The sequence below is a fragment of the Coloeus monedula genome, assembly GCF_965178545.1.
Source record: "Coloeus monedula genome assembly, chromosome: 7".
NCBI lineage: Eukaryota > Metazoa > Chordata > Aves > Passeriformes > Corvidae > Coloeus > Coloeus monedula.
In genome coordinates, this window is record NC_138787.1 from 7444123 (window position 1) to 7588301 (window position 144179).

The window sequence follows — 144179 nt, forward strand, 5'->3', positions numbered from 1 at the left end:
ATCACATGTGTCAGTTTATTGTGGGCCTGAAAACATAACCCAAAAGGGCAGGAAAAGGTAATAATTTCAGTGTCAATTTTCTGAAGGCACCATTAACTTGATTTTTTCTTTGTAAATTTTAATGAACTTCAGAGCATATTCTCTCCGATGCCAATTATTTGTGACTTGAAGAGAATCGCAATTCTCTAAGTGTACCTTGCTAAACACACAGCCTGTCCATCAGAATGCACAGCTACCTTGCCCTTGATTAGAGGACACACCCTTATCACGAGTTTTAAAACCTGATGTTTTTCCTGCCTTGTAACTGATAATGCACTTTTAGAGGCTGCTTCAAAGAAGTGCTGTAAAAGAAATGTGTAGGACTTATAAAGATGGCACAGAGCCCATATAGGAGAGTTAGAATGAGCACAGAGTCAGCTGGTCAAATGCAAAATGAGTTGAAATCTGTGGGTTCATAGTGGTTGTTAAGAAGTTGGTGAATGGAACATGCCAAAAAGGTGTTCCATGGGCAGACTGCATAGAAGCTGCTGGTTTGGGAATATGATAATGCTAGTTTAAGGAGTAGGTGGAAGCAAGCAGGGAAAACTTGCTTCTTTAGTTTTATTTATTTAATGGTGCATAGCCACCTGTATTTAATCCAAACCCACGCTAATCCTCTACAGTTTAGGTAGTTACAATTCAGAAGGAACCATTACTAGGCTAATCATTCTATATGTTGTTGCTTTCAGATGCAACCAAGGGAGACGTTATAAAAAAGAAAGTATTTTCAACCTTTAAAAAGGTCATGCTCACTTCAAGATTGTTAGGATGGCCTGGACATCTTACCCAAATTGCTTCACTTAAGCCTATGGGAACTTTCCTGTCTAGTCTAGACAAAGGAGACAGTATTTAATTCTGCAGTAAATACCTTGGACAGTAAATATTGCTTTAACAGAAATAGGAATGATTTCTTTGTCTTGGCACTCACTGTTGGGAACGGGGCTGGGTGGCTCAGTAGAATCACTGTAGATATGGCCAGATGATATTATGCTGTGCATAAAAGAGGGGAAATTAAGGAGGGGAAAGGTAAAAGAGATGTGTGAAGTTGCTACCCCTTCCTTTCTGCTAAGCATATGGGCTGTGCCCACTAATGCTACTGGAGGAAGCCCCAGGCCCCCTCTTTATTTTTCCTCTCATCAGCATGTCTGTGTCTGGAAAATCAGTGGGGAATGTCTGCAAATAGATAGATATGCAATTTTTCTTTATTCTGAAGTAAAATTCTTTTGCAAGGACAGAAGAGAGACTGTTTTTGGAATTCTTGCATCTTTTTTGTTCTTTGTTTGTTTGGGTTTTTTTTTTTTTTTTTGTTTGTTTGTTTTTGGTTTTGTTTGTTTGTTTTTTGTGTGAGGGGTTTTTTTTGTTTGTTGTTTTTCTTTTTTTTTTTTTGGTAACGCTGCTCTGTAAACTTTGCATATTAATATTGTCTTTTGTCATCATCACAGAATATTCTGAGCTGGAAGGGACCCACAAGCACCATTGGTCCAACTCCAAAGGGAATGGTCTGTCCAGGGATTGAACCCATGACCTTGGTGTTGTTTGCTCACAGAGTGCTCCTGCTGTCTCTGTATGTTTAGTAATTCTATGCTTTATTTATTTTATCCTTCTGCTGCATTAGGAATAGGATGGATTCTTAGATTTGTCTGGCTTTCAATTTGCAGCCATCACTGCATGCAGGAACTGATGGGGATTCCTGCTCCTGTCAGTTGTTTCCATAGCACTAAAAGCATAAACAAGGAGTGACTGAAGAGATCAGAGATTCCACAGCTCAGAAAGGAGAATCCAGCCAGAAAACAGTTCTGTGCATTCTTCCTTGCAGAAAGGAGCAGTGCCAGTTATTCCCCAGTGCCAGAACAACTTTGCCTAGGAAATGGGTGAGGTAAAGACTCCCTGAGGCTGCACTTCCTTCATCCCTGTGCCATGAAACTCAGGGAGTGCTGGTGACTGCCCTCCCGTGCTGCTCCTGTGCTCCTGGCACAGCTGGGAAAAGATGCTAGGCTGGAGCAGTATTACCTCCTGTTTCCAAGACCTTTGGAGATAGGTGGGGGAAAGGAAAGCATCTTGCAGAACATAGATAACTGCTGGGGCCTGGCCTTTGGTGAATACTAAAAAATGAGAAGGAGATTCTATTTGAAATAATAAAAAATCATGCCAGTGCTGGTGAAATTCTGAGATCTGAGGTGGTGGGACAGACAGTAAGGTGTAAAACTTAATATTTTCCTGAAACTTAAATAAAAAGTGTATTTTACCACTTTAAGTGCTTGTATTTCTAAAAACCACCCAGTTTAAATGGCTTAAAAGATAAAAAATCTTTTTCCATTACATAATGAAAACATAATTATAAGCTGTTGTTGTCTGCAACAAAAACCCATTTACAGAGTTTTGCTACTAGCATGTTTCTGGTTTTGCTTTCAATATTTTCATTTTTTCTGTGAAAGCTTCCTGATTCAACCTTCTTCTCTAAGAATTTTTTACACGAGTTACAGATCATTCTAATTAGCTTTTTAATTCCAGCTAGAGAAGGCTATTTAGAGCACTCCTGACTGTTATAAGTGAGTCCATGTGGGGAAAAATAAGAGGTGATTAGCTTTAAATGAAAAATAGCTACTGTTGTCTTCCACTAACAAAAGGAACGGGAAGCAATTTCTATACCTCATAACAAATACAGACTTTGACTGGAAAGGATTGTTTGACTCAGAGTCCATACCTTGAAATTACCTGAAATTTAACTAGTTTTACCACAGGTATTTGCTATGAAGATTTTGAAGGCATTGATATTCTAACTTTCCAAATTCTTGTAGCAACTCCATTGCAACATCTGGATAAAGAGCATCACACTTATGTTAAATGGAGATGCTTTTTGTAAGAGAGTTGGGAATATGAAAAACAAGGCAGTGTCACTGCACTGTGCTATAACCCCTGGAATAGTAAGAGAAATTCAGGAATTCTCAAGTCATCTCAGACTGAAATCTCTTGCTGTGAATTTGGTTCTTGTTGCAGATTCTGAAGTGTCCCTGATGGCTGAATGCCTGAAGACTCTGGAAGGAAACCCTGGGGTAAGGAAACCCTTACTGTCATCATCTGCCCAAAATGTGACAGTAGGAGCCAGTGCTTGAGGACATCTCTTGGAGTCCATTTGGCATCACAGGATAGGAGATCCTTGTGAGTAACAGAAACAGGTCGGGTATGGACACTATTCTGTGGAATATAAGGCTGCAGATCCCTCCAGGAAACCCAGCCAAATGCACTTTGGAGCGCTCCATTAATGCACGTATTTGGCTCCAGTTCAAGGTTAGCTAAGGAAAATGTGATTGTTTGTGTTCCTAGCTCTTCTCTGATGTTTCAGGCCTACAGCTTAAGGGACAAAGTCATTATAATTTCTCTAAGTCTATAAATATGTGGTTTGAAAGGCAGCAATACTCTCATTTGAAAACTTTTTATAGCACATTTAAAATATAAATAGGCACAGAACAGTTTCTTCTACTTTTTGTCCCCTTTCCTCTAATTCTATCATATCCAGCAATGTTGTTTTTATTATCATGTTTATTGTGTTAACTCTCTGATAAGCTATTTCTGTTTAGTACAATATACTTTTTGTAGCATCTAAATATTGTTGTTCCCTACTAATTCAGTATTTTGTTTTCTTAAATATTTATATTCAAAGCTATTGGACATACAGTGGACTGTCACAGTATGGAGCAGCTGTCTATGGACTTCACTGTGTCAAAGACATGCCCAGTTTGACAGTGACCCCTGTTCAATGCATGGAGGACCATTGGAAGAACTTTCTCTGCTACAGGCAAACATTCGGCACTTTTCATTTGCAAATATCAAGGTAAGGAACTAAGCAAATACATGAATACTTGTATTCAAGCCTATTTTTAGCTTTGATAATTTGTGCATGGTTTATGACTATATATTATGTATGTACAGGTTTGGGATTCATTGCTGAACTCTGCCCCAAACACTGGCCACGGGCCCACTGGCTCCAAACCAGTTCTCTACATAGAAGGGTATGCTCCTGGCTCCTTCACAGTGAAGAACTCTGTTTGGATTGCCTGCATCCACCGTTAAAACTTGGGTTCACCAGACAGCACCAGGGACCCCAGCACCTCTGGTCACTTTTTCCTTTGTGGCAATTTTTCATTCGATACCCGATTGTGAAATCTGAATTTCCAGGAAATCTTGTTCGTCTTAAATCAGGAATTAACAACAGTGTGTAAGAACTTTTTCAGAAAACAGACTTTGATAGGTTTTTAATTTATATTTTGCTAAATTCACATAAAACAGTGTATTAAGTTTCATATGAGTTAGCAATAATCATATGATGTTTCTCCTTTGTAAGAGTTTTCATTTAGAGTGGTCAATCTTGTTGAGGGGAAGAAAACTTTGAAGTAGTCATAAGAAGTAGTAATTGAATATATCTTTAAAATTTAGGGGGCAGTGATAAAACTGAGTTTAATCTAAAAAGAATCTCGTATGTTTGCCTCAAATGAAGTTTGAACTCCATGTGGATGAATTGTTCATTTAGGCAGTATGGTTTAAAAGCTGCTAGAGAGATGCAGCTGTAGGTGATTGATAGATAATTGTAATTATAAACAGGTCTGTCACCTCTGGAGTCACTCATTTTGGAATGGATTTGGTCTAGTTCAAAATGAATTTTGTATTTTCTTCTCACGTAGATGTTTAGAGCCAGATCATTATCAAAAGCTAAACCTTTGGTTTAGAATTTTAACTTCAAAGGTGACTTCCATGACAAGAATGTGCAAGATGCACTATTAGAGTAATTGGAATATTTTCAAAGGCAGTAATCTTTGAGAGTGGAATGGGATTCTGTGTCAATATTGATGGAATATTGGTATGTTTGTTTCAATCATTGTGAGGTTCCTTGTGCTATAAGAACAGTTCCTCTTTCAAAACTATATACCAAGTGTAAGGATCACTGTTTACTCTTACCTGAGGATGTTAGGATGCTGTGTTTCATTTTGCTGTTTAATTGCCTTTGGGCACATACACTGCATTGGAAAATGCTACTGTAGATATCATTTGTGTTCCTCTTCTACTGCTGGGTGTGAGTTACAATAAAATGTAAGCGGCAACTTTTGGATTTGGGCGATTGGATTTACTTCTTCTCTATAGTTACTTGTGTAACCGTATAGAATGATTGTTAAATGTAACAGTTTTAACTCTGTACATACAGAGAATCAGTAAGTCGGAGTATTAGCAGGTATTGGTAGAGAACTGAAGGAATAGACAAAACTTAGTGTGAGTAGAGTCTGTAACAATTTCCACTGCCTGACACTTGGTCCTAGGAACTAAAGATCAAAAAAACTACCTGGAATTAAAGGCTCGTGCTTAAGAGTCAGGAAGAGGCAGGAGATTGGTCACTTTTTAGATGGATATTAGCACACTTTAGCTATGGGTAACAGGCAAACAGTAGTATTAACATCCAGTATTGAAGATCCTCTGATGTGGTTAAATATTGCTTGGGTTTTTTATTCGAGCTCAGGTTTGCTTATCTACCTCCACCTTGACTGATGGAATGAAGATGATAGATAAGCTTGATTTAGTCTCTGCTGTTAGTTCCTGATGAAACAGACATTTTGGCTTAACATAAGTAAGTATTAATAACTTTTTATTAAAAGCTGGATTCAGAAGACAAGAAATAGGAATATGAAACTTTTGAGTAAATAATTTTTTGTCCAGTCATCTTATATTGTCTGTACAAACTTCCTCCAGAACTTCAGCACTCTAGTATTAAATATAATTATTGAAAAACACTTAAAATGAGGATAATTGTTAGTAACTCTATGTAATTACTTTCTCCCTGGGTTAATATTTAACTAACACAGAGTTAAGACATCTGTGAAAGCCTAGTTTAGATCAGCTTTGTTGTATTACAGCACAAGAGAGATGAATAAATGGAGTAACATTTTATTGATCAGAAACAATACTTCTCTCAGCAATTAAAATGCATGATTCATATAAACAAGGTGAAAATAAAGAACAACCAAAAAAATAACTTCACATTTTTTCCATTTTGTTCTTAGTGTAAGCAATAAATACAATGCCATAGCTTCCATTAATCTTATTTACATTGTACAATATGTGGATGTTGCCTGATTGCCAGCCCAAATGTTTCTTGACATCAAAAGGAGTACATTTTGCAGCATTTCTACAGCCAAATACTCTTGTGGATCACCACCATGAAAAACTGCATAACATAAATGCCAATGTTAAACACCCAACTGAGGGACCCTTGCAATGCAGCCATTTATTAATTGAAGACAGTAGCATTAAAAATAGACATTTTCTCTCATTGAATCATAATGTGCTGGTGTTACAGATAACAAATATAAGAAAACTATTGCTGTAGCCCCTTTAGATTGATACAATAAATCCTCACTAAATAAAAAAAATTAAGAAACAGCAAATAATAACAGGTAATAAACAAATAATAATCTGCATGTTCAAAGGAATCTCACAGCCCCACCAAAAGAGAGTTTACTTCCATCCCAGAGAATACAGATATGGACTACAACATTCTGTAAAGTAGAAGAGAGCCATGAGAAATTAGCATAAGGATTTGATTTTAACTTATGGTGACAGAAAAACATTTCAAGAAGCAGACCCTTCTCTTAGCTATGTAGGAACTGAAAAAAGGTGAGGTAGGAAGACAAAATAAGGAATTGGTATTTTCCAATGCAAATTAGAAATCAGATTATCTAACTTCAGCAGGAAAGGGGAAATACAGCTCTTCTACGCCATGTGACCTTTCACAGCCACAAAGATTTTCTTGCACATCCAGCTGGATGTGTTTATTTCCAAAGTGAAGATGGGGGGGAGTGTGTGTGTGTGTGTGCACACCTAGAAGCAAGCTGTGATTGTCCACCTAGAAGTAGGATAATTTATGTATAAAAACAATTTTCCCTCCTAAATTACCATTACAAGTTTCTCTAATAGAGGACAGAGAGCAATTAGAAATATGTATTTGGTATTAAATGACAAAATCTATAGTCTGTTAAATTAGAACTGCCTCTCTGAGAAGGAAGCCTAATTAAAGTCTAAACCAACATCTCTGTGTTAATTACAACAACAACCCACCAGGTACCATGAAATAATAGTCTAATAATATGCCATAAAGGACTTACAGCACTCTAAAATGGACAGACACCTGTCTGGGCTTTGAGTCTCAGTGGTACCTGTAGATTCTGCAAAGGGAACTCAAGACAGATTTATAGCAGCTGATGATCTGGTCCCACAAATGTAAAGCTGCTGCAGCAGAGCAGGGATTTTCTGCACCACTAATATTTTCAGAACATTGCACAAATTTTAAGTAACACTATACAGATCAGCAAGCAGAGCTGTAAGCAACCTCTAGTCATGTTGTAGCAGACATTGTTTCTGTCAATCTTACAATTTAAGAGACTGTGACATCTGATTGCCAGATCTCACACTACTCTACACTACACAATCCAAGAGATTCTTCAAATCATTCCAATCAACTGACCAGACAGCATTGCAGAAGAGGAGAAATCTTTATTTGTGCATCCTAGCTGAGATTCTATATTGTGAAACTAAATCATTAATAAAAGACCTTCTATGTTCAAACTCCAGACATAAGAACTGTAAAAAACTATAGGAAGGTTCAAGTGGCATGAACTTGCCACATCCTCCTAATTTTTTTTTTCTAAATACAAAGCATTTAAAGCCTTTTGAAGTCACAAAGTAATAAACACCATGACAGCAAATTACCTAGACACTAATGAAGCGTAGAGAAAAGCTACTGACAAAAATGTTTACATGTCAAAGTCAAGGTGTTTTGTACACAATAATTCTGTATGCAAAATTATTTAAAACTGAAGTGGTCTCAGAAAGAACTGTCTTCCAGTTTTTTTGACTGGTCTACATGCACCAGATCTATGTTCATTAGCAAAACAGTCTGAGTTCCAGCATCTACTTTTTCTTCTACTTAATTTTGGTTTTTCCCCACTTCAAGTAGACTTATCTGCAATGAAAGGTATAAAAATTTTTCTTACATTTGTAATTTTCAGTGAACTCACCTCGTTTCATGCCCTCATTCTTGAGCATTTTTGTCATTTCACTTAACAAAACTACTCTTTCTTTAAAGGGTAAAGATCTAACAAAAACATAAATTTTTATAAGGACACATTTTCTCAAGACCTTCCTGACAACCTCCTAGTTTTCAGTGTGACCTTTATGCAGCAGCAGAACCAAAGAAACAATATATAAAGTACTGTTCTTAGCTAACTAACTGAGACAGAGATTCAGAATCAGCCAATCCAAAATAATACTGAAATTCTCAATCCATAAAGTTTTGAACCTTTATAATAAAAAGTTTATACTGGATTTTCCAAATAATGAGAATTACTAACATCAGTTTGCTTGATTAGTCTGAGTCTCACACACTGGCTTTAAAGGTAGCAGATCATGTGCACTGTGTTCAGTCTTGCATGCTTATCTCAGACACCAAAACCAGCCACAAAATTAATCAAAACTTTGCCCCAAGAATAGGAATAAGTTATCAAGCATATGGCCAGGGAAATACTTAAAAGTAAAATCAGAACAATGCTACAAAAAATTCTGTACATGATCTCCAGTTGAGTAAAGTCCTTAAGCACACAGTGAAGTTCCACCCGCTGCAGGTACTACGAGTGTCTGGAGGGACTTACAGTGACTCAGGTTACTCCTTTTCTCTCTGGCAGTGAGGCCTCATCAATCTTGACTTTGTTAAATCCAGAAGAAACTTCCATACACTTCAGGAGAAGGAGACGCTTCTGAAAATCCTGAAATAGCTTAAATAAAATTGCTGAAATCTTGGTGCAAGGTATTACACTGCAGATTAGAAGTATATCAAGACTCATGCTGGAAGTGGGGTCTCTGTGCTTGATGTAAAAGAGTGGGGGGAAAAAAAAACCCAACTGGCCAAACCAAAGCATCAATCTCTTTAACCAAAACAGCAGTATCTGTCTTTGAATCTGTTATCTCCGACTGCCTGTCAGGCTTTTTTGACAGCCAAACAAATGCTGAACCAAAAAAAGAACCTGGAAAACTTCTTGTTATTATTGCACCTACTTAAACCATTTTGCTTTGTTCTATTTTAGGTTGAATTAAGACAACAGAGTATTGTATTTACACTCTAAAATTCTATAGGCAAATGAAGTGGCTTCAACACAGCACACTCTTATACAAACTTCCAAGAAAATAAGAAATCCTTCATTGATTCCCTTTGTACAAAAATTTGCCAACTTTGTCTACACAGTAGAAACTGAAGAGGCAAAGTTTGTATCCTTATATAAATGCACATATATATATATAGATATATATGTACAGCTGTCCATACTGTATAGATACACAGAAACACAAACATATCTATATATGCATGTGTGTGCATATATATACACACACACACACATACGTATGAGAAACGTGTTGGTTTAGTTTGCATCATTCAGGAGCATAACATATCCCAAGTCAGGTAACATCTTCTGGCCACGAAGTCACTGCATCAGCTGTGGATTCCCGTGGGCACAGGCCAGCTTGGGCAGCCCATCAGCCATAGAGCTTCTCAGTCTTTAGCACCATGCTGTCCATGTCGTGGTAGCCCTTGCCGTTCAGGTGCTCGCTGGTGCAGTCGTGGCTGTAGCCGTAGCCCTGCACGTCGCTGATGGTGGACACGGTGTAGGAGGCTGTGCGCATGGCGTCTGAGTGGCTGAAGCTGTGCTCAAACTGGATCTTGTACTGGTTCCAGTGCCTTCGCAGAACAGCCTGCACCTGTGCCCCGAGACAAAACAAATGCACATAAACACTGGGGGACAGCTCAGGGGACTTTGTTCTTTGATGCATGAAGGACACAGTAAAGGTGTCTCAGCAAATTAGGCAGTAAGGCTCCAAAATTCTGGACAAGGAGGGTACCTACATACATGCCATTTAGTCCTTGAGATGTTCTGAATTATTCACAACTTAGGTAAGCATTATTTTTCAGCAAATTTGGTGTGAAGTAACAGCATTTCACAATTGTAGCATACTAGCTGCCTGGAAAAGGCTCAGGTTACAGAAGGAACAGCAGCCACACAATTTTCTGCTTCCTCCCCTGTGAACTGCAGTCCAGTGTAGACAGATCAGAAATAGAGGTGAAAAAGGTAATTTCTGTTCACCGTTATTTTCAGAAGGCCACATCCTCAGCAGCTGTGAATTCATTTACTCTCAACAAACCATAATTTACGTTTGCTATGATTTTGGCACAAGCCAGTCTTTCCCGATTTCTGACCATACCTTAAGCAAATGACTAGCAGGACAATTTCCTGAACACCACATTTCTACCAGAGTTAAAAATAAAGCTGATAAAATAGCTGAAGGCCCTGTTGGTTTACATGTCTCCACCAAAAGGATGTGATGTTTGTCATGGCCTTCCTCTCCTCCAATATGGTTAAACACCTGTGCACATTGGAATGATGAAGTGTCACATTCATGAAATTCACACGGAATTAAGTCTTTCAGGGGAGAGGCCAAGTGGGGAATGTTAAGAATGGTAATAGCTCCTGTTGTTGCTTTTTCCAGACATTTTCCTATGTTTAAAAAACTGCCCACAGATCATGAATATTTAATTTCCTTTTCAGCCAAACTTTGTGCAGAAAGCACTCCTGCATTGACTAACCAGTGAATAGTGACTGCCCCAAGTTAACTGTTTATATTGTGGGTAAATATTTTTAGGATTTTCCATGTCTTCAGGGTTTCTTTTATGTTTGCTTTACATTTCCCTCACACAATGGCTCCTTTTGTCTAATTTTACTCTGGCTTTAATAATGAAAAATAGAAATAAATACAAGAAAAGGGATGTAGTTTTTAGACTTCCTGCAGTCTGGTATCAGAAACCTCTGTTTAAAGGAGAACTTCATATTTCTCAAATGTTTAACAAGGAAATATCAGAGAGTAAGGAAAGAAGTATCAACTAATTAACATAAGAAATTAGCATTTTAGAGCAAAGGAAGTGTTCTCTTACTGCTCATAAAAACTTTCTAATCTACTCTAAACATCTAAACAAATCTTCAAACACTGAGAAATCAAATACCTTAATACTTTTGAATTTCAGCTCTTACTGCTTTTCATATCAAAATTCTGAATTTTGTCAGAGTCTAAAGGCAGAGTTCTTGTTTCAGCATGGGAAGGTTTTGATTAATTAATATATGCATTGTATAGAACCTTAGAATAGAACCAATACAGAACCTTAAATCTTCGCACAGGTTGAATCCATCTCCTGTAACCTATCATAAAGCCAAGACAAGAAGCATATTCAAAATTCCAACTTTTCCAAGAGGAAAGCTTGGAATTTAGTTTGGAATCAATCAATCTGTGTTCATCACTAAGCTATGTTCTATTTGTTCTCCTTTCACAGTCAGTTACTTCAATAAGGTCAGAGTTTGAACATAGACACACATGCAAAAAATTACACATTGAGCAATTTTCACTTTAGACAAGACAGGCTGGAGGTGGGGAATATGCAAGCAACTGGAGCTAAATGACTTAGCAAGGTCAAAGAAGTCTCTTGGCAGAGCTGGGAGATAAACTAGGCTTGCCAAATTGCACATAGCCTTACGCACTCCAGGCCTCTCCCACACTTCTCCTGGTTCCTTCAGTAAAATTTGTTCATCTTATTTTCACTTGTTAATAACATTTGTTAACTAGTCCTAAAGGATACACTAAGGATTCCACAGCTCCTGAGAGCCACAAGCATCCCTGCAAGACAAGTGCCTCAGGGCTACTGCCAGGGAAAAAAAGTCCAGCTGCTCCATGCCAGGGACAGAGAGCTATAAAAAGTGTTTCCTGTACAGGGAAACAGCATTTCCTCTCTGCTGCCCCAGTGCCCATCACGCTCTCTTCTCCATGCATTTCTAACTGAGCCATGTATTCCTGGCGTTCTTCCCAAAGCCTCTCCGTTACTGCTGAATCAGGACTTCACCTCCTTCCTGCTCTATGGCTGCTCTTGTAGGGTGTTTATCTCCTTTCATCTATTATGACTTTCAGTCTTCTCTAACCTTCCAATCATTTATAGAAGAAAATGGGAAAAATCAATTACACTCTTTAACAATATATGTGTCTACAAAGTGAGAGTAGAATGTTTATCACTTTCTCCTCAGCTTTGACCAGTAGCATGGAACATAAATTCAGCTCAGGAGGGGCAGAACTTTGTGACTTTTTTACAAGAAAGAATATTAAGGAAAGCATTTAATGAAAAATATTGAAGTAACAGAATTATATTTCTCAATCATTAACAGAGATGCTGGTCCCAGCTCGAAGAGTCTTTCTTTCTTTCTCACCTTATAACTTAATAATGGCTGGATTTGATGAGTTTGCAGGAAGGACTCCTTCCAGGCCTATAACATTAGTCACTTGATGTTGAATATCGGACAAATTAAACAGCTCAGTAACCAACTAGGAGAAAAAAAGCCCCAAACCAAACACAACACAGCCTCATCTATCCCATCTATTATTAAACAGACTGTATAACCTTGCAAACCTGAGACTCTCATCTTCATGGCAACATTTCTGTAGAGCAGCGAAATGAAAGAAAAAAGCAAACAAAGCCCACAAGGCTTACACAGATCACATAGGTCATTATAACACCTGCTATTAAAAGTTCAACAGGAATCTTCCTAGTGATTTATCAGAGAGCTGGGACAAGCTTCTCCTCTGACCACAGCCTGCATCACCCCAAAAGCCACACCAGGCCATCTGAAGCTGGAAAATGCATCTTACTCTGTGGGATGCTGGCCCACAAGCAGAATGTGAGTGTCCTTGGGGAAACCCTGCCACAGAAGATCCAAGCTGAAGGGCTTGCACATACAGCCTGTCTGGAAGAGGTTTGTGACAAGCAGCTGCAGTGCCTGTTAAGAACTGGATTTGACAGGCCATCCCTGGCTGCTCTGCTCAGCAAGCTGGAGATAGATGTTCCTTGGCTAAAGTCAGCAGGACATACCAGCTATTTTTCTTATATTTCTTAATTTATCTTCACTGAAGTTCTATCCTAGCAGATCACTTTTGTTCACTTTTTGGCCAGAAGTGTCTGCTTGAACAGATTTGGCTCCTGATATTTGGTGCAGAATACACTAAAATGTACAGTAACAGTTGGGAGAGGCTAAGACTTAGAAAGAAATTAGTGCTTTTAGCATTTTTTAATTGCTAATACCCCACTGGGAGTCTCTGCCCCACTGTCACTCCAGGTGTCAATTCCAATGTCAGCATCACCTTTAAACCACAGAGTCAGTGCAGCCAAGTGCTGCCACCAGTCCCTGGTGCTGCTCCTTCTGTAGTCTCTCAGGAGGTGTTGCTGTGAAGGGGATGAGAAGCAGCCCCTGTGCGGCCCAGCTGAGCTGCAGGCTCTGTGCAGGCACTGGTGTGACAGCAGGGGAACACATGAGGGCCTGCATCCCCACGTGCTGGGCCAGAATCTTTCAGGAACCAAAGAAACACATTTCTTCTGTGCTGACATTTTTCCCTACCTACATTCCCCCCTGGATTTCCTTACTGGTACAGTTGTTTATAAAGCACTAAGTCCCTTCTTGAACAAGGTATACTGAAAATAATTTTAAAAAAGCAAATAGTGGTCTTTGAAGCACTGAACCCAAAAGTGGTTTAAAAAGCATAAATTTCCATTCTCTAGAGAGCAAATACAGACACGTATGTTTAATTAAGTCAAGGTCTATGGGCTAAAAATTGAATTCCTAAATTAATAAATGTTAAAATGCCTAAGTCCACCTTTCAACATTATTCTGCCAGAAGATATTCAAGCAGTGATTCACTTATTAGCATTTGTAGGAGTTGTGGAAGAGCTCATCTTTTACCACTGATGAGCCCATGGTGAATTTAGGGGATGACTCAGGTTTGGTTTTTCTTACACAGCAGAAGAGGATATGTTAAAAAATATTTGAGTTTGTAACAATGAAATATTAACAGATGCAGGAATATATTTAAAAATTAATTTAAAATTAAAAACAGCCTTGGAAGAGGCACAAGATTGAAGATGGAACTGAGCAGTGGACAATGTTGTTTCATAAAAAACTGCAGAAATTTCAAGGTTTTCCACCCCTCCTCCCTCATTTTCCACTGGAGCAGAACAAACTTTGATTTTTTTCCCAAATACCTGTTTTTATAAGGCCTTCTGAACTGTACTATGGCATTCTGAAGGCATTCTGAGCATTCTGCTCTGTAGAAGGGAAAGAGTATATGAAATGTCAATGCAGAGTGTGGGCAAGTGATCACATCCAATGCAGAACACTTAACAATGTTCAGCTTTGAAGCAAATGTACGAGCAGGGACTTGAACATGCATCTCCTTCATGGTAAATTCAGTTCAAGGCCCCTGTCCCAGGCCCACTGACCTCTGAGAAAGCCTATTTTCATCTCCTCTGCTCCTTGGCAAAAAATCAGTGAGACTTTTACATTTGGGTGGTGGGACACACAACAAAGACACAAAACCCTTCAAAGCCCATGGTAGTTTCATTGCAATTCTGTCAGCTTTGGACTTGGGAAGAGAAGGAAGGACAATCTATGAATCAATTCTAGCATTAGCCAAATATTTACCTGTAGGTAAAAATTACTGTCCAGTAACACTACAGAAACACACTGACACAATTTTATAACATCTAATAACCAACCCTATTATGAAAACATCTGGTTACTCCCACATTTCTGCTGATAGCCTATAATGTAACCATACTAAAGGTAGAACAAATGAACAAACAGATGCATAGGAATAAGTATAGCATTGTAACTGTTCCTCTGCCAAAAGTGTTGGAAAATTACCAGTTAGTTCTTCAGTGGGGGTAGTTATGTTTGTTTGTTTTGAGGTTGCTGAGATTTTTTTTGCAAGCAAAAGCAACAGTAACAACTTTATATGTATTTTTTTAGCCTTCCTACTACTTTGATCTCTGACACCAAGCCTCTGGAAGTGTACTGTCTACAGCCTGGGGCAAGAGTTTCTGTACGAAAGTCACTCTGTGCATGCCAGGGACCTTGATCTATCCAAGATAACAGCAAAGCTTGTTAGCTTCAACAGGATCAATACCATCTATTACTGAAACCTGGCACAATCCTCTAATGTTAGAATAAGGTTTGTCCTTGGAACTGGCTGATCATGGCATCTTACACATGCACTTCTAACCAGCACAACCTCCTGACCTGAGCGCACCAAGCTGTTAAGGTCTGACTGTTGGAATGGTACTTTTCACTTGTACTAAAAAACACTTTTCCAAACCTCAGCCTAAAATTTTCCCAGAGACCGTCATAAAACAATCCCAGACTCATAGAATAATTTTGGTTGGAAGGGACCTTACAGACCATCTAATTCCAGCCCCTTGCCATGGGATACAGCCATACCCCAGCCCAGCGACATGTCTGCAGTGTGTCTTGTTCCTGCTACAGAAGGACCAAACGATGATTCTCCAGGATAACATCCTCTAAAGTTTCCAACACAGACAAATAAACCTTCTGGGTGTTGAATTGCACTTCAGTGTTATGATATTTATTGGGACTTTATATCAAAATGACAACTGTCTTCAATTTCTTATATAATCAAGACAAATGTAGGTTGCTTAGCACCCAAGAATCAGTCTTAACACACTTAATGGTGCCACGAATGATGGCACAGTCCTTTCCAAGCTCTGCTCTTGGCATCCTGATGCTCTGTTTTCTTTTTTTGATTTAGACAAATTTAGACATAAAATCAAAAAAAAAAAAGGTAAAAATTACCACCTCCTTAATTGCTGAAACAAAAACATAGAAAAATTATTATAAATATAGTAAAAATTGTTACTCTACCTCGCCATTAAAGAAGCAGAAAATTGTAGCCACCAGTAGACCCTGTAAAATAAAAATAAAGATTCTGCTTTAATTCATGTGGATATGGGCTATTTCAGGTGTGAGATAATTAAAGGTTTCTGATAAAATTCAGATGTAGATAGCAGAGAAAATGCAGGACAAATATAAACATGATGAATTATTTCTAAAAATGGGTCACTAAAACTATGGGGCCAGCTTTCTGCCATGTTGTTTCTTTCCTTTGAAAATCTGAAGGCAATTAAATGAAAATTCAGCTAGTGAGAAAGTCAAAGCTGTGTATAAGACTACTGGAGGAAGATCTTTAAAAACTGAAATAACACAATCATTTCTCTTTTATTTGATTGCCATGCCAACTGCTCTGTAGCTCAGGTGAGCAAGGCCTGCCTGCTGCTTCCCACCTGGTAATGCATGAGGATGTGCATCACATAGTCATACACCTCCTCAGCGATCCGGCCCTCTGGTCGCCATGGGAACAGCACAAACTCGATGCCAAGGAGTGGGACAAGAATCAGGGTGGCTCTCACTGCTTTCATGTACAGGTTGGATTCAGCCTTGTGGGTGTCTTTCAGCTTGGTTATGAGAACACGAACGATATTCAGCAGGAAGAAAAGGTTCACCTGTTAGAAAAGGAAATGACACTGAGAAGGAGGTCTGAAAAATAATCCCACACGCTGATTTGTGAGACTGAAAACCAGACAACAGAAACTTACACTGCTTGGCTAGCATTGTGATTGTTAAAGAAGTATCAATTAAACCTCTTTGAAAACACCTTTAAGTAACTGAGATGTGGCTCTAACTTGCAGTATCCACATACACTCCTCAAACTCTCTTAACAAGTGTGCATCCAGGTACCTGCCAGTGGTAACAACCCACTTTCTCTCTGCTGTCAGTAACAGTGCATTGGTGAAGGATTGGTTCTTCTCAGATTGGTCAAGAGAAAGGATGATGCTTTTCCCTCCTTGTATTTAAATACAGTTCTTCAAAAAGCTACTTTTTATTTTTCAAACATGAATTGGTAAATTTATAGAGAAAAAAAATCAGAATAAAAAAAGACAGGCAAAATACTGCTACAAGGAACTGTATATTCCGCTAGATAAACAGTGGATTTGGCATTCTCACAGTCACCAATTGTTGGATCTTTTATTCTTTCAGCAGAGCTGCCAATGGGGCAAGCACTGAAATGATGCTATATGTCATTCCCTTGCACTACTGAATTTGATTATTTCCATAGTTACTAAGGCTTTTCTTGTTAGGAATGGTCTGTCTCTGTTCCTTCAGTTTGACCAGAAAAAAAATCCCAAACTGTCATTGTGAGCAAGCACAGAACTGATACATACAGAGATATGAGGATGGATATAAACACACACATATCCCCAACAGCCCAAGGATGAGTAACCAGAGTAACAGCTGGTTAGGGATGATCCCATCCCACCTGTGTCCTGTGCAGCCCCTGGTGGAAGCTGCAGGTAGATGAGATCCTGAGAGCTCAGCCAGTCCATCCCCTTATCCAAGGGCACAGAGACAGGACAGAGGTGCTCTGGGGACCCACTACGGAAGGGAGAGACACAGGGTCTGCTCCTATCTCAGCTTCCAGAGGATTTTCTGCCCTTGCCAACAACTAGAGACAACAGAGGGGGTGGGGGAAGAAGCTGGAAGAGAGACAAGACAACTCCCTTCTAAAACACCTCGGAATTCCCGGTGTAGGAGGAGGCTCCGTCTTGCTGTAGGACCAGTGCAAGCAGGGAAGGCATTTCAGAGCACGTCTGTCACGATGCCTCCACAGCTCTGGCAGAATTCTTTCTGTCAGTTCAGCCTTTCAGAATAAATAGCTGTGTGCTATTATAGCAACATGGCCCTTGACAGATATGGGATATTATTTATATTCTGCTTACATGCTATTTAAATCATTGTAACAGGAAGTTGTTTTACATAGGAAACTACTGCATGAATTTCTCCTGGAAGCCTCCAGCTACCTTTAAGCTTTGTTTAAATAGCCAAGGTCTTCTGGTTCTTTCTCAAGGGATTTATTTAGATTTTATGTAGCCCACAATCCCCATCCAACTTCCTACAGTACATGTAGACAATGAGTCCTTCCTCTATTTCTAAATTTAATCCTTCTCAAATCTACTTGTTCAACATTAGCATGCCTCAAACATTGAGTTTTCTGCCCTCTCATGTTTTGGTAGCATGGCCAATTCCTATAACACTGTTCTTAAGCACTAACTGAAGATGAAAGTTGCAGCAGCCAGGCATAAATAGCAGCACCCAATGAGCCGGTTTTTTTACAACATGCACGGAATTTTTCTATTTGTTTCACTTACCCACCAAAACCAAAATGCACAAAATTAAACATGCAAAGAGTTTGCAAATAGCTAAAAGGGCAAACAGAATGCTGGAGGAGGCAAAGGAAAGGGCACAGTTGAGTAGAACAGGATGAATGCCAGTAGAAGTATGTAGCACCAATTTTTGAAGAATTTATCTTCTGTCAGAAAATAAGAGCGAGATCGGGATGAACTGAATTTTTAATTAAAGTGATGAAAACTGGTCCTGGTTTTAAGCAAGGTGCTGAGTAGATTTTTACATTTAAGCAAAAGTAGGGCAGTGGAACTCCTTGCATGCACATTATCATCAAATTGAGTGTGATGGTTTGGAAAAGCCCAAAGGAGCTCTGTTGTGCTATCTGCACTATGAACACAGAGTGAAATAGCAACAGCCCCACAGTGACCTGAAAATTGAACAGGGCAACTGAGCAAAAATGGAAACAAAGGCAGAGAAGGCAATCCAAGACAAAAAAATGTGTTGGTGCCTATACTGGAAACTCAGGAGCATTTAGGTTCTGGCTTGAAAGTGTCAGTGAACTGAAGCCGAGTTTCTAAGTCAATGGGTGCTGCAGTTTTTGAATTAAAGTCTCCTCATGTCCCTGATATTTCTACTTTTCTCTATGCTGAGTTTGCACTAAGCACTATAGTAATCCTTGTACTTTTAAATTCTCTTTCAGTTCTTCCTTAGGATGATATAAACAGACCATTCTCACTCAAAGCACTCGGATATTCTTAGATACAAGTTGGTAGCCATTGCTTGGCTTTTAATGCAGTTGTGCAGCTCTGTATCTTCTGCTTGGGCACAACATGGGTGTGTGCTCATGAAGAAAGGTCTTATAGCTGGCCTGAGGACATTCCCAAGGCCAGGCATAGGAGTGCTGAGCATTCAACTTCTAAACTCCTAAGCCTGGCACTGAGACTGGCTTAAAGTCATTAAATACAAGGACATGAAAGACAAAGCTGGGAGCGCCTGAAGTTCCTTCTAGCACACCTTCACTCGGAACTTGCATCTGTACCAGTCTGTCAGACTATGACACCAATACATAACATTATTACGGGGAGAAAGGAACATCCCTGTAGCATTATTGATATAAACAATGGCATAGTTAGATAACTCAGTGGCACCCATACAACCAAAACCACAAGAGCACTGGCACATCTGAAGTCTACACAGAAATCACTACTGCTTTCACTAACATGCAATCCAATTCCTTTACCTTCTCCCCTCAATTTTGATCAATATTTGTCTAGCATGAAAACCAACATCACCCTCTACTGTCTCATTCCCCCTCTTTTTATTTAATTGTGATTGCTTAGGCAGACAGTTGTAATTTAATGGTTAGTCGAAGACAATTCCAATCAAAGTGCAACCTATGTCTGCTCCTGTTTCTTTGGCAGGGATTTGACCACAGTTATGTAACAACAGGGACCATAAAAGCAGCGTTGTTGTTAACTTCTTGTAATTGTAGGATTTTCAGTGATGTACAAGAGTTAAATTTCCATTGGCTTCTGCCAATTCTCCCTGGCACCCACTTGACAGTCCCCCTTCATGTTCTTTGAGATCTGCTCCTGCAAATAGAAACAGTGTCTTCCCCCTCATTATCTAATCTGCAGTTTAATATTGTTGCTTAAATGTCTACTAAAGCAGGTCATGCTTAGTAAAGTGTGGAAATTGTATCTGGCAAGCAAGCTGCTTAAGCAAATGAGGGTTCTGTTCACAAAGCCTAAACACATGCATTTAATCGAACATCTTTAGCCCTGCCTTGTCTTTTCTGAATTGAAATACTACATTTTTTGGTTCCAGGAAGGAAAGCAACTCCTTTAAAGTACTTTCACATCACAGGCAAGATGTGCAGTTTAATCTGTTATTCCTGCATGATTTTCAAATAAATTTACTGAAAAATACTAGAGAAACACCTTCAGTTGGCTTATGAAAAATATAGGAATATCAAAGATGAACAAAGTTGCAAATTGCAAAGACTCTGCTGAAACCAACCCCACAGAGATGATTATTATGCCTCCAGTAAAATCAAAGAACATTCTGAGTGTTGCCTTGAATAGAAACAAGACTTGATCATTTGGAATGGCTCCAGCGCATTTGAATCCCGCAGGAGTCTGGCCACTTGCAGTGTGATTTTGTGGAGGCCACTGCTTGGAAGGAGAAAATGACCTTACATCCTAAAATGAGGTCACTTCATGGAAGATAGTACAGTCTTATAGCTTTTGCACAAATTTTTACAATGCTATTTAAAGCAAATTCTAATACGAATTATCGTTCAGCTTTGAAAAGCTTTACTTAAAGTGATAGATCTGTGAAGAGACCCCCTAACAATGGAAGTAACAACCCACAAAAAGCCCCCTCTATACCATTCTGTCAAAACAGGGGTTTCATCTTCTGTGTAAAGCAGAGAGAATAAAAATTGAAAGGATTTAGAATTGGGTTTAACTTTACAGATTAGAGCACAGCAGATCCTTACATGAACAGATACGGCAGGCCTGACTGACAGGACGAGAGATTACCAGTAATAATTCACACCCCAAGGGTCATAGCTCTCAATAATTTCATGGGCATTGCTCTGGCTGCCCACACAGAGGGGCTCAGATGCATCATGGTATCATCACAGTCTTCAAAATTTAAGTTCATTAGTTAATTTCACTGTGAATGAAAAAGGAGTCACAAGAATCCCAGGATTTATACAAAGGTCTTCTGAGAGAATTCTCTATGCATGGAATGCCCTCCACAGGTAGGAGGAGGTTAACAGAAAAAGAAACTCTTGTAGATCAGGAACCAAAATTATTTCCATGAAGTTACTTAAGGTTTTCATTCTTAATCAACTGCCTTATGTGAACTGAAAGGCCAGGAGAAAAGTCAGCAGACATGGACCCAGCAGTTTGGCCAGAGCAGCTCAAAGTTTCTGTTACAATAAAACAAATAACTGTCATACGCAGTCAGGGGCTAATCATATATAGAATGCCTCTATGCTAATTATGTAGATAATTGTTTAAGTAGGTATCTATTTCTATTTAGCAACAATCTACTGACTGAATTTCATAGGTTAAATCCAGTCCCAGTGCAACTGATGTACCACATTGATTTTTATGCAGTAATGTTTTCAGTTACTCACCTAGAATTTCATTTAGCAGTGAACACTGAATAGAGCTGGCATTACCTTGGGGTGTTAGACAGAACACTGTGCTCTAAGAGTTCATGAGAACTCCAGAAACAGAGGAGCTGCAACACCCCAGTGGCCAAAGCAGACAGTGCTAAATTAGTATCAGAACAGGAGCAGTCACAAGTACTGGCAGAACCATTTGCAATGGTTCTATCCCAAGGGCTTGCTCTAGTTTCTTTCCATCCCATATTCCCACCCACAGTCAGTCCTGGCATCCAAATCCCCTCTCCCTGCACCTCAGAAAGTCTGGTGGCTGTTTGGCTACAGCACAGCGACACAATGCGGCTTCTAGCATGGTACACCTGGCAATTAGTCTGGGCATGAGAGGCATTCTCAGCTAAAGGAAGGATTTGAAATTCCCCTCTAGTACTCCAGGTAAGGTTTAGCCCTTCCTCATCACCAGCATTTTAATGGAGTGATAATCAACATTGCAAACCCTGAGTTTCTCAAAGGAGCAGAGGCAGAGATCCTTAGTAAGGCCAAAGCTTCTTGTACCTGGTGTGTCTGAGACACCTGCTGGGTTAAGCAGCAGACTCACAAGTGACAGTGACCTCCAAATCTTAGCTTAAGGCTCTTACCTTTATAAGTCCATCAAGAGCAGACAGAAAACAAGAAAACAAAATATTATCTGAAAAATGCTTACCAGGAGAGCAGCACAAATAGGGCCATGGATGATGTAAAGCAGATGAGTATCAGAGCTGATCCAACAGCTAGAGAAAACAAATAGGAAAAGGTAAAAACAAGGCATTTATTACCTTTGGTTATTTTTAACCTTAAAGAAAATATAAAAGTTTTGCAAAGCAAGCTGAAATGCTACCTACTTGTCATTATAATATAAACTTCTTGCAACAGCATGTATGCAGGCAGGGATCAGTGGAAAACCTGTGAAGAAAAAACAGTATTTTCTTCATTAGTAAACCTGGTTAATACCTAAGTAAACTTGCATATCTTGCAGGAATCTTCTGTATTTTCACCTCAACCAAACTATATACCTGCAGAGCAAATGAACTAACACAGACCAATTTAATCTTTCTTTTCTTAGATTTCTTTCTGAGGGCTGTGTGAAACCTTATTCCTACTGACTTGCCAAGAAGTCCATGGCAACGCACAGGAAAGGCAAATCAACTTTGGACTTTTTAGAACGCAACAAGTGATCTTCATTAACACGGCTGCTTTTCAGGCTGCAATCTGCAGTAACACCAAACAGGTAGGTAACATTAAAATGGTGACTGCATACGTGACCACAGCTTTAACAGTATGACCAGTGGGGAGCGCGTTCTCACTGGTATGAGGACAAAGTATCAATACCTTGCTGGGTATTCAGAAAACAACTGTGAAATTAGACTCAACAGATCAAGCCAAATGAAAAAATTTGAAAAGAATAAGCAAATTAGTCATCTGAGGCCCTTGACACGCTGGTGGTACCTGATCTTCAGGAGCTGCTGAGCACCTGTGACCTTCCAGCCACGTCTCAGCTGTGCCTGCAGTGGGACAGAGTGACCCAGGTACCAAGTCACATTAGAGCTGTGTGTGCCCATACACCGCATCTGCAGAGAGCCTCCACTTCCACTTTGTGAATAAGCCCTTGTGCATTATCTGAAGTGACCAGGCTTTTTAGCTTTGATACCGATACTACTTGAGATCTTCTGTTACAGCTATTCTGTGTTTGCTTAGTGAACAATACAGGTCAAATGGAACTGTTGGAAAAATACATGTTCCACCATCTCTAACTCAGTTCTGACCCTCCACCCTAGGCACGGCAAGACTTCTCTGAAAACAAACATTCATTCCTGAATAAACATCTTTGAGGTGAGGAACAATGAATAATTACTTCTTAAGGTCTTTTTTATAATAGGAGACTATTTTCTCTATACAAAGGAGGAGTCACTTCCTGACTCCAGAAATGCATAATCTCTCTCTCGGCAGAGAGAGCTTCCTACATTAATATTTCTAAGCTTGTTAAAACACTACAGAAAAAGACTGGGGGTGTGCACCATTGTCACTCAAAGCTACAGCTCAGAGAGGCAAAGGTACAGATGTTTGAAGGAGGAAGAGGCTGCATTGACCTGAAAATACACAAAGTGAAATCACATACCCCAGCCAAGAAGGTAATACCACATCAAGTGCTGCTTCTCAGCAAAAACAGCCACCACAATCAGAGTATGCAGATAAATGCCTTCACACAGCATCCAGAAGTAGTTGCAACCCATCAGGTACAGGTAGATGAACTGTGACACTTTACAACTAACCTGAAGGGAAAAAAAGCAGAGCATAACATAAATTTTTAATTTGCAGAAATCTCAGAGCTTTATTTACAAAGCAGAAAAAAATACTACTCAAGGTAATGTTTATTCTGTTTTCCACTACAATTACACATTTATTTACTTTTTAAAATAGAATTTTCCGGGCATTACAATCCCATACTTTATGGTGACATTAAACTTAATAACTGAGTCTGGGTTTTAATTCATATGTGAGGACCCTGAGATCCTCAAGTGTGGTAGAATGCTGTAATGATATTTTGCCTTATTGCAAACCTTGCCACACTTAACCATTCCAAATCCTTAATTATCTGTTAGTAACCACACAAGAAATGTACTTTGATGTGGGTAATCCCCTCTCAGTTTTACTCACCACAACATATAACTACTCCAGAGAACAATTCATGTTTTTAAAATGCTTACAATACTTATGATTCTAACCTACTTATAACTGCACCTAGGGACCGAGAGCTTGCAGCAGGTTCTGGAGGAACCTAGCATTTATTTGTATTTATCTTTGTTCAAAATATATTCTACAATTTAAATGCTATAATATAATTTATTATGAAGTCTAAAATGTGAGGTTGTGAACACAGAGCAACATCTAACTTGCAGATTGGTCACACGAAATCCTTTTTTCCCCCTCTTTCCAACATGTTTGATTGTTCTATTTCTGCCACTTGGCTTAAAACAAACCAAAACCCAATATTGTTTTACCATTCTCTGCTCCCTCACTCACTTGATGATGATTATTATCAGCTATCTCAATATGTATTCCAGGACATTGATGACTGCTTCTACAGGAGAAAGAGAAATTATCTTTTTACTCGATTCAGCTTCTGGAGTTTTGCCCTAACTTCCACAGAATTAGAATTTATCTTCCATGTCTAAATAACAATAAAGACAGAGCTAGGGATTTGTTTGTTTAGGTATTTCATCTTTAGGGTCTCCTGTTGCAAAAATAAATTGTTCTTATTTCAACTGAAGATGGCCAAGTTAAAGCCATGAGAAACCAGCAGACAGATCAAAAATACTTTGCAAAACATTTTTTCCTGCCCTTCCATGGTGAATACAGCTGTCAGCCTCCCTGACATCATCTAGAATAGGCTTCCCTGCAGTTGTTTCAGGGCAAAAGTGACTCTGTGGAGCTGAAAAGAGGCGTTCAGTAAGCTCAGTCTCTTCAAGCACTTTTACTATTTCACAACCTCGAATGTGCAATGTCCTGAGCCCTGTGAGACATCTGCTGTACTGCATCACATGGACACAGCGTTAGGAGTGCTTTAACCTCACTATACACAACATTTCATCAGCTCTGCAGCTCCCACCTCTGCTGCGCTGCTCAAGTTATTCACATACAAATAAACAAGGCTGTCAAATAGACTTTCACTTACTGGGTTAGTTGCAACTAATTCCTGGTTGTTGGCAACTGCTGTCAGTGAAATTATTGTTACAACAGAGTTGCAAACAAAAGAGAAAAACAGATTTTTATGCAGGGTAATCCTTTGGCAACTCAAGCTCCTAGAAAAGATAAACAAGAACAAATGAGTACATGGGAGGACAACTATGTGTACCTGGGGACAACTCTGACATTTTGAAATGCTAGAGCTCTTGATTTTACTAACAAGTCTTACATCAACCCTTTCTTCAGATCCAGAGCAAATTTCATACAATGACATGAAAGGTAGCACCTTTGCTTAAACACCAACAGGAAGAAAGCAAATACATTTAGGTCCAATATGTTTATAGTGAAGGACCTGCTTTGTAGTGGCCAGCTGAAAATTATTTGAATGCTGATAATAATTTTCAGAAGAATGACTTTATTTTTTTGTTAGTATCTGAAGAATTTCCCAATTACCTATCACACCTGAGCTTGATGAAGCTGTCTTACCCTGTTTCCATTTACCCAAATCTGTCCAGATCTTTTGAGGATAATTCCCTTTTACTCATATTCTTGACATTTTTCTTCCTTCAGCCTAAAGGCTGAAGAAACATTTAAATAGACAAAATAATGCAAATCTCACCCTGATTTTTGTGTCTAACTAAGTTATAAACAATTTATAGGCTATAATTAGAAAATCACTAAAGAACTGCATTAAATTGTGTTGATTTCTAAGGTTTGCTTTTAATCTTGAAATAAAATTAAAGAGAGAATTTATTTGGAAGAGCTTTTTTGAAAAAAACCCCAGAGATTCAACAATATCAAACAATGTTGAACTTAGGTGCAGCAACTTTCTGTTTTCCTGCCATTCGAGAGGAAGCAGGAATAACTCAGTGTACTCCAAGAGGCGGGACTGCTTCTCATTCAAGTTTTTCCAGTGAACTCCTGGATTGCTTTGGAGAAAGCAGCGACTGAAGCCTCTGCTGCAGAGTCTGTGCTCTCTAATCTGCCTGTCTCCAGTTAATGGCCAGAGAGATGGAGTGCAGCTGATTGACACTTTGGAACAACCAACTGGGGGAGAAAATCTACCACTTACACACATGCCACTGCTGCTCCCTGAGAGAAATCACAAACACATTCACAGGGGCAGCAGGGGACATGACTAAACTGTCACCCAAGGGGAAAAAAAAACCAACAGGCTTTCTGGCCTCTTCAAATAGCATGCCTGGAAGAAAAGATAAAGGGGGAACACTGGTGATTAATTTTTAATTTGAGAGGATAGAAGGGAGAACTTTGTATTTTTTCAGAGAAGTGCAGATATGGAATATTCACAAAGGCTGGAGGAATAAATTGAAAACTGGTGACAGATGAAACAACAATCAACGTGACCCAAAGGAAAAAAAGGACAGTCCCAAAAGCTTGGTGATAGGGCAGATCTTGGCTGCAACCTTTGCAGTTCTCACAAGAGCTGTGTACAAAGCACCCACAGATGCCTGGACGAAGCTCACAGGTTTGGGTACACACTGTGCAAGGTCTGAGGCCATGGCACTAAAAACAGGGGAAGAAAACCCCTCTAGACACCAGTGCTGCCATTCAGCAAGGACCTACAGGAAACTTTGGTTGCCATGTGTCATTTAGCTGAAAAAATACAAAAGAAAAAGCCTCCAAAATACGGAAAACAGGGTTGCATATGAACTTGAGGAAAAAATATATCCCATTAGGCTCTTTAAGGTTTTGAGTCTTTTGTTTTAATGCCCCAAACATATAAACTTTAATTATTATAACATGCAGGGTCTTATGGTCTTTGAAAATGTATTTTTATATGTTTTTTTTCCTATATGGTTTACATATGAAAAGAGAGACAATACTAGATTCCAGCGAAGGGCTTTGTGTAAACAAGTCCTGAAAAACTCTGGAATTCTGTCTGCTTATTGTTAAGACTCAAGGCTCAGGCAAGGAAGAGCACGTACAGCTAATGGGGCCATCTCTCCGGGTCATCCCGCAGCTGTTCCTGTTGAATATTCAAACACACCCATCCACACCCACCTCCACCCAGGCATGAAAGGATTGAAAGGATCACCGACAAGAAACAAAAAGCAAGACTGATGACATTTAAAAACTGTTTTTGGTAATAAAAGGATCTTTCCTAAGCTTCCCCACCCTCCCTCTTCTGTTATCCTTCCTATATTCCTTTTTTCTGACTGTTTTTCTTAATGACATAATATCCTTTAATCACTTCTCATATTTATGATCTAAAAGCATTTGAATGACCAACCCCTCAATTAAACAATGTGTATTAAAATAAAAGCAGACTTCCTATTAAATTACCTATTTCCCTTCCTATTTAAACTCCTGTATATCTTGGGAATTAGGGAAAAATTAATTTCACTAATATTTCTCCAAAAGAAAAAAGGGTGACATTTTCAAAAGCCCCTAAATGAGTTTAAGATCTAGGATTTTAAGGTATTCCAATACTGCAAAACTCAACCAGTGAGATCCATGTGTGCATCTAAGGGGAATTATCTGTTCAGATGACATTACTGAAAGTGACTCAGCCAGCTCCTGCTCCATAACAATCCAATAATCAGTGCTTTGCCCACTCTCTCTTTAACACAGTGTTGCTCTCCTCTGCGAAAGCTGTCATGGGATTTGACATGACACTTGATCAACAGCAAGTCTTTTAGATCAGGTGGGTTTCTTTGGGTTTTTTTTTGGCTGCTTTGATTTTTGTTGGGGGGGGGGGGGGGATGGGGACACCTTTGAAACTATAGCTCCCCTTTATCCGAAACCACTGCTTTTTTAAGTACTCTCTTGCCTCTTTTTTCATTCTTTATGAAAATCCTACAACTATTTTAACATTTATAACACATGCATGATCTCGAGTATGGAACAGAATGAGAAAGCAGAGACACTGCAGAAGTTACTTTTATGTCTCATAGATGAGTTCTCAGAGAAGTTCAGACTTCCAAGCTTATGACCCATTTCATACTGTTAAACCAAGAACTCCAATGCACTTGGGGAACACAAGTCACAAACTGGACAAGTATTTCCAAGGAGAAAATTTTCTGAAGAAAAAACAAAATTTAAAATGCAAACATAAAATGTAGAAAAATTTTAGTCCTAAAAAATAATTCAAGTCCCAAACAATTGATTATTTCCTTTGGGGAAAAGTTTCAAATTTCTAGTCAAATCTAAAGATATCACAATGATCAGAAATCCAACAAATGCTGTCCAGAAGCTGTCAGTCAACTTAAGAGAATAAACTTTTTGGAAATGACAAATTCAAAGACACCCCCCACATTGGTAAAAAAAAAAAAAAAAAAAAAAAAAAAAAAAAAAGGCCACCTGTTAAAGCTATGAATAATTATCCAAGCTTTAGCTGATACATAATACATCCTGGTATTAATCTAGGTCCTTAAATACCCTTCTGCTACTAAAAATACTTTAGAGGAACTGTACATCCCAAGAGAACAGCTTGCAGAGGACTTTCTTTAGCTTCCTTTGAATTTTGTAATTTCCTTTTATATCCCAACATAACCACAGTCTAGAAAATGTGGTTTGTGGGTCTGGATTGATTCCATGCGGTTCTCTGAGCAAGGATGATCCTGCTACCAGAGAAGAAAATCCCTGGATGGTTAGACAAACACAACATCGTATGTCACAGGATGGCAGCAAAGCAAATCACCTGCTTTTGCACTAAGTACCACAAGCAAAGATGAAACTGGTTTGCATATTATGGTACAGAAAAACCACGCTTGACTCTGTGAATTTAGAAAATCATATCCTACTCCAAATCTTTTTCTTTTCCCCTGTGTTAAAGCATTTTTCCTGTCACATTAGATATTTAGTCTCCTAAGCTTTATGACATTTATTGCAACAGTATAGACCTTTTTTATGCAACATCAAAGTTCTTATAAGGACTCAGCCATTTCACATGTTGAGCTTGTGGAAGGAAAGTGAATTTGGAAAGGGGAAGCATTGTTTTTACAGGTCATACAAAAATAAATTGATTAAAAACAATTATCTGTGTTTTCCTCCTGAAACGAGATCAGAAAAAGCTGAAATGTCATCTTGGTTACTGGACTTCAAAAGAAAGGCTACAAAGTGGAAACATTGTTTGTTGGGGATTTGCAGAAATGTTGTGGAAGCCTGGGGAAATAATGCACAGCTAAAGTGAAAGCATCGTTTCATCCAGATGGGACTGAAAAGGAGAACTTTTTTTATCATCAGCTGCCTCCACCTAATTAATCAAAGTCCACAGCATGAGAAAAGCAGCATCCACTGCCAGTGTATCTGCTACTCCTATGTAAATGCCAGGAGGAAATGCAGGCTGGAGTGAGGCAGCAGGGTACAGTGGTAGGAGTAGGTGAGCACGAGGAGCAGATGTGTTTGCCAAGGAGAAGGGAGGCACAAATCATTAAACCAGGCCAGGCTGACATGGGGAGCCCACACTGGGCACTGCAGCAGCTGGCACAGGGAACAACTTGTCTTTCTCAGCTCTCCTCATACGGCAACACCCCAGGTTTCACCTTCCCACCAGGCCTCAGCAGCTTCTTAAAGGAAAAGAAAAAGAAAAGGAGTCTTTCATAGGGAAGGAAAGAAAGTTCACAAGATATGAAGTAATAAGACTAATTTGAAAAGGCCTGTGTGTTATATTATGAGCTGTTGTGACAGGGTGATACACTGCTCAAACTTCCTTTCAAGAAGGTGACACAATAACTGTTAGTCAGCAGATGACAAGCCTATCACACACAATACTGTGAATAAAAAAATGGGATTTTTTTTGTTATTCCCATTTCTATTGTAGCTCTTAGCCTTACTTTCCTTACAGTTGTTATACTTTGTGGGTACTGACTTTGGAATGCTACTGTACCTATCAAATGTCATCACTATTTTGGTTTCCACTTGCTCTTTAGTTCAGCTGATGCTTGGCATAACACAGAATCATAAAACATCCTGACTTGGAAGAGACCCACAAGGATCATTGACTCCAATTCCTAGTATCCATACTGTAATTTATCACTAAAAAATCCATACATCACAAACCCAAAATGAACAAGCATTTTCCCATTTCCTATTTTCAATATATTCCACAGGTTTTGGGTTGCAGGTTTTTGATTTTAGATATCTGAGAAAGGAAACCTCCTTTTTTGTTACAATATAATGTCCAATGCCAAAGCTATATACTGGCTTTCTTCACCTTCCTGCTCCATCTAATTTCATTTGGATGGCTGGTGTCCCAAAGTACTGAAACCAGGATTGTGGCAACCACTGGTATTTGATAAAGGATTTTAAATATACTTACTTAAAATAAAAGAATATGCCAAGAGAAATCAGAAGTGATGCAATTGAAAGGCCATGTCCGATGATGGCCAAGTAATACAAGTTCAGAGCAGTCTGTAACACAAAAACAAAGCCAAGTGATTCAGACACAGCTACTGCTGATAAAGCACATATTTATACATCTCTTCTGCAGTTAAAGTGGCTATAAGACTAATAGGAAAAAAAACCCAAAACCATTTCAGGTAATTACGGAACAAGTTCAGAATCCTGCCAAACAACATCCTACTAAAATCTCTCTCCCTAGGGAACACAGCAGATTAATTGAAGTAATCACTAAAATTTACCTCTTACCAGTTAAAACACCAAGTTTCCAATATACACTGCTATGTTTTTTTTCTGAGTATTTATATAAACCTGGCTATTTAAGTTCCTGTACTGGGTGCATTGCTGTCTGAGGCTTGATTCCTCTCTTAACACAACTCCTAAGTAAAACATGTGCTTGCTGTATGAATTTATGTATTTTTTCCCCATAGAATGTTTTTTCTCAGCATTTAAAGATACTTCCTTCAAAGTAAGCTGTGATTATGGTACTGGAAATTCAGTTTTTATTGAGCATTTAAGGAAGGGCATGAAAAAAGTTAACAATTACTTAAAAATAGTGAAGACTAAGCATGTTAAATAAGCCTACAGTCAATCATGGAATTATGAAAATCTGGGTAAGATACAAAAGGTAAGAAAAAGGAACCGGTGATTTAATATCTGGAATATCTTCATGTTATCATTAATTCTTGTAGCTAATATATTAATTAACTAATTAATTATATCAGAAAGTAACAAACCTTTGCTTTCAGTCATGGAATCTGTCTTTCAAAAAACTCTTGCTCCATTCAATGTAAGATTATCATTTGGCACATAACAAAAATGAAGATTTTCAGGTTGAACCTTATACTCTCCCAATAAAGCACAACTATCTGGGTTCCAGAGGGAGAAGTAGAGCACACATCCAAATGCTCACATACTGAAAACTCTGTGTATCCTCTCAACTTATCATTCCAAGTTAGGACAGAATAATTGCAGCTTGCTATATACACTGACTTTTGAGATAATATAAAGAGATTGCAGGTAAAGCTTTAAGTAGGTTGTAAGATGACACAAGGGTAACTCTTTGTATGTGCTAGAAATTTTCAAATTATAATTATTTTTAAAAATGAGATAACTTCCTTAAAAAACACCCAAATGGCAATGCAATAGGTATAAGTGGAACTTACTATGAAATTTGGAAAGTGAAAAATTTGGGAGTGAGAAAAATCAAGCGTTACCCCCAAATGCTAAAATTTGAGATGTGTAAGGGCAACAGCCTTTCTATGACAGGTCCATATCCTGTACCACCCCCTCACTCAGTGACCAATCCAGGCAGAGGTGCATTTCAAGGATTTAGAGACTTCCCCTCAATTTAGAACAGGCACAAAAGCATGGTACAGCAGGAACCACTGAGGGCAGTAACAATGAGAATTGAACAACGCACAACAGCCACAGTTATTGTGCAGTGTCTCATCTGCCTTCCAAGCAAAGTGAAGGGATAATGCTGCTGAGCGTAACAACACAGAGAGCAGCAGCAAGGCTTTCTTTGGAGCTTTTATTCCATACAATGGCTTCAGATTTGTGACAGCATTGAAATATGCTGGCAAAATAGCCCAAGGGAAACTACCTCATTATTCATAAAGAAAGATCATCATAGATCTGCTCCTTTCTGAATAATATCCTCCATTCCCAGCCAAATATTAGCAAGAATCAATGAATTACGGCAATTCTGCTAATAGAATTAAACTGCCATTAGCAAAATCAAAGTCTCATGGTTTGAGAAAAAGCAATAATAAAGTTCCTTATTATCATCTGTAACCATCTTTTGCCCAATGTGGTTTTTAGGTAAGTACCCCAAGGCATTCAACAGCAATGGCGCAGTCAGTTAGAAACTCTATTACACGTCAGATTTCTTGACACAGTCTGCTATTTCTGAGCCCTTTAACGTGAGGTCCAAATTAATTTACAGACTATCCTGGTCTGTAGTTTATAGCCCTGGTTCTTAGGAATTCAATTTACTGCTTCTTCCCATAACTGAATGTTTGATAAACATAAGGAATATTAGTGGACATACAGCTGGGGAACGGGGCAAAATACGCAGTTTTGCCCATTGAATCCTCACATATCACAAAGTATAGCAAAGAGGTCAGTTAGAGATTTTTTTTTTTCTTTTTCTAAATCTTTTAATGGATGGGCATGTTCAAGATGAACCGAAGTCTATAAAAATAGCATTTATACATAGACCCACACAGGTATGTGTGGGAACAGAGCCTACTTTTGGTATATAGAAAACTATTCAAAGCATTGTTGCATCAACTCTGCTGCCTTTTGAGTTTTGAAACTTGTAAAGATTTTCAGTTCAGTTTCTTGACACTGGTATCATGCACTCATTTCTTTCTTTACCTTCACTTTTTCATGTGTATAGATGTTGCACTGGGTGTAGTTTGTCCATGTCCTGTTGCTTTCTGGGTGTCTAAACCAATTCCCATTTGGATCACAGATCTTCGTAACTTTTTCTACAATCAAAGTTGATGGAATGAAAAACAAAAGAAGAAAAGTGAAAGAAAAATACAGCAGTCAGCACTGAAGTTCTATTTCCTGATGCCAAGTATTTAACAAAGATTGGCAAACAAATGACAGCTTTATTAATATGACTAGAGAGACTTCGCTTGTTACTATGAATTCTGAGAAACTTGAGGCCATTGCTTTTGCTTGGCAAGAGCAACCAATGATGTGATTTTCCTTAAGAAAACAAATAGATTTTTCTTCTCCAATCCATTAAGTATCAAAATACATTGAACTAAGTGAACTACCAGATGAAGGCTGTAGAGAACTACCAGATGAAGTGACAAGAATATTTAAATGGCTTGTTTAACATCCAAGATGGAAACTAAAGCCTAACATCCTACCACTATAAATTAGTACTGGACAGGAGGGAAAACATCAACAGTGAAACTGCTCAAGAACCAAACTGGAAAATTGCTGGAAACACAATGATTTCTATCATCAAATAGAAGGAGGCACAAAAAGACCCAGGGAAATACAAAGTGCGCAGAAAGAGACAAGACTAGAAATGTATGACATTTTCCACATGCTCACAAAGCTAAGCCCACAGAAACAGGAAATGATTCTAAGTGGGAGAAACTCTCTGTCAACTTCAACTTTTAAACTGAGGCAAAAGAGTAAGTCATATTTCTGCCTGTCTGTCAGAAAAGCTCATCTCTAAGAGGAAAGAACTGTGATCTGACTTCAATTCCTACTCCCTAATCTACAGAATTCCCAGAAAAGAAAATAAATAACTTGTCAGTTTTCTATGTGATAAAAGGAAAATGCAAATAATGGGTCTCGAGTTTCTGAAATCCCAGAGCATTAATGACTTGAGTGAGGCAAACAAAAGACATCAAGCCCCCAGACCTTCATTTCAACGAGAAATACGTTGATGTAGAAGTCAGTGCACTCATACCTGATGGGTTGAAATCCTGAAAATAGTCAGGACAACGCTGCACTGACACAGTTCCGGCAGCAACATCACTCCAGCACAACCAGCCATCCCAGGTCCTGTTACAGTAAGGACCTGCAAACAGATAGAGACCTGGGAATAAAATAACTCTTGTTTCAGAACAGTCTTTCAAAGGTAAGATGTGGGACTGGGTAAGGTAGGTTTGCAGCAATGAGGAAAAAAAAAAAGAAAAAGAAGATTTAGCATTGGTTGGTTAAAACTTCACTTAACAGAGATAGTTCCTTACACATACATTTCTTTGAACATGTTTAAAAATCTTTTCTCATTCACCTTGAAATGGCCTACATCTACAATTTGCAAGCCTCAGATCTAGGACATGGTGGGCAAAAACCCCCTAAATGGATTCATCTCAATAATGTCCCTTAGCAAAGAACCTCATGCTTCCAAAGATGGTTTTACTGATTTTTTTTATATTTTGGATGTATACCAAGCCTGTATATATGTTTCCTCATTCATAGAAAACACAGTGGTATCCCAGAAGCCACAAGAAAGCCTGGCTGGGAGGAGCCACACTGGCTCTGCCTCAGACTGAGCTGAGCCTGCAGCAGTCACTGGACAAACACTTCCCCAAGTGCCCCAGGAACAGGGAATCCAGTGCCCCTCAAGAGCCTGTTCCAATGTCTCATTCCTCACACACATTTCAACATCTAAAATAAACCTCCCTTGAGAATGAGCTGGCATTTTATAAACAGCTTCTTTCCCAAAAGGCACACGGAATGACTGACCATCTCTACAAATTTGAAGATGTTTTTATTATCTCACTTCAGTTTTCTTTTAAAGACTTAATAATGTCCCCATCTCAAAGGCTGCAGTTTTCAAAAGTCATGTTATTCCTCCTCATCTGAAGATTTTCCAATTTATGCAGATCCTTCTGAAGCTGTAAAGCCCCAAGCTGGGCATAAGCTTACACTGCCATACTTGTATCCATTTCTGACCTCCAGGCACTCAGTTCCTTCAAAGAATCATTTCAGATGAGAAGAATCTCTTTGTAAAAGAACACAATCCCCTTTGCTTGCCTCAAAAGCCATTCAGTATTTCCAGAAGCTACCAAGTGAATACAGCAACGGGTGGAGTGGCTGAGGTCAGCTCTGAGTGACTTATCAGGAAAAGCAATAATGACACTATCACAACCCTCAGAACAGGGAAACTGTGTGGATTAAGATACTTACAAGTTTTAAAGGCAGATGTGACCAAGCAGACAGAGGTATTGTAAGAGCATGAAATGAAATAAGGTGGTCAGATTAATTAGTCATGATTTTTTAATATAGATATCTATTTAAACTAACATTTCTTACTTCATCAGAAAGAAGAGCTTTGTGTTATATCAGGAGTGGTGCTATGGGCAGATAATGTAACATATTACTTCATGCATCCCAAAGTGATATTTATAAAAAATTGGGCAAATATTGTTACAACCTGAAAAATAATTGCTAGCAAGACAAGAAATTAATATAATGAAAGGATCCTGAATTACTGTAATTATATCCGTTGACCACTTGCTTTAGTAAAAGCTCATAAGGAAACAATCTACCTTCTTTCTTGTGGATAGGATCTTGCATAATCTTCTGGTAGCATTCATACTGGGCTGTCATGATTTTATTCCGTGTAACACTCAGCTGGGCAAAGTCCATTGTCGTGTTCTGATGCCCCTCAGATGGTGTAGCAGTGGCAAAGAACTAAGAGGAAAAACATGTCTTTTAGCAAACCACATACAAGCTCCAACATCAATCTTTTCAAATATTATCCTTTAAATATTATTTTACTGAAAGAGAATGATCTTCAAATCTTATTACTGACAATATGATTTTATGTATTTCTGGTTAATTAGCAATTCTTACTACTGAATCGTGATAAATGTCTCCTGAATGAGCATGGGGGAGGAACAATTGGCAAGATTTGTAAATAATAATGGCAACGTGCATAGAAAGCACTGAGACGGTCAGAGGGATACAAACAGCTTTTGTGAAAGTCAGTGAAATGTATCAAAGTTCAGTCTAAAAGACATTTCAGTCAGACCCAAAATGATCCTTTACCAAAAAAACCCTTCCACATATTTTATGCACTGAAGCATTTGGCTTGTCCAGAGCTATTTGGTTTCTCTGTAGTCTGGTGAACCATAAAGTCAACCCTCAGAATAAAAAATGGTATTGAAAAGACAAGACATCCACTTTGATGGTTATAAAAATTAAAAATTAAAAAATCTTAGGAAAGCTGATCTTGACCAAAACCTGAACCTTTTAAGTGAATTTTTAATAGTAATTAAATATTTTATGGGAAGCTACTAAGCTTCTCAGAAAAACACAGCTGCAGATTGAAATATTGTACCACTGTTGAACAAGGGATGAAATTAAAATTTCTGAGGATGTCCCCTGAATCTCAGTTAGTCATCTTCTCCTCTTCCTGGGGTCCGCAGGGTACTGCTTCTAGGTCACTTGTCCACTGCTAGTGTTCTGAGCCAGCAGAGAATACGCTGGATTCAGTAGAGGTAAATACTGTTTCTGTTCCTTTGCCAAAGGAATTTAAAGGACAACAGAAGGTAGATAAAGATCCTGTTCTTCAGAAGCTACATTTGAACACAAGATTAGCTCTTTCTGCTTCCATATTAATAATTTCTATGGTACTCTTTACAGGGTTGTTAAAACTGGAAGTGATTTTAAAAATTCATAAGACTCACCATAGTAACCGATAAGAAGAATAGCAAAAATGTGATCCAGATTTTTGTCATTTTTAAATCTGGTGCAGTGAATTTTACGTTGTAGCTGAATGAACTCAAACTGCAATAGAAAAAAAAAAAAAATAGAAAGAAATTTAGCAATTAATGAAAGCCAAAACTGATAAAAGACTTTCATATTTTCTTTCTGAACTAAAATCGATGGAGGTCATCTCCATTTTTATTCATGCACAGTGATGCCACGTGAAATACACAGGGATGCACAATATGGTGTCAAAACAAGGCACTCAGTTCCTCAGCACTGAACTCCAGCAGCAGGGATTTCTGCACTGCTCCTCCACTGCCTCGCCCAGCCCCTTCAGAGGGTTTGTCTCACGCAGGTGCCTGGTACCAACCCCACAGCAAACAGCCCTGAGATACAAACTGCAATCAGTGCCATCTCTGCCTTTGGGCAACCACAGCAGTTACACTGCACATTGCTTTCCTTGAAGTACACACAGGCTTTCAAACACACACAATTATTTCCCATTTTCTTTATATGTCCTGATATTTAATCCTCCCATTTCTGGAATAACTGATCTAGTAAGAAGCCACTTCATCCTGAACTTACAGCCTTGCAAGGATAACAGTAGCAATGCAAGAATGAAATGTGAGCTGTAAAATAGTTTCTGTACCTGCAGTAGCTGTAGTTTATCTGTCATTTGAAGAAAACACCAATACCCAAGCCAGCTATGACCACTTTACACTGCAGACTCTTCTTAGAATTGATTCTTGAAGTAAAAAATTCACCCAAAGCATAAAATATACACCATTATTTATGAAACATGTATACCATCCATCTAGCGTAACCCTGCCATGACAACTGCCTCAAAAGGAAGGGAAATGCCAAAGAGATTTGCCTTTTCATATTTCAGTGTCCTGAAGTATCGTGAGAAGATTACAAAGCTGAGCCTGGAACTGAGGTAAGAGCTTTTCTTCTGATTGCATTGTGGAAAAATACCTCTGTCTACTCAGTTTAGTTATTACAACTAAACCACATTTCAAAAATCCAAGTATCTCACTGCAGCAGCATTAATGAAGCTATTCTCAGCTAAAATAAAAGCAATAACTTGTGTGAGTTTAGCTCCCTTGTACAGATGAATTCACTCCAAGACTCCAAGTGATTTAAGACACAAACCTTGCATACCCAAAGCCCCTCACACAGCTCATCCAGCCCAGAGACCACAGTGCCAGCAAATCCAGAGGGCTGTGGGTGCTGTACCTACACACAAACCTGAGTCCTGACCCAGGCCACGTTCCCCCTCACGCTTGCTTTCATCTTTGGAATTTTTTCTTATCCAGCAGCAATGTGCTATGAGAAACTGGGGAATGAAAAACAACTGGCAGTACATTGGCCAGCAGACCTAACTGTACAAAAAGCTCATTTTTAAAAATCCACCCCCATTTTAGTCACAAAAGCAAGCATTTGACATTGCTACTTTCCTGCTTTCACACTAGGACTGGGTCCTCCTAATACAGCTATAATACAATAAACTGTATCTTGTACGACATACTAACTACTAAATATGAAATCACTGCTGTTTATTGTACAGCCTGATGCAAGTACAAGAAATGTGTTGTAAAATCAGTTGTACCTGTTTAACCCAGAATAAAACTGTATCTGTAATCTTCCTTCTATTTTTACCAGTGGCATGGAATCCTGGAACACTGATTGCTGCAAATTGCACAGGTGAGGCTCTGAAATTCAAATCTGAAGGCTTTTAAACACTTAGAGGAAGACCAATTAGCATACATGAAATATATCCTCAGTTCAAGCTACTACTTCCCTGGAAAATCCACATGGTAAGAACTAAAGTGAATAGGTAACAGTAAAGACCTTGATCTGTTAACTAAAGAGAAATCTAAATATCTTTGTGTAGTGACTAAAGCTTGACTAAAACCAGATACCCAAATAAATCTAAATTAACAGAAGAGCAATATGAGTTCAATTCTGCATGACAACTGGGGGTAATGATTAATTCAAACCTATCACATGTTTCATTAATTTACAGCTGTGTCTGTTTTCCTAGGGGGAAAACCCCTGACCTTCTAAGGAAATTGGAATTAATAACTTATTGCAAAGTCAATAATCTTTTCTCTCCCAAGTATGACAAAGCGCATCTGCGCAGGGTTAAAATCCACAAATGATGTGCACAGGACAAGCCAAGAGATGAACCAAGTAGAAAATAGCAACCATAATTTAGTGTATGTTTTTTTATACATGTATACAAGAGTTCAAAATAATTTTATCTACAATAGTTCCAAAAATCCTTATGCTGAAACAAATTTTGGCTGGAAAATTTAAAATGCATGTTTTTATATTGCTCTCACTTGCTTATTATAATTTATCTGAAAGATACAACATCATATAAACAAAGGCAGAAATTATCTGCTTTGATTCAGAGTCCAAGTTTATTTCTGTTTCACAATATCAAAAGTCATCCCTTAGCTCAGTTCCTTTAATGGTCCAAGTCTTTTCATACCTAGTGTTTTTGTAGACATTTCCTATCAACTGCTCCAATATCTGCTGTTAAATTATTAAGTCTTCCCAGGAGATAAAATGTTAAGTCAAGCCTATAATGCACTCTCTGCTTTCCACTCATTTCCCTCAGTTGCTAACATATGGAGAGAAAAAAAACCCCAACCACTACCTTATTCTAAACATCACTACTTATGGCCTTAATTACAAAACACAGGATGAAGGTCATTCGGATGCCTATCTGGACTCCAGGAAAGCATTTCTTGCATCACTACATGAATTCATTCACTGAACGTTTATTCCAGTTAGTCTGGAGAAGACTTTTCCAAGGAAAATTAAGAACTTTCTTAAGGATGGACAGCAACATATTCCATTGACTGAGGCAGCAAGCCAGTACTGCTGAGAAAGTCAGGCTGCTTTTATTAATCATCTGCTCTGATGAGATACAAACTAAACTCTCAGAAAGTTCTTTCCCTCTCAAAGCCTGAAGGTATTAGGCACACAAGAAATAAATGGTGAAAAGAGACCCATTCTTAGGTTTCCTTAAATAATAATGCTTCCCAAGTTGTTCTGCTATTCTGACAAGTCCACTGTGGGGCAGAGAAAAGAACCGTATTGGACTGAGATTAATCTGAGTGTCTTGAATGAATCCCTTGACTCCCACTATGTGACAGTGGGAATCTGCACAAAAGCCAGTAGGACTGGGATTTACATGGCAGGTATTGACTGAAACTGAGGTGGTGTAGACACAACACTACAGCTACTGGCAGTCCCCTGGCTGAAGTATTTTCCCAGTAAAAGGGAAGATCAGTGAGAAAAAAAATGGGGAATTTTAACACTAAATTAGATCTTCCAGATCTCTGAAATATCATTTTTATTTCTAGTGCATATTTGTGCATTTAGTGAAGACTGCGATAACTTAAATGAAACAACAACAACAACAAAGGAGATGCCATTAAGGATATTCCCAAGGCCTACGCTGTGTTTGTCACTGATAGCAGTGACACCTACTGAAAAAGGAGGAACTAAAAGGGAACTGCAAGTTGGACTTAGCTAAAATAGTCACTGGTATATCTTTAACAGATGTTCACATTTCTCTTCCTCCCGCTTTCTCTAGAGCCATCCTGCCTCATCAGCTGTTTCTACTTTTAACTTTCCCCCATCCTCCCAAGAATAAGCGGCACCCTTGCACCCTTGCTGAGCTCCAGACACTTCCCATTTCAACCATACAGTAAAAGGGTTAAAAAATCAGTCATTAAAAAGAAAAAAATCATTTTTTTGAACTTGAAAACCACATTTAGTATAAACCAAAAAACACAGGAAGCTTCCACCTCAAACAGTTCTCAAATCTGACTTCAAGTGGGAATGCAACTCTGTGTGAGTGGGACAGGAGGGAGAGCCTTCTTATGTCACTGCAGGTCCATCCATAAATGCCCAAACATTTTTCACTAATTGGTAATCTTTGATTTGCCCGGAAGCCAACAAAACCATTCCAATGCCAAAAAAGCCAAAGCCACAGAACTTGTGCAGTTTAAATGATAAACCTTTCAGCGTGCTATAACCTTGTAACACTGACGTTAAACATGTTTGCATACAGATGTAAAACCTTCATCTCCCACTGAAAATGGGTCAGAATGGGTATTTTCTTGACACTTTGTTACTTCTGGTTCTTTTTGGAGGGAGGCATACAACCTGAAGTATTTAAAACCCCAGGCAATGTTTGGTTGTTTCAGCTCAAGATAAAGGCAAAAACCAACAAGTTGGAAAAGGCCCAATACTTTTCAAAGTGTCCCTAATTTGAATTGCTGTTCAAATTGCACTGTTAATAAAAAACTCCCCCAAACCAACAAGACCAGTAGCTTCAAATGGAATTGCAGATGGAGCCTCCACTTGCATCTTCACTCACATGAATTTTCTGGGAAATACTTCTCTGACTAAAAGGGCTCTGCAAGCGGGCAGCACCAGCCAAATAATACACACCAGATTCACTGAGTCCTGGAAACGGACTGTAAAGTCTCCACACTTATATTAGAGAATAATGCAAGGCAGTGTGGAAATCTTCCTATTTGGGTAATATACCTTTATTTCTGAGGGAACCACTTCTACCAGGATTTGAACAAACTGCTCAATGGTATCCCATAACAGCTCACAGCTGTATGTGTGGGAATTACTCCATCCTCCTAATAATTATGGAGCTTAAAAGTAAAGTTAAATAAAATAATGCCACACAAACATTCCCCACCTTTCCCTCCGTGAACTTCTCCTAGGAAGCAGTTGTGGCACAATGGCATTTACTGTCTTGAGGATTAACAGAAGCAAAGAAATGCAGTGGCATATCTCAATTTAACCCCTGAGTTATTCTACAGCAACTTCCTTGTGCAGGTGGCAGTTCAGCTCTGTAGGAGAAAGTCCTCACTGTTTAGTTCCTGGGCCATGTGCTGTGCTGGTCTCATGGTACAGGGCTGTGCAAGTAGGAAATTAGGACTGGCTCATGAAGATGTTTCACATCTTGTATTCTCTTTATTCGCACGCTTTTTGCTTTTGTTTTTGCATCATTCTGGTTGTATGCCAGAGTCCTCGCAGAGATTGCAGAACCATCTGCATATAAAATTGCACAGATTAAATTCCTCCTGGGTGCTTCTTCCCATGAATAGCTTTTGGCAACCATTCAGATAAGTTTTGTCACCTGCACCAGACAGAAATTACTAGCAGTAATTGGCAACACTCATGGCCAGTTCCAATAACACCTAAAGTTATAAGAACCTATCACAGAGTGATAGTGGTGCTAGTTTTCCTCTATTTTCTAACACTTCTTTTGTTCAATTCGCAGGTGTGGATGATATTGTAAATTATTCTGAGGAGAAACATGGGCTATGGAGGTCCAGTTAAAATCCAAACCAACCAACAAAACTCAGCAAGAAATGCCACCACAACAAAGCTCTCCAAATAAGACTTTGAAGGAGGGAATGTCTACAAGGTTCTTTGCCATGCATATTCTGCAATTTCTGCCCTTGGTCAACATTACTCCTCTCCACAGAGCAGAGTGCAGAGCAGAGTTTTTGTGGTTTTGTCCATCACACCAATTTTGGCCCTTTAAAGCAGTATTTCCACTGATAAAAAAGGTAAGAGTATTTCCTTGTTGCTTTTACACTGAAAAGTCATCTCTTGGCCCTTGTGCTTTCCATGCTTTCCCTATAAATTATGAAGGCTCTACCCCTCCTTGTCCAATATGACGAACTTCCCACTGACTTAAGGACACATGAAGCAGACACATGTACAGATCGTGCAATGCCATGTGGACGGATGGCAAGGACTCAATGAGGGTTACAGTTACAAGTCAGCAGGCTATCTAACAGTGCCAAAGAAATGCAGCAGATGAATTTTGAAAATATCAAAGCAAAGTAAAATTATTAATCTCTCCTGAGGAACTAGTTAAATGAAGACAACAGAGATTCTGGCAAAGTAAAATCTTTACCAAGAGACTGCTAGGGCTTTACTTTCAAGAGATGCAATTGTGATTTCCGACAGTTTATGCCTCCACAGTTTCCAGTGAGTGCTATTTGACTACTATTGTGCAAGCAGGCTGTTATGCTTATTTTACAAACTTAACCCTTTTCACCCCATAGCCCTAACCCAACTGTATCGTGATGCCTAAAATCCATCAGCATAGCTACCTTTGCTCCTAGGCATAACTCACGAAGTTCAGTTCAAAGTTCTGTAATCCATGGCACTGAAATTCCATAGCAATCACTCAAGCACAAAGCCACTTTGAAGGGAGGCTCCTCTGCTCTGCTGAACTGTTATCTGTAAAAATCCATTATCAAACATCCTGGAAACGACTATTAACAGAAATGAAGATGATGGCAGACTAATGAATGATTAAATTCCAACAGCTGATGGATCAAGATGATTCAGGCCTGGTACTTCCCTTTTTAGGTTTTTTTATTTTCAAACTGTATTATATTCCAGTTATAGTAATTTAAAAAATGGGTTGAAATATATCCAATAAACTTTCCTGAAATTTTACTTCTTCCAAAACAACTGCAGTGATGTGGCAAGGATGTTCCAGTTAACACACTGTTTTCAATAAAAGGGAATAGCTCATGGCATTCATTCTTTTCCATGGATTTCATGCTATTAACAAGTTGGAGAGCTCCTGCATTTTTACTAGGTATATAAGTATAGTTCCCTAGATACCTTTATATATGACTGATATTCTTAGTCATAGGATTTAATTTTAGGTAGTCCTGCCAGGAGCAGAGACATGCACTCAATCAGCCTCATGGTCCCTTTCCACTTCAGAAATCCTATGATATATATGAAAAATAGGGTATAGTCCTCCTAAGAAAATTTCTCCACCTTCAAGGAAAATTATTTCTGTTTTGAATTAAAGCCAAGCCAGTATGAATTTATGAATTCATCAAACAGACCTTAAGACTGTATAACACCCCTTGTTCAGATGCTGAAGTGGGATTTTTTCCCAGCCACTGCTGTTTAAAAGCTGCAGAGTGTCCTGCTGCTCTGTGTGCCCCTTTCAGGCAGTGTTTTTTTATTTGAATGACTCCATTTGATGCTGTTTACCAAATAATGACCCAAAAGAGATCCAAAGGTTTCTTTGTGAAAATGTTTACGGCATGAAGTAATTTTCTCAACTGGCTGAGTTTTAAAAGTTTTTTGTTATTTCTTCATTGACACATGCTAATTTTACAAGAACAGTATTTCCACAGTTCAAAGACTTTTCTCAAGGTCAGAACAAGGCAATGGGAATGGGAAAATTGGTTAAGCAAAATGTACCAGGACTTTTGTTTTTTTGAGAGTTTACCACTCGGGCTTTTCCTCATTGGCCCCAGCCCAGTTTGGCAGCTGAGCATATCCTATGAAACTTACAGGTTTTACATCAGTTTCCTTTAGGTTCACATTTAGAAGTGTGAATATTTATACACAAAAATATTCTCATTCAGTTATAAATAAAGCAATAAAGTTTCAAAATATGATTTTTTAAATGAAATTGTTAATTTTCAGGTGGACCATGGCATAGCAGCAGCTCAGAGCAGGATGGGGAGGGAGCAGGTGGCCAGGAAAGGGAACTGCTTTTGCCAGGATAAACAAAGTGTAGCCACTGCATCAGAACCAGTGTCCCAACTTTGGGTTCACCTTTGGTCAATGACTTGAACAGAACTGATGAACAAAGTGCAGAGAAAAACTCTTCTTGGAAATGTCAGAAGCACGGTAGTCTTCTGATTTTGTGTTGCATTTCTTTCTTTTACTTAAAAAGACCCCAAACAACAACAACCAAACAAAAACCCAAAACGCAGTACAGAGAACTAAAATATCCCCAAGGCAGCTTTCACTGGCAATGATTTTAGTCTGGCTAAAGATGAAATTTCAATTGCAAAGTTCATGCCAAATATTAACATCTTCTCTCATGAGACATTTCTGATGCATTCACTAGTCCAAAAAACTTCAGGTAAATTTAAGGCAGCTTTAGAAAAATTCAGCTTTGTATACTTATTTAAAACAAACCAAACCACGAGCTACTTCAAAGCCTTTACCAGGTCAACCTAAGTCACCACCGTTCAGAACATTTCCTCTTAAATTTAAAATTTCATATGCCAAAAGTCAAAAGTGCAAGCTCTGGACTATTTCACCCTTTGAATATTAGACAATACTTGTTATACTGTGCTAAATTATCAAAACTACTAATCCATCCTGTAGAAAAGCCAAGAACAAGCAGCAGCCAAAACCAACCTTTTGAATTCTAGTGGACTGCAGCTTGTCTCCTTTGCTTTAATTAGCTACAGCTATTCCCCATCTTTTCCATGTTTTTCCATCTGTTGCATTACTAAAACAGCACTTTAACAGCAAATGATTTAAGTTGGGCTCACACAGGGTATGCTGACTGTAAAGGAGTCCGTGGGACTCAAGGAAGTTAAACCAGAGGTAGTTAATCTCAACAGTATGGAAGCAAATTACCTTCTATATATTTTTCAAGTCCATACCTGCATATTGGTATATGCACATGTCGAGGCCCACACAGACACGGGGCCTGTACTCAGAACAGGAGAGAAGGGCAAAGGCTTGGGAATGACTTCTCATGGAAGAAAATAAAGGATGCACTCAAAGGACAGACTAAGAACACAACAACCTCAAAGATTTTCTCTTTACATTTATAACCAGAGCTTGTCTCTTTATGACATATAAAGGGAGACATCTCTCTCTTTCTCCTCACAGACTAGCTGCAGAAATCATCTTAAGGTAGCCATAAAGTAGGCAGAGTGATAGAGGGTTTTCCTATCCTCTGCCCACATTTCCTTCGGATGATATATACCAAGATATTGCTAAAACCAATGATATTTTGCATTAACATTATTTTCTGTCAATTTGAGTTAACATTTTGACAAACTGAGCAAAGTATTACCCATCATTAATAGTCTTCTAAATGGAAATTATGGTCAGCTTCATCCACACCCTGCCACACCCACAGGAATATCGACATAAGCAAAACTCTGACACAGGCTGAAACATCCAGGAGAAAGAAATGCTTTGCTAGAGATATTGTCAGTTTAAAAGTCAGGGACAGGATCAAAGCAATTAACTAACCAGCTTAACAAAATGAGATCCTTGAAACAGAGGCAAACTGCTACCCAGTGACTGCAGTAATGTCTCTCAGTATTTGCCTGAGGCATTCTTCATTCTGATCTGGACACAGAGGGCACAAAACAACTGGCATCCACATAAACATGAGTCTCAACTTGTTTTGTACATACAATCCTCCATAGGGCACTTAGCACTGTTTGGACAGGCAAGGCCATTTTCAACCATCTAGAACACATTTGAGTGTTGGTCTTTATGAACTATCATTGTCAATGTACACTTACTTTTAAAAGAGTAATTTCTTTTTTACATGAGCTCAGTCTTTTAGTCTGAATAAGAGTATCTAAGTAGAACTCTTTAGCACTAACTGAAATAATACAGTTCTGTATCTTTTCTGAAATATCTCTTAGGTAAAATTTCTTCCACCTGAAGTTGTACATAATCCTTATCTGAAAGTAAGAAGCTAAGCCTTTTCTAATTTTCAAATTTATCCACCAATTGCTTCTTGAAGCCTTAATTCACATTTTGAAATACTAGAGAGTAAGAACTGCTGAAAACTGGACAGGCACAAGTCTAGCTGGCCTTATACTTCAGTTGACACCCTATTACATTTTCATGCTGTTAACAGAGAAGTGACTCTGTGCCACTGAAAAAAATTCTACTTGCAGAGCTTCTACTGCTGGGAAAGATGTGAAAAGTTTGAAATAGCAAGAGTAGTTGGTGGGGGAGCTGACAATTTGGCTGGCACGCAGTCTGAAAGCCGCACACACATCTGAGGGTCAGCACGGCACTCGTTCCCATCCTCGGAGCAGGGCCCACAGGGCCGGCCCTGCCACACCAGCAATGCCACAGCCGGCATTTCTGCACACTGGCATTGTGTATTTCGGTCTTCTCACAACACATTCTGTCTGCTGCACAGAGCTGTATAGTAACACTGCAGCAGAATGAAACCCAGCATTGCACATTATCACATAAACCCCTCTGCCCTTTGTGAGGCAGAGATTTTACAGACAGTGCCAGCTGCAATCTGTAGGAAGCAGTGTGAATGTTTCCATGAATTCAGTTGAAGATCATATGCTCAGGGTGTGGCCGTGGGAAAGACCAGAGTATCTTACACACAGTCCCTAAAGCCCAATTAGTGTTCCTTTAATTACAAACAGACTTTTCCATATCCTTTTGCAGTATTCTGCCCTCCCTTACCTGAATGAAAACCAAAATAAAATACTATGAACATTAAAAATATTACATAAGTTGGACACAAAAATCTCTTCTTTAAAAACTGGAGTCTCACTTGGACAAGATACTTCATGAAGATGAAATATTACATATCAAATGTAATAAAACATTACAAGCACTATAGCTACAGCAGAGGAACGTGCATTGAACACAGCTATTCTGGTCATGAATTGCATATAAATTTTATTTGCACATTATTTATACATTCAAGCACATTATCTTCCCTCCAGGTGTAATATTAACAATAACATAAAGGCGGGAAATGTAATGGAAAATCTCAGTTTAAAGCTTGTCAAAATTGCAAGCAGATGAAAATTTCCACTGCAAGCATGGAAAATATTATATGGCTTTAATATAGGTGTCCATATTTTCTGCATACTCACATCCTGCATTTATTTTCCTTGAGAAAAATAAACCTCACACAAGCCTCAGTCTGATTTCACACTCCAGAAAAAAGCCCTTGGCAGAAAAAAACCGCATGGAATTTGATGGGAAGCTTTTATAAGGATTTCTACCCAAATTAAGTTAAAAAATAATCATTTGAATATGTATTTCTACAGACCAGATGCTGCCCTTGTTCGGTCAGTGTCTCAGCTACAAGTGCATTAGAATTTGGCTTTGATACACAGGGTGGACATCAAACTTGCAGGCATTACTTCCCTCAGACTGAGCTACTAAAACCCACTAAGAAATGTACTTTGCATGCATTTTTATTTTTTTTTCCTGTACTCTTTAACTTAATAAGACATCTTAAAAGGCTCATCCCATTTCATGCACCTGCAGAGAGTCTGGACTTGCACCCCTCAGCTGTTACCCTCTCAAAGCTGTACTTGTGCATCCTGTTCCACAGAGCATGTGAAAATTCAAATCCATCTTGCTGAGAAATTTTGTTCACAGCTGCCTGCTTGGCAGAGATTTGGCTGAGGGGGGGAGGGAGGAGGGAGAGACAATTTTCCAAGCAATGGGGAAAAACAGTACAGAACTTTCATCATCAATGGCCTTGACATTGCTGGAGCCAACGGAAACAACATCACCCAAGTGACTCCATGCGAGGGAACCATTCGGACGCAAATAAAAAACCTCCTGCATTTATTTCTATCATGGTAGCTTATGCCAAGCTTCCTTTGGTGAAATCCAGATTTCTCCTGCATAGGCTTCCTCCTGCTGTTGATGGAGCAGGATATTTGCTGAAACAAGCAGGTAATGAATGAGATATTCTGAATTAATCAGCATATATGCTGGAGAGAGGATTGTGTTCTCTTCTGAAGCCGTAAGAACTGTGTTTTTCCAAAGGACTATTAAGGTAACAGACACAGGATTTCTGTACTAAATGTTAACTGGATGCAAGTCTTGCTGGCAGGTGAATTCTGTAACAGGTACATGCCTTAGTGACTCTGAAAGTGATTCTACAAAAAAAAAAAAAGCCTAGCAATTGATACAGGCCTACACACAAAGAACAGGTAACATTTCATGAGGTAACTTCTCATTGCCATAACTCCTCCAGGATTCCAAAAGAAATAAAAATTTACAGGAATAAAGCCTGGTTGGTTTCCTCCCCAAATAGTAAATGTATTTCATTTTATCAAGAGAGTATTAGAAACCAAGTACTGCACAAATCTACTTTATTACTGCTCAATGATGAGTATAGCATACTCAAAATCAAGATCAGGGATCTCAAAATCATTTTTATTCTTGGTGTTTTCTTGTGGTATCCCAAGCCTTTACTGAATGTGCAGTGCTAAACACTTCTGTACTGGTGGCATTTTACTGATGGCATTAGTTATTCTAGATATCACATAAGTGTTTTATAGACTAGGAAGCAAAGTACTTTCAGCTTTGTCTAAACCAAGCATAGAACAGATTAGATACAGACCCTGATCAGGAGGGACACTGACCGCTTTACATGTATTTGGGTTTTCTACTCTAAAAGACATAATTTCCCAAATATTAATTCAATAAGATGTTGAGAGATCAGAAAGCTTCATTTGCAACCACAGGGACAAGTAAATCCATTCTCATGTCATTGCCACCAGACAACTTCTATCTTTGAAGTCATTATTGATCCTCAGGCTGCTTCATTATACCACTTTACAAGGCTCTGGAGAACAGAAGGAAACTTTTGATGAGCGTTTTTAAGGAACAGAGAACTTTAAATCTGAAGTGGCCATCACCCAGAGATCTGAACTCTGAACCTTACTTGGCTGGTGATCTCTGAGGGTCAGACATTACAAGAAATATGACCCTAAAGCATCTGTTGAAAATCAGACTACCAAACTGATGGGAAGTTCAGTCTAATCCAATGGTGGGACCCAAGTCAGCTACTGAAAATATATAATGCTACCAAATGTAGAATCATTACCCTGTGAAGAAAATGGTTTCAGTTCTAGCAAGAAAATCATAAAAAATAGCCCTTCGATGTAGTTTTTCCTTTAAGGTCATAGAGAAGCACCAAAAAAGAATATAAAGTGAAGACAGGAGCAAGAAAATTAAAAAAACTGATCCTGGATCAAAGAGTTGAGAGTCAGTTGATATATTCAGTAAGGGCTTTGTGAAAGAATTCTTAAGCTGTGTGTGGCTCTTACAGACATCTATTGTGGGAGCTATTTTAACCAGCTTCATGTCTGACAGACAGTCTGTGGAATATAAATAAATTTCAGCTTCTAATACAGATATAATTTTCCTTCTCTGTAGGAGTGAATACCAGTGAGAAAGTGCAGTGTTTAGGATCAGTCCACTTGGATTTACAGGTTTTGAGAAGCCTAAACTAACAGACAATTTTTGAAGGCCATAAGCAATAAAACTCTTAATGTGCCAGAGGAAAAAAAACTGAATTTAAGAGATTTGCCCACCACTATGTTGCATGTTGTGTTACAACTGAGGTTTAAATATCCATTCAACAATTAGCAATGGATTTACCATTCATTTCTGTTGGGATTGTCATCAGAAGTACTGGAAATAGAGAGTAAAATTCCTTGGGTCAAGTAAGAGAAAACCCAGACAAATGAAAAGTCAGGAAAATATAAACCAATATTTCTCCTAATATATTATCAGTCATTTATCATCTACACCAGTCTTTCACCTGGAGTTGCACATATGTGTCTCTGAGATAGTCTCAGGACAAAAATCCCTTCTCAGGCTTGGCTTGGATATTAATGTCTCTCACTAGGGACACCTGAGTTTAAATGAGCATCTCCCACAAGGAATTCCCAGTGTTAAGAGTTACTTGAGTGAGACAATGTACCTGAATATTCTCTTTGCTCCTTAGAAACATGGGATACTCTTCCCATGGAGAGAAGGAACCATTACCTGAAGTGACCTCCTGCCTCCAGCTCTATCCCCTTCTAATCTCTTGCTACCCATTTCAAGCACTCACCCCACAGACTGAATTGCATTTAGCAGCATTGTGGATGTCAGTTTTTTCACCTACCTCAATAATGACTTATATGCTCTGCCCCAATAACCAAACTGACACAGCTTCACATCAGGTTCTACCTGCAATTCACAACTGGAAACTGCAGATTACCTACTTGGGGTAATGAAAATCATGCGCTACATCCCAACTAAGTACCAGTCACCTAAAACAGACAGGCATTGATAAAGGTGACTGAAACATCTGATTCTCGTAATCTACTAAACAGTCACACTAGATTTTCCTGATTCCTTCAGTACCCGCATAAAGACCTAAGAGGAATTAGAAATCTCTTTTACACATAATCACAAAGGAATCACAGCTCTTAAGCAAGCCATCCTGACAGAGGACAAGAATGTTAAGAAAAGACAGGAACCATGAGAAAATTATTGGTCAGAGAATGTATTCGTAGACAAAAATGTGAAAAATACTACAATGTAGAATACAACTTATGTTAAAATAGCATGCACAATATCCATTTAACACCACAGCACATTCAAAATCCAGTACCTGATAATTATCATTACCGAGGATCAATTTAAAAATCTGCAGACATAAGAGTCAATCCATCATTTAGATTTTGAAGCATTCAAACTAAAAGTGATTTTGAACAACTCTACAGTCCTTTTAGTTGGGGAAATTTATTCACAGTGGTCAAAGCACACCAAGGAATTCTCAATTCTCTGCACTCCAAACAAAACAAAGGAACTGAATAGGTGTTAACTTCAGAAGCTAAATTGAGTTTTTTAAGTACCAGCACCATCACCTATTTTGCTCTCCAAAAAATACCCCAGGGACACCCACAACAGGTGCAGTGGAAATGGACCTGCCTAGATAATCAAGATCGTCCTTCTTATTTTTAATTGAACTTTTACAAGAGCAAAAGGTGAACAACACATATGAATACTGCAGAAAGCACAAAACCATTAGAAATAAATCTTATTTTGCTATTTCTCCAAACTTCTGGTGGGGTAATCAGCCCCTAGTAGTGCCTGCATTTAGACCACGGTTGCATTCAGCTGTAAATGCACACATCTTGCATCCTGCCAATGCTGCTCCTCACCTGTGTGGGTCAGGAGATCGATCAAGACCAAAGGCTAAATTCCCTGGCTCTCACAGAGCTCCCAGTGCCCTCTGAGATGCCCTGAGGGTGTAAGAGACACCTGCCAAACTTGGCCCCGATGGATCTGCTGTATCCTGGATGGACTGAGCCAGGCCTATTGGGCTTCCCAGTAAGCAGCAGGTGCCTGAGTGCCAGGTCATGTCATCCCATCCCACCCCAAACACGAACAAACCCTTCCCCTATTAGTGGCTTCCCAATAAAGGGCTGAGCTGAAGGAACAGGAATAATAATAATAATAATAACAAAAATAATAATAAGCCCCTCCAAACCAACTCCCCTGCCCCCCCAAAAAATTAAAATTTGATGAAGAATAAAAAACCACACAGCATGTGTGTGTTCTGTTCAGTTTCACTGAAGTCCCTGAGTCACACCATGCCCAGAGCAGAATCAAACAACTCAGAAACAAAGGTCCTGTGAAAAGAGGGTCGCACACACTGGGCCACCTCCAAAGACTGAAAATAAAGGGCACGTTGCTAAGTACAACTTTTAGAGAAACCCCAACAAGAGCCAGAAGAGCACTATGAAAACTTTGGGTGAGATCCCAGCGCAGAGCTGACACCTCACCTCAGCAGGGTTGTCAGCATCCGGAACGTGGCAAACATGACTTGAGCAGTTTTCCAGTGACTGCAGTGTCCCAGTCACCAGGACAGATGAGCACTGTAGGCTGCCCTTAATCCGTCCTGTTTACACAGCCCTTTTTGCAGGAAATGGCTCCTCCCAGGGTTTAAGGGACCAAAAGTTTCAAGTGATCTTGAAGTACAGAGAGGAGGTAGAGGAAAGGGTGGTATTCTTTCCCATCAAAGATCATTTTTACTTAAATATCACTCTCAGTTGAACTTATACAACAGAGAGTGATATTTCTCTCAGATTTCTGAGGCTTTAATTGACACTGATGAGCTTTACCAAACAGCCCTAGAAATGGCAGCTCTGAAGGTATAATCCTACAAAAGCAATACACAAGCACCCTTCTCTGCTTCCCAGAGGAGCTCAAAAGAAATGTATCTTTGTAGAGACAATATTTGACAAAGAGATTTATATATTCAAGGAGAAATGCTATTTTGCACTGAAATAAGACCAGGCTGTGAATCTAGATAGTCCCTTGAACAATTAGGAAGTTCTCTCAAATACTTGCACCACATCTGTAAGAGCTGAAAAGCCCAAACAGAACATGCACTAAAAATAAATAAATAAAGTGCATCTGCATTGCTCTGTTAGGTCTAAGTTTTGCTCAAGGTCTCTTCCATGGACCTTTGGTGACTGTTCAGCTGGAAATTAAGGGCCCAAGAGATTTTTGTGAAAGCAGTAAGGGATATCCTGAGTTCCAGCCAGCAGCCTAACAATGCAGCTTCCAACAGCCAAAACTGTGCGGATTGCGTTAGGAACATCACTCACTACCGCCCTGTGTGCTTACAGAGCCTCCTTATAATTCCATTTTAGCTATTAAAAATGTCCAACTTATGAAAGATACTACACTTTAAGCAATAGGTTCCTACTGTATAAAAGTCAAACTATGACTTTTAATTGCTTTTTATTTCTCAATATATTCAGGTAGTGAGCTTTGAAAGGTACACTGTCTAATTATATTTATTGCAAAAACCAATTTTCACAATTTAGGCTGTGGAAAGTCTATTTCTAACTTCACTTTCATTCGTATTTTACCTCTGACCAGTGTAACTTGAAATTTTCTTTATGAAAACCTGTTCTAAGCTTCAAGGCAAAAAAAAAAAAATCCAAACCCAACCCAAAATTCAAACAAGACAAAACCCCCACCCAGTTTGTATTAAATTCTCATTGAAAACCTATGTATCTCCCACTGTTTTCTACTGTAAAATAGCTCAGATGCACTTCTGTCAGCAACATCCTCTCTCCTGCAGGACTGTGACATAGGTGGAGATGTTCACTCTGGGATTGGATTAGTTTCTTGGCAAAAGCGGTTATGATTTACTTGCTGCTACATCCTAAGGTTTGTTAGCATTCCTTGTCCTAGCTGGATCTATGCCCCAGAGGGGTAACCGAGGAATTATTGCAGAAAGCCAGCATCTGAGCTGTGGATTTCAGAATTAGCTGCACTTATGTCCAAGGGATGAAATGCTTCAATAACTTTTGCATTATTGCACATTACTTCTTACCTGTACTAAAGTGCATAAAAATAAGAAAGCAGAACCGTCTAAATTATACAACTCTACAATTTCTAAAGGCAAATCTTTACAATCCTAAGACAATTTATGTCCCATGCAACAGTTAAAGAGGTATGAACTGTTTAAAACTGTGAAAATCTCTAAGTTCTCTCATTTTTTGTTACAACTGGCAGTTAACTTGAATTGGGGTCTTAAAATTTAACTGCAGAGACAGACTTGTTGAGACAACTACAAATGTGAGTCTTCACACATTTATCACTCTCCCCGTGTTTCTTCTTACAGCTTGATGGTACCTTGGGAACTGACTGCTCCATGTCATTTCTGCAGGGTTACTCCCCTTAAGTGCCTCCTGTCTTGTCAGCTCTCCCGGCCCAGGAGAAACCTGAGTGTGATCATGGCTCTTCCCTGAGAAGCTTCTTCATTACAGAAACTGTGATTATATTTCATTTATTCTTTCCATACCTCATTGGCCCTTACACTATCACAAGCCAAAACACAGCCATTGAAATGTAACTAAATTATTAACATGCAGAATGCTTGATGCTCATATTATTAATTGAATTTCCTGTTGATGTAGGAAGGACCAAGGTTCAAGTAAGTGGTGAGTATTGATCCTGCCCTCAATAATCCAGATGTTCAAATGGTCTTTGTGCACAGTTCATCACCATCCCTGGAGAAGCAAAGTTGTACTCTTAGCAAATGCTTAGAGGGCAAATGTGAATTTTGTCTGACAAATACCATGTATGAGCTACGAGTATTAGTAAAGTAAAAAAGAAAATTAGGGAGTTGTTGTTGATCAAGGCTTTAAACAAAACACAAGTGTGCCTTCCTTTCTGTGCTAATTCTAGGAGAAGAAGGAAGTCAACACAATTAATGGCTGATAATTATAAAAATACTGTGTTACTTTATATAGTGCAGAGTATAGCTTTCACAAACACTAAAGATTTTTCATTCAACTCCTTTCTGTCAAGTCTGGATAATATTACACTATTTTTGTTAGCTAAATGTGTAGTTAGATAAAGATATGTGAGTCTCAGAGTACTAAGTAATTCCCAAGACTATCAAGGAGAAATTATTTTTTCTGTAGCCAAGTAATTGAAAAAATAAATTCAGTTTCTTAAGGTGATACATACTTTATTTTTTTTTTTTTTTTCATTTCAGGAAGCACCATGCACAGGGTATATATAGAAATCAAACAGACGATACTAAAGCTCAGTGGCCTATATCTGATCCAAGATAGGAAATCTTATGTTCTGAGTATAAAGGTTCCAATTCAATTACACCTGTGAAACAGCATTAAGTATTCTAAAATAAATGAAAAGCATGAATTGCATTACAAAAATATAATATCCTGACCCCTGAAATATTCTGATCCCTGAAAAAAACTGCTAAGAAATCAAAAACATCTGCTTCCATAACATTAATTGGTCTTATGAGCAATTTGTTGTGAAGACAAAAAAACTTAAGAAAAAAAAATCATCAGGATGGGAGAGAAGGTGACAGTGGGAAAAAGAGAGCTCAATCCCAGTATCTGGAAACAAACTTGCACATTTTCTTCAGTTCATTTGAGATCTGGCACATTTGCCAGTTTTACAACATTCTCAAGCTACAGCTGCAAGGTACAAATATGTACAGGACACAGTGTGAACATACAGTATGATCATATATAAACCCCTTGGAACCATCAAAGCCTGAAAATTTCTGGTCCTTATAAAAGTTACCTAATAAACACTTAAAATTTGTAAAAGCTAAGCTACTTACTCAGGTGCAATGCTCAGGAGCCAACTCACAAATTAGGAGCAAAGGAAAACAAAATCCAGTTTATCAGCAAATACAAGTACGTAGCAAACCATCTTTGACTTGAGAACAGATTATTAGGAGCAAGTCCTCTCTGACCTGACTTAGTTTTGGAGACACATGGTTTCCATGTCTTGTTTCTACTGTTGCAGATCTGCACATTAGGACATAAAAATTCTGTACAAATTTATAGTAGTTGGGGTGAGACAGTGCTGAGGCTGATGCCCAAAGACTGGGAGTTGATGAACAAATTCAGTTCCTCAAATAAGAAGCTGCATAGTTGGATAAGCCATGTAGCCTTCCATATATTTAATTTTCTCCCAAGCCCCTCCACGTTATGAACAGAGTGCACAAAAGCACAATAATTTATCTAATAAGAGCAATTTGGAAACTAAGCTTACTAATATTTGCTGAATTAAGGTTGATAAAAAGATGCTAGTACAGGTCTCAGTGCAAAAACACTTAACAGTCTACCAAGACCTGGATTTTCCCCCTCAGAGTGAATATATTCTCGTGTCTCTCACCTAATGTAGGAATCTTACTAACATTTCTTCATGAGCAGCTGTGACAGTATGTAGGTGTTAGAAAAATACATTTTTTCCCCAGCAAAACACCTGTAAGTAAACAATGATAAATTCTGAAAGAGCACCCTAAACCATTCTGTAGTCACAAGTTATGCTGACCAGTGGTTTTACCCCTCACATTCATCACAGAAAGCTTTTTCTCCTAAAAGGCTAACTAATTTAAACTTATCAGATTATCAAACTTCATTTAAGGAGAGTATGGATGCTAATAAATAAATAAAATTTAAACCACACATATCTTATTAGTTTACCTGTTATTGGACACAGGAACCATAAACTGGAGTCACCACTGGAAAACACGTATTTGTCCATACAGGTAATGGGTGGTAAAAGTGTTTTTCTTTGAAAGATTATGTTTACTGATTTACATCAGTGGAAGATGAGAAACATTTCCAGTGAGCTCAGTCCTACTTCCCTGAGAAAAAAAAAACAAAAACAAGGAGCAGCACCAGCTGCTTGGCAGGACTGTGCTGGAATGATAACATGATCTCGGAGCGCTCTTGCTCAGGCCATGGAATTAATTACTGATGAGCACGAGCACACCACAGCACTGACAATTGCTTCACCTTGCCCAGCAAACATGCTGTTTTGCTCATGGTGCTCACTGCACTCATGCAGAGCTTCTCCAGAATTAGTTTTGCATGCATTGCACATCTTGAGCAATATTGGAACAAAGGAGTGGACTGTGTCAAACTACTTAATATTTACATATAGAAAAGATTTGTGGACAAGGACAATTTGATATACCAATAGCATAAAACTCAGTATTAAATCTACCTGAAACTAAGCTAATAAACCCCATTTTATTTAATAACATCCACTCACTAATTTGAGTTAATCTTCATTAGCGATCCAGTTCTAATTAGAAAATTAGTATGAACTGGTCCTACAGTTCATTCAGCAAAACTCTCATCACCCTCCAATTTAAGAGACTCTTGTTCATAAAAAGATGACACATTCCTAAGAGAATGGAAAATGATCAATCTGAATTAAAGAAAAAAGATTAACAAGGAAAGGGGACAAAGAAGCTAAAATTACACAAAAGTCTTTTTATATCAAGTGACAAAGGAAGAACAGCAACCAAAAAAAAAAAAAAAATTCAACCCGAAAGCCAAGCAAGAAAACCAACAAAACCATATTACCCAACAGAGCCATGCCACATCAAAGAAAACTCAACCACGAGCTCTGCTGTAATTGTGTGATTGTGTAGGTTTCTACATTTCCTTGGATAATGTTCCAGATTTGTTGGAAATCTGGACAGGACTCTCATGAGAACAGGCTTTCTGATGACATTTTAGATACTTCCAGGTTTTAAGTCTGCCAGGAAAAATGCAAGAGCAGCCTTTTTCCATAGCAGTTTTGTACTTGGATTCCAACTCCAGCGAAAGAGTAGGAACTGCAGAGATGTATGAACTTAGAGAGGGATCAGTCACAAAACTTTCCACATTCCTGACCAGTGCTCAATATGGTACACCCTGAATTTTGGGGAAGATGCAAGAGAACTCTTGATTTCATTTGACTCACTTCAGCCTTTCCTAGTTTTGAAAAAAGTATTAATTGGTGGTATTTAAAACAAACACCTGACAAGAGTCTCAGCTTTATTCAGTTTGTTACGAAATAGTTTTCTAAGGAAGATCAATGATTTCTGTCTGTCTTGAGTACTGTGTTGTGAGTTGAACAGGAAGGATTCCTGCAGCTTACAGATACGGCTGGTAAATAAAACAGGATGTTATAAAGGTTACTTCCTTACACAAAACAAGGAAAATACTGAAGTCGTTGGACTGCGAAAAGGCATCTTCCATCAGCAACAACAATAACATGCTTGCTACATTTTGGAAGGGGAAAAAGAAGCCAATGCAACAACTGATTTTCTATTACTCCTTTCTGCTGACAACAAAACCAGAGGCAGTTTCATTCCTAAAAACGACGACATAACTACAACTTCCACATGTATATCTTGCACTTCTTTGCAAGAGATGCAACTTAGAAACAGGTGTTCTAAAAAACGTGCTCTCATGCAGTCAAGACAAAGTTAAAAGGTCTTCTGGGGGAAGGAGGTTCCTGGCTCAACCACCTTTTCTATTATTGACATAGATTTGCTTCTATGCTTTTTTTTTTGCTTCTATGCTTTTTTTTATTACAACATATACTGTCCAGTTTTATGGGGAGAGAACAGTAAGTTCTTCCAGAGGGTTGCAGGAAAGTGAAAATCCTTTTTCTAGACATTTGTGGACACAGACAGCTTTAAAAATGCAGCAGTCCAAGACTCTTGGAGCACAGGAGAAGGAATGAAGACACATTTGGTTACTATACAGAGATTCTGTTAGATTAAAACAGTCAACAGGATCTGATGGAACACAAAGGAGAATGGAAAGAATTACTTCCATTTCTTTGGGTTTTTATGTTTTTAGCTAGGAAAAAAGGTCTAGATACTGGCAAATTCCCAGGAGCAGCACTGGTTTGCCTTTGAAAGCTTCGGTTCTGCAAAGTGGGGCAGGAAAGGCAGTTGAATCTCTTCAAACAGAGAAGTTGCTCGATAACTTGGTGACCTTCCTGTTAAGCCCAAAGGGCCCCAAACACACAGAATCCATAAGACCCATGACATCATCAAACACTGGAAGTTGTTAACCAAATGCCCAGTGTCAGGAAACAACTATCTGTCTGTGACAAACTGAGTTCTTCCCTCTCTATAGGACTGGAACGAATTTATTTTCTATCAAAGTACGCTTACAATCTTTCTCTCTCTCGTCAAAAGACGTGATTTCAGCAATCACTTGCAGGTTACCCATCTGGAAACCCAAAAGAAATTGGTTTTAACCTGCTTTGTGGTCCCTTTACTGGAATAACACTCACCCAAGAAAGTAGTGCCCTTTGAAATGGTCATCCTCTAGGAAAACATAGCTGATGTGAAAAATCATCACATGTAATCCTTTTGTCATGTTCAACGCTCTGAGTATTTAAGTGTTTGCTTAAAAATGTTACAAATGGATTCTGGAAATCCACATATATTTCTTGGAGCTTTTTAAGTTCAATAAAACTGCTTGCATTCATCCACATAAGATCATGTGGTATTTTAGGAGGAACACCTTAACTATTGTGCTGCAGTTTATTGAGACAGAAGTATTGTTGATTGGCATTAATTAGCTGCTTTATTTTTACACTAAGCAGTGCACACGGCCCTTCCTATACCAAGTCATATACAAATGTTTTTTTTTAAACAGGTACAAATAACATTAGGTGTGGTAAATAACCACTGAGCACCCTCTGTGTCTCACCTTTCAAAAGTAGGAGTGCCATGGACCCAGGACAAAAGACATTTCTGCAACACATACTTACTGTTCAATACTTTCCTGCTCATCCCTAGCTTCCCCCCCCCCCCCCCCCCCCCTTATTTATAACTGCTTTTAAATTGCTCTGGATTTGCAAACCTTTGGCCTTGCTTCACGCTCTGAGCATCATCCATACAGTCTCCTTAAGTATGTGGACTTTATAAGTTGCTCCTTGTAACTTCAAGGGTTTTGTAGGACTGAAGACTCAAAAGCCAAATGGAATCAGAGAGCTGAGGAAAAACAATCGGTCTTTAATGAGCCATTTGTCAAACTGGACAAAAGCTGTACAGCTTGCAAAAAGCTTCCAAGGAGTAGCATTAATTCCAGTCTCACCCACAGACACCTCATGTCCATGGACACTCACTCTGCGAGACTCACATGTACATCCCCACTGTGGCCAGCTCCCCGCCCTCCCGCGCTCGCGTGCAAAGGAGGCAGCGACAGACACGCTGAGGGATCCTCGGCTGCCAGACTTCCCCTTGCAGTTCTGCTAACCTCAGTGCTGACCTACAGTACCCTTAGTTTTCCATTCCTTAGACTCTCTTACACAAATATAGCCCAGGATTCCAAATTGGGCTGTGTTTATTCCAAGAACACAAAGACGACCATTTTCACGTCTAAGAAAATGACATGTCTTGATAAAAAATTGAAACATTTTCATACAATGCCAAAAACAAATGAAGTTTTCATCAGCATCCCAGATCCCTGTGGACTGGTTTCTAGTCTATTCTACTAATTCCTGGAGCCCAATGCCAAATTCATGTCTTCCCAAATTTGATTTAATCCTCTCTTGCTTGAACTCCTTATTTCACATTAGCTGGGAACCTTCTCAAAGGTTTTCAACTGTGCCCATTAGTAGGTGTCTTTCAGGGAGAGAGTTAATTTAACCACACACAGAAGCAGTCCACAGTTGCTTCAATGAGGTGCTATTTTTCATCTTTGCCTTTTAAATCAAACTGAACATTTGGATTCCAAGTGTTGGAAACCATGGAAAATACCTATACGTCAAAAAGCAGCACTGAAAATAAGCTGCTTTCTTTTCAAAATCAAAAAGCAACATATTTTTCTTTTAAGTGATCTACCTAAATTTTCAAATACAACAGCCCCATCACAAGATTCTTGGTTTAATTTTGCTAAGTACGTTAACGCTAATTTGCAGTTCAATGGTGAAAAAAAATTCCTGGCTTTTTTTTGTGTGCCATTGCCAACGATGATAAATAAATACCAAATACTTTAAAAAATCTATAAATTTATTGTAAATATTGAAAAGCAGCTTTCCACAGGGCTATTAGAAAAACACCTTCATTTCATCAAATTGACCATTGCTAGAAAATGAGCAGCTCATAACCTTACAACACTAATTAATAATAGGGTGCTGACAAATAAAACAAGCTGGTAAATATGAATCTTGTTCATAACAAGATTGCACAAGAAAATATACTGTAATGACCCTGTCTGAGCATCCTGTAATAGCCCATTGTTCCTCTCTATTACTGTCATTCAGCAATTTTTTTAATAGCGGATGTGTGGCTGCAGAGGAACCAACGCAACATGGGACTGCACGTGCATAAATCCTGCCCCATCCTAGAGGTGAGGAGATGGTCCCGGCACTCCTGGGCTGCTCGCTGGATGTGGAGAGCTACACAACAACCCCACATCTCTGCATAGCTTGAATGAGAGAAATAAAAATATTTAGCTACAAGTGCCTAAAGGATTTGTAAACTGAGAAGAGAGCAGAATCATTTTACCTGTGCAGGGCAAATTACAGGAACAACAGGAATGAATAATGGAAAATCATAGGCTTAAATTCTGAGAGATCGTGGAGTCTTTTAGTCAACACATGGCAGAAGAAATAGGAGGTATCCTTCTGTTCCATAAATGAAGAGGAAAGGTGCTAATAAAGATCGTTAGTGCATGACAACTGCTCTCTGTATGACAAAAGATGAGCTAACTCAGCACTGCAGTTACTGACACCTTAACTGGACCATGGACTGAAACCCAGCATCTGGTTTTGTTACCTAATTAAAATAGTGACTAGACAACTAATTTCATAACCATACTGTGAACTCATGTCATGCAAATTACTGCAAGTAGTGATTTCTCACCAGTTAAAGGAATCTGTTTATCAAAGTTTGACTGACCACAGGACACCTGACTGAGCTTGTCCCTGCAATGAGTCATGCTAAAGGCAACATCATTCCATTCACTGATTTGTTCAGTTCACTTTCCTATGGGAACAATATTTTAAGGTTCAAACATTTTTTCCTTTGTGCATTTGTTATTCCTTCCATCATTTTGTCTTCCTTGCTACCAGGCTTCTTTGTTTTATTGTTAATTAGTACTCAAAGAAGGAGGAGTTGGACAATGTCCTGTTTAAAATCTGTAAATGTTTAAAAATATAAAAGCTCAGAATTCTATGAAACCCAAGGGCTAAAGAAATTGTAAAAATAAAATAAAACAAAACAAACCTCTGGCTTAACAATTTCCACATTCCTGTATGGTATAATGCTATTTTTGAACACTTTGGTTTGGCAAATGTGCATTCCCACAGGAAGTTGAGTTATCACAGATAACTCTGTCATGCCAGTCTGTCTTCATTGGACAACATGAATTTCCACAGAAACCTGTCTTTCCTTGCCTATGCTGACTTAGAAAGGTTACTGGTCCCTAAAATCTGCTTTGAACCGGGGCTCCTTTTGGTGCTGCCACACCGTAGCTGTGTATCCTGGAGGTGGCAGCAGCCACTGCCGTGCTCCGGTGCCCCAGCGCCCCTGCAGACAGCACAAGTATTCTGCCATCCTTCCAACAAACCCTGAATTACTGCCATGTCCTTCACTGGTCTGTAATGTGACTCTAGGAGAAGCTTAGCATGTCAGCAGACTATTTTATCCCTGCAGCTCTAAATAAAAAGTGTCCAGTTAAACTACATTGTCTGAATTCTTCTCTTGGATTGCATGCACAAGTTTTAGAAGAGAGATCTTCTCTAGAGAAAGAGCTCTGCTTGTACAAGCACTTCTGAAATAATTGGGGGAGAAAAATGAAAAGAAAACCTAGGCCCAGCAGCTATCCCGGTGGATCATGCTGAAAGGTTAAAAGCATCGGAGTGATTTTCCTAGATACTCTCAAAATGCTGATACGGCACATCCAGCAAGCAGGGCTGGGGGAACAAAAGGCTCTTAAAAGATCGTGCTGTGACTTCCATAATCAGCCCAATAATGACACTCTCAAGAGTTGAGGATGGACCAAAATCACCTCCTTTAGTCAGAAATTAACAATTTCCAGAATGAGAAACTAAAAATAATTTCAAATGAATATGACTGTACTTCAGACAGAATTGTTTGAGCTTCCAGTTATAACCATTACTCCTGTTTTAGATAAACCCTACATTGTGATAGCAAATAGATATGAAACAAAAATCTATTTCCACTTTACTCACTGGTGTGTAATCTGTGGCAGTGTTAATTGCACTTAGGACATAACACACTGAAAATTACAGAAGTGATAACAATCTTTCACATCTCCCTCAAGGAAAAATGATGGAGGGTGAGATCCCCCAGTTCTGTAGGACAAGGAGAAGACCACAATAGCGGAGTTTAACTCGATGGGAATTCTTACTCTTATTTGCATATTGGTTTCTAAAGTTCTTCTTTTCTAGGACTATACTTTTCCTCATTTGTTTTCAGCAGAAAGGCTTTCATTTCCTGATGCACATACACAATTAACAGATTAGAAACAATTTTTTTTTTAAATCCCTCTTTACGCACTTCTTCTAAAACTGGAGAGGAAAAAAAAACAAAACAAAACATAGGAAAAAAACAAACCCTCCCCCGCAAGCCCCACACTACACTGGCACGAACATAACCACAAGAAAGGCTGCAACTTAGTTCAGTGTTTAAGTGTCTACTTAGCATGTGCTTTTTCCAACTGCTGCCAGCCACACACAAACCCAGCGCAATCCTGGTGGCCTTCCATGCATTTTAGCACAATAAGCAACACATGTAATAAAGAATGAAGAATGCACAGTGGTAGCCACACGGAGTACTTGAATAGCACTCAGGAAAGAGCCTTAATTTGGCTTTCCTGAACTTGTTGAAGCTAACTTTTTCCCCAGTACACACTAAATCAATGTTAAAAAGGTTCCCGATCCCAGTGCTTTGTTACGGTACACACGGCTGCTGTTCCTCTGCGAGGAGGATGGCTCTGAAGTTCAACACGGTCATTTATGGAAAGGGTTCCCACCCCCACCTTCCCCTTCCAAGAAACTGGATGTGTGAAGACAGACATTTCTTTGAGAGGAAGAATAAGGCAGAGATTAATTTCATCTGCATGAGCCAGTATAGGATAAGCTTTTGGAAATACTGTCAAGCCACATTCTTAATGCCTGGCAAAGTGACTCACTCAGAGTCATCACAGGAAAGGAAGTTGAACAGAATCAAAAACGGAACAGGATGGGGGCTTAAACAGGAGAAAGAAGTGAGAGAAAGGAAACTGGATTGTATAAAGCAGTCTGAGGTTACATGTTCTAGAATGAGATTATTTTTTAAATAAATATATAAAGTATGTATCTGTAAAAATATATACACATACGCATATATAAAAATACATGTACGTATGCATGTATTTACAATAAAAAGCGTCTATTTAAAGAGAGACTTGTATTTGTGGATTGCCTTCCAAAGCTGCCTGCTGAGGTATTTGTTTCTGTTTGAGGTGGCATTGACATGGTCTGAGAAATAAACAACAATCCCCTCTAGAAACCCACAAATTTTTATCGAACACATTCCTATTCCACACAATATGAAACTCTCAGAATATGGAGCTCCACACTCATGTACAAATCCACCACAATGCAACAAACACATTAGTACATCATTCCCTAAAGAAACACTGAACAATAAACAAGACACTTTTTTATTCTCCCACCAGAAAATGCGCAATTGACTTTTACTAGAAACTCCATGATACACGGCAAAATTTCTCTCCTCCAAGCTTTTTTACTGTGAAAGTTTGGATGATTAGCCACCTAACATATCAATTTTAGGTAACTCAAACAGAAAAAGTATGTAGACTGTCTCAATATGTAAGACAGTTACAGCAGACTTCATCACAACAGAAAACACATTACTTGTGCAAGAGAATGTCCACCAACAAAAAGAACAATTGTGGTCCCCAAGGAAGATGAAAAAAACATTTTTTAATATCATCAAGGCAATATTCAACTGAATCACAGCTCTTTAGGTTTCAATCATGTCACCCGGGAGTACAAATTCTGACTGTATAATCCAATACCAATGACTGTCCTTTTATGTTCAAGGGGACACAAAGAAAGATGAATACACACATTAAATCATATAACTAAAAAAAGAAACTTCAGAATCAAGGAGGCATGCCTGGTCAAAAAATGATCCTGGAAAAATGTATTAGAATAAATACTTCTAAATTCTCCTAAAAAAGCTTATCTCTGTTTGTGTAATATTTCTTATTTAATCCCCAGAGTGACACCTGCTGGACTTCACTAACTGAAACTAAAGGGCAGATACTCCCATTATACAGAATATTTCAGGATAATAATTGCAAAAATGTGCCATTTTAGTAATAAAAGGCTGCAGAGTATAATATTTTCCTTCCATTTAGGGTACTCAATAAATACATAGATGCAACTGCAGAAGAAGGAAGTATAATGTCAAAAGGTCTTACTCATTTCTGAAAAGTAAATTTTTAAATTTCTATCTAGGAAGGATTATAGAGTGCAACATTTGGTGACAAATTATAGTAATTTCTGATAATATTAATACTGAAAAAATACTTTTAAATCCTAAAACAAATGAGTTCTGGTATAACAAAAATGGTCTCAATACATCCATTGTTTTACTTTCTTGAAATTCTACCAGAATTGTCAGTACTGGGATAATATAAAATTCATGAAAATTAATTGGCAAGATTTTATCACTGTGATGGGGGAGGGGAAACGTAAGGAGAAAAGCTAAATGGTAATTCAAAGAGTGACACTTTATACCCATACAAGCATTCAAGGTTGTGCAGTTTTCAAGCTGAGAATATCAAAGAATAGGTGGAAAAGATTATGTAGATTTTAGGAACATAAGATACTCAGCCTAAACACAGCTAATGGTATACAACAATGTATGAGGCAGGTGCAGGTGCTTTGAACATAGAAATCAAAAGGACAAAGTTACTAATGTCTTTCTTTGGCTCCTTGTTCATAGTACTACATAGGAAGTCAGAGTGGTATGGGCTTATGGACATGATTAAACAAAATCATCACTAATTTTTTGGGCGATATTTTTTCAAATGTAGCCTGCATGACGCAGACATAAATCCAGAAATACAACATTGTTTTATTTTCAAAAATTCAGTTAGAATGGTCAGCTACAGCTTAATAATGGCCAAAACTGCCAGAAAAGGCTTGAGTGACCCCTAGGATATATTAAAAGGTAACAGCCTCAGACACCCTCAAATTTGCCACAAGAGTCTGATTTCTTTTCTTGAAGGAAGAACATGGCTTCTCTCAAGGAAAGTCTTTTTTTGGTGCATTACAACGAGTTAAATGCATTTCAAATGCATCTTCCCAAAGAAAAGCAACTCAAAATAAATCACTTTTGGACAGCGTATACTGCAGAAATGATTGAAAGTGTTTGCACAGAGCTAGGGCAGAAAAAGTATGACTTTGCTGGGAAAATGTAAACAGTATAAACAAACTTGGGAGACTGAAGCATAAGAGACAACTGTTAAAACAAAACTTGAAAATGTGAAAGTTTAGCCTTTCAGTTCTGCCCAGATACTAAAATAGAACAAAAAGTGTTGCTAAGGAGAAATGTTCTCATGGAACCCAATTTTGTAAGATCTTCTGTTGTACCACACTGGCTGTGGAATTCTCCATTAAGGTAACAGGTGAGAAGTAGGCTATTTTCTACTGCTCTTTGTGCAAGTTTTTTACACTGAAAACATCAGAGCTGCCAATGTGAATGCAAAACGTAAAAAATAATGGGTTGTGTCCACGTATAGAAAGCTTTCCCTGTTTTCTTTTAAACATTAGAAGGATGCAGCCTTCAGATATATGCAATTCAGAATATTAGCACTTGTGATTCCCAGTTTTCTAAACAAAGGGTGAGGTCTAGGGTTAATCTACTTTGGAAGGTTCTTTATAAACCTATGTTCTCTCATTAGTTACAACACTGGCAATAATGGAAGTCAGCGTGAGATGGACCTGCATATGCTGTATGTAGAAATAATATACTATATATGTTATTGTATCTCTAATACACATAAACACACAAAAAACCACACTTATTTTACTGCCTAAAAGTTATTTTTTTGCCAACTCACATCTGTTTTGATAGTAGCAGTACACATTCCTTCCTCGACACAGTAGTATCAAGGATATAGTTAATTCCAGAGCTCTGACAATTTGCTGCACCAAACACTTAAAATACTCACTAGGGACAGAGCAGTTCCATAAGTGAGTAAAGAGTGTTTTCAAAAAGTGCAAAGCTTGACTGAGGAAACTGCTGCACATGAAACTCAGTGACAGAACTACCCAGGCTTCCAGAGCAGAGGTGGCCAGGGCACTGAGGCAACGCTGGTATTGTGTGTGCGCCACAGGAGTGGCAGCTGATCAGAAGCACTGAAGGGATTTTGGTACCAAATCAAGAACATCGTAAACACATCAGCAACAGATGGGAACAACTTCTTAAGGAGAAATCCTGTTTTGTTTTCCTAACTGTAGACTTGGACTTCTCACTGGAGAAATCCCCTCAATGGCTTTAATAGATAGCTTATGTTTAGCATTTACTACTGCAGTGACTAGATGTACCTCTGTATACGTGAGTAGATATACACTGTATACGTGTTATTATTAAAACCATATTGATAGTGCTAGTTTCTTCCAAATGACCATGGCCCAGTTTGAATTGCATTACTGCATGACTTCATGGACTTTTGTGGGTCTAATCCTACCCAGCTCCTGCACATGCCAGGAATGCTACTGGAAGAAGATGATTACCTCAAATGTATACAATATAGAAGCAAGTTAGTAATGATATGGGTGGCAAAGGAAATTTGTTAATGTGCTTTCTTCCCTCGCTTTTGTTCTTAATTGTATCCTGGTCTAAAATCTGAACTGCAGTACCCAGACAGCACATGGAAAAATCCTGTATTCACAGAGCAAGTCCCTTTGCTGAACCAGGTAAGGCATTGGTCACCCAGCAAGACACATACAGATCTGTGTTTTCAACTGGAGCACTCAAAAATTACAGAAATTACAAAAAAACCCAGCTGCCAACAGACAGCAGAATGCAAGTGCCTGGAAGGGTGATCTATGTATAATTCCTTCAACAGAGAAATACCCACATTTAGGAAGGTCTTGCCCTTTAATAGTCAGTGGAAAAATTCCCACCGGTTCTCAGTGGGCCAGGATTTCAACAGTTGTGTTGTATCAAGAAAAGCCTATTCAGAGGGACAAATGCTACATCTCTTAATGCAGAGAAAGACTCCAACTGATCACAAACTCAGGGTGCAGTAACATTTGAAGGCGCAAGGACACACATAATGCAATTCTTGAACTTGCAATGCATCTTATATATCCAGGTACTTAGTTTTGCCCAGTAAAAAGTGCAGTCACATTGTTCTATGTCAATACCCTGCCTTTGTCTTTGCTTAACCTGCAAATAGTGCAGATTCCGGCATCAAACCTGCAAACACACGTGTCTGGCACATCATCTGTGGGCAGACCCACTTCAGCCTACACCAGCTGCTAATAAAAATCTGGATAACTTAGCTGATACACTTCTGAAGACAGTTGTTCCCACTGCACTGATCATTAAAACACCATATGCACCTTTTATGTGAAGTGCCATCTTAAGCGACTTAGTATCACCAAGTGCCTTTTGTGTGGATTAAAGACTATGGGATTGCTCCTCTGTGCCGTGAAGTAGATGAGAGTTTAGGCAAACTTCAGAAGAAAATACTGTGCAAACACAGGTTTTTATTTTTAATTAAGAATTTCAGACAGTACCATAGCACGTGTACTTTAAAAGAAAACAAATGGGTTCAGATCTGGTCTTAACATCGATCTAGATCTAGAGAGTCTCCTTTCAAAGCACAGAGAGGACCGCAGATTGTGAGCACATCCCTGACCTGAACAGGCTTCAGCTGTTAGATGCATTATTAGTGCAAGGGAATGACAAGATCTCCAGTATGCACAGTAGGACCGGGAAGACTGCATTGGCGCAATTATAAAAACAGCAAAGTCCATCCCCAAGGTACCTCACATGAGTTTATTAAGGCAAATAGAAAAAAACTCAGGGGTTTTTATAACTATTTCATTATCTTCCCTTATAAACTGCATGGATAACTAAAAGATTAATTGTAGATCAAATCCAAGTGTGATTTATAGCCTAACAAGATTTATTTTCCTGCTTCTATGGCTCCATTGCTTACACACACGAGCAAATGACTAGGATTACCAATCTCAGCACTGCAACCGCATTTGTAAAACCAGAGGGTATCACATCTGTTTTGGAAACTAAAGGAGTGCCAAGACTTTTAACTGCCTATCAGCTGGTACTTGAAGGCACAGAATTACACACTTGCCACTGTTCAATAGTTCCTCAAGGAAAGGAAAAGTGGGCAATTAGCTGTCAATAAATCAGTTCGGTGTTTGCGGTTAAAAACCTCAAACAGTAACACGCCGGCACGCGTACAGGCTTCAAACTAACCCAACTTTTCCGCAAGCAAACAGAAAGCCCAAACAAAACAGAAGCTTTACCTTTGAAGTTGTGTAATTACAACAGAAAACCTAATTATGAAACAACTCAAGTATGACCTCTTTCTGGCACAGCAAGTTTAGAGAAATACTCACTAAGCAAACCTACACCACTTTATCACCTAATTCAGCCTCTATTAAGAGCTGCAGTTGCACTGAGTTAGTCTCAAGGACCCTTTTCAAGCCAATGAGCTTCTAATTCTCTCCAGATGCAAAGACAGAAATTTGGTTAGTTAATATTACAGGTTTCAGGCAGAATCCTTAAAGGGCTGATTAGGGCATTTTATCTCCTTTTCTATCTATTTAGCCTACCAAGCATAGACAATAACACCACCAGTGATAAAATCAGCTCAACACCTCGCTAACTAAAAATAAACGAAGGTTCTCCTCGTAGCGTTTCTCGGCGCAGATTCCGTATCCCGCGCCGAGGTTAGTGCCAGAGCATGCACACACGCGTTACTATCGCTGCGTTCCGATGGCACAGAACTGCTGCCCGTGGGCACAACAATGAATCCGCTCGGAGCGGCACTCACCACGCGGAGTTTTTACGAGAACGCTTTCAGAGGAAGCTGTGAGGAGATGTCTCGCTCAGTCCCTCCGCGGCCAAATGAGAGCGGCGAGAGCACAGTGCCCCGGCTGGGTGTAATCCAGAGCCCGAGGCTGGCGGCTCTCCCGGCGGAGCAGCGCTGCTGCGGGAGCGCCGGGAGCGTGTCCGATGGCAGCGCGGAGCGGCGGCAGCAGTGAAACATCAGAGCTTCCTGTTACATCACCCGACCCCGCCTGCGGCCGGCGTTGAGTTACTTTTCTCTCCCGAAAGGCATGTCCCGGGGAAGCCGGGCTCCCCTGGCATTGGAGCGGGGAGCTGGCCGAGCCCCGGCGCTGCCATCTGCTCCCGGACAGCGCAGCCTCTGCCCGCACCTGGCCCCAGGGCGGCTCCGCTCGGCCGCCCCGGCTCAAAGCCGGCGCTCTGAAACCACTTGCAAAATGCTCGCTGCTCTGGAGGAGACCACGGGACCTGTCCTTTCACGTATCGAGCCAGTTAGATTCGTCGTCGTCCTCCTCCTCCAGCTAGACCCAGAGAAACAAATTAGTTTGGACTTTTATTCACAAAGAACACAGGAGAGCTGCATTCCTCCTCAGTATGACTGACCTGACCCACCTCTGCCGGCGACTGCAGGGGCTGCATTACATCCCGTACCGTAAGGGCTGAAATACTCTACACAGAAATACCTTCATTCCTCAGGTGTAAAACAGCTGCAAAGGTCAGATTCAAAATTTCAGTTTCAAGCGGGCGCATTGTTTACAGTGCCACTTTGTTTTGTACCCAAGAAAAAGTCGTATTTAAAGAAATAAGTCTTTGAAGTATCAAGGGTAGAAAAAAAGCAACAGGAACATTATCACTGCTGCACACATCTCTATGCTATATTTTTCTTAACACTGGTGATTTGAAAGCACAAGTATGAATAAACTGCCTAGTTTGAAAACTGCCATGACAGAGGACAAAACAGAATTAACAGCAGTCTTCCTACTAGCTTCAAAGAACATTATAACAGGAGCTAAAAACGTTTTTTTGAAACCATTTGTCACTTGTTTTTATACAATCATTACCTGTACTAAGGACAGAATCTGTGCCCTCCAAGTCAATGGGCAGTTACTGTGTGCACAGGACAACACTATGCTGTAAAATGGGGAGTTCATGGAGCATTAAACTCAAATTATATGAACACCTGGAACACCAGTACTCCTTATGGAATACCATAAAAACCTCCCAAAAGTCATAAGGACCTATCAAAATTTTACCACTGAATTTGCTCATAAAAAAAGATAAAATATTCTGCTTGTTTCTCACTACTTGTCACTTATCCACTTTTTTTTTTTTTTTACCAGCAGAATCATATGTGGAACATGCCGTGAACTGGATGAAGGAATTCATCTGGCCATTGATAACATTTTCCTCAAGAAGGAAAACAGTAAGAAACACAAAACTAAGGGGGAAAACCCCCACAAAACAAACAAAAAATACTTCAAACAAAACCCATACCCAATCCAGGGTCGGGAAAAATTGGAAGAGGGAAAAGAGGGGCAGGAATACTGTAAATCCAAATGGCCCCTGGACAACACAAATTTTGAAATCCTACTCCAGGTTTACCAAAAGAGCAGACTTGGATACTCCTTTGGCACATGTGAGCGTTGGTGCGTCTATGATCTTACATCAACAGGAGAATGTTTGAGTTCTATAATCAGTGAAGAACTGAGAACTGGCACTCTAAACCTCTAGTCATTATAAACAGATATAAACCGGAGATTAGCTCTGATTCTCTCTGATTCTGAACAGTGATGGAAACTGACTTCTCTGAAACAAATGGTGTCATCTCAGGTAGCGGAATTTCATCAGGAGTGAGCCTGATAACATTATTTTAGACCAATTAGGTCTAGATTGTAGATTGCAACATGGTACATTACACAATGTAATTTAGAGAATGATCCATGTATTCCAGCCACGCACCCATCTTCAAGACAGGCATCTACATTAGCTAGAGACATTTATTACACAGGCCATGTTTGATTGGGCTTGTCAAAGTCAATGGAGTTGTGTGCAGGCTTTTTTGTTTGTGGGGACTTTTTCAGTTGGTTGGTTGCTCTGGGAGTTTTTTGGGTTTATTTTTACAAAGTCTTATGTTCTACTGATTTAGGTAACATTAAAACTTGCTTATTCCTACCCTACAGATACCTGAGACCCCTCATCTGGCGCAGTCCGCACTTCAGAGAGCAGTGGCCCCCAGCACTGCTGCATCTCCCCGTCCTGTGGCTGCGAGGAACGTAAATCACACCCGTACAGGCTGCCCTGGTTACCGACAGCGGGCGAGGGAGCAGTTCAAGGGGACCTAAATGTGCAAACGTACCTGCACTGGAACCAAAGAAGGCTTAAAAGCGGGCAAAGCAAATAACTTCAGTGAATTCCCCCTTTTCCATCGGCGCGATCCCGCCCGGCGCTCGCCGCTCCGCCGGCGCCCTCTCGCGGCCGCCCGGGGCATAAACGCAGGCGCGGACGCTCCGCGCACGGAATCGCCCCGAACTCCGGTACCCATTACCCTGTGTGAACACCCCGAACCACACGCGTACAGCTCCGCTTTACCTGAACCTCGCTCTTTCTTTAGAGACACCACTGAAAACAACCAGTGAGGAAGCGTAACCCTTTGGTCCCCTTCACTAAGTTTGGAAAGGCGGAAGCTAGAAAGATGAAGACTTGCTCAAAATGTAAATAAAGACCTATCAGCTTTGAGAGAGTAAATGGATTGGACATGCAGGGAGAAATGCTGGCTCAAGTGAACTGGAAATAAAACTGAAGCAGGGGGTAGAAAATAAAAAGGAGAAAAAGGAGGCCATACCAGTAAAAAATATGAGGGAAAAAACCAATGAATAAAAGGACATTAAATTATTTCTCAGAGACATTTTGCTTCATCATCTGCATGGATTAAGGGTACATACCTAGTTGTTGCAGGTCAGATGATATGCAGAAACTCATCAAACCTCTGTAAAATTGCTTCAGCATGTTGGCTGTTATCATACAGAATGGGAGAAATTTCACAGCACCCTGCATTTTCCCTCTAAAGCAACCGGAGCAAATTCTGGAATGAAATGACTGGATGAATGGTCTCTAGTCCAGTGGAACCGTACAGTCGCTGTAACACTTTAGCACAGTTTCGTGTTCTAACTGCTTCACCATTCTGGCACCTGATCCATATCTTTTCCTGTGTCATGCCTCAATGATCCCCCTTCTACCTTCATCCTTAAGTTATCTTTGGGAAATGCATAGATCTTTTTTCTGATTCTTAGATTTGGTTGTTCTGCAGCTGTGGGAGATACAGGAGCAAAAAGAAGTGAATGAAGCAGAAGGTCACAAAAGAAACTTCTTGTTATGTTGGAGATCATATCACATTGCAGTTTGGACTTCTTTATGGGGAAAAAATAGCCCTATGCACTGTAGAACTAAACAAAAACAAGGCAGGAAGACAGCAGGATAGCTGGTGTGGTGGCCAAATGGAGAGCACACGCAGCTGAGAGCAGCGTGCACTCAGATCAAATCTTGATTACAATCAAGATTAAGTTTTTACAGTCTGTGACATTGCAGTCTTGATTCTTATTGCACTAAGTAACAAGCCTGACAGATGAATCACTATGAAATGTTTTCTTAGTCAATTGAAACAGAGGTACTGTTGACATGCTACAGGTACAAATTCTCTTCAGTCTCAACAGTGACATAAGAGAGCCCTCACTGGATCACTTAATTACTGTTACTGCAAAATGTACTTGCTGCTTGTACTACAGCAGCACGAGGAGTTTCTTCAGGACAGTGTAAGTGGGGTAGAAGAGGATGGGACAGTACCTATTTGTCCTATCCTACAGCAATCCTGGGAGGAGTCTGCGCAGTCCTGGGAGCAACTGATCACTGTGAAGAGACCCTGTTAAATTTCAGTAGAGCTCAGTGAGAAGGAAGCTTATGAGAATGGAAAGCAGCCACACAGCCAGGTTTCTGCTGGGACAAAAAAGATGATTTTTCTCCTAGATTTCTCCTGTGGGTTTTGTAGGTGTTGAATCCAGGCAGCCAGGGACAAGTTGCTGGAACAAGAGGGAGCCTAAAGCAGAGATACTGTCATGAAATGACTCAGGAATCACAAGATAATGTGCATACAAATTCATCTATTCTTTCCTATCCTTCTGTATCTATTGTCTCATTCCAAAACGTTTTGTTTGAGAAAGTTAACCATTCTAGTTCGTAATCTAATCAAACTTACAAAGCTTACAAGTCCTTTTTAATGTTCTTGGTGGGACAGCTTAATGAGTTTCACTGTCTTTTACATGGAAGCCCAGGATGTTTTAGTTTAATGCCATTACTTCAGCTGTGTCTCCTCTTTGAGGTACATCATGTAATCTAACAATTATGTAAATTTTAATACTGGCAGCCTATGGAAAATCGTTACAACTAAGAATGGAAGATCAAATATTTCTACTGGCTTGATCATAAAATGCAGACAAGGAGAGGTGCAGACATTTGTGCCCTCACCTGCATCCCCAGCCAGGCAGACACAAGCGGTATCAGTGCGGAAGCAGGGTAACCATAGCATAAGTGTAAATCCACCCCAAGTGTGCCTGAAGCCACTCGCCTTGGGGAGGCCACACAAACTGCTGTGCTTGGGCAGGTGCCATGGGACAAGTGGGAAGGTCTGGGAGCAGTTTAAGCCGTGGGTTCTCCACTAGTCCAAGTATTTAACCTACTGCTCTGCTCCTGTGCAGTGCAATGCACACCTACAGACTCAACTCCTGGTGCATGAAGAACAGGAAAACCTGGAGAGAAAGGTCAAAGTGATGAACCAGAACAGGAAGATATCAAATTGAAACTGAAACTGGGAGACAAAATGAGCCAAACTAATTCTGTTTATAGCACCCTATGGAGTTTATAGGTTTCCTGGCAGAGCTGCCCTTGTCTGATTTATGTGGTTATTGAAGTAGGAGTCTTTGGTGCTCATACATTTTACGTGACAAGACACTACATAAGTGCTCTCTGGTGTACACTCCTGTTCCTTGAGAATTCTTCAAATCAGACTTAATATATCCTAGTTTAAAAGAGCCATGAAAGGACTTAAGCACCAGAAAAGAGATTTGGATAAGATTTTAGTACAAAAATCTGATTTTACTTATTCCCTCATTCTGATATTTAGAATGTATAATTGCTTACATTTTCAGCAGTATAGCTTAGCCATGAGTCTAGATCAGTAACAAGGATAAAAGTCAATGATCCCAACATATGCATTTTTAAATCTTTGCGAAAATTTGCCACACTGCTTCAAACCTTTACAGCTTTTACAGTCCCTGTATGGATTTTGGTGGGTTAATTCTGATCTCACATTCATTTTACAGTACTGTAATTATATGCACTTCAATGGAGTTATATCTAGGCCTTCATAACCTAAAATAAATCTGATTAAAACAAATCCAGTGTCTATTTCCTTTTTATAGCAGTAGACCTATCTTTTAATTGATGATTGAAACAATCACACTTGACAAGAGATTATTCTTTCACAAGTATTATGCTTTCTTTAGTACAAAAATAGAATTCAAAAAGAATAATGGGGTAATAAACTGAATTTGAATCTTGTTTGCATTTTAACCATTCACTCACACCGTTTTTTGTCCTGCTGCAGCTCTGACAATTATATACAACCAAACTGCAATTTAAAAGCCTTTATCAAAGTAAAAGGTAATGTTTATTAACATGATTGAGGAATACATAACAAAAATATAAGCAGCTTAGTAATATATAATCAAAATAATCAGTATGGTAAATATATTTTAATGGTGTACACTGAAGGTTTTCATTCACAGGTGAAGAGTAGTTTACTTCACATTTCCATAAAAATCAAAGTTGCATTCTTTCAGGGATGATTTCCTCGCCCAGGGCCTTTACTGGCTGTTTCTTTCTTTTTTTCTTAATTTTTATTAATCTTCTTTCACCCTTTTTCTTATTTAATCCTAAAGGTAAAAGTAACAAAGTAAGATTAGAAGACATCCAAGATAATTCAAAATGAGAGACAAGGCTTGTTTCAATAAATGTTAAAAAAAAGAAAAAAACCATTGTCTTACCTAAGGTCTTCATATGCCTGACCAACGCAAATTTGTCTTATTGCTGTTCTTTTACACTGTACTTACTGTCCTTCCTTCTCTCTCTAGCTCTGTGTCTCTCCTGATTTCCATTTTCACTTTTCTGAGACTTTCAACTTTTACATTTGATCAGGCCAATCATTACTACCAAAAGCGGCAAGAATGTTTTGACCTGCATGATATTTACCTTTTAACGATAGCGGGGGGCAGTATCACTTCCCATACCTTTCTTGCAGATCCTCAAACATGACTTTCTGGAGATGAAATTATTCTCATTCCCACCACAACCACTGTAGCTAAATGGACGACACCTTCCAGTCGAGTAGTTGTAGAAAAATCTCAACTCTTTGGCTCTGCAAAGTCCTCTGTCCATAGGGGTCATGCACAAAGAAGGGATAGGAGGCGGTTCTGGAAGTACCAAGAAAAACAAGGTGACACACAGCACTGCAGGGTTTCAGTTTTATGTCAATATTATTTGGAATTTATGTGAATGTTGCTGGCAAATTTAATTCTGACCTCCTGAAAATCCAAGATACTTGACATAAGCATCTTTTTATGATTACAAAAAATACCATAGTAAAATGTCATTCTGTCTTTGAATTGCCAGCAAAAGCTTACCTGAAAGCTATACCTTTACCTGTATTGTTAGTGATTAAATTGCTGTTTCTGCTGTAGGAGAGAGCACACAACTTCACGTTGAGGAGTTTCAAGTGAAGCATTTTGTAGAAAGGGAAGTGAGATAAATTAAATGTGGACAGCTTTAAAAATATGGTAAATATTTCTAATAATTAATGGAGCAAATCCCTGCTAGACATTCTGAAATCAAGTAGAAGGTAAAAGTATCCAGCATTTCCAATGTAAGATTCAATACCTCAGTGTTGGGTTTTTTGAATGGTTACAGAAAACTAGACCTAAGTAACAGGGTCTATCAGGAACCATTGAGCAGTTATAAAAACACAGCTTGTAACTTGCAGAATAAAAGAGTACTGAATGTGAAGAATAAGTGTGCAAATTAATGGAGATGCTGGTGTGTTAGTGCTGCTGTCAGCATTTTACCATTCCAAGGAGATGCTGGTGGTTTGTTCCTTCAGGGTCACTGCAAGTGAGAGTTTGAGAACTGAAACACTGGAGATGAGCCTGAGGTAGCCAAAGGATCTGGGCACTGGAACACGTTCAAGAAGCAAATCCGTGCTAGAATTCCCAAACCTGGAAGAACTATATCATCTATCACCCCAGAGTGACTAATACACAAAATTGGAACTGATAAAATTGCTGCACAGGCTGCAAGAAGCTGAATGGGAGCCATTATATCATCAGTTATTTGGGACCCAAAAGAGCACCATTTTCCTTCAGGACGCAGCAGAATTGAGGTAGCTGGGATCTGAATGCATAAATGCAAATATGAAGCCAGTCAGATGGAAGTCTTGAAGATACATAGCCACACAGAAGTGGTTCAGTGGAAAAGCAAAGTAAAAATTTGAGAAATCATTTGGGTTACAGCAAAGCTGAAGATATCCTGTGGTCACAAAAGTGGGAAGCAGATCAGTCGCTGACAGCAAGAAGTTATGTATTAACCTGGGCAATTCAGTAGGCTGACAAAACATCCAAAAAGCACTTGCTACCTCTTAGGTGTCTTAGACATAGCACACCTGCTAAAAGAAAGGTTCATCTGACGTGTATAGCAGCTGAACTGGTGTGGTGAAAAAGTATGGAAAACTGCTGGGAAAGGAATAGAATGGTGTGTTATCAACATCATATGATTAAAAAAAATCCTGAAATTCAAAAACCGAGTAATGAGTTGCTTTTTTGAGATAGACTAAGTTAGTTTCAAGTTATAAAATGAGAACCCCTTTTTATAACTGTGACATTATTAGAAGTCTAAGTTTCACTCTGGGTCCAGAGTTGAAGTCCAGAATGTGATAAAATCTATATTAAACCTACTGGGGTTTTTAAATGAAGTTGGTAATTAAATTAACTAAGGCAATGCTTTTGGTACTGCTCTGAGAACTCGAGCCTGGAACTAATTTCATCTCTCTCTAGCTGGAGAGGATGTTAGTTTTCAAAGTGTATGCCCAGCATAGCTTACATATTTTAACCTGCTAATTTCTGAACCTACAAAGAACAGAGCAGAAAGGTTTGCCAGTGAGGAAAGGGCCAAACAGCACAGGTTTGTTAATTATATCAGTGAGTTTAAATACGTAATTAAATTTGTAATGTAAATTACTTATCTGTCATGTAGGATTCTCTAGTGAGTCCACAGTCCCCTCATGAAGGAGTTCTCACAATGACTGCAAGATTTGGGGAACCATGGAGCCAGTGATGAGGTAAACGAGGACTGCCTGTGTATGTACAGTGCACAGAGAGGCAGCCAAGTGCTATTCAGAATCCCTCTTGTACTCTTCCCAAAAATTATGTTATTCCTTGCCTATATCGTTGTGAGATAAATGCCGCAAAAACCAAACACTGTTCTTGCTTATCTTCAAAATATCTGCATGTTCTTCACTCTCACAGAAGCAATAACCCCACGAAGAAACTCTCCTAATTTTGCCATTTAGAGCCATTTTTTTACAACAAACCAGTATTTTAAAATAAAACCTAAATAACTTATCATAATTTCCTCTCTGCTGAAGACCATAAAAATTATGAATTGATTTGAATATACAGATCACCAAAAGACTTGACTTCAGGTAAGCATAAAACATTCCCTGTGTCATGCCCAGCATATCTATTGGCAGGACAATTTGAAAGCCTGTGAGGCAGTGTGTAAACAATGTCACTGGAACATGACAGCAGGTGAGTTGTCCCTGTTCAGCTCCAGCTCCTAATGCTGTATTTGTGGATGTGATGGAACAGTAAGCTGAGCTATTATGCCTATTGAGTTTCTCTCCCAAATGTTTCCATTTTACAACCTCATTTTTCTGAGAGTTGTTGAAAGGTTTTCTCTCCTGTTTTTTCTATGAAGAAAAAAAGATAATGAAAGAAGTGAAAATCCCACAAACAGCAAAACTACATAGAAAAGAAGAGATACACATTGTATGGTTTAAGATTCCATTCTTATAATACAGCCCTTTCTTGAATCCCATCCCCCTGAGGTACAAACAGATAGCATGATCATGACTTCAGAATCTCTGAAAAAGGCACACAGACTCACATTTATCAGAAATAACCCCAACTCTGCATTGCAACAATAATCCTTATTCCTCAGGCTTTGCAGGGCTTGTGTGACAATGGACCGCTAATTAATCACAGTACAAAACAAGTTTGAAATTGAGCACTATTACTCTCTAGACATGAGTGTGTGATGTTCATGAAGCTTCAGATTTATTACCAGATTTTTGGTATGTGCAGACTTCAGCTCCTCATTTCTGATTGCAGCAAAGCGAAAATAAAAGAATCTTCAAGTGGATAGGCTATTACAAGAATAACGAGTCATCTGCACTTGAAAATACTCCATAGGTATAAATTGGTGCAGATCCATTAAAGCAAAAAGAACTGTGCCAATTTATATCAGCAAAAGATGACCCTGACTCTGTACTGAGAGTGCTGACAGGACCTGCATCTGTGTGCTATTCCAAATTCGCTGAGCTGAAAATTGACTTTTGATCCTGTCTCCCACTTAAATCTCACAAATCAAATGTAGGTATAGCACTTGCAATTTTCTACCATGGATCACATAAAATGAAAGCTTTGATTCTTAGCCTCACTTTTTCTTAGTTTTCACAGAATAAAAGTTATTATAGTTATTTTTTTACCAGAGTAAGACCAGAACAATCTCCAATTCCCGCAGAAACTTCATCACTGAGCATGCTAGAAGCTTCACGTCTGTATCCATGGTTTGCTTTATTTGGCCATAGAACAGTTTAATTTTCTGAAGATCAAGAACTATGATCTAAATCTAATAATCTGATATTTTTACCAAGTTACACGTACCAACAACACTTTTTTTCCTTGAAATCAAGATGAAATACCATGTCAGTTGTGAGGTGAGGTATTCTATAAGAGGCAACTCCTTGTAATTTTTTTTTCATGTTTTAATGTAAATTAACTGAATTATATTTAATTTTTTAAATAGTCATTGAAAAAGATATGTAGCCAGGCCGATATACATACAAAATAGATATCACAATGGCAGATCAGCCACTTCGCCTGTGCTTGAGGAGATGGTCATTAGCCACTTCATCCCAAACAGTTCACCTTGATCCTCACCTCATATGTAACGTCAAATTCTTGTCCCTCCCAAAAGGTTACAGAGAGTTACACTGCACATTTGTGTGACATGTCTCTACCTTGGAACTGCACTTTATAGCTGTGCCTCTAGAAACAGCAGCAGTGGAGACAATGTTCTCCATGTCTCTGTGGAGAAATCAGCCATTGGCTTTGGCCACACCCTTGCCTTCCTCTCTAGTGGGATTGCACAAAAGCACATGATTTTAGCCCATTCCAGCAGCCTGAAGGGTGCAAGCTAATAAACAAAATAGGAGCAAGAGGCTGCATGAGGCAGACAAGTGTAAGACAAAGGTTATACAGTAGGGAAGAACGTGTTGGGTCTTCAGACTTTCCACTGAAGTTCACTGGTCCTTCTAAGACTGTGCTCCCCACCAGACCCATTCTGCTACACTAACTCTTTGTTCCATCCAATCTTCAATTCTCTCTTACCCTCACCTCTCACTCTCAAATGCTGCTGAGCAGGAAAATTCCCTATTGCTGATACAATCAATCCCCCTTCCATTTCCTCTGGAAAACATAGTGAATCATGCTCCTTTCCTGGTATAGGTTAGCTGTTTTGAGGAGTCAGGCATTCATATTATGACTAAAAACCTTCAGGGAATGTTCATGTACCTCCTGCCCCTAGACTTATTACCAGACATGATGTAATTCAAATAGTTTTCAGGAAAATAGGTTGGCAAAAGCTTTACTGTTTTATATTCATTCATTTAAATAACAGAGTGCATTGATGCTTTGTATGTGGTAAACAAACAATACAACTGTACAAAAACCTACGTCAAACCAGCAGTACATGTGGATTATAGTGCAGGCAAAAAATAGAGTACAACACACATTCATGCTTTATTAGCCATTCCATTCTAAGCAAAGAGCACAGGAATGCCACCTACACAGCTGTTACCATACAGATCATATAAAATGCAAAAACCTTAGCGAGTCTCTACGTCATCACTCAGTCCTCAAAAGTACAAGTAAGTGCAAATGCAAAAAACCAACATAAATACTTGGTGAGAATGCTCAGGCTCTTTCCAACTGTTTGTTGTTTCCTCTTGCACAACTGTGGATCATAAAAATGACAGGCCTCAAATTCAATCACCCTGTACAGTGTGAGGAAGCACCAGCCATCTACAGTGGACAGTGTCCAGCTGCTGATACTGTTAAAACCTATCCCTCCTCAGTAAAGGTCCAGAGTCTCATTTGCATTATAATACATAGTGCAAAAATACCTTGGAGCCACATTTTCAATTAATTCATACTCACTGTGATTATACTCAACCAGAAACTGAGTTTAATATGATCACAGTGAAAATTAAAACATTATGGTATTAAATATATTATACTATGCCATAATCTAAAATCCAAATATCATTCTTTTTTAAGGGGTAAAAGGAATTTAAACCACTTGCCTATTAGTTCCTCACAAAAAGTATTAATTTTGATTGAAAGAATTCTGCATCACTGCTTTTGCTCTTTGTGTTAATCAGACCTTTAGGAAGTGCACACTTTTCAAAGAGAACAAGATGTGGTCAGTCTTCCACTTCCTGATATTTATGAAAGATCTGTAAGTGGCAATATATTCCTTTGCTTTGACTTTCCCTGCTAATCAAATCCTTTGGCAAAGATGAAAGCCCATTCTTTAGTCTCAGATATGTCAGAAAACTTGTTGAAATGGAAAAGCAATCCATATAAAAGACTGAGAGATAAGAACTGCAAAAAATAATTCTTACCAAAAAAAATGGGGAACTGGTTGCGCTCCTCCTTTGGGGAACTACTGTTCAGGGCATTGGACTTCTCATCTGGAGCAGTTGGTAACAAATTAACTAAAAGAAAAAAAAAAGAGGGAGTTGGTGTGAAGCAGTCAATGATGGGATATGTAGACACATCCAAGCTCTGAAAATCAGCTGTGATTGGTACCTGTTGGCCCTGCTCAATGCCACTACTGATGCCAGTTGCCAGGCAACATCTCTAAGTCCCAAAAGCACAGGAAAATGAGGTTGCTGAAACAATTTTGCAATGGGTTCCTTTTTCTTCCTTAATTTTACTGATGCAAGATTTAGATCATACACAGCTTGGTAAGGCTATTTTTATATTACCAGCGGACATTCTAACCTTTGTAATTGTAAGCCTTTTTCAAAATATGTATTGCTGGCAAGAAAGCAGGTCTGAAGCTACTTTTAATGTTAATGACTTCCCTGTGCTCAGGTATTTCAATTGACATACATGTCTTCAAATAAATGGGAAAATCAAGGAGCATTTAAGGGTTAACTATAAACAACAACAGAAAATTCTTACTAAAAATCCCAGGAGACTGGCTGGGTTCTTCTGCTGGGGAACTACTGTTCACAGTGTTGGGATGCTCTTCTGCTGCACCAGTTGGCAATAAATTTGCTAAATTAAAAAACAAAAAAGGAAATGAAAACTATTCAGGAAAAAAAAAAAAAAAAAACCAAAAATTAGTATCAATGATTCAATACCTCAAAAATAAAAACTTCGATCTATTTAGACCATGGCAACAGCCCCTAACACTCTCTTCTTGGGTGTTAATGCAAATTTACATGATGTTATTTTAGACTAAAGTCATAAAAAAGAATATTCTGCAGCTTTTAGTCCAGAAGGTTAAAGTGGTATCATGGCCCAGGAAGAAATGCTTCAGCAAAAGTAGGGAAAATGCTCTATATTTACAGTTAAAAAAAAAAAAATCTTTAAAAAGAAGCATAGTGGGTCCTTTCTACTCTAAGTGTGAATAAGCTTGAGTTCCCTTTGCCAAAATGACAGCTTATGAAACAGTGCTGGAAAAAGGCCCACTAGAGACAAGCAAGATAAAAAGGTCTGGAGGCTCTCGATGGGAAGATGTGTTTGCCTTATGAATAAAATGCTGCATGTTGTGAGGGGAGAGGAGTTCCGAAGGTTACTGTACCCTGATGTAGAACAATTCATTGGAACGAGTAGGACAAGGAAGCAAATGGCTGCTCTGTGGTCAGTCTAAATGGCTTTTGTAGCCTAAGCTGCACAGCCAAATCATTCTGAGGGGACACACAGGTGTCCCATGAATCTTTGGTGGGAAGCTAGCAATACACAGTAAGTTAAATATTCCCATATGGGCACCTCTTGTCATTTCAAGACTTGGTTTGAAAAGAGTATGTGCAGACCTATGGGTTAAAAGCATATATTAGTGTTTTATGGTATTATAAAGCCAAACAGATGGCAGATTTTAGGTCAACTGTCATGAGAAAAGTAAAAAAGTAGGAGTCCTAATTTTATATAATTATATAGTAATATTCCCTAAATAGTACCTACCATTTTTTACTTCATAATTTACATTTTGGTATTTATATTTAAAAATATGTATAGTTATTGCAAATTTCATACATAAAGTACTGCCACCTCAGGGCACCCTAAATCGCCTTTTTTATGTGCAAAATACCTTCAAAACACACCATTTTTTATTCAAGAGTAAAACTAAGAGTGATAAAAACAGCAACTTACAGTTTTCTTGGCAGGTACTCTGGCACTCCTCCAAACTCCTGAAGTTGTTCTGGTTTCCTAGGCACCCACCATACTTGAATGCTTCACACAATTTTGTCTCTTTGTTGTAGAAGTACCTGGTAAAATAGCCTCGGCAGATTCCAGGGTCTTGGTCGTGGAAGCAGAAGTCAGGCTTTCCTAGAAACAATGGTAAATGATGAGCAGGGTGGGTGAAGAAAAAAAACAAAACGCATCCCAAGACAACAACAGAACTGGAGGGAGTTTACAAAATAAACCTGCGACTTTGGGCTAAAGGCCAACTATAAAATAACTGCTGCTTTATTGTGCTGCTTTTGTTCTATATGTAACACTGCAATATTACACTGGAGCATTATAGGGATAGTTGTCTTGCTCTGTTCAAGTAGCCAGTAAATCACATCTTGAAAAATGACAACTAATGATTCCTTTAAAGTTCCAAAACATTGAACCTCTAAGTTGAAAATTAGCTTTTACTCCTATTTAAAAGAAGATCTGAATCTCAGCTGGATCATGTGCACCTAAGTACACATCCTTGTTATTTATGTTTCAGTCAATGTTAATGTGAATTATACACAAAGCAATATTCAAACAAAAGAAAAAAGGAACGAGTTTTAAAACAGAACAGGTAAAAATCTAGCAGTGCATTTTGTCTAGGGCAGTTTATCCTTATAAAAGGATACTGGAAACAGGGAGACAAAGCAGCTATTCTACGAATTTTCAGTCCCAGTTCTGAGTTTGCAATCTGTAACTACAATATCAACCAAGAAAAAGTTAACAAATGAATATTGCATAATTTGACTGAATATCACAGCATGATATCACATCCTCTGGCAGGGAAGAAAAGCACATAGCCATATGATAATCCCCAAAAGTCAACCTCTCACCGTATTCAGTTTTTTCTTAAAATTGTGTACTTAAAATCATGGTAACAATAATGAAATATATGTGGAGGAATTCTCTGATTCTTGCTAATAGATATTTTGAAATAGGATTCTTGTCTGAGCTGACTTGCAGAAGAAAGTCTATTTAACCCCCATATGAGAAAATCGTATCAGATATGACATATAAAAGCCTTGCTTAGCTGTGAAAATTCACAAAATATTGATACTAAAACAGTGTGCAGTGGGCTGCCATTTTATAAAAATTGGTATAGAACAATTACTTTGAAGTTCCTAACATTTTAGAAGCAGATTATAAAGTTGCAAAGAAGTTAATCCTGTTACACCTATTTTAGCTAGGTATATATTAAAATCCATTGCTAGAACAAGATTATTATTAAAGGAAATTGATGCACATCTTGATTTTATATAAAATATTATAATAGCTCATAACTAGTGTTTTTCTAAGAATTAATTGGCAATATATTGACTTTCAATTTTTATAATACTCCGTGAACAGTGAAAAATGATTTTCAGAGATCACATGCAAAATTAAATCACTAAAATATTCTTGCATAAAGCAACCAAATCAACTGTTTTAAGCATTCCTGAATAGCTTAATCTTGATTCTTCATTACAAATTTCATTCTCTGCCAGTAAGTGCAATCCACAGTTCAGATGTTGCACCTTTCTTACTACGCAAATGCATTGATGTACACAGACTTAGAAAAGTAAGCTCACATAGAGCAATAAATATGAGAAATATGACATGATGTGCTTTCAACACAGGGAACAAAGGTGAGACAGGTGTGTAGACACAGAGCAGCAAGACTCCACCAGAGGAGTATCTGTTCCATACACCTTCTGCTAGGAGCTCACAGACAACAGGAGCTAAAGAAAAAATTCTCTCATCAAACATTGCACAGTACTGTGAAATAAAAGAAAGAGATTATTAGACAGCTTTTAACTGAAAAGGGAAGGCAGATAAAAATAAGGGTATGCAAAGTAGAATACAAGATTATGACTGACTCTTAAAAACAGATGTCCTTCATTTAGAATATTCTTATATTAAAATGTTTCTTGCAGGTTCTTGCAAATGAAATTAAGTCCAAATTAGTTGAGCTCACAGCTAACTTTTATAGCCACTTTTGAAAAGAGAGTTCATGAAAGCAATATAATCCTAATCATACCGAGCAGTATTATACTTCTAAATGCCACACCTTTCTCCAGGGACTCGATATTCAAGACTACGTTAGTGGAAACAATAGTACATGTGCAATAACGCTAATGATAGCCATGAGCTGAATCTTACAGGATGTGTTCCAGTTTGTCGTTAAAAGCAGGGAGCTAGGGTCAGCCCTTAAAGGAAGTAGTGCCAAAGGCTGCAGCATCTGTGGAAAATCAACTTTAGTAACTTCCACAGTATAGTCACAATTTTTTTAAAAACACATTAAGAATTGAAAAGACAGTAGAAAACAGGAAAAGAAAACCATCGTCTCCTATGAAAGTATTCCAAATACCATTCTGCAAAGATAGATGATTTGATTACAAACATCTATTTCAAACTGTATGTGCAAATACTCACATTTCTGCAAGCTGCTAAATGCACAACAATTCAGGAAGTCGTGAGTGGAAGGAGAGATGAAGGAGAGTAAGCAGGAAAGGAGGAGCTGACTTGTAAAAAAATGTATTCAAGTCTGTGTTTGGGGAGCTCTGGCTGCCCACAGTGAGCCCCATCCAGGTGAGTCTCCAATGTGCAAGGAGAAAAGGTAGAGTAAATCTTCACAAGCTCAACTCTGAGTGTCAAACTGAAATATCCTCATTAGGAACATCAGTTTCTTCAACAGACCAACAGTGTTTCAGTAAGGGACTCTCAATACTTTAGCACTGGCTATTTTGGAAGTCTGAGGTATCAGGAATTTAAAGTTCTGTTAAAAGTCTGTCCCTTCAGGAACAGGAAACTTGCTCCCTTGTTTGATGTGCAATTAGGGGATCTGCCCTAACCTCTGGTAGCTCCTCCACAGCCAATGCTTAAAAAGTTCTGTTTCAGAGCAATTTTTTCCTGTTTTTCTAAAAGTAGAGCAAGCATTGAGCTTGTTCTCAAAATACACAATAAGAGTTCCCCATCATGGCTGATTATACAATACTTGAATCTCTGCCAAGTCCCCCTTTTTACTGAAGAAAGAGAAAAGAATCATGATGTATTTTTTTTGTGGAGAGGTGATTGCCATCTTCAGTGACCACAACTCTCCTCAAATTCTTTGATGAAGACAGAAGATGATTCAGACTAAGAATTCACTTAAATCTGACATTGCTGTTTTTGTTAGAAGATAAATTATTTATGTATTGTTCCAAGCTAACAAAAGAACATAATAAATCCCTTATTGCAGTAGAAGAATCTTAAATTACCATGTAAACATAATTACCTTTCTTAATTTTTGCTAACATCATCTTCTGAGGCAATTCTGCAAGATAAATAAAAATGAAAGTATTTAGCAAAAGCAGACATGTTAAGTCTCACCTGAGATACCAGTGTGCTTAGCAGTGACAGTGAGAACTGAGAGGCAAGAATACAGCATTTCTTCCTTTTTCTTTTTCTCTTTATTTGGGATGCAGCACAAAAACTTGTTCTGGAGAACTGAAGTATCATTTCCTTTGTATAAGAAGACCTGCTATAATGGAAACTTGAGGATATAGAAAGTACCGAAATCAAATTATGCTGATACTGAATTGAACAGGGAAATTACTCTTCTTGTTACTGGATCCAGAACCCTGTATCATACAATCTTACTCCTCAAAAGAGGAGTAAAGAGCAGACTAACAACCTCACTGCTGTAGCTACTGATACTGCTCATAGCTTTGGAGCTGACTGAGGGAGGCAGTAAGACTTCTCTCATCCTATCCAATTCCATTTGTTCTGCCATGTAGGGCCTGAGTGAAGCTTTCCTTATGCAGCTGATGATATTAAGGCCCCTTTGGCCAAGTATCCTTAGGGGGGTATGATGACAACCTTGTCTGCATGGTTCTCTACGTGCACAATCTGCAGTGAAATTATCATTCTTAATGCAGGAGCCTGGGTTTTATTATATCAGCTCAAGAAACTGGATCTCTTAATTCAACCCCAAATTCCTTTTTAGAGATTGAAAACAAACCTTCTTCTCCTTGTAGGAGACTGTCTAATCATAAAACTGCAAAGGAGTCCAAAGGCAGAGCAGATCATGGAATGTCTGAGAAAGGCCGACAATATTTCGACAGCTGAGAGAAAGGTGGCCAGCAGCTTCTGGACTCTGCCTTAGTCACCTTATTTACATTGTTTCATAATTCTTGTTTTGTACTCTATTGCCCTTTTGTATCATAATTCGACTCTGGTTTTCTCTGGAAACTTGCCAATGTTATATTTTCAAACCAAATCTATTGGGTAGAAATTCTGTCATGACACATTTCTCCTTCCACCTCTGGGACAATGCAGCTGTTACCCTTTAAAAAATATTAAAGACATGGCGTGCACTTCAGAGTGACATAGCATTTCTTTGAACAGATTTCCAGTTTTTCATATTAGTGGGAGGCTTGGCTCTCAGCATTTAAACCCATGACCTAAACTATGGACACGCATGTCAGGCCATTTCACTAATCTCACTCAGCTGTCCCCTTCAGGGCAAAATCAGCAATTGTATTTTGGCATGTGATCTCTACTCTTCTGGCAGAGAAAAGGAAAATTTTATTGTGAGTTTATACAGACCTAGAATCTTTTAATCTCACTACCATCTCAACAGTGTCTTTTGCTTCTGGTTTCAGTCAAAAAGCCAAATCCACATATGAGTTGATTTCTTCTTTGTAAAAAAAGTGTATTTGTGAGTAGATCCACTCTAAATAATAGACATTCGAATTGCCATTGTGACAGAACCATTTATCAGTAGGTATTTTCCCACAGTAGCAAGCTTAAGTAGCCTAAAATTTATATTCACTGCCTTGAAAATTAAGATCTTTGTGCTAGTGACGACATTTGTGATTATGCTCCCATCCAGTAAACAATGGAGGATATGAGCAAATTCCTCTCAGAAAGTACTTTTTCATTCCCTGAAGCTGTGAGAATTGGGCACAAGAAACAAAAAATGCAGCTGATTTCCAGGAAACTTGAGTCACAAGTAGGCATCTTGAATCTGAACCTTGTCTTGGAGAGCCTTAGAGTGGCCAACCTGCAGCTGGGCTCTCTGAACTCTGTTGTACTGACTTCAATCTATTCTGTCAGGTGCCTTATTGATTCCAAAATGTTAAAAAGTTATCCTGATCTGGTAATTCACTCATGTTGGCTCATTTATTCCTGTATTTGTGCTGAATATTGAAAATAAAAAACTTTGACTATTCACATTATTTCTTCTGAATGTCGATATTAGATAGCTTCCCTTGAGCTTATTTTTATCAATATTGGTCTTTGCATTCTTCACAGTGATAATTTTGTATTTCAGATTCTTCTTTATTTTGAAGCACTTTTGTCTCACTCATATTCTCTCTTCAGACTGATCTCTACAGTCACTAAATAGTGATCTTCCAACAGCAACAAATACTGGAAATGTAAGTAAGATGAATACAACTACTAACTACAAGACTGCACAGAGATCTAGATTTAACAAAAAGAATTCACAGAATTATATGGGGTTTTGCTGAATTATGTTAGCAAAAGGGATTAACTTAATAATTTACTTTGCTTTATGCCTGATGGTCTGCAGCACACTGTATGTGAGACCAAACCATTTTATCTGCTGTCATCCATTCAGAGAATACAGAGATAATGGCCCTTTTTTGCTTCTCTTCCTCCAAGCAGATCCAGCTCTTGGAGACTAATGGGTCACTGTTATTCATACACAGAAAACTGTTCTTGGGCTGAGTACCAACATGTGGGCACACTAAGCCAGTTCTCATTTTAAATAACTTTCAGTTTTATACTATAGAGTTATGCCAGATATATGCCAGTACAGGATTTGGTCTAGAAGGTCTGTTCCAGATCCAACATTTGTGTCAGAATCAAAGTAACACTGGGTGCCTTCCAACTCAGCTTATTCTGTGATTCTGTGAAAACAGGAGCATTAGACTGAAAAAATAATGTGATAAATCTTTGCTCATGACACCTGATTATGACTTTTGGGCACTTCATTCCAAATTCTTCATCTATTGACCCTGCCTTTCCCCCCTTTGTCGCTCTGTCTTAGCCTTTAAATTGAAATTGAGGACAAACACTCCAAATTTCCTGTGACAGGAAGTGTCAAATTTTGGATGAGATACTGGCAGATGCAGTCCTGCAAATAACCTCACTCCAAGTATGGTAAAGATGCTGTGGGTCCTGCTGAAACCCTGAACCAAACACTAGATGGAAACTACTGAAAGTCAGCCTGGTCAGAAAAAGAAGAGCTAATTCACATCCTAGACTCCAGGTCTTTCTGAAACGGAATGCTATTCAAGGAAACAATAACTTTCAAATTTTTATCTTGAAAGACTGTACTCTTTAAACTTGGTGGAGTCATAACTAGAAACAGATTAATCATCTGTAGTGAATTCCTTCTTTGTTTGATTTTCTGCCCAGAAATGAAATCTGTTCCCATACAATAGTCTTTTAGGAAGATTTTAAAACCTATTACTTGAATTCTATCTTACGTTGGTATTTTTTTTTAAACTCTGGTATGATAAATCAAAGACACAAATAGTACAGTCTGGAGAAGGAACAGTGTTGTAAACAGCTTTTATTCTTACCATTTGCTAAAATACCAAATACAGGTAAATGAGCACCAAAATAATAATCTGCACTTCTGGAAGTATCTGAGACTTCAACACAAAAAGAAATTCTTTGATGTAAAGGTTCTTTCCCTTTTCAGCCAGTTCAGGAAGAGTTTGCTTAAGATCTGTTTCAGATCCAAGTAGAACAGGGGTTCCTGAACTTTGTGTGTCCTTGCATTTGCGGCAAGATGTTTTTCTTCTTAACTTGAAATGCTGGACTATGTTATTTAATAACTAAGGAATTGTGATTTCCATATACCTCTTTCTTGATGGGATGCCATTTTAATAATTAAGATTATTTTAATATCATTGCCACTGTGTTTACCCATGTATTGCACCTGAAAACAGAGTGAGGCTGTAACTGATTCTTGCCACTTCTTCCTGGAGCACCACTGGTCTCTGAGGCTTATTAGTACATTTTTCCAGAAACCATCAAAAGGTAAGTTTCAAATTAATCCTTAGAGTAAAATGCGCTGGAAAACTGCCATTCACTTAAAAAATGGAGTAATCTTTTTGGCTTTGACATGTTTTTAGTGAAATTTTGTAGTGGATTTTTTTTCAACCTGATAGAGATAGCTTTAGAAGCATGCAATTGTTTAAAAGCAAAACCTAATTGAACAGAAATTATGGTGGCACCAGCAGATCAGAAAAAATGGATCTGAATGGTAAATAGTATCTTGAGTCAGTATTTGCTGAGTAAATAAAATGTGTGCAGTCTCCTCTTTGGAAAGACAAAGGCATCAAGACCAGGGATGCTTTCAAGGAAGGATGGGTTTTCCTGTTAGCTGTTCTTTCAGTATCTTCTAATCAGTGAAACTTTGTGCTCATGTACAACTCTTCAGATTAAATTTTGCTATTCTTAATAAATACAGTCCCACTGCATCCTGGTTCCAACACAGACACACTCTTCTGGCTCCAGTTGTGTAGGTAAGAAAGAACCTCTGCTTTACTCTATAAATTGCAACCACCACTGGAAATCAGCATACCAGAAATGTATAATAAGCACACACATCTGTTCTTTCCTTTGCTGTGGCTGGATTGGATAGAGAGGGAGAAAGGTCTGAGTCAACTGAATTACAGACTTGAGAAATTCTGAAAGCCTAAACTGGACAATGAGGTGTAGCTGTTGCATTTGTATTCAAACACAGTGTCCTATTCCATAAACATATGGAGGAACCATCAGCTAGTATAACAGAGTATCAAGGCTATAGAGTTAATGTCGACAGAAGAGCTTATACCACTAGTGAATATCAGTCAGACATCCTGAGCTGTACTCCCTGCTCCAATTGTGAGGCAGTCTATTGATCTCTTTTTCTCTTGCCTTACCACCTTTCTTTTTTTGACAGTTAAAGGGAAGATAAAAAATGGCTTATTTTCAATACCTGGCTTATTAACATTTGCAGATTGTGAAAGATTAGATGTGTTAAAACTAACAAACACTCTTGAAATACTACTTATGGTAATGTGTAACCAGCTCCAGCCATTATTCTGACACTGGGGTGGGAGACAGATACTTACTTTGATTTCTAAATAAATTTAGCAACACGATCCAGAGTAATTTTTATCGGGAAATATAGATATGTTATGAAACAGACAATGTAACAGATTTAAGGCCTGGTCTAAATACTGTGTAGATATGAATTCTGGAAGGGATGGAAAATGGGTAAAAGACATTTACATTTGTTGCCAGACAAAGCCTGATGCTATAAATTACCTTGTCATATATGCAGTCTGCTTTGGCCAGAAAACCCAAATAGGAGCTTCTGAAAGCAATTTTCTAAACTGAAATTTCTTGCAAGTATTTTTTTGCAACCTATAAGAACTAACTGTGCTTGCAAGTGGCCTATGCTGATCCTAGAAGATCCAAGTTTGTATCCTGCAAAACAACTCTGTGCCTATAGCACCTTCAGCAGATTTCCAGTTTCAAGAAAAGGCCCAGGTCCACAGTAAATTATGAAAAAAAGGCAAACAAAATGACACCTGCCAAGGTCTGCTTAGCAATAGGTGCTACCAGGGCACATCACTAATAGACAGCAGAGAGTGACAATTTTCAGCTGCTTGTGTTGCCCATCCCCAGAATAACCTATTAACTGTTCTCTGCTGCAGAATTGCCCAGCATCACTGTCTTGAGCTCAGTAACCATGGCAAATTCTGCTGCTGGGCAAGGCACATGTGACTGAACAGTACCTTCTGTTGGGAATGAATCCTTCTATCTTACCTCGAAGTCTAAGAAATTAACATCCAATGTATGAAAGAGACTTGGGAAAAAAATTCACATAGTTGATATAGTACCTGAGGGTTATTACACACCTTTGAGGACCCACTGGTTCTGAAATTTTCTTGCCATTTTCATTGCCTTCTTCCCCTTCAAGATATCCCTATCTCTTCCTGTTTACACAGCCAGACACATTCCATCAAATTCCCATGAAGGCAGGATCCATAGCAGGTATTCAGAAGAAACCCTCAATAAGACTTGAATTCCTCCAGTCTCTAAAAATACAAACTTATAGAATTTCTAGCTTCATTTGCAAATTTAAGAACCTTCTAATTTTCATCCAGTCATGTGAGGAATTTGTACAATGCTGAAAACCTTAATTAATTATGAGGATGAATTTTAATAGCAGAATCAGCATTCACAAGGCCCTTGGTGCACATTGTGCTGTGTATCATATGTTAGATCTCATTTATCGTCATATCTACTGCCGTAATATTAATTATGCTGAAACATAGAAGATGGCCAAAATTTTGGACAACTTCTATCAGCTTCTCAAGTGAAGGACAAATCTGGGATAAAAATTGGGTTAGACACTCTGAAAGCAATAAAGAACATCTGTGCTACCCACCAGCTTAGTCAAGCCTCAAAGTAATTTCACTTAAGAACTTGTCAAAAATAGGGCTCTAGCTAGAAAATAAGCTTTCTTGCATTGGTGCCTCTATTCCACAGATACACTAAAAAATCCACCTATCTTTCCAAATCCTGACTATTTGCTTGAACCATGCAAAATAATTCAGATGACTACAACCTACTTGGGAACATAGTTAAAGAAATCATATTTCTGTATTAATAGGAACAGAAGAGGGCTTCTACTTCCCAAATTCAAGTGGTTTGTGAATGAGAAGTAACGGATGCAAATGAAGAATTGGTAGGAGGGTAAGAGAATGGGTACTGGCCTGTTACCACACACTTCTTCTGGCATTCTTCCAGAGTTAGGAAGTTGTTCTCATTGCCATGGCATCCACCATACTCAAACACTTCACACTTGCGGCTTTTAATATTGAAGAAATAGCGGATGTGGATGGCTTTGCACGGACCATCATCTGCTTTCATGGCACAGAATGAGTGCCCAAGCTTCAGCGGTGGCAAAGCAGCACCTGTAATATGGAGCAGAAGTAGAACAACTAGGTTAGTTTGCTGTGTACTGCACAGTGTAACTCCAGAATGAGATTGCTTGTGTGCTCTGCTAGAGGCACCTCACAACATCTGTCTGCAAAGCTCTGAACACACTGAACAGATGTAAAAAGAAAACCGTCATCTGCATTGGAACACAAATTCCATTCGATCAAATCAGATGTGTGGTTTCAATTTTCCACCAAAACATCTCATAATATAAACTTAACTCCTCATCACAAACCTCTAAACAGTTACAGAGAGTGGCTGAGTCACATGAGCTGGGGTGCAATTCTGAATAACAAAAACACTGACAAAGGCTTGGTAGCTCCAAAAGACACAATGACCACCAAGGCAGAAAAGTTTCCTTGGGCTCTCTTCCATGCGCTTCTCCCAGTGAACTTGGCTCATAAAGAATTTGCCGGGGAACAGCGTGGGATGGACAGAGCCCTGCAGAGGGCATCACTCTCCTGTCAGATTGGGACACAAACCCCTCCAGGACCACTGAGAGGCACCAGGCTCTTTTTTCCTTTGATCTCACTGTTCTTGCATTACAGCTTTCAGGAGTATACAACTAGAAAGTCAAGGCAAAACAAAGCTGTATGTTTTCAAAATGTGTTATTTCTGCCTTTCAGTATATATTAAGTCAGGGAATGTTTTGTATAAATTGTCATACACATTGTGAAGACCACTAGCAAAGTTTTTCACCCTGTCAATGTCTATAAGGAAATTCTGACTAGCAATCCAGTTCCTGGTCCTGTTCCCTTATAAATATATGGTTTACTGTATTTTGCTGTTTTGCTTTTCCAAGGAAGTATTTTTACCTAGAGGATTTTGAAAGCTCTACAGAGCTTGTGTGCTTGCCTTAGGAACCAGAAGAACAGATCTAAAGGTTTTAATTCATTCTCTTACAGCTAATTAGAACACTGATATCTCAGAACATATATGCAAACTTAGAAAATTGAGAGGATACTGCACTGCAAAATGAAACTTTGGATTTCCCCTGCTCAATACCAGGGAAAAAATGCCTTCAAACATCAAAGTTTTCAGTAAGTTATGAACTCACTCCTGAAATGCTAAAATCAAACACTCATAGCTCCATAGAAACTGATCCAACTCAAATGTGGTTGGGGTGAGAGCTGGCAGCTGGTTTATAAACACGTCATTTTCTTGGCACACAAGAAATTAGATCCCCTCTGTGACCTTTGTCAGTGACCCAGTTCAGTCTACAAGAGGTTGTGAAAATTTACCAGGTTTCTTAACTACTGAAATGTCAGACACAGAGCTATGTCAGCTCATTTTTTTGCTGCATTGCACCACCCCAGTGTTGTGGGCTATCCAAACAGAAATAGTATGAAAGCATAGTTGCAAAACTACACAAAGAGGATGAACAAATGGCTCAGCAGAGTTTATCCTGGGAACTTTCTGGTCTCCACTCCTAGCCCACTTCCCATTAGACGCACAGAACTAAATCATTGTTTTGGTTACCTCCTAAGGCCTTTCCCCTGCAGTCACAGGGATGCTGTTAACCACTGTCAGATGTCCTGACATCTGCTGCAAGCATAATGACTAAACTGTGTCACGCTTCTTGGCAATCACTCAGTTTCCTAGGAACACTAGAAAGTTGCCATAGCTTCAGTAAAATCTGTACCCTGTCAAACCCCCAGGGGCAAAACCCTCCAACTCCAAACAGTAACCAAGTGACTGAAGAAAGAGGTCTCGAAGGGATTAATCGGAAATGAATCATTCTTCTGTCTGGGAACAGTGAGAGAATTCTCCTCCATTATTTTACACCTGGGAACACTTAACTCAGATGATATAAAATTAGCTTTCCTTCTCAGACTGGAGCAACAGATGAGAAGGCAAGCAGGAGTGTTTGCCCAGTAGATCTGCACAGACACACATCTGCCTGCACTCATTTCAGTTGTGGAATATACCTTGAGAAAACTAATTCTCAGTGTAAGGCCTCATCTCTTGAACACTGGGACAAATTGTTACTACATTTTAGGTGCTGTGTGAAAAGCACAGGATATGACATTTAGGGAAGATGTCTGACAGGAAGGTCAGTGAAAATTCTTCAACCGAAACATAAGAAGATAACAGTTGAAGAAATGTTATCGGAGTTTCTCATCCAAGTGAAGTAAAATTCCAAGCAATCTGAAGCAGTCAGTTCTAGAATTTCACTACTCTTCTTGTAAGACAACCCTTTTTTTAGTAATATACTGCCTGAACATTCTCTATTATATGTTAAATAATTTTTACTTCCTTCGTGCATAGATACAATAATTTAAAACCATGTATACACACATAGTAAATCAGTTTTGATTTTCTAATGCACCATTCATGTCTTGCAATTCCAGGCTGCTGCAGGAGAGAAAGTTGCCTCCTGCACTCTCAACCTTTATTTTGGGCTTTCCAAATTCAGCTCCATCCCTGGCTGCTTGAAGCTGTCATGGTGCAGTTGCCTCACTCTCACCACACCACTTCAGTAGCCCACTTCTCTCTTTCTTTCATTTGGAAGATTTGTCTCCTCTTAATTATGCACACACTAAATAAACTCCTTTCTTCCCATCTTTTTATTTGCCTTGCTTTCTAATCCTCTCATAACTATTCTTTGGATCTTTGTTATTGGTCTGGATTCCTGGTAAAATGTGCTGCCCAGAGCTGAATATAATCCCCTACCTAGAGGCATTACTAGTGGCAAATAGAGTGGAATAATGATCCTTTGGGTTTTTTTCTTAATCCAACACAAAATCACTTGTGTTTTTTTTTTTAAACAACATTGAATTACCTTTGCAATGCTCTGTAACTTCCATTTACTTTCCAGCAAATAGAACCTTGTTATACAGGTGCTTCAACATTTATTTTCCTTCTTATATTTATGATTGTATTAATTCTCCTTCTTCAGTATAGCACATTGCGTTTATCATTCTAAAAAAATTTAGTTTAACCCTCCGCTTTGGATCTGGCTCTGTTGGATATATATTACTCATCCATTTTAGGCATCTGGTCCAAATACATTTAGAAATCTTGTGTAATTGTAGGACTGTACTAGCCTAGACCAAGAAAATTTTGTTATAAATACATTAAATCATGATTACAGCTGATGTTTACTGTCACACAGAAGTTATTACTTCCCATACTAAAACTGAAAAAAGCACAGCAAACTCTTCTCTCCCCTTTTTCTTCCCCTTCCCAGCTTTTTAATGAAATTACTTCCTTACATCACCTACTCAAGCACTAAACACCGATTGCTCTAAGTCATGGCACTCCATGGTCTGTGTTAAGTACAAAGTAATGCCCATGAATGGCTAACAAAGAGCATGAGCTCATTGCAGATATTTTATGTCACTACTTCCTTCCTCCATTCCTTCAGCCTTCCTACTTTTTGCAACTGTCAAACAAGATACAGGCCAAGATTGTTCCTATGCAGCACAGCCATTCTCACGTTTGTTGTCATTCACACGGCAACTTTTGCAACTCAAGACATGACTGTTTCACACACGAACACCACCCTGCATTTCAGCGCAGTCATTTCACTGTGAGAGCTCTAATAACCTGCAGCCAGCCCTGCTGCAGCCCCGAGCACGTGGGCTGTAGGTAATCCAGGCAAGGCACTGTTACCACTTCACTAGAGAGCAGGGTAATATTACAAAAGCTGAAGTGGTGAATAGTGTCTCTAATCCTCTTACATTAATACAAGTGAAAACAATACCTTTCTCCTGGATGTAGACATAACAGAAGACTCTAATTTGGCTTTCAGACTCATGGATAATCTGCAGGGCTGCTCGATAAAAAGACCTCCTTTTAATTATAAAATGAACTGATTTCTAGACTACACCTACAGCACAAGTATGAAAGGTAAGTGTTATGGAGGAGTTGCTTTTCAGAACAGAACTATATAAATTGGGAGAATAAATATCAGGAATATTTCTGAATTTTTATGTAAAAAATGCTTTGTTTTAGTTTGTTTAGGTTATGTGTTCTCAACTTCATATGAGTTTCTGTGGTTATCCTTAATTATAAAGATATGCTGTCATCTTTCCAGCCTTCCCTGGCAATGTCTCCTTTTGATAAGCAGTTATCAATACTAAGCACCTTGTCACTAATGAATAGCTGTTTCTTTTCTCTCCATCTTTGTCAATTTGACAGCTTCCCACCCACACACCGTTCAGTGCTCTTCCTACCCATGTGTTTCCTACACTTTCTTTAGGCAGGCACATTTATTCTTGGCAAAGTTTCATGTATGAGTAAAAAGCACATTCAATTTGTGAGTCATTTTCTTCAGGCTTTGGAACATCAATTTAAGTGCTGCCTACCACATAAGGGATTAAGGAACAATATACAAACCCTGGTTACTTTTATACCTTTCATTTTTGCTATTACACTTACTTATTGATGGAAAAACAGGTTTTGCTGGAAGAGAAAAAATTAAAAATCCTTTTTTATTCCATTAGACTTGACCTGCAATCTTGATTATTACTGTAATTAAAATAGACAAAATCCCACCTCTTAAATTCACAAAGCATTTGTACTCAATGAGATCTGAAAGTATGACATTAAAAATAATGGATGCACACAACTAATTTTATCCTTTAATACCTGAAATTTATGGAATGCTGGGGTAAAATATGTCATTGCTTTATAATCATCTAACTTCAAAAATAAATGTTATCAATGAAATTGCTGCCCACAAAATTTCTACATTTAAAGTCACTGAGTCCAGAAGTTAAATCTTGAGAAACCACAAATATAATTTTAGTTAGCAACAATCTAAATATTTTGTGAAAACAGAGTACAGCAAAAGTAATTTTTTTTGTAAACACTGCGAGTCTTCAGTAGTCATCATAAAAACAGGATCCTACTTTAATTTCTAAGCCTCACATTTGATTGGTTTTTACTTCAGAATTAAAGCCCAGAAGTTCAGAACTGATTCTCATACTAAATCAGTTAGTGGTCACATAATTCTAAGTAACTAGTTGCAAAATAACCAGTGAATAAAAAGTGAAAAATAATCCCCAGTAAAATGACAATTTAATTTCCTTAAGATTATTTACTTATTTTCTTTTATAAACGAAGTAAATAGAGGAAAAACATTAAGCCATCAGATTTCTTGTTGTGGTCACAAAGTGTGCAAGATGATTCAGCCGTCATGACCTGCAAGCTTGGCTAAGAATTTATACAGCACTAAGAGTTGTGGGGCAAAGATAAATGTGACTTTGCCCTCAAACAAAAAGGGCATTTTTGTACTTCAGAGTTCAAAAGAAACAAATTTATTCTGCATGAACCAATCTTTACTACAGAGCCATGCTAAGCATATGCTTAACCTGAAACAGTGCATATCTTAAATTGTAGTGACTAACTGTGACATGGTCCTAAGCACTAGCTTACTATAGCCATGACTGTGCACAATTACTATTTCTGTCTCAAAGAACACTGCTGCAAAAGTCTGATAGAGAGAAGTAATCTGAATGGAAATAGGACAAAACATAAGAAAAAGGTTCCTCTTAGCTACACTTTCATTTGCACTTCAAAATCAGACATGTCAAACAAAAGCATCCAATTCATAGTCCTCTGCAGCTTAGGGAAGTGATCACAGTTTCAAGTCATTTCCTCAAAGGAGAAAGGAATATTTTAGTGTGGCCCCAACAGTGTATTTTTCCCTCATCTTTCTCAGAATTTTTTGGGAGGAAATTAAAATAACCTTCAAAATGATATCCAGTATAGAATTCTGATCCATCTGAATTTCGGTGAATTAAACAATGATCTTACCATGGTGAAAATCCAGGAGTGTCCCCAGTTCTAACAGTCACACTGCTTTTCTAACAAAAATTTTCAATTGGTGAGTTTTCAGTTATAGAATTATAGAACACCCTGAGTTAGAAGGGATTAACAAGGATCGAGTCCAACTCCTTTATTTATCCAGTGATATCAAATCACTTGGGGCTATACAAAGACCTTCATCAAGGCCCAGGAAAACAACCAGGACAGTAATTGTATCATCTTTAAATCAAACTTTGCAAATTAACTGTGGCTCAAGAGATCTGTGCATGGGACAGAACAACATCAATCTACAATACTATTCATATTTCTGCTTTTTCTGTGTGAGGAAATAAAGCCTGAGTTAACCAGCCCTATGTTTCCTTTCCCTGAACATTGAACTTTTCCACGCTCCTAAAGCAGAGCTTTAAGGGAATCATCTTGATATTTAACCCAGTGTTTGATAAGGATTAGATGTTCCAAAAAGCTTGGGAAACAGAAGCCTCAGTAGAAGGCAATTTTGCTAAAGCTTAATAGGTAATTCTAAGCATCTCTCTCCTAGTTAGAGACCATTTTTAGCTTAGTCCCAGTTTTGAAATTTTCCCACTAAAGTTCTCAAGTACAGAATTACATCTGCAGTGCATTTTCACATAGTGGGCTTTGTTGTTTGAGTGTTTGTTTTTTGTTGGTTGAGTTTTAGGTGTTTTCTGGTATCTCTTACCCACAACATGCTCTTTGCTGCCATCCAGCTCAGCAGTTGTGTGCCCGGTGATAGAGAAGAACAGCAAGATAAAGGTTGAAGGTAAGGAATGCCCCTTCTTTCTTCCTTTCATCTTCCCTGTATAAGATAAAAAGGACAATACCTGATTCAGTTAAGTTCCTTGAGCGTTCTGCAACAGACATTAGCAGGGTAGTGCATAACCCTGTGGGCAGATACACAAACTGGGAGCTTTGCAGATAACGTGAGCTCTTTTAGTATAATCATATTGTAAGCACAGTGAAAAACAAGACAAGGATTGGGGTTGTGCTCAGCAGATTGAAAGTCTCCTGTCCCATCTCCAGTACAAGTTAGAGGCACTTCTATTTCTTTCATTCTAAGCCCCAGCTGAACTCACCTCCCAAAATTCATCATGACACGAAACGTAGCACTTGGTACTTTTAATGTCCTGCCATTATTTACACAATGTACTGTTGCTTGCCAAGTCAAATCCTTCCAAGTAAGTTTTACTCAGCCTGCAGAACCTAGATTCATTGCCACAACATTTTTAACAAATATTTAGCCAATGTATAGTTATCAAGTTCCCAGACTCTTGAGCAAGTTGCATTTCAAAGGAATCAGTGAACTTTCTGCAACATGGGCTTCAGTGCTTTTAGTGGTATTTTGAATCTTGTAGAGCTCTTTTATACTGAGGACTTCACTTAAGTACAGAGCTATTATATTTCACACTGAATCAGTGCAATCACTGACAGAAGAAAACACTTTTATTCCATGGCACCTGGCATGTTCAGGTTGCCAAAGATGAGGTTATGCACACACATATGAAATTAACTCTGGAATACTTTTAACTTTTTAAAAAAATATTTTCCAACTAACTAAAAGTTCCTTAAGGATATCTGGATTTTAATTAGAGAATAGGCTCAATATCTTCTTTGTTACCAACATACCAATTCCCTATTCATAATTCCTATTACCCTACCCTCTTAAAAGTACAATACTACATTTTTTTTGCTATGTTAATTGATATTAAGTAAATAAAAACTAAACATCTAAGGACTAGGAAGTTCCTAGCCTTCAGAAACTCTTTGGTCTTTAGTGTTTTTGTTTGCATGCCTGTGAAGACAGCATCTCTGCACCAAATCAGAGCCACAATCCTCATTTCTCTCTAGAAAACTTACCATTTTTTCCTCTTGCACTCCATGTTTTCCCAGCTTGCATCATATAATAGATAAGAAATGCATTCTTAAAAACAACTCTTGGTGAAATTACAAATCAGATCATGGGCAGCACTGTTTGGGTAATTTTTAAAGTTGACAATATCCTTTAGAAGGCTTCAATACATAATGTAGTGAAAACCACTGAGACTTCTTCCTTCTTTATTTTTTTTGTAATGGAACAACAATTTTGTGTTTAAAGGAATTTCTATTTTAGCCAAAAAATACGACAGCGGTAACTTCTACATCGTAATGCTTTCCTGCCAAAATAAGCAAAAAAATTGCATGTCTTTGATTCCTTCTAAACTCAATTACTAAGGTTAACTTCTACAGGAAAAAAAGTTGATTTTAGTTTGACATCAACTAAAATGAAAATAAATCCACAACTAAGACAAATGATATGGGGAGAAATATTAAGTAAAATATCAAAGAACTGCACAGATACTTAGCATTACAATATAAACAAAGCTGGTGATAATTTGACATCATCTAGGCTCACTTAAAGCAGAAATACCATGAAATATTCAGATTTGATACCTAGATATACAGTAATAACTTTCAAACTCCCTGGCTCCAGTGAGTTCACTGGAGTAAAAAATTGCTAAATACAGTTACAGTTTTTGTAACTACATGGGAAAGAGCAAATTTCTAGCACATTGTTTTCCTTAGAAATAATCATTGGCACAATTGTGACTCTTCATAAAGGAACTTGCTAATTATCCACAACCTCAGTTACACATGGATTAATTCCATGTTTGTCCCTGAGCCCTCATTTTCCATGTTTGAGTTTTTCCAAACATGCCGTCAAAACTCTCACTAGTTCAGCAAAATTCTATTTGACTTTGGTTTTCTATCACTTAAATTGAGGCTATGGTTCCTTCTTCCAGGAATCTGCAGAGTATCAATTTAGACTGCAAAATTTAGTAATCAGTTATTAGTCAGTTATCCCATGTTCTCAAAAGCTTTTTCCAAAGTAGAAGAGAGGCAATCAGGCAGAAATGGAAATCCTTAATAAGTTTCTATTTTTTAATTTGAAAATAGAATTTTGTGTATCATGAGTTACCATTTAGAATTGTCACTGTGTGATTTTGAGGATAAATTACTGCATTTGTACAGAGAACAAAAACCTTACCAGGGTGCAGGATTTCTATTCTTCCACTCAACTCCTAAATTTCCCTTGAAAGGAAGGGCCAAAAGTGTGTAAAAGCTGGGCATCTTGGTGCTTGGGCCAGTTCCCAAGAGGAACAATGTAGGCTGTGCAACAGCATATCTGCCTTTCTGGAATGTCTACTGACCAAATGTAATCTCCTTTATCTTCTGGCTAACCTTCCCAGAAGGTCACAGTCCCAGAACATTGTGTCAGGTTTGGGTGGAGGTGGCATGAGTGGGGTGAAGGCTTTGGTAATAAAATGCTTAAATCCTTCCTAGGTTTAATTATTTCATATTATTCCTAAAGGGAGAACGAAATCCCAGATCAAAGGGTACTTGGCACCGCTTTTTCAATTAAAATCCCAAACCATCTAGAAAAGTCCAGGTTTTCTGACTGGATTTTCAGCTGCCCAGTAACAGAACTTTAAAGCGGTAAGCCTCCTATGATACTGGTATATATATATATTTTTAAGCATTCTGATTTTTTTTTTTTTGTTATATTTGTATAGAGTGCACAATTCAAAATACTTCATCTATGATATTTGGCTCAGAAAAATGTTAAATGCACACATTGGTGAAAAACTGTCCAGCAAGGGAAAAATAGGAAATGTTTCAATTTTAAATAATTCACGTTTAACGGTCTGATTATTTAAGCCACATTCTGAAAACTTCAGAGTAAATAAAGCCTTTTCCTCCAGAAGGATTCTAGCTTAGGACAGCCAGGAATCAGTCCAGCATTAATACTCTACATCTACAGTGTCATTAACATATATTTCATAAAGATAATTCCTTAGGAACTGGCATCCTACTGCTCCCAAACTCCCTACCTTTTAATGAGACATTCTATAACAGACAACCAGAATGTTACTTGACAAAGGAGATCAAAGGTCCGTGGGTAATAATTGGCACTGATTTATTTAGTGATTTAATTAAATGCTTTCATTTAGTGCCATTAGCTTCTCTCAGGCTGAAATACAGGTAGCCAAGGCAGACCACAAGCAATCAAGAATGCTCCCAGTAACAGATCCTTACTACCAAGCCTTTTTTATCCTGACACACAAAATAAAAATAAAAGGAAGATCTAAAGACTTTTTTGCCCAAACCAGAAAAGTATAAAACTCAGTGTCTTGTCCATACCGTTTGCAGCCTTTGGAGACAGGACTGTTATGTGTATCTGTGTATATATATATGTAAACACACACACACTTTTTTTTTACCTAACAGTCTCTTCAATAGCAATTTCTATAATTCCCTGAATGTTTAGTCACAAACTTTTTTTTCAGCATGGCATTCATCTCTAACAAGCTAACTGGAAAAAGAAAAATAAAACTAGCATTTCCCGTAGTGGCCAAAAAAAGACATCCTTAGAAAAAGCTCTAAAGTGACACAGTAATGACTGTAAAAGTGACTCATTCACGCTGACAGCCCAGGAAATAGAAGCACACAGACACACAAAAAAAGGCAGAGGATATAATTAAGTTGAAGAATTAATAGCAGGAGATAGGATGTGCATGGTCAGAGGTCCAATTTAGCACAGCCTAAAATTAAGGATTAAAAGGTCTAACTAGACAGGATTATAACACTTCTGATATAAAAGCAGACCTTTTTCAGTTCACTGTATTTCAGAGGCATTTTATTTGCCCTATGATATCATGCACTACCAACTAGAACTTGTGTGACAAAGGTTTAATTGGACTTGTGTGACAAAGGTTTAATTGGACTTGTCTGCAGCATTTTTTCCCAGCTGGCAGAGTCAGTGTGTTCCCTTAAAAAATATTTTATTACATGTGCTGGTTTGGAGCTGCTTGCAACATCATGTTTTCTCATTCCCTCAGCAGTAAATATGAAGAATGAAGTGAGCAGGAATTCTACCACCTCTGCTCTGGTGATGATACCTGCCCCAGAGTCAGTGATGGGCTGTCAATTAAACTGACTTCCACCAGAGTCACCAGAGCCTTGCTGTCACAGCAACTTAAGTTCAGGCATTGCACTGTGAATCATCAGCATGCAAATATTACTGACTGAAAGCAAAAGCTATGGAAATTCCACCCCCCATCCCAGCTTATCTCTCTTCTGGGCCCTGCTGTAGCAGCTCTCATAGTCTGTGTCAGTTCTGAGACCAGGGACTCCATCCAGTTCCTCAAATTCCTTCTTGTCATGAAAGAATTTTGGTTAGTTACCTACCTTCCACTATTTAGCATAAATGCTTTCCTGTTGCACTGTTCCAGTCTCTGAAATTCCCTAGTGAAAACTGGAAAGTGAAGTGAAAACAGGGAAGTAAAGAGAAAATTTAGAGAAACTAAGGTTTTTATTAGCTTTTATGCTGAAAAGTTGTATAACCTGATGTCACTGTTTCAGATTTAAACTCCCACCTTTGTTCTGCTTCTATGAAGGTTGCAAATGCTGCTTTTCAAGCACACCTGATAAAAAGAATTGAAAAGAAAAGCCTTGTCATATTTTGAAATGGAAATTTAAAAAAACAAAGAAATTGATAAACCCAGCAGAAGAAGTCCTTTCTTTTTTTTCATATGCCTGTAGACCTCTCTTGCCTTTTCGTTTTCCTTGTTAACTTCTTTCACTCTTGCTTTAAAATTGTTTTCCATTTTCCCAACTTAGGTCCAGGACCTATTTTTTCCATTCTCCTGGTCTGTTCATATCTGGCATTAGGTACTTCTGCCATCCTGCCTCCACTCAGCTTCTCTGGTGACACAGCTCCAGCTCTCTACAGCAAATCATATAACTAGCTCATTTTCATAGTGATACAGCTTTAAAAGGGGAAAAGAAATCTTTTGCTCCTGCCAAAATATTTTTACATGTGGACTAAAGCAAATTACTTGTTCACATGTTTTTATAAATCTTAATAAACAAACAAACTGGCCATACTCAGGCCTGTAGTACTTGGATAGAAACTACTCGTTGGTAGCAAAAATAATGGTCATCTAATCTTATTTTCAAACAGGGAATGCCTTCAGTACCCTAATAAAAGCCACTCCAGAGCACAAAAGCCACTAGCAAAACCAACAAGCAGCAATATTAGTTATATGTAAGCACTATAAAGTCTCTAGCATGATTTTTTTCCTAGCAGTTTGGACAGGAAAAGTACAGTCTACGTGTTCAATTCTCAGCTGTGCTTATTGATAAACAGACGTGTATTTAGATGTCAGCTAACTTAGCACAACCTGCTTCTCTAGTGGAGAGAGTCATTTCAGTACAATATAATACATATATAACCCAGCTGTGTGTGATTTCCCATTTGCACACACTATGGAAACATGACTACTCAATTTCACTAACGTGAAGCTGTCAGACACTGAAAATACCGCAGGAGGCACAGGAGGAAACTACTGCCACAGTGACGCCTCTTGTGACAGATTTTGACCATACCCATTAACCTTTTGTAACCTCATCATCACATTAATTGCATTTTCACACATACAGAGATCCAAAACACAATTTTCCTTGCTGTGTCAGGCAAGTTCAGCTCCCCTGGTCTATCTTTCCAGCTGGAGACACCACAGACACTTTTACTGCAGTTGATGTGAGAGCTTTGGATCATCACACAGGTTAGAAATGCTAAAACTGCCTTCAGTGGGAAGAACCCAGGCTTCAGACTGCCTCAGATGATCATCCTACAATCACTTTAAACCAACATAAAATAATGCCACAGAAAAGAAGGGTTGTATTCCCTTCATCTCCCACCACAGTATAGGTCATGCTCCTTATTCTGGTGGCAGTGCCAACTCCTGTGGACATAGAGCAAATGCCAACGCACTTTGAGAGACCTTTCTTGAAGTTCATGAAAACAGTACCGAGTATTTCCTTTATATCAAATTTGTATTTCTAACTTACTTGTTGTAACTGCTCTTTTCAATGTAGTTATGTTAAAATTGGTTCTTTTGGAATGCTCTATTTTCTGAAGGAGGGTTAAATTTTCTGACAGAAAGTTGAACTTTCTTGTGGTCCAACCCTGGAGGTCAAAAGACTAGTTTTAATTTTTCACTAAACTGTAAATTTAATTACTCAGTTAACTTCAAAACTATACTCATTTATGAATGGCACTCATCAGGGAAGATGGCAGCAATACTAAAGATGGGAAATAAACAGCTGTATTAACAGCACAGGAAATAATTAAGAAACAGAACAAAGAACTGTGAGAGAAAATTAAAAGGATTAAGAATAAGTCTATTTTGCTGTGAAGTAACTGAGAGAGGGAACAAATTATACAAGTCTCCACATGGTTTTGCTTCATTCTGTTCCCAGGGGTACTCTGTTCTCATTTTAAAGCTAAAATGGTTTCATAAGAGAAACATACAGAGGTAGGTAATTTATCCCCGTTTTTTAAGACGGTTTTCCCTGGTTTCACTGTGAAGAGCAGCTTCAGATAGGAAGACCCCATCAGCCTCTCCTGGCTCTCTAGAGAGAAATTATGACTATTCAGAATGCAGCCCAAACAAGAAACAATAGTAACTACTGGAATTTGACAGATTTTAAACACTTTGCTCCAAAACTGTGAGATAATAGCAGCCATGTAAACCTCAAGGCCACTAAGTTTTATTGATATTCTTTCTTTTTTTAATTTAAAAATTTCTTCTTGCTATGCACATGCTCTGAGTCCCTCTGGAAGACATTCTCACAATGAACTGAATGCACACCAACAAAATCATGACAGTAAGAAAGCACTTAAAGCAGATATCACCTTATTTTAAATTGCAAGCTAAAATTACTGCCAGAATCACCTCTTTAAAGTAAATATAGATGTTAAAACAACTTTTCAGAACATGAGAGACTGTGTAATGGTCATTTTTTGCCAGAGGAGATTTAATTTTTTTCCAGAAACAATCCTAATCCCACTGATATATCAGAGAAGTCTGTGTTCTGTGCCCTAAAAGTAATCCAAGATGCACAGAATCAGAATAGCATGAAGGCTATCACTGCCCCTGTGCTGGAGAACACCTGGATACCAGTGTCTGCTTCTATTTATGCACTTAACTTGGAAAGGTTATTTGAGAAACAGTCCTTGAAGGCAGAACTGGAGCCCAGTAATTCTCCTTCTCTATCTGTGGATTTGGGCATGTTCTGGAAGTCTGCTAGGATGCTCCTTTTTTATATCCTTGCTTTGTTTCCCAGATTACTTTTCCTCCAATGTCTTGAAATTTCCTCTTTGCCAGGAATCTGACTCCTTCTTGAATGCTGTTCCTCACTTTCCTTTAGAACTAAAATAGACACCAAAGAGTCGTAAGTTTTTATGGGCTTTCAAAATGACTCTCTGATGAGATTAGGGATAGATAAACTCAATGCCATTAAATTTCTCTCTGTCCTGAGTCAGAAAGAGAAAACCCTAATTCTGCATTTAGAATATTACTAGATGAATAACAATTAAGTTTTCATGAGCAATATTGGTAAATGTGGGCACTGCACTAAAAAGCTAAGTGCACCTTAAATGTCCTGTAACTATACCAGGGAGCTGAAATGCTTTAAACCCCAAAATTACAAACAACGCAATGCACTGTGTGAGGACAAACATACAGATTACTGAAAGGCAATTTAAAGGGCACTTAGAGACACTCTGGCATAAATTCATAAAATTTTCAAATAAATGGATTTTCAAGCAATTGACCACATGGCTGCTTTTTAATGAGCCCTTTCATGTGCGGCGTTATTTGACAGGAGAAAAGGCCAGAGCAGGATGTGCTTTAATCACCTTTACCTCCTCAGCATTGCTCTGTGTGCACTACACACAAAGGAAATTTGATTGTAATTCTGAAATTCAGCTTAAACAATAATTCAGAGAAATTTGCTGTGGATACAGACACTTGCTGCCTTCACAGTAATAAATGTCTCTTAGTAAAATTAAATAATGGACAGAAGGTTCAAAAGGGCAAAGGCTGACACTTTTGCCCAAGTAGGTGCCTAGCAATTCCTCCAGCACGCCCTTGCTGTCCCTATCTGCACTGACAGCTGCACTTCCTGTCTCTGCATCTGTCCGTAAGACATTCAGGAAGGAAAGTTTATATCTTTACATGTTTCCCGTGAAAGTACTTTCACAGCTAATTCCTGGAGTACTGAGTCAAACTGACCATCCGCACACCCCCTCCATCCAAATTGTTCTTTTTCTCCCCACTCCTATTTTCCCATTATTATGGGCCTTTCACTCATTTAAACTGTAAATTTTCTAACATATTAGCAAATTCTAGCAATTTTTTAAAATATAGGCTAGTATCACTGCTTTGTTTTACACAGTCACTAAAACTGAAGTTTGCATCAATTATTCTAAGTAAAATATCAGAAAAGTTACCAGAAAAATTCTGGATTTTTGGGGGGCAGTGTGTTTGTTACACTGATACGACTGGAAGCCTCATTAACTACCCTCATTGATTAAGAGTTTCTTGAAAATTTCAAATATACTGTGAGTGAAATTGGCTTATGTCTTATTAGCTTAATTTGATTCTCCTAAAATCTTCTTGTACTTCTCAAAATATGAATTGCTTCAGATATTACTTGCCTCAGAATGATTTGAAACAGCCTGGCAGACCACCCTGCTTGAGTCAAGCCTCTCTGGGAGCTACTGCAGTGGAGAAATTGCTTCTAAAAACAAGAGCTTTTCTTCAAACTCGAGCTATTGATCAGAATTAACTTATTCAGCTTTAGGAGCGTTTCCTTTCCAAAAACTGTCTTGGAGCTTAAAATGCTTCAGACAGATTATGGCATCCAAATATTAGCAGTATTATTAATGATAAAGTATATACATTGTCCTGCTGTTTCAAATTTGCAGAGGAAAAGAAGTCTCCTTTTTGCAGCACTCGTTGCCGGACTTTGCACCTAAACATCTGACTACTGCATCTGAAGAAAAGCCACCAGCTGATACTGCTTTCGGCAGCTAAAGGGAAAAGAATTACTCAGTTAAAACTGAAAGTCTGTTCCAAAGTACTCACCAAACTCCTAGCAACAGTTCTTGAAGAAAGAGGGAATTCCTGAATCAGAGCTGAATATGATCCTCCCCTATTAATTCACGTTGAAGGGGTGTGGTGTAAAGCTACAAAGGCAGGATTGCAACCTGATCTTCCTAGAGTGGACTCCTGCCTGGGGATTACTCAGCTTGCCGCTGCTCTGGCGTTTTGTCGAGCTCTGGGTAGAAGTCAGAGATCTGCAGCAGAGGCGGGAATGTTTCCTGTTTAAAGCTCTCATCTGCCTGGAGTTTGGAGCAGCTTTCTAAACAGCACGAGCTAAAATGAAATGCACCTTTAAAGAGTGAGAGACTGTAGGATAATTTATTCGTTGTAGCTGGCAGGCTCTGATATAGCTCATGAGGATGCCCTTGCCCGTTTAAGAGATGTGGTGTGACGGACTGTTGTGTTTTGTCTGTTTTTAAACGAAGCCATGCTGCTCACTCTGCACCCAGGCTGCAGCCAGCGGTGTCTGGAGCTGTTTCCAAAGGCTGTTCTGCCTGCAGCTACAACATCCCATCTATTTAAACATCACACCAGCATGTGCTAAAACTCAAGTTCAGCGTCATTAAGAGTACCATGGCTGATGACAGGGATAGGGACCCTCAGAGACCTTGTAACTCGTGGGTGTAGAGAGACACATGTCCGGAATCTTAGTCTTGGACACACAGGATGGGAATTTCCCTGGTAAGGAATTAAACAGTAAGAGAGACAGAAATAACAACTGAAGTACAATAACTTACACAGTCAGTAGCTGTAACTCATTGTAATTATTTCTAGGCAAAGACAAACAGATAGTTAAATCACTTTCATTGAAGGTTAAACTCATCTGTTCATCACCATCCTGAAACAGACTAGCAGTTTGTCCCATCAGTTAATGGATTAACTACCTCTGACACAAACAGAAGTGCTCCTGGTAGCTCCTTAGATCTCCTGGCTGTTGTTCCTGACTGTAAAAATGTCTGTAATACTTTTCAGAACAAAGTCAGTAGTCAGCTGAGTCAACTTACTATTAACTGGGTCAATAATTAAATGGATCAACTGTCATGAAATGGACTAGAAGCACTCATGAAGTAAAGGGGCAGTTCAAATGGTGGGGTGAGGTTCTACCATGCAGTTACTAATTACCAGCTCAGATAAAGCCAGAGGCAAGCCAGCTCCAGAGGTCAGCGAAATGGAAATGGTCGGTCTGTCAAGTTGTGTCACACCACAACAAATGAAAAACATTGTGTTAAGAATTAGTATCTATCAGTGCTATCCATAAATCTACTTGAGGGTCACAAGAAAGTCCAAAACAGATGCACTAAAATTACACCATGACTTAAAGAAATGTCTGTACATTTACAATAGAAACAAAACTCACTAGATTTCAAAAAGGTACATACTTCTTCACTTTGATAATGAATCTATATGGATGAACAAAAATCTGTGGGGATAGTTTCAAACTTGCTCCACCCTACAAGCAATTTACCAACAAGTTGCTTTGTTTTTAGTCGTACTGGATGCTGAATGGTCTGAAATGACAAGTCTGTGTAAATGTATTTCAAATCTAGGGCCTGGGCCTGGCCATAATTTCAAGAGGACTTTTTTGTTGTTATTTTTATGAGATTTTTTTTAAATGGACACTCACAAAAAAGAATTTTCGTAGTTTGTGTCATAATGTATTAACATCAGTCCTTTTCTCACAAGGTCTTACTCAAGTCACTTAAAGCAATTCTGAAAGAAATAGTCCATACAGACATGAAAAAATAAAGGGAAAAGCTACAGTTTAAAATACATTTGTCATTTTATCATCAGTTAAGGGGAGAAAAACATATAAAGAACTTTAACGAACATACAAGAGAATGAAACCCTTATTTTAATTAAAAGTTTAACTAAGAAATCTTTGGTTAATAATAAAACAGGATGAGAATAAAAATGCCACCATGTGCTCAAGGAACACATGCGCACAAGAACGATTCCAAGAAAACGATTTCATTTTCAGATTAGCAGTTTTGCTTTCTATTCTGTTAATGTCTCTCCAGCTCCCACATGCAGACCTCCTAATTTAGTTGCCAGGAATTAATTCAGTTGTCCTCCTAATTTAGTTTGCATTGTAACTACAACATAAAAGGCTTCAGTTGAAACTGGAATCAGACTTTGAAGATGAAAACAAAACTGATTTGAACTTTTAGTATGATCAGAGAATTCTGTGCAGATATGACCTGGCCTAGACAATCACATTAGTTTCTGCCCTGCCCTGAAGCCTGATATCTGTTGTCAGAAGAAAATGTCCCTACCCCAATAGGCATCAATAAGCAGATATAGACAAAAGTACAGCTAGAGTAAACTAAAACAGAGATGCCATGAAAAAAAATCCCTTGTACAATACTTGCAATACTCAATAGTTGGCTCTGAAGAGTTCAAAGCTGAGATTATTAGAATTTAGTCATCTGACAGTGCACAGAATTATTCCCAACAAACTGGGAGATCAGGGAATTAAAAAAAAAATGAAGGTCTGTATAAGAGGTCAGCATCATTACAAGCCTGATGAACAGACACTGATTGAAAAGGCACAGTGCCAGCGACCCTCTGGCCACAGAAAAAATCCTTTTACTCCATGTTGTCAATTGGGAACGCTGATCATGAAAAACGGCTTCTGGTGACAGCCCCATTTTTTCCAAGAGCCAAAACAGGAAACAATGTGCCATCCCAGAAAACCCCCTGGCCTGGAGTTCTGTCTGGACTACTGACCTGCAGAAGGCAGGCAAGGATAACATCTGCATCTGCAAAATGCTTACAACACACAGGTTAAAAACAGCTGACTCTTCCTTGGGACAGGGCAGTGACTTCAGGCCAGGTACTCTACCCTTCTCTCCATCATGTCCTCGTACTACACAGCCTAAATTCCTACCACAGTGTGGGAAGCTGCTACTGGTTTTACACTGATAACGTCTTTAGGGCCAGCAGGACATCAGGGAAATGGAAGGTAAGAGCTAACAACTACCCTAACAGCTTCAGAGGACTGGGCCAGGGTCACTGTCCTCTGCAATGTCTGTCACCAGTTTGGGTTGGTGCTCATGCTGACTGAAAGGGAGGAGGGAAACACAGTGAACTACAAATTCAGATTTTCCTATACTGTATACTTTTATTTGTATATAGTGCATCAGTTTTAGCAGAATATATTATACTTCACCATAGTCCTAAGTATACGGTGTTCAGGAATTAAAATGATGCACAAATGTCTAATCTTGTAATTGTTTTAGTGTACCAGAACAGAGATAAAGCAATAAGAAAATTATAAGTTTCGTGCATGCGTATATAATAAAATTAATTTTTTAAGCTCCATCATTTCTGAAGCAAGATTCACTATGTCACACAGCTGGGAAAACACAAAGGCTTGTGTAAGCTGCTCTTCACATGTGCCTCTCAGTGAGGGTGTGACATTGCTCGAGCTTAAACAACACAGACGTCTGTGATGTCTTGTTGCCCTCTAGTGACGCCACTTGATTTTCCCACTGCTTAGTTCTTCAAAATTTTCCATAAACCTGAGAGTTGCTTGCCTCCTGCCTTCAACAAACTGAATCATAACTGAATACTTCTACCTGGTGCTTAAATTAGATGGGAAAGCACAGGAATTTCTGAATCCTCATAAGGAATAACGAACCCGAGAGCAAGCTGACAGGAAAAACACCACCAGCATAGCTGGCTTAGCCCAGTGAGCTTCAAGGGAGAGCTGAGATGGGGCAGTCACTGTTACCAGGCTCCCAGAGCCTCTCCCTCAGCACAGACACGAATCATCTTCCAGGGCAGGCCTGGTGCCCTTGAAGGGTTTCTGGAAGCACTGACTGTTGCTGTTTTCCCTCCCCGTACAATGGAGCACTGCAACAAACACTGACAGAGGGAACAGTCAGCTACCTATCCATGTCTGCACAGTTAGCAGCACTTTTGTGCTGAAGTGTTAGATGAACTTAACATTAGCTGATCGTTTTGAGGCCATTGAAGTGTATGTCTGCTTTTGCAGCTAAGGGCATCTGCATGTCCACAACACACAAAACACTAACTAAGTTCTAAAAGAGGAACGTAGCCTTATTTCCTTTCAGTGTGAGTTTTACAAATGGTTCTATTAGTGGTTTATACTTGTTCCATTCTTTTTATTTGGTCTCTATAGTATTTAATATTTAAATCCCAACTAAAAATGTGTGAATGGAAGTGAAAGATCTTCACTAGTGAAAGAAAGATCAGAATCCAGCAGCTGTCACTCGAAAAGCTGTCTCTCTGATGCACTCCTCTGTCCCCCCTTATTGTTTCTTCCCTGTAACTTTGTGATCTTATTTAAAAACCATATCTCAAGTGTTTTCTAAAGACTGAAACTGAAATGAACATAGCAGGTGACTATTTTTTTCTGAAAGCAGAACGTTGAGATAGTACAATAAGCCAGCTCCAAAAATTCAGGCTTTGTTTCTGTCCTCACTTCAAAGTAGTAATAGCTAAGTAACACAATAAGGCATAATATTACTAATGGAAATGTAGGAACATATTTAAAAGGGAGAATCTTCAACTCTTAACACCCAAATTTATTTTTTGGGGGGGTTTGTCTTGGGTTTTTGTGCTTTGAAAGTCAAACCTTTAACAAGGCTATCAAGGGTAAGTTGGGTAAGTGGACTATCCTAATGTGCTTTTTTTTTCAGGGATGAGTAGAGGAAAGGAATTGAGTGATAGATGAGATGAAAGTGATTATCAGATCAATTTCTTACTAGTTGAAAAGCTTCCCAAGCTGAACTACCCAACGTGTTTGAGAAGCAGCAAGGAATCCATTCAGCATCTGCATCTGCCTTTCTGATTTCCAAGCCCAGTGGTCTTATGTTGAGCAACCGGTTCTCTTGAAATTAAACTTATGTTTTGCCCAGCAGAAGTACAGAGGTTCTTCAGTCAACTGATGCTGCTGTTCTTTTTCCTGAAAGAAGCTGAGCTTTTAAAATTTTCCCTCCATCAAATCCAGGGCTTAAAAAAAGAAGACCCTCCTTTTATTTGGCAGAACACTCTGTCATCTTCTATCCTATAGAAACCCAGTATTAGCATGGCAGCAGAATATAACATTGCCTGTGTTGATACCAGATGAAGCAGGGGTTAAATACCCAGCATATTTAATAATCTGAATATTGTTTAGAACAAGCAGGGAGAAGCAATGTAACCCTACGGATTTAATTTTTCTTTTCTTTCCTGTATCACAATCACACTATTACCTCTTGCCAAAGGACAGATGTGACAAACTTTCGCATTTCTTGTTTCCATTTGGGTAGTTGTTTAACTTGGAATTCTTTTAATCCATTTTTCTGTGCATTTCTTTTTGCTTATGAACTTACATAACTCATATACTTTTTTTAACTCATTAATTTCTTAAGAGTGAAAACATGGACAACTTGGAGCATGCTTTGAAGTTGAAATCCTAAAGGATTAGTTCCTATGACTACCTTTTTGAAAAGCCCAGAGATAAGCTACTTCTGTAGTACAACAACAGGAATCAAAGTACAGGACATATCACGTGACATTTTGAATAATGTGGAGATTTCAAGATTCAGATCCAATAAAAACAAAATTGGATAACCAAGGAAGTAAGGGGTCAGGTCAGAATCCAATGCCACTCATTTTTACAGCCAGCAGCTTTATGAAGTGTGAATTTCATTAAAAAACTTACAATGCCTTCAACCAAAACAGAATAAGGGATATCTTATGTAAAAGGACAGTAAGCATTTTGTCACCTTTCATACAAAAGGCGGGTTTCTCATTTCTTTTTGGTCTTTTTATTTCGTTAATTTGATAAAAACTGAAAGAACTTTTCATCATACAGCTGCATTTAGATCTGAAGTAGATCATATCTGCAGCAAAATATGGTAGAAGTACTACCTACTGAATTCTGTTTCATTAAATAAAAAAAAGGGGGTGTACATAGGCTCATCAAGCAAATTGCCTCACTGGACAAAACACTTTTTTAAAAATAATATATTCTTTACTTGGCTCATCAAATGTCTAATTCTGAAACAGATCTGGGTTAATTTAACACATAATTTTTCTTGATTACCTATTCATCATGATTTTCATTCTCGTGTGGTGTTTCTGATTATCCTCTTAATGAGTCCAGTGTTGCACTAAAGACTTTGGTAAACAAGCCTCTCTTTCCATCCATGTCCTTTAGTAGTGCTCATTCCAAATGCAGACTGAGCCCAGGACTAACTGGCTTAGTCACTGGATGTCACTGTTGCAGCACTGAGAGTTTTGGTATTTTATGTGGAAACAGCAAGCAACTACACTTGTATTTTATTCCTTTGTTATTATTATTATTATTATTATTATTATTATTATTATTGGTTTGCATTCCTGCTGAGGCTGCAGTCAGTGCAAGTTTTAGTATAAGAAATATTTAGAAGTATTCAGGCCTGAGGACAATTTCTACTTTCAGGGGAAAGTATTTCATTAAACTTTTAAAACTCTTTCCATTTTAATTTAAAATTGTGCCCTTTTTTTATTTCCACTGCTCTGATAAGAGATTTTTTTCTGAATATCTTTCTATGAATGCACAGTATACATATTTCTGCCTCTACATATATACACACAAATATATATGCACACACTAGTAGACAAGTAATATACTTATTTATGAATACATATGCACATATAACATTGATATAATATTTCTTTAATCATTCCAAAATAATTTCTGGTAGGTTCATGCAAGCTGTAAATTTAAATGATTAACTATTGCAATATCTAAAATACCTACCCAATGCTTTAACAAAACCAAGACAAAGTTCAAGAAACAACTCTATGTGTTCAGAATGTTGAAAATTGAATAATTTAGGTATGCATATAAGTAGCTTACATTATCAGAGACTTCTTACAGGGGTTTTTCCAAACCCCCTTGAAATGTATTATAGCAGCACCAAAATCATCAATTAGAAGTATAATATGACAGTATTATTTAGCTGTTTCTAACTCTTGGTTAAATGAAACAAAATGAAATTAAATTCAGTGTGCTTTTAGCTAGAAAACCACAAAACAAGCAGAACTTCCCATTCATTGGACTTTCTAGTGATTTCTCAGAAAGCTGTGAGCACACCTGTATTTTCTTTATCTTGACAAAGGAAGAATAGAGTGGAAGTTATTGTCTTTATAAAGAGTATGGCTGGGAGACACTCGTTACAGTTGCTCCTCCAGACTCCACTCAGGCCACCTTCTGTGTCGTTTTGGGTTTTTCAATATGCCAGCTTCTCCCAGGCTGAACCCTCCTCTGTGGTGTGGCTGGGGAAATAAATCAGGTACAGGAGATGCACAAGCCATGCCATAAGGAATGGCAGCAGGAGTCCCACAATATGCTCCCAGAAAAGTATTTTAAGGGTGTGAGTAAGTGAAGGAGGTGGCAACTGAGGACACCACCATCTGCTGCCAGTTCTGGGGAGCCTGAGCAGCCCGTGAGAGGCATTTCCCGGCAGACAGAGCTGGCCCCAGCCCCAGCTGCCACAGGGCCAGACCTGCTGCCTTCTGCTCCCCCCAGCCCCAGCATGAGTACCCTCCTGCCAGCAGTGCTTCCCAGCATCCCTGCCCCACTTGTCATTTCTGCTCCATCACCTCCTGGCTCCTCATGTCTACACCAGACCCAGAAAGGCAACCCAACGCACAAGCAGGAAACCTGTTTTCCAATCTGCTAAAAACCAAAATAAAGCATTACCAACAACTACTGTGATAAAGACGTGCACTTCCTGGGCCTGGCTGCTTCCTCCCCAACTCACTGACTTGCAGCCTTCTGGGTGTACGTTTGGAGAGGAAAAGGCTTCTCTAGGAATCACAGAGACAGTAAAAGTCATTTGGGAAACACCACCTAAACTTTGGCTCTTTTTAGTTGCTATCCAGTTTCTAAGACATCATGTCTAAGCAAAACAAACTTTTCAAGTGTGTTCAGAAGAAATCATTAGGCAGGTGAGCCCAGCCAGTTGTTCCTGTGACAGTTATTGCAGTGCACACGCTTACCAGGGAACAGGAGACAATTGTTTACATAGTGCTTATAACTCTCACAATTGTCTCCCCTCTACTGAGTTCCTGCCTTCCAAGAAACAATTTGTGTTTCTCAGACGACAGAGTCCTACTCCATCTTCAGCAAAGCTTATGCTGCCTAGCAGTGAGAAAAAGATTCCTATTCTTTTAGTATTTAATACTACTTTTCTGGTACTGGAAAACAAATAATAAATAATGAGATTAGACATGTGGAGGATGTTTAAAACATCAGACTGCACTTCAAAAAAGGCAGAAATGCTGGATTAGAACTGGGAAAAAAAAAAAACCAAACAAGCTTGTTTAAAGTCCAGCACCAGGCTGTTTCAAAACTTATCAATCAAGAGAAGACTGTGCCAAACATGTAATACTCTGTACACTGTGATACTGAAACTCATGACATGATAGAAGTTGTGTGTCACAGGTCCCATCAGACTGCTCCAGATGGGAAAGCCCTTTTCAAATCATTAGGCAAGAGCCACCTTAGATGACTGATATCCATCAAATTAGTCAGTGGTAACATCATTTACTCCTTTCTTCAGAAACAAAATTACTGCAAGGAAGGTGCTGGATTCAAAACATCTCTTCCATGCAACTCTTTCACAGCAAACACACAAAACAACAAAAAACCAAAACAGATCCTTGGCAAGATTGCCTCTCCCAGGAGTCAGAAAATGGAACATAATGGCTTTCACAAGAGTTTTTCATTTTGGCTTGATCATTTCAAAATGAGAGTAAACATCTGGAATGCTGACCAGGCAAAGCTACTCAAACGTGTGCCTAACTCTAAACGTGTAAGTGGTAACTCTGGAATAAGGCAGTACTTTTAAAAGGAAAAGAACACAACAGGTTGCTGCAGAGAAATTCACTGATTGCTCCATTCTTGTCTCATGCAGCAAGTTCAGACATCTTGGTCTGCTCAATAACTGGGGGAATGAAGCAATTTAAACTGTATCCACAGCAGTTCTCTAACAGTAATGAATTAATGACAGCTCACCTGATTTACTCAGAGTGCTACCAGAGACCAGTCGGAAAGGAATCTGAGAAGTCTGTGGAGGACTGAGAACAATGTAATGATCCTGTTTCACTCATTAGAAAGAAATACGGTATTTAAAGGTGCTTCTTGGGTGTTAAGTACATCCTTAGTAAAGCGAATTTAACGGGACTGTTCAGAATACTTACCAAAGTTGTATTTACAATATAGGGAAAACTATGTGGCTATTATGGGAAAATCCAAACAATTATAGTAAAATCCTAGCTTGCTGAGTGGCAAATTTTTAACTGGCAAGAATCTCTCACTACAATATTCTCATCACCTTTCCTGAATTAGCCTATTTTAATAAGAAAACAGGTAGTGAAGGAGGATTTTTCATAAGGCTCGTGTGCTGTTGGTAAAAGAAGATTAAGAATTACTCTATATTTTTCTTTGATCCTCTGCAATCTATTTCTAGAACTACACAAATCTCCACTAGATTCTGGCAGAAGCTGTCAGCTTATTTGATTTCTTTCCAGCCTGGGAGATAGCAAGAGTGATATTTTTTGCTTACTTACACCAGAGGGTAACAAAATTTGCTCAGAGCTAAGATGCTGCAATACACACACCCTGCTCTAATGCGCTGGATAACCCTTCTAATAGACACATACAAATTTCTTTGACAGAATAGCCCTCACAAAACCAAGTTATGATTCCTGGCACTTACATTTCAAAGAAGCTTTTAATACAAGCTACTTGCAATAAATCAAACACAGAAACAGTTTCTCCTCAAAAACTAAATACAAGCTGAACACAGGTTTTTTATGATCAGAGTGCCATGTTGGACCATATTCAATTAAAAATATTTAAATATTCCCCCCAACAGATTTCATTCCTCCAATTCCATTTTAAAAATTTGTTGCTTGTTGAAGAAATAACTGATATAGAGATACAAGATATTTGTTCATGGCGGCTTTTCATCCTATCAAGATATTCACGTATAGTTTGACCAAATTAATTTTTCCTTTAAATACTTTGTAATAATAATAGCAACACAACAACAAAAATAATAAATAGAACCAGCATCTTACTTTGACACTACATGCAAAAGAAAGCATGTTACTAACAGATTGATTTAAGTATTTCAAATTTCAAATATTTTGAGGGACAGCTATGATAGATAGGTCCATCATTCCCTCCCGTCCTGCAGTTCTGGAATACACTAGCACAGATTTCAGCCAGGAATGAAAACTAAGAGTAGAGCTATATATACAGAAAGACAGATTGTGATTTCCTTTAAGAAGGCTCTGTTCATTTAGTTTTTCCTTCCAGTGTTATTTTACAGTGAGCTGTAATATCATGCAGAGTATTTGCTACTTGGTCAGGACAGAGAATGCCGAGTTTTGAGGGTAAATCATTTCAGAAGTGTGACAAATGGCAAGCTTCTCTCTTATTTTTTTCCCTTACTGCTGAACTGACAAAAATAGTTAGAAGTGTGGAAGCTTTGTAAGTGAGAGAGGCTTGAATAGATTACAGACCCAGACTAGGGTTGGAATTTCTCATACAACAAAATGCAAGAAGAAAATGAAGTTTTTCAGGATCTGTTCCACAGATATGAAGTGATATGTATAAAGGCAAAAGTATTTTTAAATTTCAAGATGTTTCTTCATTTCTGTTACCGTAGTGCAGGAAACAGAAGATGGGACCAAGCAAAACAAGAAAGCAAAGTTGAGTGTTTTTCAGTTATCAGTTGCTCATGAGGAAAAAAAAAAAATTAACATATTCACGACAACATATGCTATTATAATTAACCATTTTCAACATAGGCATCTTGGACTTTACTAAACAATTTTCTTTCTTACACAATGACCATTGGTTGAATTAGTGCTATTGATCAGGATGCAAATTTGGGCTTTTTTGGTTGGGCTTGTATGGTTGGGTTTGCTTTTTTTCACATTATGTCAACATTTTAATGAAGAACACAGACATTATCACTGTTTTGTTCCAGCTAAAACAGAAAGATGTTACAGGTTTCTGAATTGTGCTTTTTGGATACAAACTGTAAGCAGGTGGACAAGCCAGCTGGAAAGCAGAAGGAAAAGAAAAAAACATAAAGAAATTTTAATCGTTCAAAACAAGAGACACTTATTTAAAGATGAATCCCTGCAGAGGTTTTGTAAGTATTTTTGGTAAAATAAAGATATTCATGCTAACATAGATTTTCCCTCAGTAAAGAGAAATTTTCGTGAAACCAAAGTGCTTTTTGCTAAACATAGATGATTCACATCATTAAAAGAAGGTCCTTTGGTTTTTAAAGAGAATACTCACTTTTCTGACCAAAATATCATTCTCAACTATCAATGCTTTTCTCACAAGAGACAGCAGAAAATTTCAACCCAAATATCTTTGTGAATAATGAGCTACCAGTTCTTTCTGCTTATGGCATTAAGGAGCACTGGTTAATCAATTAAGCAATCTGTTGTCAAGACCTGGCGTGGCTCTAAGGCATAGCAAGGCTCATGTACTTAAAACACCAAACGTGAGAAGGGTTTCTTGGTGATTTATTACTTCTCTTCAGTGAAAAGGATTAAACTTCACCATATTCCATTTGATAATTCTTACTACTGTTCAAGAGGGAAGATGGCATTTCTTCCTTCACTGTTGCCAACTACTCTTCCTGCCTTTGAAATCCAAGAAAGTACCTTCAGCTCTGCAATAACCAGCAGGGTTGTGCCCAGCAGAGCTGTCCCCCCAGCTCACAGATGGACCTTTATGCTTTTTGCCAATGCCTGCAACGTGTCTGCAAAGAACCCATTTAATTTTTTGTTTCAAAATGGACTTGAAAGCAGACTGTCTGCTCGGTGCAGCTTTATCAGTAGGTGAGAAAACCCTGTCCTGCTACAATATTCACATCTGAGGTTAAACAGTTCAATATGTTACTGGATGAACATAGGATTTGTGATTTGTTTACCCACTGTATGATATATGAAGATTTTTTTGTTCACATACTTGGAATTTCTAAAATATAAGGATTCAAACAAAAAAACTAAAGCCAAAAACAAACCCACAGAAAAAACCCCAACAAATAAAACCCCCAAAACACCAACTGCCAACTGTTTTTCCCACTTGCAGGTGATACAGCAAATATTCTCTATATGTGGTACCAAGCAATGGCTATGGGGAAAAAAGTCAATCCTCCACAGAGTATATTTTTGTATAGTAAAAACTACACACATTCTCTGGTATTACAGTGGCTACTTGTGAGAACATCTCTTCTCCTCCAAAACAAGCAGACTATTTAAAGTGGAAAGCTGAATAATTACCGCCTCACAGCTGGAGATACTCCAGCATCCTCTGGCACATCTGCAAGTGTTCGGCACTGGCAGATTTTGGAAGTCCACTGCTCAGAAAAGCAGTTTAACCACTAGAGGGTGAGGAAGCATTCCGCAGGGTTCAGCTGTGTCACTGCATGGCCACGATATGATGCATCACAGTTTTGCAGCACTTGCTCATTACTTTCCATTTTTTCCTCTGCATATCCTATACCTTCTCGGAATTACACATATTAATTAAATTACAGAGGTGTTTCAGTAAACTGGACCATCCAAAACCTGTGAGGTACAACCTCTTTGTAGATAGGGGGTTCCTATTTACGTTATTTAAGCAAATCTGTGAGTTATTTACTACTGAGTGTGCAGAAGTTCTAGCCAGGATTTAGAACACAATTTTTTTTTTTTTCTGGAATGACAAAAATAACATAACCTGATGAGAAACTATGCTATACTTACTGCTGTTGGTATAAGCTTTAAGGCCTTGAAAACAGAACCAGTAGAAAACAAAAACCAGAACCTGAAAACTGGGTATCTTAGCACACCTCAGTAGTAAATAACTCACAGATTTTCTCTGCTTGGAGTTCTGGAGAACACAAAAATACACTGATTACTTTAAAAAGCTTCCTAGGGGTACTTCTGTATCTCTTTAGAAATATGACAGTTACTCCTTTGGTCAATATCACCAGAAAATGATATAAAAATTCATCTCTCAGTCCTAAATTTGTCTCTACATTGTTATTAAAGTCATTGCAATACAATTAATGCTTTCTACACAGAGCAGTTTCCTATCTGAACAAATGCTTCTGATTATAAAGACTTTATCTTTGGAATTAGCCACAGGAAACATGTAGTATATCATGACTAATTTAAAAACTATGCCAAATTACAATTCGTGGCTCTTTAAAGCACACACGAGTCGTACCACCCCCCCCCCCCCCCCCGAACATCCACTAGGTCTTCCGTTCAATCACTGAAATCTCTTCAAAAGAAGAAAATTATTTATTAGTCTAACAGTAGTGAATTCTACTGTGCAGAATTAAAGAGGTTTTTTTCCAGCATATTTTTAGTCAAATTTTTCTTCCAAAATCGTGATTTAAATCCAAGACAACAGAAAGGAAATTCCAAAGGAATGGTGCAGCTAAGGAAGATACAATCCATTTTTGTCTTGCAGGATCAATCCACAGGTCACCTCTCTATTTGCCTGCACATCTTGTAGCTGACAAAGGCTTTATTGTTCCAATTAAAGAGAGAAGCATCTTAGTAGAATGACCTTTTTTCTAACAGTTCCTGCCCATAGTTTTGGATCTAAAGGAGATGAGGAAATAAATACCTGAATGAAGGAATCCTTTTTATTTTGCATGAGGTGCTCTGCTCATCCACAGCTGCTGCATTAAAAGCAGAAAACCCACCCCAAAATGTATGCATGTATGTATGGCATAACCTATTTTCTTAGGATAAACAAGCTTAAAAATTTCAATCGATTTTCTACAAAACAAGGTCAATGATGGCCTGAATTCCTACCATTTCTAACTCACTACTGAAAAGTAAGAAGAGGGAATCAAGGAATAAGTTTTCCTAGTTGCTAAGTGCTCAACCTCTTCCTGCCCAGTCACTGTAATTTTTGTCTAGTTTTTGTTTATTTGTTCAGGTTTCTAAGTCTGAGTTATAGCCATAGAAGTTCTTTGTCTGGAGGTAAGTCAGGTTATACACTGAGTAACCTTCCAGGAAAGACACATCTTTCCATACAATCTTAGCAAAAAGAAATACTGTAACTGGAAAAACAGGTCTGCAGCAGTCTGTTTTAAGAAGCAACAGATGAAGTGTACAAGTTAATTAGAATCCATTTTCATTTCTTGATGTTGCTTATTTGAGCTGTTTAAGCATGCCATGCTTCCAGGGATAATGCAGCAGTTTTCAGAAACTATGTATCAGTTTAGGACTTTTGAATACCAGACCTAATTAAGACTAAGTTCTTCAAGATACAGTTATTTAACAACCCATAGAACAAGTTATCCTATCTGTTAATACTGTATAAAGTTTTATAAGACAAAATAAACCAGAGAGAGAAAATAGGAAAAGAAAATAACCACTGATAAGAGGGTAAGTAGAAATTATAGCCTCTGGAGAATTAAGAAGTTAACCCTTCAAGCATTATCTGCTGCTATGAAAGTACAGAACAGACCTATTTCACATGAACAGGATTTGAAAGTAAGAATTGTACTACAGGCTGTCAGTGTGAAACATGCAACTAGTAGTCATTAGTAAGCAATTTTATTCATGGACAAAATGTGATGTAAATGGAGCTAAGCCTAAAGCAAGGAAGCTCAGCTCTGTTGCTGTGCAGAGGGTGAGCCTTTGCACTGCTTTCAGCATCCTTGATTAGAAACACTAATTTGATGGCTGAGGAGTGAAGTCACTTTTGAGCCCCACAGCTCTCAAGCCAAGTAAAAAGGAGGCTCACAGTGATACAGCTCTGGACAACTGCAGCAGATCTTCACGAGATCTTCTATTTCATTGCAATAGTATGTTGTTCATTTCCACAAGACCCCCAAGGTTATAAAATACACATTCTCTTCCAGAAACATGGAGCAGAGAAGCAGGGCCACTTTCCCCAACTGGCTTTTCTTACAAAGCATGTTTTGAACAATGTGCTCACATTGCTGGCTGGTTGTAAAGAACCACATTCTTTACACACAACCATTCTTTTAAAAGAGTATTTCTTTAAGTCGTTGCTGGATCCTTTACATAATGCAAGTAAAAATACTGGGAACTTCAGTAGACACCACGTTTATGAAGCAAAGTCTCTCTGATTCTTGCTTGTCACCATTAATTAGAGCAAACTCTTCTAAGGAGTGCTGTAGCAGCTTTGTTGGCTGAAAACCAGTTTACATATTTTAAGATCAGAGAGAAGTATGATTTAATTGTTATGCATTTCATTATAGATAATGAGTCCCAGTGACCATCAAACAGTGATTATAGAAACACCATTGCTTGCTGTGATCTAAGAAAGGGCAGACACTGACAAATCCTGCTGAAATACTGTTCAAGCTCACTGATAGAGTGTGGTATCTTAGATAGTTTATGGCTCCTGAAGGGCCAAAGCCATGAGGAGTTCTACAACAGAAGTATCGTTTTTCAAACCTTATTCATGCCAAGGCATTAAACCAGGAGCAGAACAGAATACTTCCTGCCCAAGGCTCCAACATTCCTCTTCCTCAATTTTGGACTGCCATACAAGGTTTATAACCTCGGTCTGATCCCACACAGGCTCCTCACTGGGACCTTTCCTACTCCACCCACAGCAACATCTGGTCTTGACTAGGCACTAGAGAGTTGAGGAAAAGGAGTACTTCTGGTTTGAGCTGCAAGACTGCAGACTCTTTCTGAAGAATAACATCTTTTTAAACTGTTCTTGTGCTGGAGAGATCACTTAACTTCCCATTGTCACTGTATTCATCTATTAAAAATCAATAAATAAAGCCACAACAAGCAAGGGCTGCTAATTCCTCTTTTATATTTTTAATGTTATGTTTCTTCCTTTCTCCACTGTCTCTTCAATACCTTTCCAATCCAAAAGATTGTATAGCAATATTTACAGCAGAATTTTTTGTCCAAAGACAAATATGAAGCACAATACAAGAACACTATCTGTACAACCCTAAAGATATCTGCAGAAACAAATGGTCTCTATGTTATATAAAGCTGCAGGAACAGCTATTATAACTAAATATCATTTACTACAAAACACAAAGTTCTGCCAGTGAAGTTTCCTCATCTCATCTGGCATCAATCTTGTTCTATGTCATAAAAGGGACAATTTCCCTTTCCACTGACTATAGTGCTTGACTAGGAAGAGCAAACCCTTCTGTCCTCTTCTTTGTAACCATTAAAGACAGAGAATTTAAAAGTCTGTTTATTTAATCTTCCCCACGGTTTCTAATAAAATGCACAATACACTGAAATAAGCTGCATACTTGAATTGGTGCCAGTGGAAAGCCAATCCCTGTTACAGATTTAATTTCCAAATGGATCATACAGTACATTTAACTGGTTTGACTAAAGCTCATCAACAGGTAAAACCAACTCTCCCTAAGAGACAAGGAGAGTGTAGCACTATCATTTAACTATAGTCTAAAAGTCAACTTTAAGTCAATACAGCAAGAAAACACTTGGGCAACAGTAACTGGGATTCTTTGATGGCAGTGGGAGGGTTTTGCATTTGACCATGATAATTCTGACTGTCAAGTCAGTAATTTTCCATTAAAATGCCAAAATCACCAAAATTAAAGCACCCAAAGTCTGAACAAATACAGAATTTATGTCTTAGAGATAAAAACAAGTCTGTAATTGAACCTGGAATATTTGGAACCGGAATAAAGGTAGTTCTTCAGGAAATGCAAAGCCTGTCAGAAACCAAGACAACATCTTCCAGCTCACATCGACAGAATGAACTATTTGGATAGTATGCTTTTTATCCTTATTATCTTACAGAGTCCAGCTGAAAAGTTCCTGGTTGCAGTTTTAACCTGTTTCAGTTTGTGTGTCTGCAATGTAATATTCATACTAAAATGTAACCCATGATGATAACTTCAGGGTTTACCTACACTGTCACTGGAACTTGGACATTACCTCCAGAGAAAAAAGTGACGCTTTTATTTTCTCCATGGCATCTCACTGTAGGAGGACCACCTTTAATTCTGGAAAACCAGCCAGTGATTAAAATGTAGACCAAATATTACAAGCTCATTTTGAAAAGAACATTCACACAAACTTTTTGAATTCTAACCTACAAACACACAAATCATTACACATATATATTTTACACATTATGTGAATCTCTACCTATGATTCACAAGTAAGTTATAAAAAAAAAGTTACAGACTATAATTCTTTGGTACAGACTATGATTTCTCTGGTACTCCATGCTTAGACAGGAATATGACATCATCTAAATGTATAATTTTGTCTACTATATGCTACTTTTATAGATATTATTTTTAAAGTTCAAAACAAAAGAAAGCAACTAAAATATTTTAGAAGTATTTCTTTAAAATGTATTTGAGTTACTTTTTTCATTTTTGGTCAGACAAACTAACAGGAAGATTCTACTTTAATACCTCTCATAATTTTGCAACAGTACAAAATGACCTAAGCATGGATAGGAAAAATTAAATTTTGAAAACAAAAGTTATAATTCTAACCTCTGAAACGAGAAGCTCCAGCAGAGATGCTCAATACCCTGAGAACATATTTTGTGCCTCACCCACCTCTTCCAGCCTGAAAGGAAGGAAAGACAGTCCTAATCCTAGGAAGCAACTGCGAGTGTGACAGGAAGAGCACTGAAGGCTGCAAATTAAAGGAGCTGACTTTTTCTTAGAACTCTCTAGTACTGAGCAAAATCTTTGATTTAAAGACTTGAGATAACAAAGATAGCCCAATGCAATTATACAAGCACCCCGGTACCCGATTATCCTCACCACATGCATCTTATTCCTTAAAAGAATATGCTGCTCTTGATTCCCAAAACAGGGTTTCCTTGTTATAAGGGCAGCTATCAGCAATTTCCTCCCAAGCTATTGTAGGAGCACAAAGACAACAACATTTTACTTGTTATTAGAATTCAAATAATTTCATTTCTCATTTATATTCACTAATTTCCTCCCCAGCCAATATCCAGTTACTAATTAACTTTGCCAGGAGTGAGGGCCACTATCTAAAGCCTAATAATATTTCAAATCAATCTACCAAATATACATCACAGAGCCAGACAAGTGTACTTACTACAAAATAGTGTAACTATGCCATTTTTCTGCATTCTCTATACGTGCTAAAGTAAAAATCCCTCAAAGGCCAGCTGCTCAACCAGCAGTACCACTTGAAGTAGGAATTTTGGACTAACTCAATTTAATGCAGTACCAAATAATGTCCCCTGAATGGCTACTCTGTGATAGAGTTAATTGGCAAAATGCTGCTGACATCCCACACAATTAAACAGAATAATTTTTTAATTTCACCTGGATTGGAATGAGATATAGAGTTATTAAGCAGTTCAGCAAAAGGAAGACAGAAATGTATTCATGTCTTTTGCAACTTTCACTTTGGCACAGATTTCATAGAAGCAAAAAAAAGGAAATGTATAAAGATTAAAACTCTGTAGTGATTATAGATTTGCTGGTACTAATCTGAAGTTATAAAATTGCTATATGATAAAATGCCATATTCTATAAACATTCTTATTTTGATTTCAGCTACTGCAGTATGTTTTAATGCAAATACAGTTAAAGGGCTTACTGCAAAAAGAAATAAAGCTTTTAAAAGAATTTAGAAGAAGAAATATGAAAGAAACTTGCACATTCCTTGTGCATCGAGAAGAAAGCTTTGTACAGTTGCCCTGCACTGTAATCTTATTAATGTTTTTCTTTATAAAAAATAGAATCTTTCTCGAACTTCTCTCTCTGCAAGGCTATTAAATCATGTCTATATACAGATTAACAACCACCTAAAATGTTGTGTATGGATTTGGGAAGTAAGACATCCTTTAAATGTGGGTGGGCTGTACAAATAGTGATAATTTACCATGAAACAGTTTTCAATCACAAAATGTCAATCCAATAAAACACAATTTTCCTTGGGAATATACCAATGGAAAGCTACAATCAAATCTATGCAGAAAGCCAGAACCTGAAGACATTTGCCAAAAGTATCAGTATCATTTAGGGCTAGTTGCTTAAAAGATAAAATGATCTCAGTCAGGTACTCTTCTTGCTAGTCTCCTTTTCATTTGCCTTTTTTATTCTGTGACTTATAAAACTAACACTAGCAACAATATGAGAAGTCTGGACTCTCACCCGCCACAGAAGAATAAAATTCTTAAACTGTTTAAAAAAATGAAAAATCATTTAATACTAAACTCATCTCGGTAGTTAGATGAAAAACTGCAAACTGTTATTGCTTATACAACAAAGAAGATTCCTTCTTTCAAGCCTTCTTATGGACTTGTACTTCAGCTCCAGAAAATTGTGACTCATCCAGAGTTCCAAGTGTGTTCTCCAGTGTATTGGGTTGACCCTGAGTTGATGGACAGTCTTTAAGACCAATTACGCTTCTCACAATTTACATATTTAAACCGCACAGAAAGGCGGGACTTCCCCTTTTGGTCGGAGCTCGCTTGCTGGGAGGTGGGGGCAGCTCCGAGCCTCCCGGCCCCGCCGGGCCGGGCCGGGGCCACTGCCCCTTTCCCCCTTTCCCAATGCTGCGGCACGGACCCTGGGTGGCTGGGGGGGGCTGCCTCAGAGCCACAGGCAGCTAAAACCAGCCATGGACTGCTCACAGCTAAACCCATCCAGCGCGGCTTCTGGGGACCGGCGGGTCCCTCTCCTCTCCATGCGGAGCCGGCGGAGTCAACGGGAGCCAGCAGAGCCTCCTGTGTGCAGCCAGCACACTTCGTGCTGAACTGAAGAAGACACCACGCAGCCAGCAGCACAAAGGGAGCGAAGCTTTCCCCACCGTAAAGCCTGAACAAGAACACTCTTCAGCATGGCGGCGTCAGAGTCAGAGAGAAAGAGAAGTGAGCCATGTGGGACGGAGCTGGAAATGGCGACGGGAGAAAAGAGGGCGGTGCCGCGATTCTGGCGCGCAGCTTAAAAGAAACCTTCTTGCATGCCGTGGTAAGAAACTGTAATACCACAAACTGTTTGTCTCTTTAATCCATTTGAAGAACATGGGGGGATGGAGTATCTTCGTGTGCCTGTGAAGATTGTGAAGAATGCCTATGCCAGGCTATATAGAAGTAGTAAGAGGCTGCTAGAGACTTGTGGCGAAGAAGAGCCTTTGTGTGCAGGCCAAAAGAACTTATCCTTAAAAAGATGAATAACCCCATGTGATGGCCCATGTTTTGCAGTGTGAAGGAACTGTGAGATTTTTCATGGGAGAGATGTGTTTCCGGGCGGATCTGCTGTTGGTGGCAGTTTGGGAACCACGTGCAACTGAAGGAAAAACCCTTTTTTCCCTTAAGCATAAGAGAGAGACTTTTCAAGAACTGGAACACTGACTAACATCCCATGTTCTGTTATCCCTTGTGTGAGCTGGGTAAAAGGAGAGAAGTGCTGGGGGGGGGGGGGGATTTGCTTTAATTTTGTTTTGTTATTGTCTCTTTACTTTTAATTCTATTAGTAATAAAACTCTTTCATTGTACTGCAACTGTTTAAGGTTTGTGCCTGCTTTGCTTTTCTCCTAATTCTTATCTCACAGAAGGAAAACAAGTAAGTAATGAATATTTTGAACCAAAACCACTACATCCAGTTAGGTAGTTTATTATTTCAAAGGATGATTTGTCTACAGCAACAAACAATCTTTGCTCTCTGGCACAGGCCATGCTTATTACATAAAGCTGTAACAGGAGAAAGTGTATCAAGTACTTGAGGGTTTATCTTTCTTCAACATTATGTGATGATATTACTAAAACCATGTGAGACATTTTCAGTATTTCAGGCTTTTTTTACATTTATGTTTCTAGCATTAGATAATGATCAGGCTTTAAAAGTCACTGGGAGTTGTATCAAAGCTGCCGAAAATCAGGCGTCCTTTTGCCTCCCTCTCTGCCTGAATTTACTGTTAGGACTTGAAAATGTAGAAATCCAGGTACGACTACAGAGATGAAAATGAATATTATCAAAGCAGATGAAGTCAGCAGGACAAATATCTCTTGGCCATCTTTTGGTGAAAGACTGGCATGGGTGACAAGCAACAGAGTCACACTACGTGACAAAGATGATGAGATATTTAATAGCAAAAAAAATGAACAGGACTCTTAAGCAAACTGAGATGGAAGCTGAATGAGTGCACATCTCTAAAGGGTTAATAACCACTTTGCAATGAAATTGTCCTTTTACATCCTGACTGCCTTGGCCTAAGGCTAGGGTAGGAAAAGGGAAAAAACGTCATTCTAAGACTGGAGAAGAATGGGAATTGCCACAGAAAGCGCAGTGCAGCAAACTCCTGTCCCCATTGGGCAGGTGTCTGACATGGACAGACAATGATTGTTGTCAGGAATGGAGCAGAGTTAGTGTGACTATGGAATGGGGACAGCAAAAAATGAGACGAGTTGCCTTCTGCAGCTGGAGGCTGGTTCACATCATTGATTTCCCTCCCTTCAGCTCAAGCTGGCAGTTTCTGCCACAGCATTCTACATTTGCCTGGTACGTTTTTGTGTCCTTACTTTTAACACAATCTCCACAACTCATGTGATCTGAGTTTCTCCTGCTGGACAAGACAATGTTGAGAGCATTTCTAAAACTAATGCAGCTACTGCTTCTGCTCAGTGTGAAGCCAGCTGTGCTACAGAGCTTCCTGTTCTGATACACATATGGATTAGGAGGACCAAAATTGCTGCCTTGTCAGCAGCACCTCTGCCTGCAATGTGACTTCTGTAGGTAACGCCTTAACCAGACACAGAGTGCATTGTGGTCAATACACTTCTCTGCCTTTTTGAGAAAAAACAAAATTGTTTGTTCTTACTCACCTTAGTAACTTTTATAACCTTGTTTTACTTGGAAATAAAATTTGTTTGTCATCCTTTTATCTCTGAGGGTGTATTTACAGCTTTCTCTGACACGAAACAGCAAAGGAAAATGCTCTAGTGACTCTCTAAATCACACTCATTCAATATGCTTTTGCTCTGCTCTTTGTTATTTCTGTCTAAACTGAATCAATTTATCTTTCTGATCTCTTTCTTTAGGGAAATCCTTTCTTCTTTAATCTTATTGATTTCCCTCTTGTACCCTATCTGATTGACAGTAGGTTAACTGGGCATTGTATTTAAGGCAGCACATGCCTTTAATGAAAGTACAGTGCAAACATCATAACTTAATTCCATGACATCCTTTCATCATTGCAATATAAAATAATTGCATCTGGTCATCTTATTTTCTTGATAACATCTTAGAACTTGTCATCAGTGTTTTGCCACAACTACCATTTCCTTCTACCTTATTTTCACACAAAGCAACCTTGGAGAATTACTTGGGATTAGCTAATACTGTTTTAAACCTTAATTGAAATAGGAATATATTTATCACCTATTCCTTCTTGGGGGCTTTAGGGAACACTTTAGACTTCACAGCAAATTTGTTTTAGCAAAAAACCCAAACAAACCCAGAAAATTTATACAGATTTTGTAACCTCAATTATACACTAAATCTCTTCAAAGCACATACCATGTAAAAAAATAAATCAATTACAATACAACACTGCAATCTATAAATGAAGAGGTGACCTATTGACTTTCTTAGGTGGAAGCAATAGGCATTACTAAAAATCAGCAACGATTGCAGTACCAACAAAATACGTAAAGATGGCCTGTTGCTCACTTAACACCATTCACTAATATAGTCGAAAGTAATTGAAAGTAATTGCAAGTTAAACCTGTCTCCTACCCTCTAGTAACTAACCTGTCTGGTGTTTTTACAACTGGTCTTGTCTGTCTCTCCTGGCATGCTCTGGGATCCCTGAGCTCTCGTCTGTGTGCAGTGGTCAGTGAGTGCAGACTTCACTGTGGGTCAGAGCACATTGCTAATCAGGAATTTTACCGAAAACCTGACATGGAAATTTTACCATGAAAACTGAACATGCCTGTTAATAGTATGAAAAGCCTTTAAACAGAGAGTTGCTGTGAAAAACGAGGTTCACTCTCCTGTTAGAATTTAAAGAGTTTAATATAAAGACAAGAAGAGACACATAAAATAAAGCAAAGGGATAATGGCCGGGTGCCTTGGCGCTCTGCCAAGAGCACACCTGATGCTACAGGTGAGTCCTTTTTATACCATTTTTACTGTCTGTTCTCTATGCATATTCAAACTTTTCCAGGAATTGATCTGCATGGCCACTCCTTGGGTCCGCCTTTTTAGAGCATGCGTAGTCTTCGGCCTTGTGGTTTTATTTCTTTTGATTCTTGGGGTTGGACCCGCTAGGTAAGAGTCGATGGTGGGGTGGATCTCTCAATTCTCCAGACAGTCAGGGCTGATTGCAGCTTTGGGCCTCTTTGTCCCCCGGGCAGAGCGGTGATAGCAGCTCTCGGACCCTCCTGGCTGCCCATTCCCTGGGCGGAGCAGCCTTTGGGCCCTTTTGTTCTCTGGACAAAGTGTTGATTAGCAGCTCCTTGGGCCTCATCCTCTGCTCGCTTGGAGGTTATCTTACTTGCTCACACTTGCTAACATTCTTGCTAAAACGAGAGAAAACTACATCCACACAGCAAAAAGCATTTCTAACATATAATATCTACTTTAATACTTTGCGAGAAGCCAGTACTATAATATATGTTCATAACATTGCCAAGAACCACCAACCATTGCAGTAACAGAATCTGACAATTTACTTAATTTAATATTTCTCTACCTTTTTCTTTACTTGATGCAGGGGAAGAGGGATTGAAACATTCAGACATTGGACATAGGAAACCAATCCATGCACTCGGCATAAAGGAGACCTAATATCCTTTCCTATCTTCTAAATTCCTTTGCAGACTCCTCTCTTTGTGGAGCTCATTCACAGAACATAGGCACACTGTCTTCTCTCTTCACTCCAGCAAAGCTGCTTTTCTATAAACGTCTGGCAGACTTATAAAACAAGGGTATCCCCATCACCCATAAAATAAGACAGATAAAGGAAGTGCCTGATTTTAGAAACTTTTCCACAGAACTTGGAACTATATAGCACAGAAAAAAGTCATTGCAGTCTGGCTTTGCTTTTTTGTAGAGTTATGAAAAGTTTCAACTGCTTGTAAGAGAAATGCTGGTGTTTAACAGCTACCCAAGCCTCCTCTCATTTTGGAAGCAGTTTTGTTTATGCTGAAATCTGCCCCACAGAAAAATAAATTATTTCAAACCAATAAATGACACAAATGAAAGTAGCAAAAGAAGTAGACTTTGTCAAGTTTTATTAAGGTATTTATATCTGCTAATACAATGGCCAGATATGATTTCTGCTTCTATCTCGGATAGAGAAACATGCTGCATGAAAAGCAGACTATCAGGAAGGTTCATTTCTTTGAAGCTGGGTATGAGGTCTGCTGCATCTATTTCCCTGTGAAAACTGAGTCCTGTTTTTAAGAGTTGGCACTGAAAAATAATCTGCAGTGCCTTTCCCATAAAGTTGATCAATTTCAATAAAATTAAATTTTTCCCTACTACCAAAGACCAAAATGAAAATCTTCTAGTGATCCAACAGCTGCTTTTTTGTTTGTGGGCCGAATAGTGTCCTTAAACGGGATGTCACAAGGTGAAAAAATATCCAGCTTACAGAGTAGCATATGACATACATGTCCAGTTGTGATCACCCAGAATTCCATTCATCCTTCTTTATTCCCATCCACCTTCACACAAATATTCTTATTTTTGAGGGATAGCTTTAGGATAAACAGTGTTTCTCTCACCTGAATTACCTCACTTACTACCTTGAGGTCTTTGTTTGAGTACCTTACTCATTTAAATCACACAGCTTGTTGCACTGGATCTTTGTGGGTGAACAGAAGAATAAATTACTAGAGTTTGGAAGCCTCATGACTTTTTCTGTGTAAAAAAAAATTTCCACGAGGTGAGCATAATTTCACCTTTAGCTTTTCCAGTAGCAAACCAAAAAAAAAAAAAAAAAAAAGGGCTTAATTTCCTCTGATGGAGTTCATTGTTTTCACAGTTGGGTTTAATTTTAGGGTGGGGTTGTTTCTGTTTCTTTCCTTGTTTTTCTTAATATTTAGGTGACAGTTCTACTACTAACATCTGTCTAGAGTGGATTAATAAAAAAAAAATTCTTGATTATTTGTGTGTGGTCAAACTAAAAATTAAGTGTCAGAAGAGGCTGGTGGATGACAAGGAGATGTCTCAGTCTACATTTATTATGCAGCTAGGTAGAATAGTTTGGTCAGCAACAATTTCACCTTCAGGAATACAAGCTGGAAAGGCCAAAGTACTCAAAGTACCACCTCTGCTGCATATATCAACAAATCTAAAGGCACAGGCCTTCACTCTATAAACTGAATTGCACCTGGAACTGTTATTAGCCAGTTATGCAGAGAAATGAACAGACACAGCAAGCAGCACCTCTGTAAAACAAAAGAGAAAATTACAGCTCATGCAATAAATATTCTCTCCATTTAGGCAGAGCTACTTGTCCTTCACTTATTTTCTCACACTGCTGACAAAATAATGAGAAAAACTCCACCCTTTTCACCCTTATGTCCACAAAGGGATTGACAGTTTCTTCCATCTGACCCCACGTGGCACTACTTCATGTAAATATGAATAACAAGATAGAGAGGGAACTGCCTTCAATGGGCTCAAGTACAGGATTTCCAAATGCTATGCAGGAGGCATTACTGAGCTATATTTACCATACATTGTCTATCTCACTTATTTAGGGTGTGTTTAAAGCCTGGCAGAGCAGCAATGATTACTGGATGAACATAAATCCTCTAGTAATAGCACTATTCCTGGCCTGGAAAACCCAGGCAGTCCCAGAAGAGCCCTTAACACATTTCTTCCTCTCAAGTAAATCCAGTGCAAGGGTCAACAACTGTGAAGAGAGAGCCTGTATGGCATATGCTCTGTTATTGAATTTTTGTAGCAATATTAAAACTGCAGCACAGAATAATTTCTAAAGATTCACTGAAGCAAAGTGTAAAATGTTGTCACTTTTCCCACCAATCAGATATTCTCCCTCCCAGGAAGATACCACATTTTTTTCTGTTGAACAGCTTTTAACTTAGACCTAGCAACATATTTTAAGGCTTCAGGTTTGGGCATACATTTTGCAATTAAAAACCAAACCAAAACACCCCCAACAAAACAAAACAAGACAACCCACTGCACAAACCTCCTCCCCCCATAAACCCTAACAGAACCCCCTTGTTTAAGCTGTATGTAAATTTAAGGCACTGCATAAAATATTAAAATGAAATTCAGTAGGCACCGGCATACTAGGACATTTTGCATTCAGAGGTCTCATGCATTTGTGACTTCTGAGACACTTTCTCTGGGAGATCCAGGCAACTTGAGTTCTCATATCTTGCTCTTTCAAAAGGCCAGTAATTTCAACACTCTTGCCCAATTCAAAAACATGAATCATTCCACATAAAGGAGACACAGGATGCAAAAATGTACCAGTTACTTATAAATCTCAGCCGTGTTTGTATTTAAGGGTGAACTCAGATTCTGTGGTTTTAATCAGTAAAAAACTTCCTAAAGTACAGAAAACCCTCCCATGAATCCGGAGAAAATTTGACACTACTAAAAACCTTTTTTTCTCCCAGTCCTTTATTTAGAGTAAGAGGCAAAACCTGAAAACTTTTGAAAACTGCATCTCATTAAGCTTCCTGTCACGCTCTCTGATCATGTAGTTTCACACTAAATATTTCTTCAATACAACAAATTTAACATGTAATGTTATACCATATTTCATACATATTACATAGTATATTACTCCATTTTTGAACCAAGATTAAAGATGGAAAATGTTTGTAACAGCAGCTATGCAATCATCACAAATAGTCTGAACTTTCAGTAAGTACAGAATCCATTTGTGAATCCTGTTGTAGATCTAAATAGATTTCCTTTAAATACCCATAGGTGGTGCTGAAATACCACTGTTCCTTTAAAAAGCAACAATCACAAAGTAACTGTAGCACAGCTACCCACTAAGATGGGTATTACTCCTGGTTGTGCGGATTTACCTCAGGGAAACATAGGTGAATCACAATTTGGGTGCGATATTAGTGTTTTCCTCAGGCACTTAGCACAATAGATTTCCCTCATATGGTCATGATGCCTTATAGCCAAGACTGTAGTTGCAAAATATGAGGCTATTTTTTTAATTGATGGAAATACCCAATAAAAACAACTGGCACTGTGAGAATGTAGCTGTCATGAACATGGCATAACGACAAAGGAAAAGAAACATAAACATGTTTTGCCAAGAATTTCCCTTTCAGGTTGCATGGTTCACCCTGATAATCATAAATTTTGCCATTCAGTATAAATAATGACACTGAAGCTACTAATAATAGTTGTCTGGGCATCAGCCCAGTTTGCTGAAATGAAGCAGAACTAACTGGCTTCTCCACAAACATATAACGGAAAGGAACAAAATCTTTGCCAGGCATAATTAACATGTGGTAACATGGTAATCAATACCAGATGAATCCATACTTTCTGGTTTCAAAAAATGCATAATAATTCCACACTGGTGCTTACTTATAGAGAAACTGAAGTGCTAGCAATTATGAACATAGTTTATGGTAAATGCCATAGCTTGAGCCATTTCCTGTAATGCTCAACAATTTCCAAATTCTATTCAGCCTTGTAAAACATGAAACTTGAGAAAACAAGTTACAGTAACAAAATAAACAAATTTAATATTTCTATAATTTTAAAAACATAAATAGTGCACAGTAGAAAAATCGTGCCATCAAAAATTTGTATAAATAATTAAGTGCTTATGAAGTTTTTGAACAAAGGTTTATGCACATCACATAAAACAACTGAATGATGTGAAATGTGACAGTTAATGGACCACTTAGTCCCCGAATACATCTCTGGCCATTTTAAAAGTCAAAACATGCAGAACACCAAACTGCCTCTCCCTCATCTTGCACCATAAGCTACAAGTCACTGAAGTGCTTTTCCTCAGTGCATTATAAAACCCACAAAACACAGAAAGCTACACTCACCCCTCAATTCTATCCCCTCAATTTTTCTCTCAACAAGAGGAAAAAAAAAAAAAAAAAAAAAGACTAGTACATTAAGTTCCTAAAAGAATGGGAAAATTTCTAAAACCAATAAAATATTTATTTATTCATTTTCACATTCCTTTAGTTGTAAATTTAAGCTACTTTCAGAAAACAAACAAAATTAGGTTGCACTGGAAGTAGAATTCACACAGACGGGCCTTTACACTGCATTCCTTCACAAAAGTGTACATCACCCTTTCACTCAGCATGTTCTTTTGATTAAGATATAATCCATGTTTTCTTTTTTCCCCCACCATCTTCCAGGCATTCCAGCTTCCTTGTAGCTAATTTTGAAGTTTAAATCCAGTACAAGGTGACTAAGACGCAGTAGGGCAGTGCAGCATACACAGACAGGTTTAAAATGGGATGTGAAATCCACAGAGACCTTGCTGCTGCTTCACAGCTAAAGCAGACTCTTGCACTAGACATTCAAGGAGATTGTCTTCAGGCCTAGTTCAGAAATGAAAATAAAAACAAATATTAATTTTGTCAAGGCCATCTCACTGAAAAAAGCTGCAAGCCTGCACAGGATGAACAACTCAGTTATTTCCTTTGGAAAATCTTCACCTATATTTGACCACTGCTCCCCAGAGCTCTTTTTGGATTACAGGGCACTGTTAGTCTTCAATGTTGCTTCCTACTGTCTTCCTGAACTTGTGTCAAATATTTTATTAGGAAAAACTGGATTAAAAATTAGTAGTAATAGTGAAAAATAAATTCTTGAGAAAACCAAAAGTAATGTTTACCGTCTATTTTTTGATCTTTGGCAAACTTTTAGACTCACTTCTAGATTTATAGAACTGATATAAGTTGCCTAAAGAAGCTGCAAAAAAGTGGAATTCCTTTGAATAAGGACAGTTTTAGTACCCCAGCAAAAGGTAGACAGCAGACAGTCAGACACATTGTGGTTAATGTGTAAAATTAAACTTAATTATACCTCTATTAAGTAGTTTGATTACACAGGGAGTGTTTAAGCTAACACGAACAAGTTGTTAGATTAGACAAGGGAGCTTTATTTGGCAACATTTTGATTAATTCAAGTTGTTAGGAAAAGGACTTCAAACCTAAGTAGTACAAGTATAGTGCTAATGAACGCTATGACATGGATCAATCATTCCATAGGCAGACAGCAATGCATCCAAATGCTGGCATTTGTAATGATATATTTGTGTTGAGATTGTAGCTCAATATTGTAACCAGAATCAGAAAATCTGAGACAAAACTATTCAAAAAAAAAAAAAAGTAAATTTAAAACCCTACTGACTCTGAGTTTCAGCTAAACTTGACAGGTGCATTTTACAATCAGCATATTTCAAGGTTGTTCCACTTGAAGGTTTAGTAAACTAATCAGAATGACCTGGCAGTGGTCTGGTCATACCTACCCACATAACCTAAAAGGTCCTCTTGGCAGGGGAATGGGCACTGGGTGATCTTTGTCTTCCAACCCAAACTGTCCCATGCCAGACTGGAAACCTGGCTCAATAATGTGTTTTATCAGTGTAGCAATAAGGCAACTCTGAGCTGGCAGCTACATTCCAAAGCCACCCTAAAAAGTGAGATGCCAAAACTCCTCATTTGGCCTATTCTGTGTACCCTGTCTCTGACAGGGGACTATATTTTGTACATCCAGATACATTCAGGGTGGAGAAAGAAAACATCTAGCACATATGTAGCCATTCATCTGAGAAGCTGAGGGGAAGCAAGACAGTAACTGCAACCAGATTTGAGTTGTCAACACTGAAGTTGAAGCTGTATCTAAACTCTTGTTGATTTTCATGTTATAAAAGAACCAGTGATCTCATTTGTTGAATTCTCACTGCAGACAGCTCAGACAGGATATTTCATTCACTACTTTGGTTTTTTGTGTCCCCTGAACCTGCTTGCTACTGGCAGGAATTATTCCTTCTGTATGCTAGGGCTAGATCTGAACCTTGAGTTTGCCTTGCCTAGCTTGTATTGCCAAAATCCAAGTCAAGATCACAGCTCTATTGACAGCTGGTCTCAGGACCAGCTACATATCTGTGCTGGGAAACCAGCATATTTCCATTCTTGGGTCTCTGTATAGATGGCAGGAGCCTCAAGGAGGGTTGTACCTCTCCCCTGGGAGCTGCATTAAAGCTGAAGCTTTTACCCATGGCCCCACCTGAGTAGCACTGCAGCAGCCGTGCCTGTGCCCAGTCACTGAACCCAGCCCAAACACAGATTGCTCTTGACCTCAGACCCAGCTCATCACCATGCAACATGCCTGGCCAGCATGGGGCTGTTTCTGACCCTGGTTATTTTCCAGACCTGATCACAGCCACATTTTGCTGTCTTGACATCCCAGATTGACCTTGAACCTGGCTCATGACCACACTTTTCTGATGATCCAGGCTCCTGGCTGGCCCTGGCTGCCGTTATGACTGCCCTGCTTGTCTTTCCCTCATACTGTGGGATTGTCAATTCCCTTGCCCACCTTACTGTGCCTGGTTTCTCTTCCCTTGGGGAAGAGCCTGCCTTTTCCTCCTCCTAACAATGCAGTATATATTTTCTTGAAGGGATGCTGCATTTCACAGCTCAAATGCTTATCACAGTCTAAAAACTCCCTGCCTCCAAAAGGTGGACGTCCTCCTACATTTCCCAGCCTCCTACACCCTGCTTTTTCCTTGTCACTCAACTCACTGATGCTCAGTAAAGATAATCAACAAGCTTGTTCAGAGAAAAGGGAGGGGATCATGTAGCCAGTGGATGTGTGAGGGGGGGAGGAGGGAATAGGGACTCTCTCCCCTTTTGCTGACAGTGAGTTGCTGCAGCTCTAGCAGCATCACTTTCAGTTTCCTTATTTCACAGCACACCTTAATTCTTTATTCACCTTTAGTTAACACCTAATTCTCAAATTTGCAAGCCCTCATCCACCCGCTATAAAAATCTTAAAAAAAACCCCACTTGTGTTTTAAATACAATTGCAGCTGAAAATGACCAGCAAACATGCCTTTCTCACCTTCCTGTCCCCTCTAGCACAGTAACCACCTCAGTGTTTTTTGGAGATTTTTGCCCCCTTATTGCTTTCAGAAATATCATGGAACTCTCACCTACCTTTTCTGCACACCCCCATACTCCAGAGTCACTACGTGATTATCATCAGCAATAAAAACCATAAGTCATACTCCTCTCATCAGCCTCCCTGCTACCCTACCTACACACAGGCTGTTTATAGACATCAGCTGCTCAGTCAAGGAATCCCTATCAGCTGTTACAAATAGCTCGCTGAAAATGACACAACCACTGTGTATTTATTTTTAAAAAGCATATTAACTAAGAGATATAAATGTTGTGCCATTTTATTTCCAAGTTCACATTGGCTTATGATGTTTTACAGGGCATGGGAGTGGAACTCTCATTACTCAGGTAGGGGAACACCAAACTGACTGCAAGAAAAACAGGCCACATTTCTGGGATAGATTGCTTGAAAATGAATCCTCTTAAACCATTCTACTGAGTCATTACAGAACAAAATAGCTACTGTTCACTACAGAACAATTTTACCAAATTTAAAAATGGAATTTATTCATTAAGTCACAACTGGAAGGATTTTACTTCTATCCAGTGTAAATCTCAGACTGAAGTTTGAACTTTTCTGAAACAAACTTACTGTCCACAATCATGCCTGTTAATGGCAAGGCAGCACAACACAGAAGAAAAATAATATGACAATTTCAATTTTAGCCTATCGTGGCAATATCTTAAAATATGCATAAAATTCTGCTCTCCAACTGTGACACAGCTATTTCTCTTGAATGAAGTTACGGCTCATACTGCTGGTGAACAAATAACTCTTTCCACTGCTCATGTGCCCTTTCTCTGAAAAGCCTTGAAAAGGTTACTGTCACAAAAAGAAAGGCAAATCTAAGCAAGACAAAAAATGGAGCCAGATAAGAGCTGCTGAAAAACCATACTTTCTTTCTTTCTACTCAATAAATCCATGTTTTAGTCAGTCTGGCCATTTTTGGTGCCTAATTTTGCAAAGCACTATAGTCCTAACTGAATAAGATTCCATAAAGGGAGAGCAAAAGAAAGGATCAGCCCATATACTCAGGCCTCAGGGCTGGTCAGAAGTGACTAAGTCAATGTTTATCAATTTGTATGTATTTTTATAGTGGGAGAAAAATAGGCAAAGACAAAGCAGCAACCACTACACAACAATTATCCTTTTACAACTTTGTCTAGCACAATTTATGAGAACTCTGCTAAATTAATCTGTCATTATCTAACCATTTGATCTTCAGTAACCCCAAAGAACAAGAGAAAGTTTGAGCAGCAGTGATTTTCACAGGCCAGACTGGAGGGAATGGGAGTTGCTTGGATTTCGTTGGGAACTGCTAATACTACAGGAAAGAAAATCCTGGGCCTTAAACACATGGCCTCATCAATATTCTATGAATGATTTTACTTCCACTCTTGGAAAATAATAAATGCTTTGCTCTATTATAATAATTAGCCACATCCAATGCACAGTTCTGCTAAAAACACACAGCATTCACATCTAGTCTTTCAGGACTAGGAAGAGAATAAAACAGCCCTTATGTTGCATCTGATGGTAACTGAAATTTTCATTCATTCTATCATTTCCCATTAACCAGGCTGAGGTCAGACTGTTGTAACATTATGGACACAAAAGTTACTTTTTGTACTTGAAATGCTCACAAAAGCCTATCTAAAGATGTTAAACTGTTCAAATATTCATGTGGGTTATTGTTTATTTTTCGGTTTTTTCTTTATTATATCGACACCTAGACAAAAAGGTGTTCTCATACCCAAAACAGAAGCATATTTTCATACCTTCAAAGAGTTTACTTAGTTTATGTAGGTGGCAAACAGATGCTGCTACCCTAATTTATTCATAACACACTGTGATGATATCTGGAGAAGCACGGAGCAAACTTGTATGACTTCTACCATCCCTTATCTCTGCTGCAATTCACACTGTTCTGCTTTGCAATACCCAAAGAGCACTTCGGGATGCTGGCAGCTACTAATGAAAACATCCCTTTCCTCCTCCTTCTGCCTCAGAGAAGCTAACAGCTTTCATGAGGTACAAAGCAGAACAAAAACATTGTTTCGGTAACCGCTTCACTAATAACTTATTCCCAACCACACACAGTTCTGCTTTCTCTCCTATCAGGATGCACCAGACGCTACAACTCCAAATTATTCAAGAGTTTCATTAGTTACTATCCTCATCAGCTGGGCCACTGAACACAGTTAGCAAACTTTGTCACAGCAAAAAAAGGCGGTGTAAGCACCCAGGACTTCCAGTATTTCAGAAAGCCTTATTTCCATGCGAACCTGACTTGAAAACGGGCATGGCACATCCAGTTCCTGCCTTTTCCACGGGCTTTTCCCACTTGCTGTGGCTGTCCCAGGAGCTCCTCCACAGGCACGTGCTGAGCGATGAGCAGCACCGGGCAAAGATAACAAATAAAGACAGACTCAACATAAGAGTAAACTATTAGTTTTTCCACATGCTTAGTAAAAGGTTGCTGACAATATTGGTAAATCACTCTTTGGCCCTGCTCCTTCCACGGAACTGTGTTCACCTGGAAGGGAGACTGCTGCACTTAAAGCCACCTTCATTCTTAAATTAAACTAACAAAAACAAACCAACAAACGGAGAAAATACCCAGACCCCCACTAAGAACACAAGCCAAACCTTTTTCCTGGGAGTTAAGAAGAGCAGCTCCCACGGAACCCCTGTTCGGAGCCGGCTGTAGGACTGTGGGGAAGCGCGCCCCGGCCCCTCTCGCTTCATGCACCCCGCGCGCCGCTCATCTGCAATTAATTCCTGTAATTAGCCCGGGGCGGGAGAGCATCCCCGGCTCCGAACCGCCCAGCACTGTCCTGTCTTCTCTAGAGAAGGACGGGACAGAGCCCGTCCCTGAGGGAGCCAAGAGCGGCTGCGGCTTCAAAGCCCCCACCCCCGGTCATAGCGGCACTGCCTTGCCTGTAGGGTTTAATGCTCCTCAAATCGCTGGGACTAAATGTTGGGATGGGGGGGGGAAGAAAAAAGGGCAAGGCAGAGGCCTCTTTCTCAAAGGATTAAGGGTTACTTTACAAAGAATCAGAGTTTCAAAGATCAGAATAAAACTGGTTTGAATCCTGTGGTAAAGAGGTTTTACCCAGAATAAGAGAACAAAGACTACTAAAGCAGTCACCCTGCACTCGATGTGGCTCAATGTGACTTATCCTGATGCTACTGCTTTCATCTGAGTGACTGAGCCATAATTAGCTCACCTGACAAGACTATCAACACAGCAATCAGCACAACCTCTGCCCCTGACCATGCCACAACACAAGCTGCTCCTGCAAGTGTGTCTCAGGTGATACCACTTAGCACAGCAGACTGCAGCCCTCCACTGTCTGATGAATAACTGGTGTTAATGATACAAGTGCTCAATGACTGGATTTCATACATTTCTTAGAGCTCTAATAACATCTCGTTATGCTCCTAGTTGCAGTCAGTTTGGCTCCGCTACATAGGTGATACTCTCACAACGTTCTCTGGTTTTTCATAGTGTTCAAAGCACATTCTGATGTGGGCCAGCTCTGATTAGAAGCAGTTTGGTGGAGGAGTATTCCAGAGGTAGTTAAATACCATTCAGTAGAATTAATTTCATCTAGTTCTTGAACTACATATTTAAAATCCCTTTAGCACTTATTGCTTCCTCCATTTTTAATAGTGCTCCTGGGCTTGATTATTTCTCCTGCCCACGCAGGATGATCCCCAAAATATTGGAGAT

The 144179-nt window shown here is 38.7% G+C and overlaps 2 protein-coding genes across 3 annotated transcripts; both read right to left on the reverse strand.

The window, feature by feature from the left end:
- Positions 1-6084: 6084 nt before the first annotated feature.
- On the reverse strand, positions 6085-69755 carry CALCRL (calcitonin receptor like receptor). Of its 2 annotated transcripts, none has more exons than XM_082284932.1 (13): positions 69624-69755; positions 36585-36684; positions 35442-35586; positions 33854-33964; positions 32794-32906; positions 30332-30423; positions 25040-25166; positions 23483-23636; positions 22209-22269; positions 22031-22097; positions 16292-16510; positions 15873-15914; positions 6085-9831 (listed from the first exon to the last, which is right to left on the reverse strand). In XM_082284932.1, the coding sequence occupies exons 2-13, from the start codon at positions 36633-36635 to the stop codon at positions 9610-9612; spliced, it is 1404 nt and encodes a 467-aa protein (XP_082141058.1). In that variant the 5' UTR covers positions 36636-36684; positions 69624-69755; the 3' UTR covers positions 6085-9609. The 2 variants fall into 2 exon arrangements, with proteins under 2 accessions (XP_082141058.1, XP_082141057.1); XM_082284931.1 differs by lacking the exon at positions 69624-69755 and adding an exon at positions 56232-56328.
- A 5680-nt stretch (positions 69756-75435) lies between these two features.
- TFPI (tissue factor pathway inhibitor) lies at positions 75436-100106 on the reverse strand (the record flags this gene model as incomplete). Its single annotated transcript, XM_082284593.1, has 8 exons — positions 75436-75621; positions 75976-76158; positions 81702-81794; positions 82267-82362; positions 83461-83637; positions 86783-86821; positions 93297-93497; positions 99995-100106. The coding sequence occupies 8 exons, from the start codon at positions 100104-100106 to the stop codon at positions 75509-75511; spliced, it is 1014 nt and encodes a 337-aa protein (XP_082140719.1). The 3' UTR covers positions 75436-75508.
- Positions 100107-144179: the final 44073 nt, after the last annotated feature.

Bases quoted from the DNA above. Each gene is read 5' to 3' on its own strand.
- CALCRL (XM_082284931.1), bottom strand. From the start codon at position 56,254: ATGGTTCCTGTGTCCAATAACAG. The intron at 36,685-56,231 runs GTAAACTAATAA...TTTCTATTGCAG, and splicing joins GTTCCTGTGTCCAATAACAG to TTTGAGTTCATTCAGCTACA. The intron at 25,167-30,331 runs GTAAGTATATTT...TATCTTTTCTAG, and splicing joins GGCATATTCTTTTATTTTAA to GAGCTTGAGTTGCCAAAGGA.